This window comes from Dendropsophus ebraccatus, chromosome 3 (genome assembly GCF_027789765.1).
Source record: "Dendropsophus ebraccatus isolate aDenEbr1 chromosome 3, aDenEbr1.pat, whole genome shotgun sequence".
NCBI classification, from domain to species: domain Eukaryota; kingdom Metazoa; phylum Chordata; class Amphibia; order Anura; family Hylidae; genus Dendropsophus; species Dendropsophus ebraccatus.
The window spans coordinates 135,146,973-135,291,151 of record NC_091456.1 but is presented as its reverse complement, the minus strand read 5'-3'; the positions used below and the strand labels follow the sequence as shown (position 1 = coordinate 135,291,151).

Genomic DNA, 144,179 nt, shown 5'->3' with positions numbered 1-144,179 from the left:
CTCACCCGATCAGGCAAAGTCATATCTAACGTTATATCCAATTACTCTAATGTGCCACCATGTTCTAATGTCACTGCCTCCACCTCATGTAGGTTCCCCCATGAGCTAATAATGCCCCCAGAGGTGCCCCCATGAACTAATAATGCCCCCAGAGGTGGCTCCCATGAGCTAATAATGCCCCCAGAGGTGGCCCCCATGAGCTAATAATGCCCTCAGAGGTGGCCCCCATGAGCTAATAATGCCCCCAGAGGTGCCCCCATGAGCTAATAATGCCCCCAGAGGTGCCCCCATGAACTAATAATGCCCCCAGAGGTGCCCCATGAACTAATAATGCCCCCAGAGGTGCCCCCATGAACTAATAATGCCCCCAGAGGTGCTGACAGCATGTGCCAGTGGGCGCAGCGGGACAGATTTGTGCAGTGCTTCCCAACCTTTTCCCCCTCGGGGCGCCCCTACTAAATAATGTTCTACAAAATAAGAAAAGTGTCATACAGTGACTCACAGGTGATGTCTTCTTTGATCTGAGGCGTCACTTTCCCTTTTCCTCTCCATCCAGTCCAGTCCTCCATGATGATTCCTTCCAGATACATTTCATCTTTTCAGAACCTGCGAGACAAACAATTTAGGCTCCGCACATTTCTAGCAACTTCCTTCCCCTTCTCCCTCCTGTAGGCTCCCATAGTAACTGCACTGTTTGGTGTTATGTGCAGTAAAGCGAGTAGGAATGTGGGATGCCCCCTGTATGTAGGATCCCCTGCTGTGCCCCCATGAGCTAATAATGCCCCAGAGGTGCCCCCATGAACTAATAATGCCCCCAGAGGTGCCCCCATGAACTAGTAATGCCTCCAGAGGTGCCCCCATGAACTAATAATGCCCCCAGAGGTGGCCCCCATGAGCTAATAATGCCCTCAGAGGTGGCCCCCATGAGCTAATAATGCCCCCAGAGGTGCCCCCATGAGCTAATAATGCCCCCAGAGGTGTCCCCCATGAACTAATAATGCCCCCAGAGGTGCCCCCATGAGCTAATAATGCCCCCAGAGGTGCCCCCATGAGCTAATAATTCCCCCAGAGGTGCCCCCATGAGATAATAATGCCCCCAGAGGTTCCCCTATGAACTAATAATGCCCCCAGAGGTGCCCCCATGAGCTAATAATGCCACCAGAGGTGCCCCCATGAAATAATAATGCCCCCAGAGGTTCCCCCATGAAATAATAATGCCCCACGGAAATAATAATGCCCCCAGAGGTGCCCCATGAAATAATAATGCCTCCAGAGGTGCCCCCATGAAATAATAATGCCCCCATGAAATAATAATGCCCCCAGAGGTGCCCCCCATGAAATAATAATGCCCCCAGGAAATAATGCCCCCATGAGCTAATAATGCCCCCAGATATGCCCCCCATGAAATAATAATACCCCCAGAGGTGCCCCCCATGAAATAATAATGCCCCCAGGAAATAATAATGCCCCCAGAGGTGCCCCCATGAAATAATAATGCCCCCAGAGGTGCTCCCATGAAATAATAATGCCCCCAGGAAATAATAATGCCGCCAGAGGTGCCCCCATGAAATAATAATGCCCCCAGAGGTGCTTCCCATGAAATAATGCCCCCAGAGGTGCCCCCCATGAAATAATAATGCCCCCAGAGGTGCCCCTAAAAAGACAAACATCCTACTCACCTAATCCGCGCAGTGGCTGCAGGCAGCAGCTCTTCCTTCTCTTCGGGCTCCATCTTGCGAGCCGCAGGGACGGGACCTCCGGCAGGCGGGATGACGTCACATCATCACACCTGCCGGAGAGGTCACGTCCTGGCGTCCCATAGGCTGCTGGTATGAAGTGCTGGCAGCCTATGGGAGGGAATGCAGGAGGAGGACGCTGACAGGTCCTGCTCCTGCATTCTGCTCGCCTTAATGTTACGCCCGCTCACTGTGCGGGCGGAACATGAAAGCGATCTGTGCATCCGGAGAAGCTGCGCGGCCGCAGCTTCTCGGGATGCTTAAAGAGACAAGTGGCAAGGGGGGCCGTGCAGGCCCCCCTAGCGTAGGGGCTCGGTCGCCATGGCGACCGCTGAGACCCCTATAGATACGCCACTGACCAGAGTGTTTCTTTCAGACATATAGAGTCCTACAGAGGACTGATCTGCAATCTGACAGCTGAGCGAGCAGGAGGCCGGCAGCATTGAATTGAGTGTGGCACGAACAACTGGTCTGTGACTCTTTAGTACAATAGGAGACATGAGATTGTACATATTACACTGCACTGAAAATTACCAAAAAGGCACCATGCTCACTGGGGGACTGCCAGCTACAGCACACTGTCAGCACCTCAGGTAGGGCCCAGGAGCTGACAGATTCCCTTTAAAAAAACAGTGATGTTTTTCCTCCAATAGACTTCTGTAGGGGAGAAAAAAACATCATATCTATATGCAAATTGGTGTTTTTGCACATTCTTCAATAGAAATCCTGGAATCCCATAGTGGAAGAATCACATAACTTGCAAAGAAAAAATCAGAGATGCCTATAGTAATTCACAGTAAAATGACAAAATGCCAGAAAAAAAATATTTTAAAAAGAAGTAAAAACTACTCACAGTTTTTTAGGCATTTTTAGGTGTTTTTTTTAGCCCAAAAAACACAAATTTTGCAAATGTAGAGGGGTTTCTTTTGTAAGATGTTCCCTACATAACTGACAAGTTATATTCTGTGGGTCAGTATTAATCCAATGATTGTAGCTTAAATACTTTATTAATAAAAAAAAAATTATATAAAATTTTCCTCACAACTGAAGCACTAGATCATGCAAGCTAAGTAGAGATGAGTGAATATTGAGCATGCTCGAGTTCGTCCAAACCCAAGCGTTCGGCATTTGATTAGTGGTGGCTGCTAAAGTTAGATAAAGCCCTAAGGTTGTCTGGAAAATATGGATATAGTCATTGGCTGTATCCATGCTTTCCAGACAACTTTAGGGCTTTATCCAATTTCAGCAGCCACCACTAATCAAATGCCAAACGCTCGAGTTTCGATATTTGCTCATCTCTAAAGCTATGTAGTTTATTATATTACAGTCCCTAGAAGGACTTTTAATAAAATCAGACTTTTTCTTTATTATGAGAAATAATAGTTCATTAGGCATTTTGGGAATTGACATAGTGAATAATTTCATGCACAGTTATTTTGTGAACTATAATATAATAATCTTTGCCAAGGCTCTGTGTAATGATGTCAGTTGGTCACTAGATGGCAGCACTTGGCTTTACTTATAGCGGCCGTGTGTATCAATGCTGGCAGGTATCAAGAGCAAAAATATAGCAATTCCCCAACAAATGGAATGATTGAATAAATGCTGAGAAAAGCAGGTACAAATATAAACACTGATACATACTGAAGTCCCTATTACAAGGAGCGATTATCTGCAGAATAAGGTAGATATCTCTTTATGTAATAAATACCACAATCAGCCAGTAAACGCTTGCTTATCGGCTGATCATTGTCTTCCAACATGTTGAAAAATAGCGACAGCTGATGAAAGTAAAGGGCTACATGGAATCGTTCACTATTATCCAGCTGTGTAATAGGCTCAGTAAGTGAGTGCCAATCTAGCAGATCAGTGCTTACTTACCCCACGTATAGGGCCATCTAATACAGCCTTATTATAATTTGTTCCTGGCTTTGCCTTAAAGGAGAAGTCCGGTGAAAAATTTTATTAAAGTTTTGTATTGCCCCCCAAAAGTTATACAAATCACCAATGTAGACTTATTACGGGAAATGCTTATAAAGTGCTTTTTTCCCTGCACTTACTACTGCATCAAGGCTTCACTTCCTGGATAAAATGGTGATGTCACGACCCGACTCCCAGAGCTGTGCGGGCTGTGGCTGCTGAAGTGGATGATGGCAGGGAGACACTGAGCGACACAGGGCACTAGAGGGACACTGAGCATCCCCCTGCCATCATCCTCTCCAGCAGCCACAGCATTGGGAGTCGGGTCGTGACATCATCATTTTATCTAGGAAGTGAAGCCTTGATGCAGTAGTAATTGCAGGGAAAAGACACTTTATGTGCATTTCCCGTAATAAGTGTATATTGGTGATTTGTATAACTTTTGGGGCAATACAATACTTTGATAACATATTTCGCCAGACTTCTCCTTTAAAAAAATCTGCCAGATAAATCTCTCTGTGTAAGCGCACCATCACTAAATCCGGCCAGGGAAAAGAGGGGGCGGGGCTTTATTTAAGACTGGTGTGCTCATATGCCAATCTTGACAAATGTCCCCCTTAGTTCCTATCCCTTACTTCTCTCCCTCTTTCTTCTGTACAGAGCACATGGTAAGCCCCACCTCCAACTTTTTGTGTTCTCTCTGGCTCTAGCCTATCGTAAATTAGATCATTTGTTACGAATCAACCAGGCTATCACATGAACAGTAACCAGGGTCGTAAGGGGGGCCATATAGTCTCTCTTGCCAATATAAAGAGGCCAGTACTATAAATTAAGCATTTTAGTTGTATAGTTCCACCTCTGACAGTGACTTTTTAATACAGGGATGGGCAATTAATTTTCCCATGGTGCCACATGACAAATTTAAATGGTTTTTAAGGGCCAGACCAATATACTTAACTTGGGTGGGGATGTGGGTACGTGGGGCAGGAGTGTTTCCCAACCTTTTCCACCTCACGGCACTGCTATCAAATAATGTGATGATGAGGCATCACTTTCCCTTTTCCTCTTCACCCAGCCCAGGCCTCCATGATGATTTCTTCCAGCTACAATCCATCTCATTAGAACCTGCCAGACAAACATCTTAGGCTCCTTCAACTTCCTTCCTTTTTCCTACTTATAGGGTCCCATACGGTAGTAATACTGCTGTTTGGAGTCGTGTGCAGTAAAGTGAGTAGGTATGTGGGTTGCCCCGGTATGTAGGATCCCCATATAGTAATAATATCCCCTTCTATGACCCCTCCATTTAGTAATATTGTCCCCTGCTGTGCACCCCATAAAACAATAATGCCAACTACAGCGTACAGCCCCGTCACCCACAGTAATAATGCCCCCTGCTGTATACAGCCCCCCCACCTATAGTAATAATGCCCCCTGCTGTATACAGCCCCCACCCATAGTAATAATGCCCCCTGCCATATTCAGCCCCCCACCCATAGCAATAATGCCCCCTGTTGTATACAGTGCAACAACCACAGTAATAATGCCACCTGCTGTGTACAGCACCCCCACACATAGTAATAAACACATCATAATCACCTATTCCAGGCCTGGAGCAGGTCTACTCATGTTCTGGCTCCAGTCTGTCTCCGAAGGGGACGGATCCCCCAGCAGGTGCAATGACGCCATATTATTGCGCCTGCTGGAGAGATGACGTTGCAGTCTTTCTTTGGCTAAAGGAATGACAATGAATAGAACAGTCGGAAGCTGACAGGTCGTCGCCGCAGGTTCTAGGGATGCTGAAAGGGGGATGTAGGCCAGTCAAAATTAGTTATTGAGATGGATGTGGCCCGCAGGCTGTACAATGCCCAGGTCTGTTCTTCCATATAGTAACACTGTAATATTGCTGAATGAACACTTTAAATCTTTTCAATGTCCCTGTTTTGCTGCTAGAAAGGTCAAAAAAGGACTAAAGTAACTTGGGTGGCTTCTCTAGCTCCTGATAATGCTGATTCTGGTAAAAACAACAGAAATGTCATAAATAAATGGCATTTATGGAATACCTGCTGGATGAGGAGCTGTTTGTACAAAGAGCCTTTACTTAAAAAAACACTTTATAGGCATTTCCCATAATAAGGGTGATTTATATAACTTTTGGGGGGCAATACAATACTTAAATAAAATTTTCGCCAGACATAAAAGGGAACTCCGGGTTAGAAAAACTTGTTTTCTAGTACATTAAAAGTTCTATAGATGTGTCTATACAATGTATTACTGTATCTGTACAGTTCTGCCACAATGGTAGCTGATAGAAGTCCAGAAAGTGAACAAAATGGCCCGTGCCAATTCACATTGTCTCCTGCTCCTGCTGCTATCCCCCCAGGAAACAAATCTTCCATGCCTCTGTCTCACATTGTGTGTGTTTGCTGATGATGCAGACAGGGGGCAGGGCGTGATGTCACAGGAGGCTTGGCTGGATAACCCAATCCCCTGACTGATTCACCATCTCTGACCGAACAGAAGCAGCTGCTGCTCTAATTTTACTGATTGTAATGAGTGGGGGCTTTGATGGTCACATGAGGGAAAGCATTGCATTCTGGGAAATGCCAAACCAGGTAGAACAGAAACACAAAACAGCGCAACCCCCCCCCCCCCCCCCCCCCCCGCCCCCCAAACAAATGGATTTTTGGTAGTTTCAAAACTGGGATAGACAGGTAAGTAATGCGTTATGCTTCTGCAGAAGTTTCTTTTTTTTTAACCTCTACCTGGAGGTCTCCTTTAAAGACAGTTCATTCTTAAACATCCTGTGTAAGGTTTAGAGTATAGATAAGCCTATTACTGTTTTTTCTTTTTATTATTACTTCCGTCACTCCATTTTCTGCCTCATTATATCGATTTCAAACTTCTCACCTGTAAAAATAGTTTTTTCCTACAATAAACTTCCAGTTTTTTTTGTAAATAGGCCTGACAATTATATTTTTCCTCACTTCCTAACTTTAAAGTAGTACAGTGGTACCTTGGTTTAAGAGTAACTTGGTTTAAGAGCGTTTTGGTTTAAGACCTCACAGTTTTTCAAAATTGTGACTTGTTTTAAGAGCATTGCTTTGGTTTAAGAGCTCCATGTTCTGGGTGGGAGCGCGAGTGGAGGAGGGGCATGGTCTGCATAGCGGGGTCTACAGCACTGTACTCTGACCCAGGAAGTCTCCCTCACCTTCCAAATCATAGCACATCCACTTCAGGCTGGGGCTTACATCAGGGGACAGGACTGTGGTAATCTCTCCATAGCTGTAACCCCTCTCTCCCCGGACAGAGAGCGCTGCATGTATGTGCCCACATCTGCCCTGCTCATTCCTTCATGCTCCCTGCAGTCTCTCTCAGCTCTTGTGTTTCCCATCCTCTCCATTACTGTACAGTAGTTTATGATATCACATATTCTGCTGTTTCTTAATCTTTGTTTCATCTGTTTTACATGTAATTCAGAAAAATAAATCATTATTTTTGGGGTGTGGAACCAATTGTCTGCACTTCTATAATTTCTTATGGGAAAATTTGCTTTGGTTGAAGGGCAAATTTGGATTACAAGCACGGTCCTGGAACGAATTATGCTCGTAATCCAAGGCACCACTGTATTTAGTTTGCATGACCTCACTGAGCATTTTAACTCAGGAAACAGCTGATCATCTGATACTGCACCCCTACGACCACAATGTTGGCATGTGTACAGCTCAGTCTCTCACTTATTGTGAGGAAGGAGTTCTAAATAGTTAGCAGATCTTGCTGCTTGCTAAAATTGGGTAAGGTTTCATTAGACAGCCGAGCCTTATGTATAGAACCTGTAGGCCAATGCACTATCCACAGTGATATTTTCCCAGGCAGCACTTTTCAGTCTGAGACAAATCTTGAAGTGTCGCTGTCTTTATAACTTTCAAAATTTAAATCAACAGATGTGATAAAAAGCAAGTTTGCCATATACATTCTTAATTTTCTTGTAGTTATCATGCTGTAAAACAAAGCTGAACTTACCAGAAATCCAGGTCCAGTCTCCTGAAGGCAGATTTTCTGACTAAAAACAGACTAAACAGGAATTCCAGCCAGTACAGAGAGTCACGGCTCCATGTAGTGGCATAGCTACCATGAAAGCAGGGAAGGCGACTGCTATGGGGCCCTTGCAAGAAGGGGGCCCCAAAAAGCCCTGCTCTGCCTTCATGTTAGTTATACCACTGACAGACGACCATCGCATGCCCCCTCCCGCAGAGGAAGAAGGACTTACCACTGTACTCTTCAGCCCGAGGGACAGAGGAGCAGGACTTGCCATGTCCTGTACGCACAGAAGGAGATGGATGAAGGACCTTATCACATGACCCAAAGGTCGTCAATACCTCTGTGTAAGGATGGGCATGACGTCATCAAAGGTCCTTTACATATGTGTGTGTGTATGTCAGCAGTGTCTCAGGTGATTGACAGGTTTGCTCCCAAAGATGTTCTGCAGCAGTTTCTATTAATGCTGGGCTCTAATAAAAGAACCCACCACTAAAAGAAAATGCTGCAGATAATATTTCTGGTTCTTATTACACTTGGGGGATGATTTTCCTGTATATGGTCTACTCATGGTGTATATGTTATCACAAGTGTTATTACATCCCAGTGTAAATGTGTGTATGTCAGCAGTGTATTTGTATATATGTAAATGGTGCCTCTGTGTGTGTATATATGTGTGTCATTGTGTGTGTTTGAGAATAGGCTATCTATGGGGGGTGGGGACATACAGGATTCAGGGGGCCCCATACAGTTTTTTGCTATGGGACCCCATGAATCCTAGCTACGCCCCTGGCTTTCTGACTGTTTCCTATTTCTTGGGAAAAAAAGAGTCAGAAAGCAGGAAGTGCTGTTTTCTCCAAGATAACTTAAAAGAACAAAAAAGAATGTAAATTGCAAACTTGCTTCTTCTTTTTTTTTTTTTTTTTTAAACCATATTTTATTGAAATTTTTAGCAAAGAAAGTACAAATACTGCAGTAAGGTACAGAAAGATATGAGGTAACAGTAATGCTCCAAAAAGCGAGAAATTCACATGAAAACCCACATGTAGCAAAGTTTGCTAATAGAAGTAAAACAAAATATCCTGAGAATTTGTAAACTTAGCATAAACAATATTAAATGTAAATGTATCTTGTGGTTAACCCCTTAAGGTCAAAGCCAATTTTCGTTTTTGCTCTTTTGCTTTTTCCATTTTATGTTTAAAAGGCCATAGCGCTTGTATTTTTTCACTTAGAGACGTATATGAGCGCTTATTTTTTGCGAAACCAATTGTACTTTGCAATGACAGACATTATTTTTCCATAAAATATGCTGCAAAACCAGAAAAAAATAATTCGCGCTGTCAAATTGAAAAAAAAAAACGAATTTGTTTTGATTTCGGGGAGTTTTGCATTTACGCTGTTCGCCCTATGGTAAAACTGACTTGTTATGCATATTCCTCAAGTTGTTACGATTACAACGATATGTAACATGTATAACTTTTATATTATCTGATGGCCTGTAAAAAATTCAAACCATTGTTAACAAATATATGTTCCTTAAAATCGCTCTATTCCCATGCTTATAGCGCTTTTATCCTTTGGTATATGGGGCTGTGGGAGGTGTCAGTTTTTGCGCCATGATGTGTTCTTTCTATCGGTACCTTGATTGCGCATATACGACTTTTTGATCACTTTTTATTAAATTTTTTCTGGATTTAATGCAACCAAAAATGTGCAATTGTGCACTATGGATTTTTTTTGCGCTTATGCCGTTTACCGTGCGAGATCAGGAATGTGATAATTTTATAGTTCGGGCGATTACGTGCGCGGCGATACCAAATATGTTTATTTATTTGTTTATTTATTCATTTATATTTGTAAAATGGGAAAAGGGGGGTGATTTGGACTTTTATTAGGGGAGGGGATTTTTTATTAATAAAAACACTTTTTTACTTTTTTTTTTTTACATCAACTAGAAGTCCCCCTGGGGGACTTGTATATATACACAGCACTGATCTCTTATAGAGATCAATGCTGTGTATATACACGGCAAAGATTGATTAGATCGGTCATAGAATGCTTTGGCCTGTTGTAGGCCACAGTAATCTATTGCCGAGCCGGGATCAGCGTCAGTGCGACGCTGAGGCCCGGCACGGGCAGAAGAACTGATCTCCCCACTAGACACCAGGGACGTGCAGTACAAAGCACTTCAATGCAGCTGTCAAGTTTGACAGCTGCATTGAAGTGCTTAATTATCCGGCGCGGCAACGGGACCCACGGCGGCTAATAGAGGCACTGCCCGTCTGCAGATTGCAGCCGGGAGCGGTACCGTTCAGAGCGGGGTCCGGGGGGGGAAGGGCCCCGCTCTGAACACCCCCCGCAGCACCATGACGTACCAGGTACGTCATGGGTCGCTAAGGGGTTAAACAACAGATCTGCTCAGAGCATGGCTTTAGGAGTGGTGTGTACTTCCAAGTGTATTAGTATACCGCAATGGAGATAGGTAACAAAAACCATAACTATAAACACAAACACTAACATAGTCCAGTCTGAATCCTTACTATAGTGGTATGGCTGGTTTGGATTTGCCTAGTAGTCAGTGATGTTGCTGAGAAGAGGACAGTAGTAAGAATGAACTAAATAAAGGTATGAGATAGTAGATGATAGATGGAGGTATTGGATGTATTGCATATCCCTAAAAGAGTATCATAGTTCCCTCAGACCAAGAATGTGTGTGAATCAGGTGGAATCACTAATCTTGAGGTTATTTAGTACACCTTTTAGGCTGCATTCCACGTTCACGGAACGGGGACTTGGAATGCCTGTAATGGACTCTCCCCCGCCCAGGCAGCATCTGTGATAAGATGCTGGGAGTGGGGGAACTGTACTGATAAGCCCAGCGCTATAATGACAGCACCTCGCAGCTGATTCATTACAGTGCGGCGCATATCTGTACAGTTCCCCCACTCTCAGCATCCAATTACAGATGCTGCCCGGGCGTGGGAGAGTCCGTTACAGGCATTCCAAGTCCGTGTTCCGTGAGGAACACGGAACGTGGGAATGCAGCCTTAGATCTGCTTGACTGCAAACTTGCTTTATATCACATCTACTGTTGATTTAGATTTTGAAAGTTATAACCACAGTGATACTTTTTGAAAATACATTTTAAAAATTACCTGAATGTAGTCACTACCTGACTACGCTGGGGTCATTGAAATGAAGTAGGCCTGTGCAAATCTGAGCTTTCTGATGTATCCATCGGAGGCAAATATTGTGGTGTGAGCCGTGACTTAAATCCAATTTCACCTAGCAAAAAACTTTTCGTTGAACATTTTATGGTAAAATGAAAGGCGTCATTACAAAATACAGTGGTGCCTTGGATTACGAGCATAATTTGTTCCAGAACTGTGCTTGTAATCCAAATCACTCTTAAACCAAAGAAAATTTTCCCATAAGAAATCATTAAATTCCAGACAATTGGTGTCATGCCCCAAAAAATAATGATTTTTTTTATTCTGAATAACATGTAAAACAAATTAAACAAACATTTAGAAAGCTGAATATGTCAGCAGTTTGTAGCTACAGGATGGAACTGCAGATCCCCATAATGCAGTAGGAAAGAACAACAGGCTAGAATAGAGAAGCAGGGCTGCTGTCAGAGGTCTGTGTGGTAACATGACAGCAATGGGGAAGGGGGAGGGTTGTTCAGCATGGACCAATTAGGAAGTGAGTATCACAGAGCTGTGCAGGAGGACAGTGACAGAAACCTTATATACAGCAGTGTGAATGGCTGAGGGTAAGTGAAGGCACATTATAACAGGAATGGAGAGAATGGGAAACAAGGGCTGACAGAGACTGCAGGGAGCATGAAGCAATGAGCAGGACAGATGTGGGCACATAAATGCAGCGCTCTCTGTCCGGGGAGAGAGGGGTTACAACTATGGAAAGATTACCTTAGAAGGTAAAGGAAGAGCTGCTGGGTCAAAGTACAGTGCTGTGGACCACGCTATGCAGACCATGCCTCTCTTCCATTACCGCTCCCACCCAGTACAGGGAGCTCTTAAACCAAAGCAATACTCTTAAACCAAGTTAGAATTTTGAAAAACTGTGAGCTCTTCTTGCAAAACACTCTCAATCCAAGTTACTCTTAAACTGAGATACCACTGTACTATCGATCTAACCAAAAAAAAAAGTCTCTCGCATGGCTTTGTAGATGGAAAAATAAAAAAATTAGCGCTATGGCTCTTAGGATGTGAGGAGAAAAAAACAAAAACACAAAAGTAAATTTGACAGGTATTTGGAATAGAATGCCATACCCCAGAAATAATATAACACCTGCTTCTCTTCTATTTCCAATGAATCTTTTTATATTCTACTTAAGGAATCATGTCCTATGCTGATTGCTGCTACATTCCTGCTCACCTCACTCATCCCACCAATGGGCAGTGGCCAGTTAGTCATCAAACTGCTGTTGCTTTGTCACCCCAATGAGCATAACAGTGGACTGGTAGTTAGTGAGTGCCATAAATGGGGCCAGTGCTTAACCCCTTCAAGACCAAGCCTATTTGCACCTAAAAGACCAGGCTCATTTTTCAAAATCTGACCTGTCTCACTTTATGCGCTTATAGCTCAGTGATGCTTTAACGTATGCTAGCGATTCTGAGATTGTTTTTTCGTCACATATGGCACTTTATATTAGTGGCAAAATTTGGTCACTACTTTGTGTGTTTTTTTGTGAAAAACATCAAAATATCATGAAAAATTTTAAAAATTAGCATTTTATGAACTTTGAAATTCTCTGCTTCTAAAAAAAGAAAGTTGTATTACATAAATTAGTTACTATGTCACATTACCAATATGTCCTCTTTATTCTGGCTTCATTTCATAAACATATTTAACTTTTTTAGGGTGTTACGGGGCTTAGAAATTTATCAGCAAATTACCACATTTTCGTGAAAGTTTCCCAAACTGATTTTTTTAGGGACCAGTTCTTATTTTAAGTTGATTTAGGAGGTTTGTATACTGGAAACCCCCATAAGTGACCCCATTTTGGAAACTAGACACCTTAAAGAATTAATCTAGGGGTATAATGAGCATTTTAACCCTACAGGGGCTGGAGGAAAGTATTCACCATTAGGCCGTAAAAAAATGAAAAATTAAAATTTTCCAATAATATATACATTTAGATTAAAGTTTCTCATTTTCAAAAGGAACATGAGAGAAAAAGCACCCCAAAATTTGTAACACGGGTTCTCTTGAGTACTACGGTACCCCATATGTGGGTGTAAACCACTGTATGGGCACACAGCAGGGCTCAGAAGGGAAGGAGCGCCAATTAGCTTTTCCATTGCAGATTTTGCTGAAGAAGTTTCCAAGCGCCAGGTGCATTTGCAGAGCCCCTGTAGTGTCAGCAGAGAGAAAAAACCCCATAAGTCACCCCATTTTGGAAAGTACACCCCTCAAAGAATTCATCTTCGGGTAGGATGAGCAATTTGACCCCACAGGTGTTAGAGGAAAGTATTCAAAATTAGACAGTAAAAATGAAAAACTCGAATTTTTCCAATAATATGTTCCTTTAGTTTGAAATTTCTCAATTTCACGAGGAACAAGAGAAAAAAAGTACCACAAAATTTGTAACGCAGGTTCTCCTGAGTAAAAAGGTACCTCATATGTGGGCATAAACCACTGCATGGGCACACAGCAGGGCTCAGAAGGAAAGGAGCGCCAATTAGCTTTTTCAATGCAGATTTTGCTTAAGAAGTTTCTGAGCGCCAGGTGTGTTTGCAGAGCCCCTGTAGTGCCAGCGGAGTAAAATCTCGCCATAAGTCACCCCATTTTGGAAAGTGCACCCCTCAAAGAATTCATTTTGGGGTGTGGTGAGCATTTTGACCCCACAGATATTAGAGGAAAGTATTCAAAAGTAGACAGTAAAAATGAAAAACTCGAATTTTTCCAATAATATGTTCCTTTAGTTTGAAATTTCTCAATTTCACGAGGAACAAGAGAAAAAAAGTACCCCAAAATTTGTAACGCAGTTTCTCCTGAGTAAAAAGGTACCTCATATGTCGGTATAAACCACTGTATGGGCACACATCAGGGCTCAGAAGGGAAGGAGCGCCAATTAGCTTTTTCAATGCAGATTTTGCTGAAGAAGTTTCTGAGCGCCAGGTGGGTTTGCAGTGCCCCTGTAGTGCCAGCGGAGTAAAATCTCGCCATAAGTCACCCCATTTTGGAAAGTGCACCCCTCAAAGAATTTATCTTGGTGTGTGGTGAGCATTTTGACCCCACAGGTATTAGAGGAAAGTATTCAAAAGTAGACAGTAAAAATGAAAAACTCGAATTTTTCCAATAATATGTTCCTTTAGTTTGAAATTTCTCAATTTCACGAGGAACAGGAGAGAAAATTCACCCCAAAATCTGTAACGCAGGTTCTCCTGAGTAGAACGGTACCCCATATGTGGGCATAAACCACTGTATGGGCACACAGCCGGGCTCAGAAGGGAAGGAGCGCCAATTAGCATTTTCTCTGCAGATTTTTCTGAAGAAGTTTCTGAGCACCAGGTGCGTTTGCAGCGCCCCTGTAATGTCTACAGAATAGAATCCCCCCAAAAGTCACCCCATTTCGGAAAGTACACCCCTCAAAGAATTCATCTTGGGGTAGGATGAGCATTTTGGCCCCACAGGTATTAGAGGAAAGTATTCAAAATTGGCCAGTAAAAATGAAAAACTTGAATTTTTCCAAAAATATGTTGGTTTAGTTTGAAATTTCTAAATTTCACAAGGAACAGGAGAAAAAATGTACCCCAAAATCTGTAACGCAGGTTCTCCTGAGTACAACGGTACCCCATATGTGGGCATAAACCACTGTATGGGCACACAGCAGGGCTCAGAAGGGAAGGAGCGCCAATTTGCTGGAGCAAAACCGCAGCTAGTAATAGTTATTAGAATAGCGCAGTTACTAAAATATAATAAAAAAAATTAGATTACAGGTAATGTGGGGTGGTTACGGACAGTCTGGGGTGGTTCCGGGTAATCTAGAGGTGGTTACGGGCAGTCTGAGGTGGTTACGGGCAGCCTGAGGTGGTTACGGGCAGTCTGGGGTGGTTACATGTAATCTGGGGTGGTTACGGGCAGTCTGAGGTGGTTACGGGTAATCTGGGGTGGTTACGGATAATCTGGGGTGGTTACGGATAATCTGGGGTAGATACGGTCAACATGGGGTGGTCACAGGCAACCTGCTGTGGTTACGACAACCTGGGGTGGTTACAGGCAACCTGGTGTGGTTAGAGGCAACCTGGGGTGGTTAGAGGCAACCTGGGGTGGTTAGAGGCAACCTGGGGTGGTTACGGGCAACGTGGGGTGAATACGGACAACCTGCTGTGGTTACAGACAATCTGGTATGGTTACAGGCAACCTGCTGTGGTTACGGACAATCTGGGGTGGTTGCGGACAATCTGGGGTGGTTGTGGACAATCTGGGGTGGTTGCGGACAATCTGGGGTGGTTACGGACAATCTGGGGTGGTTACGGACAATCTGTGGTGGTTACGGACAATCTGGGGTGGTTACGGACAATCTGGGGTGGTTACAGACAATCTGGGGTGGTTACAGGCAACCTGCTGTGGTTACGGATAAACTGAAGTGCTAATAGGTAATCTGAGGTGGGTACCTGTAATCTGGCGTGGTTACGGGCAATCTTGAGGGGGTCACTGGCAATTTGGGGTGGTTAGAGGCAAGGTGCAGTGTTCAGAGGCAAGGTGCGGTGGTCAGATGCAAGGTGCGGTGGTCATAGGCGACGTGCGGTGGTCATAGGCGACGCGCGGTGGTCAGAGGCGACGTGCGGTGGTCAGAGACGACGTGCGGTGGTCAGAGGCGACGTGCGGTGGTCAGAGGCGACGTGCGGTGGTCAGAGGCGACGTGCGGTGGTCAGAGTCAGAGGGGTAATTTGGGAGTAAACTGCAATTATTACTATAATAAAAAGTGTGTGTTTTTTTTTTTGTATGTTTGTCACTTTTTGTACTTTATACATTCATGTTCACTGTATTACTATGATTACTGTGATATTTTCTATCACAGTAATCATAGTTCAGTGACAGAGACCAAATTGGTCTCTGTCACTTTAAATTTTCAGAGCTTGGCTGGTTGTGGAGCGCATGCGCACTTCATAACCAGCCAGGACACGGAAGAGGAAGGAGCTCCAGGAGCAGGTGAGTATATGGGGTAGGGGAGGGTGACTCGGGGACGGGGGTGACTGGGGGGGTAGGGAGCGACTTGGGGGGTGGGGGGACATCACTTTTTATCCCCTGTCACCAATCATTCATGGTGACAGGGGATATAAAGTGCCAGCGGCACATGGCACAAGCGATCAGCGGTATATAGTATATACCGCTGATCGCTTGTACCGGGACCCCACAGGGGGGGTCCCGATGACTGCCCCATGCTCTCCGCTACCTCCGGTGGCGGAGAGCATGGGGCTTTCATTCATTTTTCTTTTTGATCACTGTGAACAGAAATTAGTCTGTTCACAGTGATCGCGGCGGCCATCTTGGATCCGATGGCCGCCGGGGGAGGGGGGGTTAGTGACTGGGGCACTAGGGGGCTGATCTGGGGTCTGATTTTTACTTATTTCATCTCCCCCCACTGTGGATTCACGGTGGGGGGAGATGAAATACAGCGGCGGCACCGGACCATTAGTGACCGCCGTTTCGGCGGTCACTAAGGGGTTAATGGGGGTCAGCTGCGGAATCGCAGCTGATCCTCATTATCTCCGGTGCTGTACACAGATGAGAGCGGGATTGCTGTCCCTGCAGCGATCCCGTTCTCATCACAAAGCCCCTGTCAGTCAGGAACGTATATGTACATTCCTACTGCACGGGGCATGTGCAATAGGAACGTATATATACAGATGGCTGACGTGAAGGGGTTAAAAAAGATATGTGAGTCATCTCAGATGTTGCCACTTTTTTGAACATTTATCAAACACCATCTGGTTTGGATGTGGCAAACTGTTCTTGTATACATTTCTTGTAAAGCCGTTTATTTAAATGACCTTTTATTTATTTAAATACTTTTGTTATTCCTCAATGTACAACAGCAGTTATGAGGAGTTTGAATAGAGTGGTGCATGAGCATTCGTCCTGACGCTCAACTTAATGTCTGTGGGACTGTTGTCTACATTGGCTGGCTTTTCCTCTGTAGATATAACAGCCAATGCTTACCTGCCTGCATTTTCCCAGTACGCTTGAGTCTCTGGGTCCCTGATCACTGACGGCCCGCTCAGCCAATCACTTGCTGCATTGGGACAGCACACTGATAATCACTGGCTGAGCAGGCCAAAAGTGAGGAGGGACCCAGAAACTCTAGCAGGAGCGTGCTGTGGGAACGTTGGCAGGTAAGCATGGGCTGTTTATTATTTTTACCAACACAGCAGCTAAATAGTTATGAAATCTGTTGTGATACTGTGATGTTGTTGTGATGTGTGAAGGCACCCTAAGCATTACTGTATTTCCCTGCTGCCTTGTCTCGTCACAAGAACCCATACCTATGGGACATATGGTCTGTCTAGGTATCTCCTGTAGACACAAATGGACTGAGCAATGCTTATGCTTGGTCTAGGCTCCACAGTTCTTTCCTTTGTTCTTTTGTAGGTACATAGCTGCCTGGGCTGGTAGGGAATGTATCAGGGGAGTTGGGTGCCAGGGGGGCAAATAAACCAGTCTTCCCTACCAAAGGTGGTTTATATACAGAATTAAAACACCAACAGGGTGAAGGAAACCCCAGATTTGATTCTGTGTCAGAGGAATGGGGTTCCCCAATCTTCTATTTCTTCAGAGCAGATATGGTAGATGAAACAGTCTCTATGGTCATCTGAAAGCTGTGTGCCAGGCTGCAGAAACCACCAACTAAAGAAAGCCGTGGACCTCCACACATGTTAAATCAACTTCTATGTAATGGGCATGTGAGCATCAGAACCAGGAAGCAATAGAAGGCGGAGGACTGGTTTGATTAAACTCACTTTATTTTACCTTGTGTGGATGGGAAATGTCTGAACTATTATATTATTGATTTCACATGAGAAACTATGAAAACAATATAAATAATCAATGCAAGAACAAAACCCAATATGGAAAAATTAAAGTTATAGGTCTGAAAAGGTGATAAGAAATAAGTGAAAAGGCTGTCCTCGTAAGGGGTTAAACACTTTTTTTTTACTTTGTTGTAGTAAAATAAAAGTTTAGCTTTACCTGCTTAACTATCCATGTTCTATATTTATGCCATCTCAGTGTTATCTAGCTGCTACTTACAAAAGTATTCTTATGACTCTGCATTAGTAGGCCTCATCACAGGTGAAGACGACAGGGAGTACATGAGTTCCAGTGGAACCACCTTAAGATTGATGCTGGGAAGACCAAGTAGATGGTGGGGGATTTCTGCAAGCGCAGATATCCTCCGAAACCAGTGGACATCCAGGAGACGGGCACTGAGATAGTCAACACCTATGAGTACCTGGGTGTGCTCCTCAATGATAAGCTGGACTGCGCTGATTACATTGATGCACTGTACAGTAAGGGCCACAGTAGGCTCCACCTGCTTAAGAGGTTGAATGCCTTTGGAGTCCAGGGGGCACTTAAAGGAGAAGTTTGGCAAAAAATTTTATTAAAGTTTTGTATTGCCCCCCAAAAGTAATACAAATCACCAATATACACTTATTACAGGAAATGCTTATAAAGTGCTTTTTTCCCTGCACTTACTGCATCAAGGCTTCACTTCCTGGATAAAATGGTGATATCACGACCCGTCTCCCAGAGCTGTGCAGGCTTTGGCTGCTGGAGAGGATGATGGCAGAGGGATGCTCAGTGTCCCTCCAGTGCCCTGTGTCCCCCTAGCATCATCCTCTCCAGCAGCCACAGCCTTCACAGCTCTGGGAGTCGGGTCGTGACATCACCATTTTATCCAGGAAGGGAAGCCTTGATGCGGTAGTAAGTGCAGGGGAAAAACACTTAAGCATTTCCCGTAATAAGTGTATATTGGGGATTTGTATAACTTTTGGTGGGCAATATAATACTTTAATAAAAATTTTCACCGGACTTCTCCTTTAATATGGCTTTTCTTCAACTCTGTAGTGGCATCAACAATCTTCTCTGGAGTGGGCTGCTGGGGGAATAGCATATTAACAAGGGATAGGAATAGACTGGACAAGCTGATCAGAAGGACCACCTCTGTCCTGGGGAGCCCCCTGGACCCAGTGCAGGTGGTGGGGAAAAAAGGATACTGTCTGTGGTGAGCTCCATGCACTTGACCTTCATAGCACTGGGTAGTACTGTCAGTGACCGACTGCTTCACCCAAAGTGTGAGAAGGAGCGCTGTTGGAGGTCCCTCCCAGGGCCGTTTCTAGGTAATTTGGACTACAGGGCGAATCTTGCTAAAAGCGCCCCCCCCCCCCCCCCCCCCCAAAAAAAAAAAAAAAAAGTAATTCCGTTACTTACAGGTGACGTCTTCTTGGATCTGAGGCGTCACTTCTCTTTTCCTTTCCTTCTGGCCCAGGCCTCCATGATGATTTCTTGCAGCTACAATTCATCTCTTCTGAACCTGCCAGACAAACATCTTAGGCTCCGCACTTTTACAACAACTTCCACTTTTTTGTGTCATGTGTAGTGAAGTCAGTAGGTATGTGGGTTGCCCCCTGTATGTAGGATCCCCTGCTGTGCCCCCATATAGTAATAATCCCCCTGTGCTTCCCCCCATAGTAATAATCCCTCCCTGTGCTCTGCCCCATAGTAATAATCCCCCCTGTGCTCCCCCCATAGTAATAATCCCCCTGGGCTCTATCCCCATAGTAATAATCCCACCTGTTCTCCCCCCATAGTAATAATCCCCCTGTGCTCTATCCCCATAGTATTAATCCCACCTGTTCTCCCCCATAGTAATAATCCCCCCTGTGCTCCCCCCATAGTAATAATCCCCCTGTGCTCTAACCCCATAGTAATAATCCCACCTGTTCTCCCCCATAGTAATAATCCCCCCTGTGCTCCCCCCATAGTAATAATCCCCCTGTGCTCTATCCCCATAGTAATAATCCCCCCTGTGCCCCCCCATAGAAATAATCCCCTCTTTGCCCCCAATAGTAATAATCCCCCAGTGCCCCCCATAGTAATAATCCCCCTGTGCTCCCCCTTATAGTAATAATCCCCCCAGTGTTCCCCCTTATAGTACTAATCCCCCTGTGCAGTACAGATAGTAATGGCCCCATACAGGATAGCCTTCTCCCCGTGTAGCCCCCCATGGTATAGACCCACTGTGTAGCCCCCCATAGTAATGCCCTCCCCTCGGGTAGACCCCCAAAGTATAGCCTAGCCCCCCAAAGTATATCCAAGTAGCCCCCATAGTATAGCCCTCCCCCTGAGTAGCCCCCCATAGTATAGTTCTCCCCCCGAGTAGCCCCCCCATCCCCCCCCCCCCCCCCGTGTAGCCTTCCATGCTATTGGCCCCATTGTAGCCCCCACATTCTAGCAGTTATGAGAAGAAAAAAAAATACACTCACCTCTCCTGGATCCTGCGGCAGCGTCTCCCTCTGTCTGGCAGCTGATCTTGTAAGTACAGTAAGCTTCCGGCACAAGCAGACTGTCACACACCTGCCCGGAAGCCAAACAGAAGAGAGAAGTCCGGGCGCTGCGGGGCTACAGCAGTGAGCTTCCGGGCAGGTGTGTGACAGTCTGCCTGTGCCGGAAGCTCATTGTACTAGATCTGGCTGCCTGGAGGGACCGGCCCGGAGGGCGCACGCCGGGCGGGGTGGCGGCGATCTGGGCAGCAGATGGGGCGGGCGGCCGCCACTAGAAACGGCCCTGGTCCCTCCCCCTTGCTGCGGTTAGCCTATACAACCAACACCGACCTAAAAGGAGATCATTTCATACAGAGAACTAAAATGTTTTAAAGCTTGTGATATCCATTCTATTTTTGGTTTTTCTAACCTTTGAAAAACTATGTATAAAAGTGCTGCGAAATAAGTTGTCACTGTATAAATAAAAGCATTATTATCTTTTTTTGTATTATCTATGCTGCTGTAAAACACAGAATTTCCCCATGGTGGCACTAATAAAGCATTATCTTATCTTAAAGGGGCAATCCAGAAAAAGAAAATCTTTCAAATCAACTGGTGCCCTAAAATGCCAGAGATTTGTAATTTACTGCTATTAGATTTTTTTTAAATAGAAGTAAATTACAAATCTCTGGCACTTTATGGCACCAGTTGATTTGAAAGAATTTTTTTTTGCTGGAGTATCCATTTAAAATCAACTGGGGTCAGACAGTGCCAGAGATTTGTAATTTACTTCTATTTAAAAAATCTCCAGACTTCCAGTACAGAGCAGGAGAGGTTTTCTATGGGGATTTGCTACAACTCTGGACCGTTTATGTCACAGAGGCAGCATCAGAGAGCACCGTGTAGGAAGAATGCACCACTTCCTGTAGGACATTCAGCAGCTGATAAGTACTGGAAAACTGGAGATTTGTAAATAGAAGTAAACTATGAATCTAAATAACTTTCTGAAACCAGTTGATTTGTAGTACTGTCATTACACTGATGCCTTCCTCTGTGCCAGTCATTACACGGATGCCTCCCTCTATGCCAGTCACTACACTGATGTCTCCCTTTGTGCCAGTCACTACACCGATGCCTCCCTTTGTGCCTGTCACTACACTGATGTCTCCCTCTGTGCCAGTTACTACACTGATGCCACCCCCTGTGCCAGCCATTACACTGATGCCTCCCCCTGTGGCAGTAACTACACTGATGCTGCCCCCGTGCCAGTCTTTACACTGATACGACCCCTCTGTGCCAGTCATTAAACTGATGCCTCCCTCTGTACCAGTCATTACACTGATGCCTCCCCCTGCTCTCACCCCAATAACAGCCGTTTGGTGTCAATATACTGGCTCCCTGAGCCCTGCCGTCCATTCTACCACCCGCATGAACTGTATGTACCAATTCCTGAATGGTTTTTATCTAATAGTTTTATCTTTATATGAATTTTACTCATCAATTGAATGTTTAGTGTTTTTTAACTTTGTTTCATCTTTTAATTGATTATGTTACTGACACTCATGTCATTTGACTCCCCCTCCCTCCCCCTGGTGGGCGGGATTGGCGGGCTTTTCCTGTTTTAAACTCTGACTGTTCCATGCACATGCATGCACGCTGTTCTGAGGAAGGGAGAGTGTCTCCCGAAACATGTTAACCTCGTGCTTTTCTGAATAAAGTGCAATCTGTTCTCCTATAAGTTGGTGCAATTGTCTGCATACAGTGGCAGCGCTGGATCTTCGTACCCGATTTTTCTCTCCTCTTTCCAAGCAACACTGGCTCTGTCCCCGGCAGCACACACACCAGTGAGCTCTGTGTGCGCCAGGGAAGTACTTCCGGAGCAGGGAGCGTCTCACTGGTGTGTGTGCTGCATAGTTTTACCGTGACTGTCCCACTTCTGAGGAGACAGCCCCCGCAAAACAATGTCCCGGGAGGCCCCGCCCCCCGCCAGCGCGGGTGACATTGTTCATGCCAGCTGGGAAACCATACAGTTGAGTATTGCGTTTTTTGTTTTAAATACAGATGATGGGTGTAGTGGTATGATGATAAAGGAACAAGAGGATGATGAGATTGTAGTGGTATGAAGGAACAAGAGGATGATGAGGGGTGTAGTGGTATGATGCTGACGGAACAAGAGGATGATGAGGATGTAGTGGTATGATGATGAAGGAACAAGAGGATGATGAGGATGTAGTGGTATGAAGGAACAAGAGGATGATAAGGATGTAGTGGTATGAAGGAACAAGAGGATGATGAGGATGTAGTGGTATGAAGGAACAAGAGGATGATGAAGATGTAGTGGTATGATGAAGGAACAAGAGGATGATGAGGATGTAGTGGTATGATGAAGGAACAAGAGGATGATGAGGATGTAGTGGTATGATGAAGGAACAAGAGGATGATGAGGATGTAGTGGTATGATGAAGGAACAAGAGGATGATGAGGATGTAGTAGTATGATGCTGAAGGAACAAGAGGATGATGAAGGGTGTAGTGGTATGACGATGAAGGAACAAGAGGATGATGAGGATGTAGTGGTATGATGCTGAAGGAACAAGAGGATGATGAGGATGTAGTGGTATGATGAAGGAACAAGAGGATGATGAGGATGTAGTGGTATGATAAAGGAACAAGAGGATTATGAGGATGTAGTAGTATGATGCTGAAGGAACAAGAGGATGATGAAGGGTGTAGTGGTATGACGATGAAGGAACAAGAGGATGATGAGGGGTGTAGTGGTATGATGATGAAGGAACAAGAGGATGATGAGGATGTAGTGGTATGATGATGAAAGGGCAGGAGGATGATGAAGGAGTATTAGTTTGATGATCGAGGAGGATTAAGGGGGTAATATAAAGATGGAGGAGCAGGAGGATGAAATGGGTAATAGTATGATGATGGAGGGGCAGGAGGATGAAAGGGGTAGTAGTATAACACGGGGGGGGGGGGCAACTATAAGGGGGATTACACGGGGGTGTATACAATAGGGTATGTACTATAGAGGACCACACAGAGGGGGCATATACTATAAGGGGGTCACATCGAGTCAGCCTACCCACTAAATGAGGGTGTAAAGGGGCCAATACAGATGTGCAGTTTGTAGAAAGATGAGGATGGTGCCAGAGTGAGGAGCCTAATATGTCTGTCTGGCAGATTCTGTGGATTCGTGGCTCGGAGAAGTTCTCATAACGGCCCAGGGCAGATGGAGAAGATGAAAAAGGAAGAACACCAATCAGAGAAGACGTCCTCTGTGAGTCACTTGATATAACTGCACGGTAATGTATATGGTGTACAGAACCTGTGTAGAGCTGGGGCTACCTCTATATGACTATATAATATTTGCCCCTTGTATACTGGTATTATTGGTAATATCGGTCTCAGTATACTGGATTTGGTTAGTAACAGTATGGCGGTAATATGTATGGTGATATTTCCTATATACTGATATTATTGGTAATATCGGTCTTGATATATATATAGGAAGGGGGGGGCCCAAGTTGACCTCTTGCACCAGGGCCCAAGAGACATTAGCTACGCCCCTGCTGATGCCTCCCCCTGTGCCAGTCTTTACACTGATGCCTCCCCCTGTACCAGTCACTGTCACTACAGTGATGCCTCCCCCTGTGCCAGTCATTACACTGATGCCTCCCCCTGTACCAGCCACTGTCACTACAGTGATGCCTCCCCCTGTGCAAGTCTTTACACTGATGCCTCCCCCTGTACCAGTCACTGTCACTACAGTGATGCCTCCCCCTGTGCCAGTCATTACACTGATGCCTGCCCCGTGCCAGTCACCTATTGTAAGACTCTCTTTGGCGCCCACAGCAACCAATCACAGCTCAGCTTTCATTTCTCATGTTGTTCTAGGAAAATGTAAGCTAGGCTGATTGGTTGCTATGGGCAACAAAGTGAATCTTACAATGTCTGTAGGCAGGCTTATAACATTTGTTTCTGCAATGCCCCCCACGCTTCATGATAAATATTAAGACTCCTCTTCGTCCTCAAATAGTTACACGTTCTGAATCCTCATTTTGTAGTAGTGTAATAAAAAAAAACTATGTGTGAACAGCGTCCCATCAGTAGGTAACGCGCACCCCCGTCAGTCTGCCGGACGCGCAGCCGCAGAAGAGTGCCGCTTAGCCCGCTAAGGTCCAGACTTTCTACTGCGCATGCACGGCTTTCTAGTAGCTCAGGTAGCGTCAGAACGCATGCGCGTTGCGGTTCCTCCTAGTTTCAGTTACGTCTCCTCCTCCTGTGGCAGTGAATGTGACCGGCAGAGGCGCCTCTTCGCCCGCACCCCACCTCCTCCAGAGCCCCGTCCCGTCCTCCCCTCCTCCTCCTGTTTCCCCGGCATCGCCTGGCGTCAGCTCTCCTCGTTTTTCAAACAATAACAGGCGGTGTGCGGCTACCGGGCGCGGGAGGGAGGCCGGCTACCGGCAGCGAAAAGGCACCGGGGTACGGAGGAGGAGGAGGCGGCATGGCAGCCAGCTTCGGCAAGATTCAGATTGGGATCTATGTGGAGATCAAGAGGAGCGATGGTGAGTGTGTGATCTCCATTCATTCGTGTGCCGGGGAGCCGCCATTGTGTTGGAGTCTCCCGGGGAGGGCTGGGCAGTCGCAGTGAGCGGAGGGAGAGAGGATGAGGATGACCATTGTCCCCGGGGCAGGGGGAGCCTAGGCCTGGGGCTGACCGAGGACCTGGTGCAGGCATGTGCTCAGATGGCGGAGGGGAGTGCTGCTGATGCCATGGCTACCAAGGAGTGTGGGGTGGCAGCCTTGGCATGGGGGTTCTGCCTTGCCAGTGTATAGGGGTGTATGCCATTAGAGATGCTGAGGCATGGGGTGGCTGCCATGGCACCGTCCGCCATGTGCAGTTTGACATGTGGGACTGCGTGAGACTGGCGAATCGCGGGGTGTCTGCGTGAGACTGGCGAATCGCGGGGTGTCTGCGTGAGACTGGCGAATCGCGGGGTGTCTGCTTGAGACTGGCGAATCGCGGGGTGTCTGCGTGAGACTGGCGAATGGCGGGGTGTCTGCGTGAGACTGGCGAATGGCGGGGTGTCTGCGTGAGACTGGCGAATGGCGGGGTGTCTGCGTGAGACTGGCGAATGGCGGGGTGTCTGCGTGAGACTGGCGAATGGCGGGGTGTCTGCGTGAGACTGGCGAATGGCGGGGTGTCTGCGTGAGATTGGCGAATGGCGGGGTGTCTGCGTGAGATTGGCGAATGGCGGGGTGTCTGCGTGAGACTGGCGAATGGCGGGGTGTCTGCGTGAGACTGGCGAATGGCGGGGTGTCTGCGTGAGACTGGCGAATGGCGGGGTGTCTGCGTGAGACTGGCGAATGGCGGGGTGTCTGCGTGAGACTGGCGAATGGCGGGGTGTCTGCGTGAGACTGGCGAATGGCGGGGTGTCTGCGTGAGACTGGCGAATGGCGGGGTGTCTGCGTGAGACTGGCGAATGGCGGGGTGTCTGCGTGAGACTGGCGAATGGCGAGGTGTCTGCGTGAGACTGGCGAATCGCGGGGTGTCTGCGTGAGACTGGCGAATCGCGGGGTGTCTGCTCGAGACTGGCGAATCGCGGGGTGTCTGCGTGAGACTGGCGAATCGCGGGGTGTCTGCGTGAGACTGGCGAATAGCGGGCGGTCTGCTCGAGACTGGCGAATCGCGGGGTGTCTGCTCGAGACTGGCGAATCGCGGGGTGTCTGCGTGAGAGTAGCCAAATTGTGAGGTGTCTGCGGGATACAGGCCTGAATCATAGGGTGTCTGTGGGATACGGGGCAGAGGTGTGGGGACTGCGTGAGATGGTGTGTGTGGTTTCTACGTTAGATGGGCTGAGGTGTGGGGTGTCTTCATTAGATGAAACATAAGGTGTCTGCGTGAGATGCGCCGAGGGGTTGGGTGTCTGCGTGAGATAGACCTAAATGTAGAGCCGTGTGCCATGGTGGTGGCCGCTGCCTATATATCTGATAGCATTCATAGAACCTGGTGCCCTGTGTGGGAATTTCTGTGGGTTCTTGGCACCTTGTACACGACTATACAGTTTTGTGCCTGTACAGTCACATATTCTTTCCTCAGCCTTGGTGCGGCCTCGCCATGGTATAGTATCTGGAGATGGTGCTAGGGACCATCACCTTATGATGCTGTAACAGTGCTAGTTTCACCTGTTTAACCCCTTGAGGTATAACTGCCTGGATAGAGTCCGTGCAGAGGATGGCGGGTCACAGCCGGAGAAGCTGTGAGGTGTATGTTGTGGTGTCACTTTCCCTAGCAACCAGCGCAGGCCAGAATAATGCCACAGCTGACAGACAGGCTCCACCTGGGAGGGCTCCTGGATGCAACGTCTCCGGTTTCCTTAACCCCTTCCTCCCTACATTACGACGTCTTTGTCTTTTGAACATTATTCCTCACCTTTTTTCCCTGCGTTTTGGTGCCGCTGCCTCTTTTCGCAGTCAGAGCACATGCAGGCAGGTCTCAGCACCCCGTATAGACGCAGCTGAATGATAGCTATTAACTCTGTGCGGCCCAGGAAGGTCTACAGTGCCGTATAATCTCCAATCCTCCCATGCTGTATTCTGCTGTACGCACCCCCCCCCCCCCCCCCCCCCCCCCGGTATAATCTATGTGCGAGCAGCGGATTTGCAGTTGCAGCACGTTGTGGTGACACGCTCCCCTCCTCTGTGAATGTTTTAGCTTATCATTGCCACAGTAACCGGGATCACTACAATGAATGAGGGAATTGTGTCAGCCGCTCTCTGTGTACGCTACAATGCTGCCTGGTGGGCTGAATGGGCTTGGCAGGCGTAACGTTTATCTTCTGCTGACGGGCCTAGGAGTTGTGGGTGCAAATCTGAGGGTATACCATAGCTTTTCTTTTTCCTTCCCATGGGATTGTGCTTGCACAGATCTATGAGAATGCTAAGAGCAGTAACTGGAGCCCCCCGCCTACCAGCCCTGAGTATCCCCCTCCTCCTTCCAGGGACGGAAGCTGAGATTCTCCTCCGTGGGGTGTGCAGTGCACTGCATCAGGATGCCCGGCCCTGCCTGCTGATTGGTCTGCCTTTCCTATCATCCTATCGCTGGCACTGCATACAAGTGCCAGGACTTGTTGCTATGGACAGATTGAGGGGTGACGCTTATGTTATAGGAGCACACAGTTCTTGAGCCTTATAATTCCAATGTAAAGCCATGACCTATGCTGATTAATCCATGACTATGCACTTTTACAGCAGGGAAGTGTGTCACCTTTATTATCCCTTGTCACAAAACTCAGGGCTTACAGGATGATGCCGGCTTCCTGTATTACCACATGGTGTCATACGCCGTGCACGTCACTTATTGGGTGGCAGTAAACTCTGCCTATGGAATGAACTTTTCTGCATAGTTGATAATTATATTTGCATAGTTTGTCATCTTTCTATAAAGCTGCTGTCTATAATGGACCTATGTCTATAAACTAGATGTCCATAACTCTAGCTATAAAACGGGAGCAATGACCTAAGCGCCATCCCTTATTGGTCTCTGCTCATTGATAAGGTGTTACCGGCTATGGTTGTACACCGCTGTGGAATATCTTGGCGCTATACAAGCAATAAGATACTAATATTTCCTCGACAAATCCCTCGATATATTTGAGAAGGGAGATAGATGTCATTCGGGGCCCTTGGACTACCCAATGTTCCTGACTGATCTGACAGGGTGTTAGTGTTTGATGCTGCTTGTGTGTACTGTGTTGTGTTTTACAGTACAGTCATTATCTGGAATAGTGTCATAATAAAGGCAAAGATTTTCTTAATGCTAAAGACGTCTCTTGGTGTGCCCGACTCTTCGGTGGTTAAAAAGTCACAGACTCTGATTTCATGTGTCATGTGCATCTGTATTAGGCCATGTTTGCAGACTATCACTATTACGCCATAATGCCACAGGTTTTGTCCTTTTTTTACACAAGTAACATTTGACAGCTTCTGATTATAATCCTAGTGGAGTAGCACACAGATGCGTCCTGCCCACATTCATACCCGGACAAGGCCTTAGAGTTGAAGGTCTTGCAGATTGCAACATTATTAAGTAACAGTAGTCTTGACTATTGTTTGTGAGACGGAGGCGTCATGTGATGAAAGGGCTGCTGAGAAGCCATGCCTAGCATACAAGGAAAACCTCACTTCTAGATAGTCAACTAAAGATCCTTTCACATGGGCAGACAGCTGCCTGATACTGGCATCCATCACCTATGTACAAGTCGATCAGTGTTCATTGACAGCCCACGGTAAATAGGCCACTTATTGGCGGTGAGCGTCTGCTGGAGCAATGGCTGGATCATTCATGTGGCCGCTCACTTCAGTCTTTGTCAGGAGGACATCCCCTGTGATTTATAGACCTGTGTGAACTGTGCACGCAGCTGACCAACCAGTGTTTCCGAGCCATTTACACCGGGCAGTAATTGCCCTAGGCAAAGCCGTGTCCACACATTGCATCTTTGATACATATTTCCTGTAAATTTTGGCCAAATTGTAGGAAATCACAATTCTCCCCCTTTAATGAGCCAGAGAGGCATGGTTGGGGGCACTGACATGCATCAGGCTGTGGTGCTCCTCACTGCTTGTAATCGCTGCCCTCTCTGTCCCTCCATCTATGATTGACAGGCAGAGGCACCATGTAACTATGAGTTTTACATGTTTTGAGCTCTCTCACTCCAGCAGTGACTTTGATGACTTGCCGCATGTGCACCTTAAAGGGGTAATCTAGGACTAGGAAAATATGGCTGCTTTCCTCCAGAAACAGCTCTAGTCTTGTGGCCAAGGGGGTGAGTCCATCATTTTCAGTGAAGTGAATATGAGGACAGAACAGGTGCAGGTTTTTGTTTTTTTTGCAATAAAGTAGCATTGGTTTTCCAAATCTTGGATAACCCTTTTAATGAAGATGCACTGCGTGTCTGCCTGTCAGTCATAGATAGAGGGGTGGAGAGGGCAGTGATTAGGAGTAGCCAGAGTCATTGCAACCCAGAACACTTCAGTGTCCTGGCCACATCTCTTTGGGTCTTCCCACAGGTAAGCAGTTTTGTTTGTTTTTTTGTCACAGAGGACCAATATACTAATTTCTATACAGTAATTTTCCTACTGACTGTTAGTCCCATTCACAATTTATCAGTTTTACAAAAACAAAGGGAAACTCCATGCACATGAACATATTAAGGATCTGTGCTGGATTCTTCCTTGGTGCACGTCTGTTTGTCTATGAGAACAGGTTTGTGCAAGGGAAATAATTACGTCATGTCCTGTAGTTTTTCCAATAGAAGATAGAGAAGACCTGAACATGCAGATCCATAAGGGAACAGTTTCAGTATTGTATGTACCGAGTAAATTTAAGTCAATGTACAACCAGTGTGGCAAGTCAGTATGTCTAAGGTCCATTTACAGGGAAAGATTATCTGACAAAGATTTGAAGCCAAAGCCAGGAACAGACAATAAACAAAGATCAGGTCATAAAAGAAAGACTGAGATTTCTCCTCTTTTCAAATCCATTTCTGGCTTTGGCAGATAATCTTTCTGTGTAAATGGACCCTAACTTGTTACTGCAATATAAAGTTTATTAAAGGGGTGTTCCAACTTACTCCCTATTCTGTACATAGGAGTATAAGTGTCAGATCACGCACGCATGCATGCTGCTAGTCCATTCATTGTCTATGGAGCTGCCAAATATAACTGAGCTCCATCCTTTGCTTTCTCAGGCAGCTCCGTATACAGGTCCTTCTAAAAAAATTAGCATATAGTGCTAAAGTTCATTATTTTCCATAATGTAATGATAAAAATTAAACTTGCATATAGTTTAGAATCATTGCACACCAACTGAAATATTTCAGGTCTTTTATTGTTTTAATACAGATGATTTTGGCATACAGCTCATAAAAACTCAAAAATCCTATCTCAAAAAATTAGCATATTTCATCCGACCAATAAAAGAAAACAGTTTTTAATAAAAAAAAAAGTCAACCTTCAAATAATTATGTTCAGTTATGCACTCAATACTTGGTCGGGAAATGACTGCTTCAATGCGGCGTGGCATGGAGGCAATCAGCCTGTGGCACTGCTCAGGTCTTATGGAGGCCCAGGATGCTTTGATAGCCGCCTTAAGCTCATCCAGAGTGTTGGTTCATGCGTCTCTCAACTTTCTCTTCACAATATCCCACAGATTCTCTATGGGGTTCAGGTCAGGAGAGTTGGCAGGCCAATTGAGCACACTAACACCATGGTCAGTAAACCATTTACCAGTGGTTTTGGCAGTTTTTCAGCCGATGGAAGCATGAAGTGCTCCAAAATCTCCTGATAGCTAGCTGCATTGACCCTGCCCTTGATAAAACACAGTGGACCAACACCTGCAGCTGACATGGTACCCCAGACCATCACTGACTGTGGGTACTTGACACTGGACTTCAGGCATTTTGGCATTTCCTTCTCCCCAGTCTTCCTCCAGACTCTGGCACCTTGATTTCCGAATGACTTGCAAAATTTGCTTTCATCAGAAAAAAGTACTTGGGACCACTGAGCAACAGTCCAGTGCTGCTTCTCTGTAGCCCAGGTCAGGCGCTTCTGCTGCTGTTTCTGGTTCAAAAGTGGCTTGACCTGGGGAATGCGGCACCTGTAGCCCATTTCCTGCACATGCCTGTGAACAGTGGCTCTGGATGTTTCTACTCCAGACTCAGTCCACTGCTTCCGCAGGTCCATCAAGGTCTGGAATCGGTGCTTCTCCACAATCTTCCTCAGGGTCCGGTCACCTCTTCTCGTTGTGCAGTGTTTTCTGCCACATTTTTTCCTTCCCACAGACTTCCCATTGAGGTGCCTTGATACAGCACTCTGGGAACAGCCTATTTGTTCAGAAATTTCTTTCTGGGTCTTACCCTCTTGCTTGAGGGTGTCAATGATGGCCTTCTGGACAGCAGTCAGGTCGGCAGTCTTACCCATGATGGCTGTTTGGAGTAATGAACCAGGCTGGTAGTTTTTAAAAGCCTCAGGTATCTTTTGCAGATGTTTAGAGTTAATTAGTTGATTCAGATGATTAGGTTAATAGCTCGTTTAGGGAACCTTTTCATGATATGCAAATTTTTTGAGATAGGATTTTTGGGTTTTCATGAGCTGTATGTCAAAATCATCAGAATTAAAACAATAAAAGACCTGAAATATTTCAGTTGGTGTGCAATGATTCTAAAATATATGAAAGTTTAATTTTTATCATTACATTATGGAAAATAATGAACTTTAGCACTATATGCTAATTTTTTGAGAAGGACCTGTACATTGGTGAAAATAACTATTTAATACACTGTAGATTTTGCAAGTTGTCCCACCTGCAAAGATGCCTCTTGGTTGGGTCTGTGTTCTTGTGGTTGTACTTATTCTTCTTCCTCCAAACACAGTGAGGGGAGTTGATACCAAAAAGTTCTATTTTGGTCTCATCTGGCCACATGACCTTCTCCCATATCTCCTTTGGACCGTCAAGATGGTGACTGGCGAACTTCCAACGGGCCTGGACATGTGCTGGGATGAGCAGGGGAACCTTGTGTTGATTTTATTCCATAAAGCATAGTGTGTTACTAACAGTATAATCTTTGAATCTTTGAGACTGTGGTCCCATTTCTCTTCAGGTCATTAACCAGGTCCTTCTGTGTAGTTCTGGGCTGATTTTTGAGGTTTTTTAGAATAAGCCTTACCCCATGAGACAAGATCTTGCATAGAGTCCCAGAGCGAGCAAGATTGATAGTTATCTTGTGTATCTTCCATCTCCTACTATTTGAGTTGTAGTCTTCTCGCCAAGCGGTTGGCTTATTGTCCTGTAGCTCATCCCAGTCTTGTGCAGGTCTACAATTTTGTCCCTGGTGTACCATGGTGGAGAGGCTGGAGTGTGATGGTGTGTGTGTGAACAGGTGTTTTTTTATATGAGTAACTAGTTCAAATAAGTACAATTAATACAGGGGATGAGTGCAGAGTAGGAAGAGTTTCTTAAAGCAAATGTACCATCAAGTACATCACTTTTTTTTTTCTTTTTTTTTTACCTCAATGGATTGGTGCCAGCGTGGGGATGCTGGCCCGGTCCTTTTTTTAAACTGAGCGGTTCAAAGAAAGGATTGCACCACCGTCCTCCCCAGGCCAGCGCCGATCCGTAAAGGTAAAACACCCAAGGGATGTACCTGATGGTAAATTTGTTTAAAAAAAAAAAACTGACAGGTCTGTGAGAGCCAGAGTTCTTGCTTTTTGGTAGGTGATCAAATACTTCATTTCATGCACTAAAATGCAAATTGATTATTTAAAAATTTAAATACAGTGGTGCCTTGGATTACAAACATAATTCGTTCCGGGGCCGTGCTTGTAATCCAAATCCACTCTTAAACCAAAGCAAATTTTCCCATAAGGAATCATAGAAATGCAGACAATTGGTTCCCCACCCCAAAAATAAGGATTTATTATTCTGAATAACATGTAAAACAAATGAAACAAACGTTCAGAAACAGCAGAATATGTGATATTATAAGTTACTGTACAGTAATGGAGAGGATGGGGCACACAAGGGTGGACAGAGACTGCAGGGAGCATGAAGGAATGAGCAGGACAGATGTGGGCACATACATGCAGCACTCTGTCTGGGGAGAGAGGGGTTACAGCTATGAGGAAATTACCTCCACAGTCCTGTCCCTGATGATTTGGAAAGTGAGGAAGACTTCCTGGGTCAGAGTACAGTGCTGTAGACCCCGCTATGCAGGCCATGCCCCTCCCCCACTCCCCTTCCCACCCAGTACAGGGAGCTCTTACACCAAAGCAATGCTCTTAAACCAAGTCATCATTTTGAAAAACTGTGAGCTCTTAAAACAAAACGCTCTTAAACCAAGGTACCACTGTAATGTGATTTTTTTTCTTGAAGTGAACCTATAATAAAAAGGTGAGAAAACTTCAAAATTTGTCATGTATCAAATACAAAATTTCCCACTGTACATTAAAGAGAGAGACTGGTGGCTTTATTCACAGTTAAAGGAGAAGTCCAGAGAAAGTGTTGGGGAGGATAAAGGAAATAACGTGCTCTTACCTCCCCGCTCCAGCGCTGGTGGCCACATACTGCCGCTTCCTGGTCTGAGCCTCTAACTGGCTGAGTGGACTGCACATGTCACAACCCGGGCCCCAGCTTAGGGTCCTATTACACTGAGCAATTTTTAATGATTAACGACTAATGATAAACGATTGCAAAGGAGATTGTTTATCGTTAACCTGAAATCCTTCACCATATTACACAGGACGATGGTCGTTAGTTATGATCGTTACTATGATCGTTATTGTGATTGTTTACTCCATCTGATCCCAGCAAAACAATGAACAATGTGCAATTACACTGAACGATTATTGTTTAAATTCGAACGATTTAACGATTTTTCGCACGATAATCGTCCGGTGTATTAGGGCCCTTACACCAGGAAGTGTCCGCTGGAGAGGTGAGAGCATTTTATTTCTTCTATCCTTTCCCACCCCAGCACTTAAAATTAAAGTTAGTTTAAAATATAGATTTGCCCGGACTTCTCCATTAAGATTCATCCTCATCCTGCAGCTCTTAGGGGGGGAGGGTCCAGTGGTCAGCTCAAAACACGGTCCAAAATACTGTGTGAACTTGGGGTAATTCTGTGTGCATGCAAGTTATGGTCCCATCATGGTAAACAAAGGGGTATGGAGAAAGGCAGAAGAAAAAATATTTTTTAAAGGAAGAAATAAAGTAGGGCTTGGTATGTGTGGAGATGCTTGCTACTAGATGGGTGTGCTGTAAGTGGCTGCTCCGCCACATAACATCCATATGCCCATGCAGGACGTATAGATAAGGATTGCTGCGACCCTGATTACTTTATATCCTGTTTGACCTTAATAACGTTCAAGTAGTCTATCTTGTTATATCCCTCTTTTCTCTATAGTCAGTAAGCTTCTGCTGGAGAAGCCCTTGTTATCTGGTGTATATATGTATGTGTGCGCTCATGCAAAGAACGTTTATCAGCATCTTGTCGGGATTTGATGTTGCCCATCGGAAATCAGATTTCTTTGACTATAATAACTTATATGGTGGAGGCTGATCATCTGTGCGGATGAACATGTGGGAGCCCAGACTGGTATCTGTGCCTGATGTGTCTGACGTCTCCACGCTGAAGACAAGTAGTAGTTAGATCCTAATTTTAGGTTGATGATTAGCGGTTTATCTTTATTCATGAAACAGTGATGGAGTTTTTGTTGTATTATCACTTTGTAGTTTCTCCAGCTAGATGGTGTCATCATGTCTGCTGCTTTAATGTACAATCCTATATAACTCGCCTGACCTGAGGAAGAGATCTGATCAATCTTGAAATGCATCGTCCTATACGCTGTCCAGTTCTTCTGTGAACAGTGTATATTCCCTGTGTATTTCTGTTCAGACCCTGGTTTTGCTTACATTTACACCAGGTTCACCATTATACTAATCTGATATTTGCTAAATCAGGTCACCTCTAACAATGCAGCTCTCAGGTTACGTACATAAATACCTGTTATCATATACAAGCACGTCACCTGTATAAACCTCAACAAAAAATATCTGGGTCTATTAGCCGCCCATACGGAGAACAGGGACGTGATTGTACATAGGGCCTGGGTGTGATCATGTGGCGTATTAAATATCCAGGAGGCAACCTGTTAGATCACTGATACAGTCAATTCATTTCTGCCTGGTGAATCATAGTTTTTGTGTCACACTTGCTATTTCTATGACATTGATAGCTATAATAAGTTCTGCGGGCTGATGATCCGACTGAGCATGCTTGCTAATATAAAGTGTGCCCTTACATTGTGGGGGCACCAGCTAGCTGCTGCTTGTGGGGGTCCTGGTTGCAGGGAGTCTACATGGGTATACAGATACATACCTGTATGTCTGAAGAGAATTGCAGTGTAAATGCACACATTAAAATTAGTGTGTGTTCATTATTAGGAATAAGTTGGCTGTATTCCTTTATAGGGCACACACTAAAGCAATAAGGTGGGAGTATCTGGAGGAGGTTATTGTTTCCACCCATGCCCCTGGATATTATTCCCATGCGAGCTGGCTGGCAAATGTTTCTATGAAGCATTACACCATGGTCATAAATGTGTTCCTATAACACATTATTATGGGGGTCCTGTGCGGGGACCTATCTCTACCATGAAATGTATTAGCACTAACAGGGTACACGTAACAGTAGAAATAGACAAACCCATCAAAAGTGCGTACAGTAGCTGTTTGCGTTACCACACAGCTGTACTCTTCTCTATTAAAAGAGTGCCCATTAGCTGTCCTCTCCCTGTACAAGTGCAGAAGTCTCTACTTGTCTTTCACAGTAAATAGGGGGGATTGACAGTTCTCGCACAGTTACAGTCTGTGAACCTCGCTGCCATTTATACATAGAAAATTTAGATAGTAAGTTTAGGCTTTCATTGACTTATCTAAACCTGCTCTCCTTTGTCTTAGGTCGAATTCATCAAGCCATGGTGACATCTCTGAATGAAGACAGCGAGAGCATCACGGTCGAGTGGATTGAAAATGGCGACACTAAAGGAAAAGAGGTAATACTGCCATTTTTCAGCTAGCAGTTTTCTAAACTTTTTTGTTGTGTATTTCCCTGCTGGGCACACACCTTTTGGAGGGGTTTTAGTGACTTTGCTACTTGTTTTATGTATGCATGCATTAGAGCAGCGCTTCTCAAACTTTTTCTACTGGAGCCTCACCCAACAGACCAAGGCAATGTCTGGGCCTCACCAGACTGTCCAAGAGGGTGCCTGGGCCTCACTATCTGTGGTGAAAGTCCATTTAAAAGCTGAAAATTATGCTAGGGCTAGCTTTCACCCATCTCCTAAGTTCTATATACTAATCAAGTACAAAATAAATTAATAATGTTGCTATAATTAAGATTTCTGCAAACAACAAAAGGACTGTGCAGATCATAGTTACTTTGTGAAAACTGGCTCCCCAGCTGGGCCTCACTAACAACTAGGGGGCGCCTCACTGGTGAGGCCCGCCTCAGTTTGAGAAGCACTGCATTAGAGGACAAGAGCTTGAGGTCCCTTTCCAGACCTTCTGCAGTTATGGGAAAACCAACTTGACTTGGGCCTGTACCAAACATTGCATCTTGGTAACCAAACATCATCTGGTAACCACTTCTCCATTATACTATCTGCTGAATATATCAGGCTCCTGCTATTCGTTCCTCGTCTGATCTCATTTTTTGTGTGTAAAATTTATTGCTATTGGTCGAACACTTTCCTTGTGTAAACGGGATGTGTGCCCGATAGCAATGAGGCCATGTAAGAGGACCCTTACTGTGGTTACTTGCAGAGGAGTTGGATTTACCATGTAGTAATCATTGGTAGTGAGGATTTGCAGTGACTTTTTGGGAAGTGAATGAAGACTAATGTAACTCGAGGGAAAGGTAGAGTAGCCTGCTGTGACTACCGGGAAAGTCAGTGGAGCCTCAGTTGGATACATAGAAATGTAGTAGCCTGTTGTGACTATTAGGGAAGTGGGCAGACCCGGCCGTGACTTCCTGGAGAAGTGAAAATGTCCAGGCTTTTTGCACATTTCCTTATTTGTAAAGGTAGCTGTTTCTGTTGATTTGTTGAAAGAAAAACATCCCATAAAAGCAGAAATTAAAGGTTACAGGTCATGTGTTCTATAAATAAGTTATATGCCCATAATCCTGCAGCTGCCTATCACAATAATGCATGCATTTAATGTATAGTCTTGTTGGTGTTACAATCTCCTGACGACATGAACGTAACCATAGACTTATACCCTACTATTACAAGGAAATCCTGCTCCTTGTATAATTGTAGCTGGGTGTTCTATGCTGTGCACATCAATGTTCAGGATCCTTCCCCTGTGAATTTACTTCCTACAACTGTATCATTGCTCACATCCTGTTCATCATGTGTAATGGTCAGACTAGATAGAAGTCCTGTAGACTAAGGAAACAGAGCTGTGAATGGACAAACGTGCAGGAAATAACATGGCTACCCATCCACAATGCCATACACTGATCCCCCTGCCGATCAGCCCTTTAAAGAGACTGCAGCACTCGCACAAGTTCTGTGCTATTAGTAGCCGTGGTGAAATATACTGTAGTGCCTTGCACTGTTTCTACTCCAAAAATAGAAATTAAAGGTGCGGCAAGATGAAACATCGAAGATGCTGCAGAGCTTGTACGAGCACTAGACAGCTTATTGGTGGATGTGCAGCGGTCAAGTAACCCCTTCAAAGGATAACTCTCATTTGAGCCAGGTGTCAGGATTCTAACTCAAAATCCCAGCAGCTACATTTTCCACAGCAAAAGCAAACACCATACGGAATTGCTAAAAGTACCATAGACTTGCATTGCAGTAGACTTGAATGGTGTTGCTAGTATTGGTTGTCCATGCATGATGGGAATTGTAGTTTTGCAGCAGCTGGAGCGCCAAAGGTTCCCCATTCCTACTTTAAAGAAACTCTTATCGGCCTCACCAGACCCAAGTTGCTGACAGTGTTATATAGGTGACAGCACCCTAGTGGACATAGTACCTCTAGTTTACCTGTTCATGTAACGGTCTGGCACGCCTAATCCCTGATTTCTCCTCCCTCCTGCATCCCAAGCTTGGGTAGGCACCATAGCTAGAAATGGCGCACACGCATTGACTGAAATAGGGAATGAGCCATGTCAGACTACAGCACGGCTGCAGAACCGCAACTCCTTTTATAGTCTTGATTACGGTAAGAAGACATGGATTACAGTTTGTTACATGGCCAGATAAACCAGAAGTACCATGTCCACTAGGGTGCTGTCAACCATATAACACTGTCAGGTCCGAGTGCTGCCAGATTCCCTTTAAGTCAGAATGATGACTTTTATGGCTTCTGTGAGCAGCAATCACTTTTGCAGATGTGGTCAACTTGCAATTCTCCTTTTGTGCATCTGATTTTACTGACTGTAATGCTATGGTTAATAAGGTATTCTTTTTTTTTTTTTTTTTTTTTTTTTCTCATAGATTGATTTGGAGAGTATATTCTCACTTAATCCTGATCTGGCTCCCGATGAAGAAATTGACCCCGGTCCCGAAATGCCTCCTCCTCCTACACCTACTACTAAGGTTAACAAAATTGTGAAGGTTGGTTGTGAGCATGTGTATTTGTGTAGTTCCTGAGTTTGCTAATGCCTATGGAGGTTTGTTTTATTGTCTGATTTCAAGGTTTACTTCTATTGTGTCCATATTGTTTCCCAAAAAGGGAATGTCACCACAGTACCCTACTTCATAGCCAGGATTTAGTGAGGCTGACAGCAGGTGACTGCACCACAGTTTTAATGATAGATAGATAGATACAAGAAAGTATGTTACCTTTCATTCACAAAGTTTTCTATTTTCCTTTCCCATGAATGGAGTGTTCTGGGCTTTTCATGGTAAAAACTTAGGCAATGACAATTACCAAAACGTAGATTGAAAAGGCCCATGCTTACCTTTTTAAAGGTGTTTTCCTAGGAGAGAATTTTTATTAAGGGATTAGGTTGCCTTAAAAATAAAAATGTACAGAGTATGCTCACCTTGCCTGATCATTCTTCACTGCCATTCCAGTGATGCCAGATTGCTCAATACTAAGGACTGTATTACACAGCCCAATGTACACCTGATGAACGTTCCAAGCTCTTGGAGAATTCCTTCAAAAATCATAATTTCCCAGGAGAGTTGAACATAATAAACAAGCGCTACTTACCTCTTCCTGTGCCTCCACAGCACCACATCTCAGGCTCCCAGACTCCCGGCAGAACTAATTTCCCCACCGAGTTGCAATGTTGTCACGACTCTTGACGTCCCTTTAGAAGGAGATCCAGAGCCTGGCAGGAATCTGAGTAGTAAGACAGTGTTGTGGAGGCACGGCGGGGGGGGGGGGGGGGAGGATTATGATTATGAAATTATGATTTTCTCTGGACTTCTTGTTTAATACCAAACTGGCAGGGTCACAGGAGTGATTCATATTATTCTTGCAGTCCCTCATATCATTTGTTGGCCACCTATCCCCTATTACACAGGGTTCTCGTTGACTTGTGGGAAATGTCTGCTCAGCCAATCTCTGCCTGATGTGGGACACTTCTACAGTCATTGATTGGTTGAGTTTACATTTCTGCATATCGGTGGTAAATGGCCAGCCTAGGCACCATCAGAGCGGCAGTGGTGAGAGATCAGCCAGATGGGTATGCATTAATTTTTTGTTTGTTTAATTCCACATCCTGGCAAACCCCTTTATATCCCCTCACTCCTCTATCACAGGTCTAATAGTTTCCCACCGTCCTTAGTTTACCTTGCTTGATCTGCACATGACTGCAACCAGTGTATTCTCCAGAACTGTCTGCCAACTTCATGACAAGTGGGTTGCTTATTGCACATGATAGGGACTTCTTAAGGCCTTTTTATATGGCTTGATTTGAGAGAGCAGGGAAATGTGCGGAACAGAAGTCTCAGGGAAGCTAAGGGAGTGTACATTGCATGGAGTAGTCTCTTTCTGTTTCACTTAATAGCTATAGCTAAATAGCTAAAACTACTAATATAACCCATCTTAATTACCCCCAAAACTTGACCAAAAAGTGCAGCTTCATCCGCGAGAGACATTACCTGAGGAGTGTTCATTGTTTTCTTCTGCTATTAACATTCTGTTCTCTCCTTCCCCAGAATCGGCGCACAGTGGGTCCACCTAAGAACGAAACTCCTGCGAGGGACAATAGAGGTAAAAGTCATCAGGCCTGTGCTGCTGAGAATGTGGCTGCTGGGCCACTGTAAGGAGATGTACTGTGTCGCAGTGGATTTCACACTAATAAAGTCTATTACACTCCATTCTCGCAGCAGGTTTTCATTGTGCTGCGAGAATATATAGTGCCATAGCCTCGTTATAAATAAAGCTGCGGGTAGGCGCATGACCCTCTGCTCCATTTATTCTCTATTGACCTGCCTCAGAGAGCAGAGTACAGCAGCTCTTTCCGGTGGCTCCATAGAGAATGAATGGAGCTGCAGGTCACTGCAAGGAGAACTGAGGTCGGACCCACAGCCAGCCCCCCTAGGGGACAAGTATTTTTAAATTACTTTCTCTAAATCTAATGTTTTGTTTTTTCCTTTGCAGCAGTCGGTTCAGCCCGGGTACGGCCAAGCCAACCAGTAGAACCGCCGGCCTCTGCACAGCAGAATGGTAGTGTTTCAGATATATCTCCAGATCAACCTGGAAAAAAGGACTTTGGCCCTCCTTGTATGTAACATATGTCTAGGATTGCTTCATACTATATGTGCACAATCCCACATGCTACTTAGAAGTCATAAAATCGCACACTGCGGACTCATGGGCCCGTACATAATGAAGCATCTTTTACGCTTTTTAATTTAATTTTTTTTTTTTTTTTTTTTTTTACCATGAACCTCCGTATGTACAGTAACGTTGCACTGATTTGCATGCAATTAATGCATTTTTTTTTTTTTTTTTTTGCATGTGCAATTTGCGATTTTATAGTAATTGTGATTGGGTCATGCACATTATCATCTGCAAGGAGCCATAGCTATATACAATGGAATGAATTGTACCAATCCTTTTTTCTGTATGCTTGATTTTTTTGCTGATCATACTCTGAATCATTTAGGCTGCGGTTAAATGGTGTTGGGTATTTGTCTAGTTAAAGATAGAAAACTGTGCTGGCTTGTCAAAAGCTTAGGCCCAGATTTATTAAAAACTCTGGTTTCCCATAGTGACATGTCACAGCCAACTTTATTTTACAAGAGGCTGAGGTGTGATTGCTTGCTGTGGAAAAATCAGACTGTTCAGTAAATGTGGGCCCTGGGGTCTACACACAGCAGAAGTTTCCTCTGGATTTCAATGCAGAACTGTGGATAATCTGCTGTAAAAGCCACACAGTTTACATGTGAATTTTGATGTTAAAAATCTGCTCTAAAAAAATAATAAAATATGCCATAACATGTACGGATGTGTGTATGGGGTCATAGAAATGAATGGGTCCGCAGGTCTGTAAATGCGCGCAGAATACACAAATGTGTGAAAGCGGCATAAGTATAGAACAAGCGGCCAGAAAGGCTTCACTTCCTGGCTTGCTGCAATCTACAACCAGTTGCAGGAGGGGCATCTCAAGCCAGTATATGCAGAGCACTGGGGGAATTCGCATTTGGTACTGCTGCAAATTTGACTTGTTCAGGTATTCTCCACAGTGTAATGCAGCACAAGCATGTAGATGTCACTTACAGATCCACAGGCTGCAGATGTTTCCATGTGTGGTGAGGATTGTCATACCAGGTTTTATTCCCTTCAGTGCAGTGTGAGCTAAATCCAAGCTGATTCCGCAGCTAAATTCACAGGCCACACTTGTGGGCTTTGCAGCAGATACGATGCAGGTCTGTGGTGGTGACATCTGTAGCAGAAAAATCCTGCCATGTCTGGTCCCCTTAAAGTGAACCCTGTAGATGTAATTTATGTGATCTAAAGAAGGTATCAGCCGCTAGGAGGTAAATTAACATCTTGTAACTGGGAAAGGCTTGCAGGTCCTTGTTACTCACTTTCTTGTCTGTGTTCCTGTGACTGGTTGTAGGTTCATACATTTTCTCTGTGGTTTTGAAGAAATGGTAATCATCTCAGTGACTAAGAGGGATTATTAATCCACTTATCATTCAGTATACTGTGTATACTAGAAGTTACTGATCCTGGCGTCTTCAGACCTGCTTAGTCACGGTTTAGCTGTAGGATGTCATGTAACCTCTGGATATAGCTTGGAGGGTTATACAAAGCTAAATGTCAGAAAAACCTGAATGTGTCAGAGGTTCACAGCCACAAAATAAGAGCCAATGTGCAGTGATGTATATTTGGAGCAGTGGCATAATCCCTGATGTGACAGCTAGGTAGACCTGTATGGAGCGCTGTTATGTCTCTCCTTTCATGGTTGGCATATACAATTTAACACACTGCTCTTTATAAAGCTTTTACAAGGAAACCACCTTAGCCCTGTTGTGATATCATAGACTTGAACATACTTTCTAGAGCATTGTATGTATAATGTGGAATTACTGTTGCAGTCATCTTATATTACTTCTCTTCCGGTTTTAGTTATACAGTAGTCTTTAGTCTATTCACTACTGATCATGACACCCAGTTCCCTGCTTGCCCGACATTTGGCCCCTCTTCTTGTGGCTGCGATTCTTCTCTGGGGTAGTATGATGTGTACTGTCCCCTTTGTACCAAAGGATTCACCATGCATATTTGTCACCCCTCTAAGTGAACTGGAAGTTCCTGGAGTGAGCACACTTGATTGGTTTATGTTTCCCTTTCATTTTAAGGGCACATTCGCATGTACTTAATGTGATACAGATTACATGTTGTGCATTTGATTCTGCAATTAAAAAAATAGCTGAAATTCACAGTGTGAAAACGGCAGCGGACTAAGTGAATGTACCTACAGGTTGTGTTTTCTGAACTCGCATAAATATTGCTCCATCAGTGGGGAGAGTGGACAGTCAGATTGCTAGAAGGCGCATTGGCCATCACTGTGACATATCTAGTCAGTATTCTATAGAAGTTTTCTGGTTGCAAATTCCTTAAGCTACATAATGTTAGGTTGGTAATATATAATGAATAGCAGCTGTGTCATGAAATGGGGTTAAGATGTTGTTCATGGCTGGGAATGGATGCTTCATTGGCTTTTTTGTCATCATTGTTTTCGCCAGGTGAGCTGTCATTGCAACACATGGTATTTGCTTTAAGATCTGGTGACAGAATATTTTCATTAGTTGAGAGTTTCTATTAATAATGCATCTGTCTAATATGATTCTTATCCCCTTCTATACCAGCCAGGAGAAAATCTAATTGTGTGAAAGAAGTAGAAAAGCTTCAGGAAAAGAGAGAGAAAAGACGGTTACAACAGCAGGAACTGCGGGAGAAGAGAGCTCTGGTGAGGAGAAGTAGAACAGACACTACAACACTACCCTGTATCTGGCATGCGTATAGTCATGTGTTTTTGTGTCACAACCTTGGCCACCGTTGTCAGATACTCCAAAATCTGTTTGTTTTAAACAGCGTTTTATTCTCTCCCTAAGGGCCCTATTCCACTGGACGATTATCGTTTGCATATCATTAACGATTAACGATCGCAAACGACCACTATTGCGAAAGACCTGAAAACGTTCACTCATTTCCATTGAACGATAATCGTTACTTATGATCGTAATTGCGATCGTTTTTTCTTCGCTATTTATTCGCTATTGCATTCGTATCTATTGCGAACGACCGAACGATGTCTTATTCAACGCGAACGATTTGCGAACGAGCAACGATAAAAATAGGTCCAGGTCTTATAAAGCGATCAACGATTTCTCGTTCGGTCGTTAATCGTTAACTGCATTTCAACCGAACGATTATCGTTTAGATTCGAACGATTTAACGATAATCTGAACGATAATCGTCCAGTGGAATAGGGCCCTTAAGCAATCCCCCCCCCCCCCCCACACACACACACACACACTGCAGGCTGGCATGTATACTTCACATTGATGATTGGTTTCCCACAGTGTGGCTTCATTCAGGTGGTACGGCAACATTTCGGTTTTGCTGGCAGTGGCGTCACAATTCTTCTGACCCTCTTCTTTCCCTAGAGACCCAGACTCTCCAATGCATCTCTATTAGAGCGTACTCATAGAAATGGCATTGAAGAGTCTGACTTCCGGCCTCCTTAGCTGCGGTCTGGGCGCTAGTGGGATCTAAATGCCGCCGTACCACCAGAATGAAGCTACGCCACAGGAAGCCGATCATCAATATTAAGTATACATGTCAGCCTGTAGGGGAAAATAAAAAAATAAAACAGACTGTTATCTTAAAGGGGTAGTCCACCAAAAAAATTTTTCTTTCAAATCAACTGCTACCATGAAGTGCCAGAGATTTGTAATTTACTTCTATTAAAAAATCTCAAGCCTTCCAGTACTTATCAGCTGCTGTATGCCCAACAGGAAGTTGTATTATTTCCAGTCTGGAGAGCAGGAGAGGTTTTCTGTGGGGATTTGCTCCTGCTTTGGACAGTTCCTGACATGGACAGAGGAGGTAACAGAGAGCACTGGGTCAGACAGGAAAGAAAACACCACTTCCTGCTGGACACACAGCAGCTGATAAGTACTGGAAGACTTAAGATTTTTTAATAGAAGTGAATTACAAATCTCTGGCACTTTATGGCACCAGTTGATTTGAAAGAAAAATTTTTTGGGTGGACTACCCCTTTAAGTGGAACCAAGCTGCAATGCAGCAAGGCAATGGTACAAGAGTGCTGCTCCAGGTGGAAGAAAGCTGCAGTGTTTTCCTGGATAAATGCCTTGAAAATGATACAGAAGTCCAAAGAACTTATACTTCATACATATGGTAATATATAAAGCTGCAAAAACTAAATCTAAGCATGTGATGGGAATGCTGGAAAGCTTTATTCCAGCATTTCCTGTGGAGTCACTGAACCATCTATAGTGTAAGCTAATGTGCTCTTTTCTCACATTTTAGGATGTTGATGCTACCAACCCAAACTATGAAATTATGTGCATGATAAAAGATTTCAGAGGAAGTTTGGATTACCGGCCCTTAACTACTGCAGATCCTGTAAGTTAGACTTCTACACCTGTACTATTCTTTGTCTCTGATATTTGTTCCCATTCTGAGGTGCGTTCTATAAAAATATAGTTTCGTATAGTTTTGGTCATACCCAAAAATGTTTTCATTTCTTTTTCTTCAGATTGATGAGCATCGGATATGTGTTTGTGTTAGGAAGCGCCCACTAAATAAGAAAGGTAAGTACTAACGTTTATAGACAATGTGGGTGTGATAAAAATGTGCTTTCACTTGTAGCTTGTTGCAGGGTTTTATACACACTATGAAACCCTTCTACCTTTATGCATGTGTATACGATTGCTTGCAGTTTTGATTAGTTTTTAGGTGGGAACATTGCATCTGGCACCTAGAGGGTGGCCATAGAATGCCTATCTTAAATGGGAAGCTGTCACCAAGACAATGCAATCTAATCTATCACCATCGTATTATAGAGCTGGAAGAACTGAGATTGATAAATTGATATATATCGTTGTTGGAAAAGATTCAGTATAACATGTTTATTGGAATCCCTGCTCATTTTGTGTTAAGGAGTCCAGTGGACATTGTCGCTCAATGGACAGAATGATCAGGGATTCCAATATACATTTTACAGGTTATACTGAATCTTTTCCCACAAAGGTATATATCAATCTGTTCAGATCCTTCTGCTCTATAACATGGTGGTGATAGCTCAGGTAGGATTTTCATGGTGACTGGTTCCCTTCAAATGCATGGGGATTCAGCTGGCCATCCAATAACTTCAGTCCTTCAGCACAGCACTCTATAAATGTAGGAGTGTGTATAGACTCTGTTCACACCTATGCTTTGTTCAGAGCCTCCGTTAGTCATCTATGATGGAAAGAATAGTTCAGTCTGCAGTGCTCTTCTTCCTATCTTCATGACAGAATGAAGGACCCTATTATAAGTCATTGTCCATCATGCGTACATCAGCATATGCAGTACAGTGAAGGGATAGGTGAATAAAAAGCCCTCACAGTGGACATACTGTAAAGACTGCATTCATTTTCTGTATTATGAAGTCTGATTGTCGCATTTGCTTTTACAGAGAACAGTGTAAAAGACTTGGATGTCATTACAATTCCTAGTAAAGACGTAGTAATGGTACATGAACCCAAGCAGAAAGTGGACCTCACCAGATTCTTAGAAAACCAAACGTTTCGCTTTGACTATGCCTTTGATGAAACTGCACCAAATGAAATGGTCTACAGGTATGGAACCAAGTAATCCCCTCCTTATCAAGTTGTCCTGGCTCACACTCCATAGCATAGCTGTATATACTAGAGGAGCCAAGCCCCCCCCCCTTTTTTTTTTTTATTGTATTGAGTAAATCCTCCTTCTCATAGACAATATAACTGTGGGTTTATGTACAAACATGCTTCCAAATCTCCACTGGCAGAACGCAGTAGGTTTACACTGCTGAGCTCGTGCTGCTATGGGGACACGGCTCCTCTGACAATTGTATTAGCCGCTACAGGGTCTGATCTTTGGTAACATGAAGCAGCAGGAGGGAGTGTTCACCGGTGCAGAACTCAGCACTGTGACCTCATGCTAGGCGTGTTCTGCTGAAGGAATTTTTGATGTCTTGGTTAAAGTTCTTATCTTCCTTTACATAACTTTATCATAGTATACTACGCTGTAGCTTATAGTTGTTTAAAGGGGTTCCAGTGCTACAAAAACATGGCCACTTTCTTTCAGAGACAACACGACTCTTGTCTCCAGTTCAGGTGCGGTTTGCAATTAAGCTCCATTCACTTCAATGGAACTGAGCTGCACAACCCCACCCAAGCTGGAGACAAGAGCGGGGCTGTCTCTGGAAGAAAGTGGCCATGTTTTTGAAGCGCTGGATAACCCCTTTAATGCAGTCTGTCTAATCCCTAAAGGAGTTCAGTATTTGAAATAGAGACTCCAGTGCTGCAAAACCATAGAAAAAGCTGGTCAGACTTTGTCTACTGTAGCATTTTCCTTTATGCCCTCTGCACCCTTAATTCAACTATAGGGTGTGCTTTACTTACTGTGCATGAGCTAGCAAAATTGGTACAGTATAAAAAGTCATTTAAAGGAGTATTCCAACAGCATATCCCTAGAATAGTTCCTCCTTCTGGAGAATGTTGGTCAGGTGTCCCAGCAGACTTCAAAGGGGAGGAGAAGCAAGGGAGAGTTTCATGCAGAGGGTCATGCATCAGATGTCCTTCTACAGGATACTCTAACCCCTTAGCGACCCATGACGTATCTGATATGTCATGGTGCCACGCCGGGACCCCACTCTGAACGGCGCTGATCCCGGCTTACATGCGCAGCCGGGCAGTGCCTCTATTAGCCGCCGCGGGTCCCGTTGCCGCGCCGGCTAATTAAGCCTCTAAGTGCAGCTGTCAAACCTGACAGCTGCACTTAGAGGCTTTCCTCCGTGCATCCCTGGTGACTAGTGGGACGGATCTCATCCCGCGATGCGATTGCAGGGGGGGAGATCCGTTCTTCTGCCTGTGCCGGGCCTCAGCATCGCAATGACACTGATCCTGGCTCGGCAATAGATTGCTATGGCCTGCAGCAGGCCATAGCAATCTCTGACCGATCTAATCGATCTTTGTGTATATACACAGCATTGATCTCTATGAGAGATCAGTGCTGTCTATATACAAGTCCCCCAGGGGGACTTCTAGTTAAAGTAAAAATAAAAGTAAAAATGTTTTATGTTTTTTAAGTTTTATTAATAAAAAAATCCCCTCCCCCATTAAAAGTCCAAATCACCCCCCTTTTCCCATTTTATAAATATAAATAAACAAATAAACATATTTAGTATCGCCGCGCGCGTAATCGCCTGAACTATTAAATTATCACATTCCTGATCTCGCACGGTAAACGGCGTCGGCGCAAAAAAAACTCAAGTGCAAAATTGCGCATTTTTGGTCGCATCAAATCCAGAAAAAAATGTAATAAAAAGTGTTCAAAAAGTTGTATATGCGCAATCAAGGTACCGATAGAAAGAACACATCATGGCGCAAAAAATTACACCTCACACAGCCCCATAGACCAAAGGATAAAAGCGCTGTAAGCATGGGAATTGAGCGATTTTTAAGGAACATATATCTGTTAACAATGGTTTGAATTTTTTACAAGCCATCAGATAATATAAAAGTTATACATGTTACATATCGTTATAATCGTAACGACTTGAGGAACATGCATAACCAGTCAGTTTTACCATAGGGTAAACGGCGTAAATGCGAAACCTAGGGCTGGGTGGTATACCGCAAAAATACAGATACCGTCACTGGCGTCGGTTAACCGACGTCAACTTAGCCAGGATGGTATCTGCGGTATTTCTGCTTTTCTATCTCCCTGTTAGAGTGCCCCCTCACTGCGCCCATCCTGTGACAGCGCCCCCCGCACACACGCACGCCGCCTGGCATTAGCGCTGTACATTATGTGCAGGGGCGCTAATATCAGAGCGGGAGGTGGTGGAGGAGCAGCAGTGTAAGAAGGCCCCGCCCCCCGCAAGTCCCGTCCAAGCGCCCGCCTTCCTTACCCGTCCGGTCCCGTCTGAGGCTCCTCACCTGTCCGATACCACCCCACCCCCAGCGGTCCAGTCCCGTCCGATGCCCCCCACTGGTCCCGTCCTGTCCGAGGCCCCCCACCTCTCCCCTCCGAGGCTCCTCCCCCACACACCCGGCCGGCGAACACTGGCCATGTTTTCCTGTGTGTGCAGGGACGCCGGCGTGTCAGAGCTGGAGGAGCAGCATTTGGGGGCGGCTGTCCTGTACTTCCCTAAGTAACAGTACAGGAGTGTAGCATAGGAGGAATGAATGGGCTGCAGCAGGCAGGATAAGTTATAGGAGACATCCTGCTGCAGCCCATTCATTCCTCCTATGCTACAGCCCTGTACTGTTACTAAGGGAACTACATTTCCCTGTATAGTAATACACCCCTATCCGCCGCCCTGTATAGTCATACACCCCTGTCCCCCCCGCCCTGTATAGTCATACACCCCTGTCCGTCCCCCCTGTATAGTCATACACCCCTGTCCGTCCCCCCCTGTATAGTCATACACCCCTGTCCGTCCCCCCCTGTATAGTCATACACCCCTGTCCGTCCCCCCCTGTATAGTCATACACCCCTGTCCGTCCCCCCCTGTATAGTCATACACCCCTGTCCGTCCCCCCCTGTATAGTCATACACCCCTGTCCGTCCCCCCTGTATAGTCATACACCCCTGTCCGTCCCCCCTGTATAGTCATACACCCCTGTCTGTCCCCCCTGTATAGTCATACACCCCTGTCCGTCCCCCCTGTATAGTCATACACCCCTGTCCGTCCCCCCTGTATAGTCATACACCCCTGTCCGTCCGCCCCCCCTGTATAGTCATACACCCCTGTCTGCCCCCCCCTGTATAGTCATACACCCCTGTCCCCCCTCGTATAGTCATACACCCCTGTCCACCCCCCCCCGTATAGTCATACACCCCTGTCCCCCCCCCCCCCCGCTGTATAGTCATACACCCCTGTCCGTCCCCCCTGTATAGTCATACACCCCTGTCAGTCCCCCCTGTATAGTCATACACCCCTGTCCGTCCCCCCTGTATAGTCATACACCCCTGTCCGTCCCCCCCTGTATAGTCATACACCCCTGTCCGTCCGCCCCCCTGTATAGTCATATACCCCTGTCTGCCCCCCCCCTGTATAGTCATACACCCCTGTCCCCCCTCGTATAGTCATACACCCCTGTCCACCCCCCCCCCCCCCCGTATAGTCATACACCCCTGTCCCCCCCCCCCCCCCCCCCCCGCTGTATAGTCATACACCCCTGTCCGTCCCCCCTGTATAGTCATACACCCCTGTCCGTCCCCCCTGTATAGTCATACACCCCTGTCCACCCCCCCCTGTATAGTCATACACCCCTGTCCGCCCACCCCGCCTGTATAGAGTCATACACCCCTATCCCCCCTGTATAGTCATACACCCCTGTCAGTCCCCCCTGTATAGTCATACACCCCTACCCCCCCTGTATAGTCATATACCCCTATCCCTCCTGTATAGTCATACACCCCTTTCCGCCCCCCGCCTGTATAGTCATACACCCCTGTCCACCCCCCTCCTCCCCGTATAGTCATACACCCCTATCCGCCCCCTGTATAGTCATACACCCCTGTCCGCCACCCCTGTATAGTCATGCTCAGTGAGTTTTTTACTTTTTTGATATTGACAGTTTTTCATAGCAAGTGGGTGTGGTTTGCAAAAAGGGGCGTGTCATAATTATCGTTCAGTTATCATTACCGCGGCTACATGTGCGATTAACCGCGATATTGATTTTGGCCCATATCGCCCAGCCCTAGCGAAACTCCCCAAAATCAAAACAAATTTCTTTTTTTTTTTTTTTTTCAATTTAACAGCGCAAATGATTTTTTTCCGTTTCCGCAGCATATGTTATGGAAAAATAATGCCTGTCATTGCAAAGTACAATTGGTTTCGCAAAAAATAAGCGCTCATATACGTCTCTAGGTGAAAAAATGCAAGCGCTATGAACTTTTAAACATAAAGTGGAAAAAGCAAAAGTGCAAAAATGAAAATTGGCTTTGACCTTAAGGGGTTAAAGAAGAAAATTATTATTATTTTTTTTATATAGTGCAGCATAGGCTATTATTAGATAATAATGTAGAGGTTCTTGTGCATGCTTTATGTGCACCTATTTTAGCTGATGTGGCATGCATGTGTTTATAGCCATTTTGATTACTAGTTTCTCTCTAATATGAATTCGTAATGCTGCCCACATTTCTCATGAAGCTTTGCAGAGAGAATGGAGTATCATCACTGCAGGTCTGATCTGATCCGACCCATACAACCAGTTGGTGACCTGCTGGGGCTCATAAGTGGGTTGATGTCAGTTCATATAATATGCAGTTTTGATGCATTTTCTTATTTATAGTGCATTTTTTTTAATGAACATTTTCAGAGACAGCAGCGTGTAAAGATAGAGCTGGGTGGTGAGCGGTTCGACCGGCCAGGAGGCATGTGATAGTTGACAGTGTCACCCTGTAGTTCACAGGAAGTCAGCTGACCTAGAACAGACCACTTCCTGAGACACATAGTGCTAGACACATGCACCAGCTACAGTAGTGAATGTATAGATGCATCATTGTTAGATGGCACTCCTTAAAAAAGTGACTTAGAGGGCTGCTCCAGGCTTAGGAAAACATGGCCGCTTTCTTCCCAAAACATCACCACTCTTGTCTCCAGTTTGGGTATGGTTTTGCAATCCTTCCCTGCAATCTGGCTATTTCTGTGTTTTGAGAATAGCAACTGAAGCTTCACTGACCCCTTTTTGCATATTTAAATTTTTAGGGGCAAGGTATCAATAGACACTCTTGAGTGAGTACTTTGTTGGATTTTTTTTCAGTTATCTCCCTGAACTCAGTGATTACTGTGTTTTGTTGGTTTACTTTTCATTGCCCCCGTTAGCCAGAATCCTGCTCCACAATGAGGAGGGGCAAAAAACCCTGAAACAGTTGTCTGTGAGTGGATGCCTGGCCTTGGTATTTCCCTTGTCATGTCGCAATACTCGCAACTGAATTGGACTTTGACGTAAAAAGGGCCACCCTGGTGTTTCTCTATTTATGCTCCAATACTTACAACCGAGTGGGACTTAAGGGGATACGTATTAGGGTGGTTTGGTAGTCTTCCCGCTGGGAGACACCCCTTGTCAACAGGTTTTCCTTCTCGGGAGGGATATTTGGCTATTCCTGTGTTTTGAGACTCGCAGCTGAAGCTCCACTGACCTTTTTTTTTTGCATATTTAAATTTATTGGGGGCAATGTATTAATGGAGACTCTTGAGTGTGTGTTCTTCATTGGATTTTCTTCACTGAGCTCAGTGATTGCTGTGTTTTTATGGTTTTGCAATTTAGCTCTATTCACTTCAATACAAGTGGCCATGTTTTCCTGGGCCTGGCTAACCCCTTTAAATCTATCTGATGACATTGAGCCCTGGATACATATGCCGTTCAGTGTGTAGCAAGTTAAAATGCCAAGCCAGACAAAACAGAAAATTGTGTAGTAAGTGTATCAATAGGTAGAGAAAACCCCCAATAAGATATAAAAAAAATACTTTCCAATAAATCTGTCATTTATTAGAAGATTTCCTAAATCTCTTAACTGTTTGATCTTCTATGTGTTATAAGGAGGTTACTGCATTGGTTATCAGTTTGGCTAGGTTGAGTTTAACCCTTAGGCGACCCTGGACGTACCCGTACGTCCAGGGCTGCCTCACTGCGTTCAGAGCGGGGCCGCGATCGGACCGTGCCCGCTAATACCTGCGGTCCCAGGCTATGAGCGGCACCCGGGACCGCGGCGGTTCAGAGCGTGGCCGCCGCGGTCCCGGGTGCCGCTCATAGCCTGGGAACGCAGGTATTAGCGGGCACGGTCCGCTCGCCGTGCCCGCTAATACAGTAATCAACTTTGACAGCTGCATCTGATTACCGAATGCAGCCGTTCCCTGGTGTCTAGTGGGGAGGATCGCTCCTCCGGGACAACACATCTTACCCCTTCCGGGGTCAGCGCCGTAATGCCGTTGATCCCGGCTCTGCACTCGATTGCTTCCAGCTGCAGTAGCCGGAAGCAATCAATGTGCCTGTCTCATGGATCTATGCTGCATATCTATGCAGCACAGATCTCAATGAGAGATCAGTGCACTTATACTAGTCTAGTATAAGTGTAAAAGTTAAAATAAAAGTGTTATTAGTAAAAAGCCCCCTCCCCTAATAAAAGTCTGAATCACCCCCCTTTTCCAATGTTATAAATAAAAATAAACAAATAAATAAATAAACATGTTTACTATCGCCGCGTGCGTAATCGCCCGAACTATTACTCTTTCACATTCCTGATCTCGCATGGTAAACGGCGTAAGCGCAAGAAAATCCCAAAGTGCAAAATTGCGCATTTTTGGTCGCATCAAATCCAGAAAAATTGTAATAAAAAGCGAACAAAAAGTCGCATATGCGCAATCAAAGTACCGATAGAACATATTATGGTGCAAAAAATGACACCTCATACAGCCCCATAGACCAAAGGATAAAAGCACTATAAGCCTGGGAATGGAGCGATTTTTAGGAACATATATTTGTTAACAATGGTTTGAATTTTTTACAGGCCATCAGATAAAATAAAAGTTATACATGTTACATATCGTTGTAATCGTAACGACTTGAGGAACATATATAACAAGTCATTTTTACCCCAGGGCGAAAGGTGTAAAAACAAAAAACAAAACAAAAGAAATGCGTTTTTTTTTTGTTTTTTTTTTTCAATTTCTCCACACTTTGAATTTTTTTTTGGTTTTGCAGTGTACTTTATGAAAAAATTCAGCCTGTCATTGCAAAGTACAATTAGTGGCGCAAAAAATAAGGGCTCATGTGGGTTTCTAGGTGAAAAAATGCAAGTGCTATGGCCTTTTAAGCACAAGGAGGAAAAAACGAAAACGCAAATATTTTAATTGGCCTGGTCCTCTAAGGGTTAAGGGTCCTTTTACATGGGCCGATTATCGGCCACAAGCATTGCTAGGAACGCTCATGCGGCCAATAATTGGCTTGTGTAAAAGTGTCAGCAATTGGTTGTTGCTGAGCAGGTCAATAAATCATTGTTTAGCCTGTGTAAACAAAAGATGTGTGGCCCATAGTAATGTACTTAAATGGCCACACGACTGATAAAGGGATCATATGTTCGGCCTGGCTGCTTGATTAATTGTGCAGTGCAGACAAGCGCCAATCTCCCTGGTCGGTCCTTGTTTGTGGCTGTGGATGGCTGAAGATTGCTCAGTCTAAAAGGACTTTAACCTCTTGTTGCTGGTAAGTTATCATTAAGTTATTAGACTGAGTCAGTATTTTTTGTAGCTATAAACCAGGAATGGAACTGTCATACTATATTCTGTGTCCATAAAGCATATGGCATTGTATTTTGTCTGTAATGCTACACGTGGATGTACTAGTAGCTGTTTTTTAACTTTAATTTTTTTTTTTTCCCCTTAGGTTCACTGCACGACCTCTTGTAGAAACCATCTTTGAAAGGGGAATGGCCACTTGCTTTGCATACGGACAGACTGGAAGTGGTAAAACCCATGTATGTTTGCAGCCTCATTAACTTTTATTGAGACTCTAAAAGTGTGTTGTGTTAGAAGGAGGCAGGTTAGAACTTGTGGATGGTGCCAGGTACACTGGCTGAGTCTGCCCGAGCTGTCGGTTTAGTATCTGATCTGTTTGTGCACCAGCCGTGCTCCATGTAACCCCTCCCAGCTGTAGTATCTGGCAGCCTAGGCAACTTGTTCTGTTAGGGTGAATGTCTAATACAATGCTAATGTATACAGTACTTTCTCTATAGTGTTGTCAGAACCCAAAGAGCTACAAAGCAGAAACTGACAGACATTTGAAGAATTATCCTAAAAGGGATACTCCATGCAGACACAAGTGCTGCTGTCTCTCCCCATTGCTCCCCTGTCTGAATGAGTCATAATGACTTGGGGCTTGGCTTGCAAGTAGCAACTGCATATAAGCCTGCCCCCAGTCTTCCTCTGCCATGGAAGAATACACTGAGCACATGAGCGGTTTGCGTACACTTACCTGTGAGGCATAATGATGTTGTCCTTGGGCAAACAGCTTGCCGAGCCTCCAGTCACAATGCAAGTATACTGCTCATGATAAACTGGCAGGGTAACTGGGGGGGGGGGGGAGATAGAGCAGAGGGCAGCAAGCAGAACCTATTGTGGCATTACAGAACTTCTCTTCCAGGGGGTTAATGTTGAGTGCTGCAAATCCAGGAAAAGGGGATGGATACAGCTCACCCTTCCTCTCTACCCTCTCCTTAAGGTGACGGGCAGTCTGTCACACCTCACTATAGTGTACCTGGCAGTAAATAATAATCCCAGCATATACACCAGACCTGTCTATAGACACCCAATGGTTAGGTATAAATCTGTTTTACATTTTCCTATACCATGAAAAAACTAGCCTGGTCCTTTTTCTATTCACAAAATACAATTAGAGGCTGGGTTCACACTACGTATATTTCAGTCAGTATTGTGGTCCTCATATTGCAACCAAAACCAGGAGTGGATTAAAAACACAAAGGATCTGTTCACACAATGTTGAAATTGAGTGGATGGCCGCCATATAACAGTAAATAACGGCCATTATTTAAATACAACAGCCGTTGTTTTAAAATAACAGCAAATATTTGCCATTAAATGGCGGCCATCCACTCAATTTCATCATTGTTTGAACAGAGCCTTTCTGTGTTTTTAATCCACTCTTGGTTTTGGTTGCAATATGAGGACCACAATACTGACTGAAATATACGTAGTATGAACCCAGCCAGAAACTGTACATAGTTATCTATGGGTAGCACAATTGTGTCGCATGTTGTTGCATCCGCCATGGTGAGAATTACAGTGAAGCAACATTGTATTTTATAATGAAGTTAATGGATTATATCAAGTTTTAGTTCTGTGAGCACTGTTAAAGATGTAAGATTTTTATCTGTGCGCTTTAGAAACTTACCTTTCTTTATTACTTTTTTTTTTTTATTATTATAGACCATGGGTGGCGATTTTTCTGGAAAGAATCAAGACTGTTCAAAAGGAATATATGCTCTTGCAGGTATATCTGTAGCGGTAGATAGATTACCTAATCTTTGATCTGCCCCTGGATAAGGAAATATATTTGAAAGAGAATCTGTTAAAGGGGGTAGTTCACAAAACATTTTTTTCTTTCGTATCAGCCAGTGCCAGAGATTTATAATTTACTTCTAAAAAAAAAAAAAATCTTAAGTCTTCCAGTACTTGTCAGCTGCTGTATTTCCCGAATGTCCAAGGCTGCATGCACATATCTGTGTCAGTTTTACTGTGAGGAAATAGTGTCCGTACAGTAATGACTGTTGGTGTGTAAACGCCATTGAAATGAATAGCAGTTCCTTCTTCTTTCCATTAATACATCGGATGACAGTAAATTCTGTAGGATTATGCACATTGCGGTTATCGCTGTGCTTCTGCCAACTGCCTTGACCTATATACTAGTATTTGCATTTGTCATCATGTTAGTAATTTATTTTATTTTTTTCTGTTTGATTATGCTCTTCTCACATCTTGCAGGCCTGTCGACATCTTTATTCATAAGAGATTTTCTGGCGTTTTTAATCAGATTTTTCTTTTTCACGCAGCAAGAGATGTATTTCAGATGCTAAAGAAACCAAATTATAAGAAACTAGAACTTCAAGTATATGCTACATTTTTTGAAATCTACAGTGGTAAGGTAAGTGCATCATGATGTGTGCTGAATATTTTGTATGAAGATCCATTTTTGGGTGGATTTTGAGGTGCACTGATATAATTATGGTTGGCTTAAAGTGGTCATCCTATGGGAGGATAGGCAATCATTTTTTAATATTCAGGGATCCAGTTTAAGTGAATAGGTCAGTGCTGCAGTACCTTACACTGCCACTAGTAGCACAGTGTTTGCAAGTGTAAACCAGCCTGCAGCTTAAAGGGAACCTGTCACCCCCCGTGCCGGGGTGACAGGCTCCCGACCCCCCGCTACAGCTCCCTATACTCACCTGATCCCGCCGGGTCCCGCTTCTGGATCCGGTCGGGTCACAGAGATCTCCGCTGCTGCAGCCCGGCGCGCGTGCTGAGAGATGAGTCCAATGCTCATAGAGAATGACAGAGCGCTGGACTCTCTGTCATTCTCTATGAGCGTTGGACTCATCTCTCAGCGCGTGCGCCGGGCTGCAGCGGCTGATATCTCCGTGACCCGACCAGATCCAGAAGCGGGATCAGGTGAGTATAGGGGGCTGTAGCGGGGGGTCGGGAGCCTGTCACCCCGGCACGGGGGGTGACAGGTTCCCTTTAAGAAAATGCAACATTTTCACAGTGTGTAGATAATTGAATGCCTCTGACATGGGGTACAGGCCATGATTATAGGAACTGGACAGTAGGTGAATGTCTACTATTCCCAACTGTTTATTTATAACCTGTTCACAAGATCTGACCTCATACTCCCATTGATCACGAGAAAAAGAGACCTCCCTTTCCCTTCTGTGATGGGGGAGAAGCTGTTGGGTGGCCTCACTTGGCCCCCCATAGTCTTGTATAGAGCTAATGTTTATCCAACAGTTAGAGGAGGGTCCCAATTTTTGTTCCCCCCACCTATGGATAGGCGATAGAGTCTAAACGTGTGTTTAGAGATTTATCTGAAAGATTTTTGAAGCCAAAGCCAGAAATGTATTTAAAAAGAGGAGAAATCTCAGTCTTTTCTTTATGACATGTTCCCTCTTTATAGTCTGTTCCTTTAAAAACCTCCCAGATAAATCTCTCTGTAAATGCACCCTAACAGTAATTTTAAAGAGTAAAAGTAATAATTTTTTTTTTTTTGCTAAGGTTTTTGACTTATTGAACCGGAAAACCAAATTAAGAGTCCTGGAAGATGGCAAGCAGCAGGTGCAGGTGGTTGGCCTACAGGAAAGGGAAGTGAAATGTGTAGAAGACGTTCTCAAACTAATTGAGATTGGCAATAGCTGCAGGTATGATATATAAGACTGCTTCATATGTGTGTGGCTTTAAATGGGTTACGACACCTGGTCTTCATTGATAGCCTTTCCTGCATGTTCAAGGAAAGTGGTCATTGAGTAAAACCGCCCAATGGACTCCTGAGCCCATAATAAGCAGGAATTTAAATGCATAAAGTACAAGTTATCTCGAAACACGTAAACTGGCCCAGATTCTTCAGTCCTGTGTGAAACAAAAACTAGTGTAATTTGTCCACAGCAACCAATCACAGAGCAGATCTCATCTTACCAGAGCTTGTTAAGATATTAGAGCTGGGCTGTGATTGGTTGCACCAGTGGCTGTGTTTTTTTTTCACACAGATTGATAAAACTGGGCCTATGTAATAATTTGCTCTATAACTGTTATTTTCATCGTAACAGGTTCCTTTTATTACTATGTAGTTTTTTCTTTCTGATGAGGCATAATTTGCTGTTTTATACCAGCCTTCATGTAATGCACGGTATAGGTGACTGGTATTCTTCTCCCCTGTTCTTTAGGACGTCAGGTCAGACTTCAGCTAATGCACACTCTTCTAGAAGTCACGCTGTTTTCCAGATAATTTTACGACGGAAAGGGAAACTCCATGGTAAATTTTCCCTGATTGATTTGGCTGGAAATGAGAGAGGCGCAGACACCTCAAGCGCAGACAGACAGACGCGACTCGAAGGGGCCGAGATAAACAAGAGTTTATTAGCACTAAAGGTGGGTTTTCATACCAAAAAAATTGTAGAAAGTGGACACCATTCACTATGTTATATAAGTGCCTTTTGTTGTTTCACAAACCAAAGCCGTAGTGCACCAAGAGTGGATGGCCTCTGCCAAGTATACTAAAAGAATAAATTCCATCCCTGTTAATATTCATAATTATTAGGGGGTTTTTGTCATGTTTCTGGATTTAATCCTTGATAGGCGACCTGCTAATATTGGCTGATGTTTTTTTTTTTTTTTTTTTTTTTTTTAAGGAATGCATTCGTGCACTTGGTCGAAATAAGCCTCATACGCCATTCAGGGCTAGTAAACTGACCCAGGTTCTGCGGGACTCTTTTATTGGTGAAAACTCTCGTACGTGCATGGTAAGCCTTTATTCTTACTAAATCTTTTTTTTTTTTATAAGGGAAACGTCTTTAGTTCAGGAGTTTACATGTTAATCTGTCATAATGGGCACCAGCAGCATCCATGGATGCCATTGACCAAAATCGTCATGTTGTGAGGTCTATAGTTTTTGATATGAAGAATGGCACTTCAAGCTGTGCTATTTTTGTCAACTATGACAGACATCTGTGACATCTCCTCCCGCATGGATTTGGAAACAGTGTTACCTCTTTGTAATGCCCTAGTGTAATATTCAACATTGAGAACTGTCATATCTGTACAGATCTGCCTGTATATGTAAAGATTGTCTCCTTTCATCCGTCCCCCTGCCAACATTTTGATCTTGTTAAGGAATTAGAATGTTGCCTAATTCTGTAATAATAAATCTTTTATATAGTACTGAAAATTTGTTTTGTTGTCTGAAGGTGAATAATAGTGTCTGTTGACTTGTAGATTGCTACTATTTCTCCAGGAATGGCATCTTGTGAAAATACCTTAAACACCTTAAGATATGCAAACAGGTAATTCTTTTCCTTTCTGAAGTGATTTGTGCTTTTTAGTTGTTTAAGTCAGGAAAACATAGAATTACAAAAGAACTATAAAAGAATTACACAACACAGCTCAGTGTTACAAGATAATAATCTTCGATTAATACATAATAAAGCATGTTTAAAGATATGTAAAAAAATGGGATATCCATACAAGTTGACACAACAGTAAGGGGTTAGATACCAGTTTGGAATGAAAGCTTGCAATGTAAATGGTATATACATTAAATGCTATAGAGATGAAATCCTTGTGCAACAGTAGCACCTAGTGGCCAAAAAACAAAATACACAAAAGCCTATGACTGTATCCATGTTTTTCAGGGCCCCTTAGGGCTGCATCAAACTTCTTCAGCCACCGATATTCAAATGCAGTGTGATTGTACTCAAGTTGCTCTCATCTCTAAAACAATGATACAGATTAACTGGTTTGGTGCACCTGGGGTGTTCTCTGGCCCCCGAGTGCTCTGGTCGACTCACCTTCTAATAAAAATGTACGTGACTCCCCTGCTGTATTGTAGGTGGATCAATGGGATATTGTCAGATCTCATGCAAGCGCAGTAACATTGGCAGTACAGCAAAAGGGCAGTGTTACTGTGCCTGCATGGAGTCTGAGAATGGGATCCACCTACATCACAGCAGAGGAGTCACATGGACATTTGTTAGAAGGTGGGCGGACCAGTGCACTTAGGGACCAGAAAGCACCTCAGGTGCACTAAACCAGCTAATTTGCAAATTACTTTGTATAACCGTATCTATGAAATGGCACAACAAATGTTGCTACAAGACTTAATTTAAGTTGCCTTATTGCCCTATACGAGCAGGCCTAAATATGCAAACCTGCTGTTACTTTGCCCTTTACCATGCCTATTGACCTTCAAGAGCTAAAGAAGTAGCCGACATCTAATTTTCCCATCCTTCCCTATATACTTGCACAGTTGTTTAAGCAAGGCGGCGACTTGTCTCCCTTCAGAACAAAAGGATCCTGTTCTTTCCCTTACATTGTTTATCAGGAGTTAGGACACCCCATACACATAAGGTAGTTTGCCGGTCCTGCTGAAATCTTATGTGTGTTGGTACGTTCAGTTCAGTACTGAGGCTGGCAGCTAGAATTGTAATCTTTGATGGAGTTGGCAGCTGCTTCATTTTCTCAGTTTACTGCCAGTCTGCCCATTAGCTGCAGTTTCCTAGTAACTTTTGCCCTATAGAGGCCACAGCAGTAGGGCTGTTACCCAACACCCGGCCATCATGTGTCAGCTGAGGCTCATAGACCTGCAATGATGAGTGAATAACATTTACAGTGTGCGGCACTGAATCCATGCCCCTTTCCAGCTCAGATATATGTGAGATACAGATTCTGAATCTAGATGTAGCATTCTGTACAGGTTATATTTGTATGTAGAATATTCTTACTTCCCACTTCCTCTGATGTTCTGTTTAATCTCTGTCTAGTCTATTAGTATGAATGGGATTTGCTAAAATCTGTTCTGTGCTTATGAAACTCTGCTTCATCTTCCTGCTGTGTTTCGGGCTCCAGGGTAAAGGAATTTGGGATTAGTCCATCGGATATTCCCTTCACTCAGGGTAGCGGAAGTCGCTCTGATCTCTCTCCTTCCTATGAGTATGACGACTTCTCTCCTACGCTCACCAGGTCTAACCTGCATTCTCTATTCTCCCGAATTTTGTCATGTGCACTCATGTGTTCTTGTGGCCTGAGCCATCGACACTATCTTTTTCTTTATTGCTCACTTTTTCAGTTGACTTTGTGTTGCATGGTTTTGTAGACTTTCATCATAAGTTGGTAGCGTGGATTCAGTTTCGGTCATTTTTTTTTTTATATTGCTTTTGTTTTTGTCAGCTGCTAGAGATTTCCTTGTTCATACATAGAACACTGGTGAGGGCAGCCACGCGTCATGGCAGTGCCAGGTATGACACGGCAAGAGCAAATCTTTGCAGCTGCTTGTGGCCAATAAACTGGAAACCACATCCACAGTATCCATCTATAATGTCCTTATAGTGCATTCAGGCTGGAGTCATTGGATCATTAATTTTAAGAATTTTTAAATAAAGGACAGGTTTTATTTTTTTTAATTTAAAGAGAAGAGGTTGAGTGCGCAAGATCTCTTTGCGTGTTTTAATTTTTAGTATTCATTGTTATACTGGTCGTGAATGTGTAGTGTGTACCACTAGTGCCAGGAGCAAAATAGACCAGTTCTAGTGATCAGTGGGCTGTCAGCAGTCGGATCCTTAGGGCCCTATTCCACAGTAACCATAATCTGCCGCATCTGCCCCATTCAGCCCGATTCTGGCGATTATCGCTCTGTGAAATAGAGGGAACGATCAGCCGATGATCGTTCATTTAGGCCAGACCTAAAATGATCGTTTCCCCACCGCGCATCGCTACGGTTGAATAGCGGTGCGCGGCGGGCAACCGACGATTTGAGAAGCAGCAGCATACATTACCTGTCAGGTCTTCTACTCCGCTCTGTCTTCCTCCCCGGGTCCCGCGCGCTCTGGCTTCAGAATGGCCTGTCAGCTGATGGAGCGCTCAGCCAATCACAGGCAGGGACCTCCGCGGCCTGTGATTGGCTGAGTGGCCTGTCAGCTGACAGGCCATTCTGAAGCTAGAGCGCGCGGGACCCGGGGAGGAAGACAGAGCGGAGCAGAAGCCCTGCAGGTAATGTATGCTGCAAGGACATCGGTAACCATGTCCCTGCAGGCCCAGTAAACGAGCAGCGATCTAGCCGATCGTTTACATCGTTGATCAGGCCCTCCTCGGCCCGTGGAATAGGACCCTTAGGGTCCTATTCCACCAGACGAGCAACGACGTAAATGAGCGCCGGCTAGATCGGCGCTCGTTTACTGGGCCTATTCCACGGCCCCGATGATCGTGAAACAAGGGCTGCAGGGACATTGTTACGGACGTCCTTGCAGCCCTTGCTTCATACATTACCTGTCCGGGCGCAGGTCTTCTTCTCCCGGTCCCGCGACCTGCAGCAGCTTCGGAGCGTGGTCCCGGCCAGTGATTGGCTTAGCGGTCTGTCAGTTCAGACAGGCCTGCTCCGAAGCCGATGCTGCCGCGCGGGAACGGGAGAAGAAGACCTGCGCCCCGACAGGTAATGTATGGTTCTGCTGAAATCGGCGGTTGCCGCTGCGCAACGCTATTCAACCGTAGCGATGCGCTGGTGGCGAACGACAATTTTAGGTCTGAACCTAAATGAACGATCAGCCGATGACATGATCATCGGATGATCGTTCTCTATTCCACAGAGCGATAATCGGCCGAATCAGGCCGAATGGGGACGATTATCGCTCCTGTGGAATAGGCCCCTTACATTGTACTATGAGATGTTCTTTTAGATGTGACTTGTAAATGTCAGCTGCAATTCAGGTTCTAAACTGCTGACGCCATTAGGACATAGAGACACATATCACTTTTCATAAATCTGTCAGTGCTTCCAGAATGTAGAAAAATCCTTTTATTTTCCTCTGCAAAGAGGATTTCCCAGGCTTCTGATCTGCAAGCTGGAATGTCTCCTCTTGTCCCCTCTCTCCCCCCCCCCCCCCCCAGGGATAGGGATGGGAAGGGGGCTCAAGAAATCCTCTGATTCTAAAGCATAAAAGCAGTTCTCTACAATCTGGAAGCACAGACTGATATATGAAAGGCACCACGTGTCTCCTTGATCTAACAGCTATCTAAAAGTGTCAGCAGTTTGAAACATGAATTGCAGCTGACAGTCACTTTAATGCGCTAGTGGTCAAAAACAAAGAGAGAGGAAATTTATCCACCTATTACATCTTCCTAAGACAAAGCTTTCAAGTAAGGTATCTGGAAAAATGTTCTATTGTTTAGGATAACAGGACTGTCCAGTCAGTCGTGTTTGTCTAAATCTTAGTAAAATTACAGGAAAGAACAAGACTTGACTTCACCTTGTGAAATAAGCCTTAGCAGACAAGTTCTTCTTAATGTTGACAACTAAAAGCCCCAATATCTTAAATCTGGGAATAATGGGGGATCCCCATGCCAGAGCCAAATGCACATTCCTCAGGTATGTTTCACCCATAAAGAATACATACCAGCACAGTCATCAAACCCCCCCCCCCCCCCCCTCCTCCTTTTTTTTTTTTTTTTTCATGGGAACACATAAGCAAGTATCTTATTAACATTGATATGTAACAAGGAGATCTTACAGCTGACATTGTACATTCAGATCGTTCTTTTAGTGGTTACTTCTTTTCTTTTCTTGCAAGTGAGAAACCAAGTGAGCTCTTCCTCATTGTAGTGTGTTCCATCTTGTTTCAGAGTGAAAGAACTGACTGTGGATCCAAGCGCTGCAGGAGACCTCCGCCCTATGTTACATCATGCCCAGAATCAGCTGGATGACCTGGAGTCACTGTGGGGAGTGGGCAGCTCTCCTCAGAGGGATGACCTCAAGCTCTTATGTGAACAAAATGTGGGTGGATACGTGTATTACACAGGCTGCTCAGTTACGAGTGATGTAGATTGTGTATGCTGTCTACTAAAACCTGATTCACACACATTTGTTATAGACTGCCCAAAAAACGGCAGTAGCCATAAATGGTGCCATAAGGGGTGAGACATCTACAGACTGACTTATGCATATATTGAAGGGGTTGCCTGGAGTTGTATAAAAGGGTCTTTTTTCTTCCCTGCTAAAAGCATCTTTGTCTATAGTACATGTTTGATATTGAGTTTAATAGAGATGAGCTGCATTAGGGGTTATTTCTATTTTTTCTTATTTCATTGTCTAGGTTACAGACCACCACTCTGCTCTAAAAACAGCGAATAGCGATGTATAGTGTACATGTGCTCTATAATATGCACTAAAATATATACTGTAGCTATATATAGACCAGCCAGACAACTGATTTTAGAGCAGAATGGTGGTCTGTAACCTAGGCAAATTTTAAATCTGATGAGCCCTACTAGTTAACTATGTTAGTAAAGATGAGAATACGCCTTTGAAGTTGGTATATAACTCTCCCTAGTGAAGTCTATTGCCCATGTCACCTTGATCTTTTATCTCTCATCACTTTTTTGATAATCAGGAAGAAGAAGTTTCCCCACAGCTGTTCACCTTTCACGAAGCAGTGTCTCAGATGGTGGAGATGGAGGAACAAGTGGTAGAGGATCACAGAGCCGTGTTCCAGGTAGGACCCCTAAATCATGTATATATATATATGCACGTAGATTTAGAACCTCTTGTTAGTGGTAGAGTCATAGGTGCTGATTCTAGTGAATGCAGAGTTGTGCTTTGTGCACAATATATGATGGAGTCATGAACATATAATTTGGTGTCAAAGTGATCAGTGAGTAGTAAAAATTAGCAAACTTATAGTAAAATCGTCAGAAAACAAAGATAAAGCTATAGGTCTCCTAGGGCTGTATCCATGTTTTCCAGGCAGCCCTAGGACTGCAGCCATAGGCAGCTGGATTTAACAGTACATTAATGAGGTCCAAGTTTGCACGAACTTACTGTAAATAAACTCATCTCTAGTGAATAGTCTTGTCTTTGTAATGTCTTTGTATTTCTCACTGTACCTCCAATGAAAATGAAATCCTGCCTATGCTCATCCTTATGGGCAGTCAGTCAGCAACGGAGCAGGAAGCAGTGTGGTCATATCTTGTAGTGTAGAATGTCTCACTCCTCTGCCTCTAACTCTGTTTGCTTTTCTGGTGATGAACTCATAATCTCAGAAGCTAATATTTTATTTTTTTTAATTGCCCAGGAATCTATACGGTGGCTTGAAGATGAGAAAGCGCTTTTAGAAATGACTGAGGAGGTGGACTATGATGTGGATTCCTACGCTACACAACTTGAGGCAATCCTAGAGCAGAAGATTGACATCCTAATTGAATTACGGGGTATGTGCTTGACTACTTGTCCATTCTGTAGAATACTAGAAACTGGGTCCATTAATCTGGAGATGGCACATGGTATCAAAGAGTATCCTTGGGGGGCTGACTTTCTAACGCCGGACCTTTCTTACCTTTCTACAACCTGTACTGTGTTTTTAGCTGCATGTTTTTGCATCTGAAATTATGGTAAGTGTGAATGTGCCATACATGGAAATTACAGATCTCATATTGTTGCAGCAGACTTGCACTAAAATGTTGAAGTCCCCCTTGGGCCAGTAACTGCTTCTCATCATATGACTCATTCATTATATGGATCTTAGGGGAAGAAAAGGTGTTTAAAATGTAAAATCACTATGGCAGAAAGATATTAAAGTGTTATTGTCACTTTAAAAACCTTGCACTTCAAAAGTTTTGATAGGTTAGGGTCTGGGTGTTCAGATTGTCATTGATTGATAGATACAGCTGGCAGGAGCCCCACTCCTTTTCTATGTACAGTGGTGACAGTCTCCTTATGCAAGACAGAGAGTGCGGCAAGGAGAGAAGCATTTACTCGAGTGCTTCTCCTATGTCTATCTAATAATCAGTCAGGGTCTGAATGCCCAAATCCCAAACGATCAATTCTTCTGCCCTCTATGTGTGATGTTAGTGGTTTTCATAAAGTGACAGTAACTCTGAATGTACTAGACCTACAGATATTGATAATCGTGTAGGCTTATGGAGTAGTGCTAATGTTAGTAAACCTTTTTTTCCTAGTGTGTAATGTTCATTTCTTTTACTTCCTGTATTTCAGACAAAGTGAAGTCTTTCCGAGCTGCTTTACAAGAGGAGGAACAAGCCAGCAAGCAAATAAACCCCAAGAGACCACGAGCCCTTTAAGGAAAGGCTTTAATGAAGGATGACCTTATAAAGAACTTTTTTTCTGTAACATAGCATTATAATTATTATTATTAAACTGTGGCCGTAAAACCCCATTACTTGAACCGTAAAGTCAACTTTTTATAATGTCAGTGGAAATTTCCTCCTATTTCACTTGAATGGGAAATCTGTTTTGGGCTAACCACTACACTGACGCCTAGACAAGCTTCAGATCCGAACGGCACAAACAGTAGGGACTATGAGGCACTTTGTCCAGAATACACCATTCAATGTCTTATTTTGAAAATGTTTGTCTTTTTTTGTTTGTTTTTTTTTGTTCTGTTTTTTTTTTTTAATAAATAATTTTAAAACTGTACAGGAGGAAATCCTCCATTTCCTTGTCATCCAAGACTCCATATTGCTGCAGAATGAGAAGTGATGGTTCTAAGCTACTTGCATGCTTGCCTATTCATCCGTGATTGTACAGATACAGATAGATATTATGGACGAGCTGTGCGCACCTCCAATGTGCCTTTCTGAAGGCTACCGACCCAACGTATTTTCATTATGCACAGCCTTAATAAAATCCAAACATTCTTTATCATTGTAAAGTTACAATTTCTCTCCTATCTATTTTTGTTGTATGATGTGCCATATGGAAGTACAGAGCTTATACTCTATAATACAGAGCAGGTAGGCAGGGGCAGAATCCTTTCAATTAACAAGTCACTGTTAAGTCGAGACTGATCAGCTTTTGCATACATACAGATGTGTTTAGGTAGCCATTGCTTAGCTGTATTTTGCGCTCATTTTTTATTTTTTATTTTTGCCATTTGTTCCAAAAAATATTGCAAAATCAATTTTTTTTCTTTTCACCACCAGTCTCTATTAAGTTTTAGGGTAGACCCAATGTGTAATGTACAGTCGTCATCTATTAATTAGCCTGCTAAACCAAAATCCTAGTTTGACCAGCATGCCTGTAAGCCTTTGGTTCTCAGGTGTTCTGGGGTTGGCCACACATCATGGGGACAGCAGTGTTGTATCTTTGTGTGTATGGTCCCAAGTACATAGCACAGCTGTACTGTGTATAGTGCCTATATATGCTGCTGGGGAATCGGTCCTCCATAATATGGCATTCTAATAGGAATAAAAATATATTTCCACGTGAAATCATAAATTGGTATGAATAGATACAGTGTGGCCAAGTTCTGTGGGAGCCATATGACAACTCTGTACAAGTTGAAACCTAATGTGGTCATGCAGATGAGGTCTAATCTTTAGGGAAATTAATCTCTTTTCTGTCTATATACATGGCTGTGTGCACAGTTATTACTGGATTTAACCCACATCACATACATATCTAAACCAAATTAATAATAAAATAAATATTGTACAAACGTGTATTGCAAAGATGCACTGGCTAACATATCTGGATGATCCTGACTAATATGAATGTAAACTACTCCCATGTGAATGAGTTATAAAAATACAAATTTTTGAGCTCTAGCACATGACTATAATACAACTCTTTACAATCTTTGTGTTGTATAGCACTTCTGTACTCCTGTTTTTCTGCCATAGTTTTTATGCAATGTAAAGTTGTCACGTCCTACTAGATGCCATATTACAGAGATGTCCACTAGAAGTGTTGCTGGCGACCAGAATCATGCATGATATAGTGGCTCATGCTGTGTCTGTGATTTGGTAGCATTTTACCGTACAGACTCCATGCACACAGCTCTGCCCTTAGTGTTACTTTCAGGGGGTGCTGTCAGTCCATACCAGTTTGCACATACCCCCAGATGCTCCCCCCACGTTTGCTATGGAAAGGCCTGCTGGTAACTCCTATACTTGGTGCCTGCTTCTCCTTTAAACTAATCATCAGTGACTCCCATCATCCACTTGTACAATGCACATTGAATCATTACTGTATAGTTAATATTTTCATTTTTTTTACTTTTATATTAGAAAGGAGAATTGCCATTAATGAAGTTTAGGTGTTGCTGCATTTGCTTCACTGACAGAGTGATGGCACTATTTCCTATTTTGCACCATGTTTTCTTGTCTAAATCTCAAAAGAAATAATGTATGCTGTTAGATCATGCTGTTCATCTGTACATTTCATCATACAGAAGTTCTTTACCGATGACTATTGAGCGATATAAAGTATACAGTCACTGCCTTATGTTCATTCTGTTAACTGATGCCTTTAGCACACAAGTTAACAATAAACAGAACAATGTTGGCAAGTATGGTGCGTCCTATGCTTCTGTGTTCTTACTACTATGATGATGGTTGAATATGAAGTTTACATTTACTGATACTAATAACACATGTAATTATATATTCGTCACAATGATATAAAGAGAGTGTTGTGTGAGCAAAATAGGGTGGAAAATTGCCTGTCCACAGGGGCCGATTGTAGCTTTTCTGCTGCCTCAGGCGAGAACCGAAATGGCGCCGTACATATTACCATCATAGTGGAACAAAGCCCACTATACTGAGATCAACATTATATATACACCAAATACCACCACACAAGGACAGCATATCGCCACCCCATAGTGACTAAATATTATCACCAATATTACCATTACACATTACTACCACATCTTGAACATACTACTACTGCTTAATGATTGTACAATACTAGTGCTTTTACTAAATAAGAAAACGCTGTAGAGAGTCCAGCATTACCCCCAATGACAGTGTAGTGATCACGGTGCAATTACATCCAGTGACTCACACGTGACATCTTTTCTTATCAGAGTTCACTTTTGTTTTTTCTTCCCCATTCAATCCAGGCAATCATAAAGACTTTTGTTAGCCATGACTTGTCCCCGCAGCATCTATCAGACAAACACTTTAGGCTGCACACCTTGCCAACACTCTCCTCTCCCCTATACAATACCTCATCCATGCCCCAACATGAATAGCTCCCCCTATTTGACACCCCCACAGTAACTAGCCCCTTCTCTTCTTCCATCCCTTTTGCCCTGACAATGAGATCCCTTCTGCACCTCCACACTATTATAATCCCCCTCTGTACTCATATAGTCAAAATCCCCCCATCCTTTGTCCTCATGTAGTCAATCCCCCTGTAGTTCCCCTGCTGTGTCCTCATAATCCTCCTGGAACACCATGTAGCAGAGGGTTCTGTTGAAAGAATACAATAACACCGCCTAGTAATGGGTAATGTACCTGGTTCCATAATATGCTGAGATACCATGAAGCAGAGGATTCTGCGTTGAGATCACAGTAGTCCCACCTAGAAAGAGGAATGTGTCTGGTTCTATGTCCTGCTTGTGACACCATGTAGCAGAGGGATCTCTCTGAGGGCACAGAAACACTGTCTGGTAATGGGTAATGTGTCTGGTTCCATGTCCTGCATGTGGTACTATGTAGCAGAGGGATCTCTCTGATCTTTCAGGGTACAGAAACACAGTCTGGTATTGCGTCTGTGTCCATGTGTTGAGGGGTTATGTATATTATTTAATTCCTTTATATATAGTTGACAAAGGAGTCAACTAACACCAGCATTGCTTGATCTGTAGACCAGGGGCTGCTACTGGAACATTGTATAGATTATTGGCCATAATAAAACCTGAAGCAAGCCATTTATATATTTATTGGTGTAAAAACACACTTCCACCAGTAGATGGCAGGAGAGGCACCTCAAGTGCCCAAAGCTGCTGCAAATAAGAAAACAGTGTGTGCTAGCTCCCCAAGGAGACCACACACAAAGATGGCAGAGGGGCTCCAGAAAGAGCCGAAGCTGCCCGCACAGTACCTGAGAGGGGGTGGGGCAGCCCTCAGTGTGGGCTCTGGAGAGAGACACAAAATACAAAAAAAGGCGGGATGCCATGGCACTACGAAAGGCATGGGGTGTCCGGAAAGGGGCAGAGCATCCTTCAGTGTAGGCTTTAGAGTCACAGGAGAAGGGAAAAAAGGGACGTGACTCCATTCAGGTAGGTGAAGGAGCCGCTTGTGGCTAGCCTTCTCCTGTCCAGTTTGGTAGATTAAGGAGCCACCAGTCGCCGATTCCTTCTGTCCATTCAGGTAGGTGAAGGAGCCGCCAGTTGCCGCTTCCTTCAGGTAGATGAATGATCTGGGATCTCTCTCAACAGATGCCTTTTGTCACTGACACCACATTTGTAGATGCAGGAGGATATGTAAGCATCTAAGTAATGTTAATCCAGGAGTGGCAAGGCATATCAGGGACTTCCATGCAGGCCAAGTATCTGTTGTGACATTTTGGGGCATCTGTCAACGTAAACTTGGCCCCAGATGGGACAAACTAGACAAGAGGCTTCTGAAAGAAGGGTCATTTTGCATACATAGTCTTAAAAGCTTAAAGCGACTCTGTACCCACAATCTGACCCAGCCAAACCACTTGTACTGTCAGATAGCTGCTTTTAATCCAAGATCTGTTCCAGGGTCCGTTTGGCAGGTGATGCAATTATTGTCCTAAAAAACACATTTTAAACTTGCAGTCCTGTGTCAAATTGGCGTGGCCTAGAGTGTCTGTGCCCTAGGATTCGTTTACAATAGCATAATTAAAACGAATAAATGCTTTTCCTATAAAATATACTGTAAATAAATATACACATTTATTTTTTTTATTATCAGTATATTTAATTGAAAAAGCATTTATTCATTTCAATTGGGCTGTTGTAAACGAAAAATTGCTTTTTTAGAGCGAAAATTTCCTTCAGGGTGCCTTTACACACACCGGATCCGCAGCAGATTTGATGGTGCAGATTTGATGCTGTGTTCAGTTATTTAGATATAATCAGCTGCGGATCTGCAGCAGAAAATCTGCTGCGATACGGTGTGTGTGAAGCTACCCTTAATAATTAAATATTAACTATTACAGGAATTGGTATTATTGTTGGGGACCGCTTATACCAGTCCCTGTAATAGTGGTGTAACACTGCTTCCCTATCGTCCCATTGGCATCACAACGTATGGGGTATTATCGCCCCTGGGACGAAGGAATATTTTAATGAAATGATAAAAGTAAACTTTTATTCCCCTCCTCCAGGAAGTATAAATAAGCCCCACCTCCCGACACACCTCAGTCTTTTTTTCTTCGTTTCTTGCAGCCCCATGGGACCTTGTCCCTCCTCCTTAGGCTGCAGACAGATGAGTCTGAAGTTCAACGCTGGAGGCTTTCTCAGGCCAGTATTCTGAGGCATTAACTGGTGCCTCTGCCTCTTTAGACGTGGAGTGCTGTTCCATGGCTATCTTAAGGGGTAAAAGACCGAATCCCGGCTCGGCCGGGAGGTGGAACGTCACTTCCGGTCGCGGCCCTCTGGGCGGAAGTGACGCGCAGATGCGTTCCACTGCGTTCTGACGTATTCCGGTGGCGTGGGGGCGGCGCGGGACCGCACGCTCACCTCCAGCAGTATAAAGGAGTCTGCTGTACTGGCAGCATGTAGGTCTCTCATCTTGTGAGATCTTGGATTGCTGTCTGCTGTGTTGTGATCCTGCATTTTGCCTTACTTAGCAAAACCTGTGATTCAGGCCTGTTAAAGCATTACCAAAGTAAGTGGAACTTTGCTGCCATCTAGTGGTGAAATTAACACACTGTTTTCCTATAGACTAGGTCTATTTGGATTAATAAGAAATTTTATTTCAGATGTCTGAAATGGATACTAGCCCTGCTAGCAAAAAATCTTCAAAGAGGAAACACTTCACCTGCGCTGAATGTGAAACTCCTCTCCCAGATGGATATGAATATCGTACGTGGAACGTCTGAATCAGATAAGAACTGAATTTTCCCTATTTTTTCATATTTATATGTAAATATGTGTTACAGTGCGATGCGTTTCATGTCGCCCTAAACCCAATGAAGGGGAGCCTGACATACAGGACGTAGTGGTTCGGGTGAAGGACTATGTCCGAAAGACCCTTGCAGAAAAAGAGAGCCGCCATGTTAGCAAGAAAAAGTGTAAACGGAGTATCTCTCCTTCCACTTCTCAGCCTGTAAGTAAGATTCCTATAGTGGATAGAGCACTATAAAACAGTGATTAAATAAACTATTATTCATATTAAACCCTAGGGGTCTGAATTGAAGATAATCAGTGGAAGAAGGTCCTCATCATCCTCCTCTGAGTCATCTTCCACCTCGGAAGATGAGAAGGAGTTATTTAAAGGATATTTCACTCAGGATAGAATTTATAAACTCCGTAAGGCGGTACAGGCGGAGATTCATCCAGAGGACTTAGAAGAAGGTACTTCCTCCGCAAAAAAACCTAGGGCTTTTTATGTTTTCTATGGAGATGTTACATACAGAATGGAAGAAACCGGAAAAGGCTCCGGTGTTAAGAAAGAGGTTCAAAACCTTATATGTTCTTAATTAAGAACAATGTAAGGATTGGATAGAACCTCCTAAGGTGGACACGGCCATAGCCAAGTTGTCCAATCGCACGGTTTTACCTGCGGAGGATGGGTCAAATCTTAAGGACCCTATGGACAGGAGAGTTGAGGTTGCCCTTAAAAGAGCATATACTGCGGGCGCTGCCCAGGGGGCAGTTTCAATCTCCTCATTCGAGGTTTCTAGAAGCCTCAGGCGATGGCTGGCCAAGGTCCAGGAAAATCTGGAATCTGGAGTGAGCAGGGACAAGGTCCTTCGCTCCTTCAAGAAGGTGAACATGGCAATCGATTCTCTCTGGATGCAGCATCCCAGGGAACTAGATTGGCATCCAAAACTATGGCCCTCTCTACCGCCGGTAGAAGGGCTTTGTGGCTGAAGCCTTCGTTTGGCGACGCAAACTCAAAATTTCAGTTATGCAACATGGAGTTCCAACCTGGGAGGCTGTTCGGACCAGAGTTAGATAAATTGATGGAAGAGTTATCGGACAAGAAAGGGAAATCCTTGCCACTTTCACATAAGTCCCGTGAGTCCTTTCGGAAGACCAGATCGCCTCAGCGTGGTAGAGGCAGATACCAATATAGGGGGAAAGGAAGAGGTTATAATAGAAGAACATCCGGCAAGCAAAATAAAGATACAAAAAAGTCTGACTTCTGACGCCAGAAGTGTCCCAGTGTGGGGGTGTGGGGGGGAGACTAAGTCTGTTTCTTCCAGCCTGGGAAAATCTAATAAAAGGTCTCTGGATTGTAAATATTATTCGCCAGGGTTATGCTCTTCATTTTTCTTCTCTTCCTTCCCCAAGGTTTCTCCAATCAAGAAGTGTAAAACCAGAAAAACAAATCATTCTAGAAAGAGAAATTCTTCACCTATCCATAGAGGCTCTGGAGGAGGTTCCTCTGGCAGAGAAAGGGCTGGGAGTGTACTTTCCAGTATTTATCGTGCCCAAGCCATCAGGAAAGTGGAGGCTTATTATAGATCTGCGGTATCTAAACAGATATATAATAAAGACAAAATTTCGCATGGAGAATATAAAAGCGGTAAGATCTGTCCTTCAAGAGAAGGATTTCATGGCATCCATAGATTTACAGGATGCATATCTCCATGTTCCGATCCTACAAGGTCACAGAAAATACCTAAGGATCGCTATACACCTCCAAGGGAGAGTAAGACACTTACAATTCAAGGTGCTCCTGTTCGGAGTAACCTCTGCTCCCTGCTCCCAAAGATAGTGTCCTCCATGATGGTGTTTATTCCGTTTACAGGGAATAAAAATCATCCCGTACCTCGACGACTGGTTGATTATGGCTCAGACTCAGAGTCTTTTGAGTCTGCAGTTGAGCTATGTCCAGGACATACTTCAACAGCTAGGATGGCTCATCAACCACAAGAAGTCGGACCTGGTACCTTCCAGGACCAAGGTTTTCTAGGATTTCTCATAGACTCCACACAAATGAAGCTGTTTCTGTCGTCCCCCAGAGTGGAACGTATCCAGGCAGGAGCACAACTCCTTATTCCTCCTCGACAGGTCACAATAAGAACTTTGATGAGATTCCTGGGCCTTCTGACCTCAACAGCAGAAGCCGTTTCATGGGCACAAACGGAAGTTTTGGCAATCTGGAATCGGAGGTTAGAAGATCTAGATGCAACACATGTCCGGTCTACTCAGACAAGACAGTCCCTAATGTGGTGGAGACAAGTGAAACATGGAGCATCAATTTCAGAACCGCAATGGGTGACCATTACGACAGACGCCTCAGGTACAGGATGGGGGACCCACCTTTTAGACAATACAGTCTCAGGAGTGTGGAGTCCACTAGAATCTCTCCTACCTTCAAATCTCCGAGAGCTCAGAGCAATCTATCTCGCTCTGCTACATTTCACCCCTGTGTTAATCCACAGAGCGGTGAGAATCAGAACAGACAATATGGCATGTGTAGCCTATCTGAACAAGCAGGGAGGTACCAGATCTCCTTTGCTTCTCAAAGAGGTGGAGAAGATATTCAGATGGGCAGAAACCAGGATTTCCAGGTTGTCTGCAATTCATATCAGAGGTATACACAACACTCTGGCGGATCGATTGAGTCGAGGTCTTACAGTCCCGGGAGAATGGTCACTCTCAAGGAGAGTGTTCACTCAGATAACATACAGGTGGGGACTTCCTCAGATAGATCTCATGGCGTCAGCAGGCAATGCCGGACAACCCGACGGTGGTAGACGCTATGACAATTCAGTGAAATTTTCAACTGGGGTACATTTTTCCACCAATCGCCATGATTCCCAGAGTTCTGACGAAGATCCGGATGGATCAATCTTTAGTAATCATGATAGCGCCATTCTGGCCCAAGAGGTCATGGTTTGCCCTGCTCATGATCATGAGCAGGGGGAACCTTTGGAAGCTTCCGCAGGAGGTGGATCTAATATCCCAGGGCCATCATCTCTGCAGAGACCTAGCCAGTCTCAATCTGACAGCCTGGAGACTGGAGGGTCCTTACAAACTCTTTCCCATGCACGCAGTTCTGCCACAAATAAATCATATTTAAGAATATGGAGGATTTTTTATGCTTGGTGTTCCTCAAAGCAAATTAACCCAACTAAACCATCTACTCCTCAGATCCTGGATTTTCTCCAGGAGGGGTTTGATAGGGGTCTCAAACCTGCTTCCTTAAAGGTGCAGATATCTGCCCTTTCGGCACACCTAAATTGGCGCCTTTTTCAGGTTATGGAAATTAAAAATTTTGTGAAAGCAGTAACCAGGTTGAGACCCAACTTAGTTAGACAAGTAGATACTTGGGACCTGTCTTTGGTGTTGAGACGCCTATGCCTCCCTCCGTTTGAACCCCTGGAAGAAGCAGATTATAAATACCTTTCTTTTAAGGTTGCTTTTTTATTGGCAATTACATCTGCCAAGAGGGTGGGGGAGCTTCAAGGTTTGGGATCCTCCCCCCCTTATGTAATTTTTTCTCAAGATAGTTATTTTACGGTTTCTTCCAGGGTTCCTCCCTAAGGTGGCAACCTTCGCTAATATTAATCAGCAGATCATATTACCTGTTTTTTCCCCTGACGGAGCAGAGAAAGAAAATCTAGATCTTTCCCGTTTGGACGTGTCAAGATCTATCAGGATCTATCTGAACAGAGTGGCCTCCTTCCGCAAGCAGGTAAGTTTTTTGTTCTTTTCGCAGGACAGAACAAGGGAAAGAGGGCTTCCAAACCAACCATATCAAGATGGATCTGTGATACCATCGATTTATGTTACACTTTGGCAGACCTAACTCCTCCGGAGTTCACTAAGGCCCATTCAACTAGGGCAGTAGCTTCTAGTTGGGCCGAGCGTGCCTCGGTAACTTTAGAGGACATATGCCAGGCGGCAACCTGGTTGCCTCTCTCAACTTTTGTAAACCATTACAGATTGGAATCTATACTGTCAACCAGAACAGCTTTTGCAAGATCAGTGCTATCTGCAGCTGTGATTGAGAACCCACCCAATGAGGAGCATTCGTGCTAATTCCCCATACGTTGTGATGCCAATGGGACGATAGGGAAGCGAAAATTATAATGTTAATTTGTTTTCCCTGAGACCCAGTTGCATTTCCCTTTCCCAGTTGCATTTCAGAGCTTAAACTTCATTAAAACAACTAAACTATTGTTTAGCTGTTTTAGTGAAGTTTGTTTAGATTTGAATATTCGATCAAACTCGAATCTTTCGAACAGTGCAGTATTCGATCGAGTTACTGTTCGTTCATCTCTAGTGTTCATCATTTATTTTAAGATTACAGAGGGGGAATACTAACAGCTCTGGGGGACCAGATAGAGAAGAAAAAAAAAGTAAACTACTTTGATCACAGATGACTCGCTGGATGTAAGTACACGTAATGTGCATAGTAGACTCTTTACTTGCCATAGTCCAGGGGCACCAAACTATGATTTTCATTGCATCATGGGAATTATAGTTTTGCAGCAGCAGGAGGGCCGTGAGTTTTACACTCCTGTTACAGACAAATAGCCAGCAAACAGGAGTCACAGAACCCCACCGTATGCCATATTCTAATGTTCTGTAAGGAGTCATAGAGGTGGTGCTCGGAGTGAATAAACAGGGAGGGGGGGGGGGGCGAGGAGATCGGAGTGAATACACAGGGAGGGGGCCGGGGGGATCGGAGTGAATACACAGGGAGGGGGGCCGAGGAGATCGGAGTGAATACACAGGGAGGGGGGCCGAGGAGATCGGAGTAAATACACTGGGAGGGGGGCCGAGGAGATCGGAGTGAATACACTGGGAGGGGGGCCGAGGAGATCGGAGTGAATACACTGGGAGGGGGGCCGAGGAGATCGGAGTGAATACACTGGGAGGGGGGCCGAGGAGATCGGAGTGAATACACTGGGAGGGGGGCCGAGGAGATCGGAGTGAATACACTGGGAGGGGGGCCGAAGAGATCGGAGTGAATACACAGGGAGGGGGGCCGAGGAGATCGGAGTGAATACACTGGGAGGGGGGCCGAGGAGATCGGAGTGAATACACAGGGAGGGGGGCCGAGGAGATCGGAGTGAATACACAGGGAGGGGGGCCGAGGAGATCGGAGTGAATACACAGGGAGGGGGGCCGAGGAGATCGGAGTGAATACACAGGGAGGGGGCCGGGGGGATCGGCATGATTACACAGGAGGAGGCTGCGACCTCCTCCACACTGACAGGCCCGCTCTGGAACAGGGCGGGCTCTAATAGCTTGAAAGTGCATAACTAGCTAGCGGCCGGCTGAGTCGGGGAAGTCCCCACACTTCTGGTCCGGTGACGTCACGAAAGCACATGACAAAAGTAAAAATAGAAAGAAAGAGAAAAAATTTATAATAGAAACCAATGAGACATAGTAATTATATTACAAGACAAATATGTAGGGTAAATGTTAAAATAAACTGTGTCACAAGTTTTTGTTTTTTTCTTAAGTGCAAGCACCTCAAGCAAGTTTTCTCTATATCTTCAGATATATTAATATTGATGCCTTTTTATTTTCCATAATAAATGGAAAACTTTTTTTTTTTTTAAATCCTGGCTCTTCATAAAATGGCATACAGTGATCAAAAGTCATACATAAAAAGGTTGGACCAAAAAGACACAGCCACTATGTGTGTATTTGCTGGTTTTGTCCACTGTAATTTACAAAAAAATAAGCTTTATAATGAATATAGATATTGGGTTTTCCCTAAGGTGCGGGTCCCAGAGGTGGCATCTATTATGTGACTGACGGCATGTTGGATGGCGCTTTAGGGTGTCCTGGAAAACATAGATATGGCCTATGGCTGTATGCATGTTTTCCAGGCAGCTTTAAGGCTGCATCCAACTTCCTCAGCCACCGGTAAACAAATGCAGAGAGTTCAGGCAAAGCTGAACGTGTTCAAAGTTTGTTCAAATCTAACAGTCATCAATTACTCATGGTGTCACCAGACAAAATCTCCATCTTCTTCCCCCCCACAATAAAATCACATTTACATTTATTTATATTTATTTTAATAAAAAGACATGATCAGAAATATTTGCACAACTGGTATAAAACACATACATATGCTACACAACATCATTTAACAGTGATGCTAATAATAGTAATATCTTCATAGGGCTTATCCGTCTTAGGGTTAACTTTACTGTTGGAGATCCTCTGGACTACTTCCATCCCTTTGGTTACCCGTCCAAATACTGTATGTTTGTTGTCTAGCCAAGGCTGGAAAAGAAGAGAAAAGACAATATTACACAAGAACTTGCACCCTTGCACCCTTCTGTGACGGGGACATATAAATAACTCACACAACACATTAACATTGGCATAAGGCATCAAGGACACTACTAGGGACGGCCGGGTCACAGAGGTTGCTTGCACATGGTACTCCATGAAGAATTACATACATTTGTAAATAATAATAGTCCAAAAGAGAAATACGAGGGGCACTTACCGTCCGATGATAACCTTCTTTATTTCATATCACAGACAGGCTAAAATGTAGCATGCAAGAGCGGGCATGCGCGAGAAACAGCTGTAACTACTTGCTACATGTGCCGCCCCCACACCCGTTCTTACATGCTACAACATTTTAGCCTGTTTGTGATATGGAATAAAGAAGGTTTTCATCGGATGGCGAGTGCCCCCCGTATTTCTCTTTTGGACTGTTATTGTTTACGTGATTACATATAGGGATGTGAGCATCCATCACAAACTATTAACCTACTCCTTGCACGTAAAAGGAACCCCCCGATATCTCCACCTGCTGTAATTGCCTCTTTAAAGGTAGTGGCGGCCGCTGTATCTACTGTGGATACATTTGTGAATGTCACACTGCTCCCAGTTCATACGCTACACACTAGACTATGGATTTTCTACTCAAAAATGAACATGGCAAATAGTCAGCAGATTACAGTATCAGCCAAGTAGATGTGATTTTTTAACACCAATCTACAAACAGCAGAAATTTTCAGTGTCAGTGCTCTTCTCAACACCAACGAGAGGAGATCGCTGCCGGACAGGCCGGACTACAGGAGTGTGGTGAATAGTATCCTCTAACCAAATAACTTGCTAATCTATGTATGCACTTCCCAATGTGTACTTTCAACAATACTAACTTCATAAGCATCATCTTGTTTTCTACCTTCTACAATCTAACGCTACAATGTGAGATATAGACTATTAAACAGCTTCCACGTGGTTAGAGTTAACTCTTTATAACCATTTCAAATTAAACATTGCTAGAGGGTAAAAAGTTAGCCCTTTCCGCTGCTGCTTTTAAAGGGATACTCTGGTGAAAATCTTTTCCCAAGTAATTGAAACACATTACAAAGTTATATAACTTTGTAATATGCTTCAATCACCTATCTGCCCCCTTTCCCTCTTTTACCCCCACAACCTCCCACCAGGGAGTGAACTCATTTTTACCTAATGACTGTTGACCCCAGGTTGCTCTGTGGCAGCCATTTTGTGACAATGACATTATCAAGAGGGAGGTGGGTAAAAGCCCAGTTAGGCCAGTCTCGCTTTGTCAGATGACTCAAGTTGCTCAGTTCTGATTGGCTGTGCAAGCTGTAAGCCATCTAACAGTTCTACATCACAGAAGACAAAAGTGTATCATGGGAAAGCCCAAACCAGCAAGCAAAAGAAAAAAAAAAAAAAATGAAGACACCAACTGGAGCTTCAGTTCAGTTTTTTTCTTTTTTTTTTTTTTTTATCAGCGCCGGAGTTGTCCTTTAATGTGTTGTCATGATATGGACCAACAAGAAGCTGCTTTATAGCTAACATTAACCCTTTGAACTGAACTTGTCTGTGCACCAATGTGTGTGGCTAAAGAGAATGTATTATATAAACTCATCAATTAAAAAATCTTTTGTAACCAGTATCACTGCATTATCTATTTCTACTTCTCGTTTCAATCCATTTATGTATGGCAGCTCATAAGGACCTTTAAAAGGGTTTTTCTGACTTATATTTAGGAAAATAACTTGCCCTGCCTAGCACTTATGTCTTATTGGGTTCTATTAACAATTCAGGACAGTTAGTGTGTTTCGCTGGTCGGTCACGTCACACGGTGATGTCACTGACCCGGCGCCCAGCTTGTACAGGAGTTCAAAACACCCGCCCTGTAAACAGAACATCACAACAATGGCGTTTCTTGTACAGGGTTTATCTCTGCACGCTGAAGAGAGAAGCCCTGTATATAGAACTAAATGAACCACACAAAAGGGACCCTGGCTGATGCTGCTATGTGAAGAAAGAACACAGCAAGCTCACTATACACACCTGCTGTTATCTAATGCCGCTCAGCCGTCCCTGTATGTACCTCCTCAGAGAGCAACATTAGCGCCCCTCTCCAAATACTTTATACATCCACCTATAGCTTCAGAAGTGAGACAAAGTGGCAGAAGTAGCTGTCCTGCTCCTGTAGCTATAGGCTGCGCTGTCACTGCTGCCCAGGGCCGCTCCTACATATTCTCATATACCCCTTTACAGCAATATAGGGGTATTTTACTCTGGTTTCGATATTTTCTGTTTAATACAGTAAATCATTTAATGATATTTTATCATATTTTTGTGTCTAGTCTTGAGGACCATAGTGTTTACACAGTTTAGGTTTACAATACATCTTCCAGGCTATAAAGTTAATAAATCAGTAGGTAGAAAGGATTCTTACAGTAGGTACTACAGTTACGAAGAATTGGGAGCCATTGGTTCCAGGACCAGCATTTGCCATACTGAGCGTGTAGGGGCGGTCGTGCCTTAGAGTGGCATGGAACTCATCCTCAAACTCTCCGCCCCAGATACTTTCTCCGCCCATGCCTGTGCCAGTGGGGTCTCCAGTCTGAATCATAAACCCCTAAGCAAAAAAGAAATAAAAGATGGTCATTACAAACACAAGAATACCACACATTTCAATTTTTCACTGGTGAAACATGCATTGTCACAAGCAAATATACAGGTCCTACCTATATGTGTGCGCATGGCTATGTCATCACTTGTTTATAATTTATTTGCCTAGAGGCAAAATGTAAAAGACTTGATCAATCTTTACATTTTTTCTCTTACACATTAGTGCCCCTAGTGAACTTCTACAAACAATTGCCTTACCTGCAATACGTTTATCTTCCCTCATTTCCTATTACACAGGGAGCACAAACATCAGACAGAATTTCAGAAGTCCCCCGCTGCCATAAAAAATGATCAGAAACTTACATTGTGGGGCAAGGTGGCCAAATGCTGCAGGAGCCACTGACTGCCACATCTAGGGGGTGAAAGGGAACCTGGCAGTGGTTTCAAAGTACAGAGACAGGGAGTACGACCACAACACACTATCATTTACTTTACAATGCTATGGAACAGCATATGAAATAACAGCCTGCTAGGAACAGGGTGAGCAGTCCCTGCAGCTGTTCTCTGCTCTTCCAGCCTCAAATGATACACCTCTCTCTATACACTCACATAAGAAGCAGGATAATTCAAGGCCAGTGGGGTGTGGAGCGGCCACTGAGGACAGCGCTAATGACTATCACATTTCCAGAAGCTTCTTAAAACTCTGAATTGTCTAAAATGCCCACATTGTGTCACGATCATGCTCCCTGTGTCTGTTTCATGTTGCCTGAGCTTCACACAACATGAAACAGGGTCCCTTTAAACAGCAGAGATTGGCGTTATCTGGAGTCTTCTGATGTCTTTTCCCGAGCAAGCGCCAGGAAAATATATATAAAAATTATTAGACAGCCATTTGTTTCTTGGACACACATATACCATGTAATTGAGGGCATGTGGCCAATGCGGTGCAATGGAGGCGCAGGGAAGGAAGTTTACTTGTTTATTATTTTCCCACAACCCCTGCTGCCGGCTATTTTTTTCAATTTCGTAGGAAATATATGGCTCCAAACATACACAGAAAATGACATTACAGAGATACACATTTAACCATCAAGTAAAACAAAAATTAAGGGCTTACAATCTATAAGAAGTGATAGCTGCAAAGGGCCGCATTCACGGGTGGTCCTCCCCACAAAAGCCTAATAGGCTCTGTAAACCATGAGATTACTACTAGGTTACAGTAATTATCAGGTCGTTCTAATAGGGCTCTAAGATTAATCTATGTCTGCCGAAGAAAGCCAACATCACTATTCTCTCAGGACGGTGGCACCGGTTGAAGGTAGAACATCAATGGCACCAAACTGCTCTTACCTTTATAATGCGATGAAATACGTGACTGTTGTAATAGCCATTACGGCTGTGCACACAAAAGTTCTCCACTGTCTTAGGACATCTACATATAAAAAAGGAATCATTACATTAAATGGCACAGTAAACAAAACATTACAAAAAGTGTAAAGGAAAATTGAACATATAAGACACTTACTCAACAGGAAATAGCTTAACGTGAATATCGCCCATACTAGTGTGTATAATGGCACTGTCAGAGACGCGTTTTGGTCCTTCCGCCTGTGTGGCTGCCATCACTTCTTCTTTAGATGGCTTCTCGTTGAAAATATCCCTGTCAGAGTCTGCGCTCTTAGTGTCTTCTGGTTCACGTTTGGTAAACTGGAATTAAGAGTATTTCAATCGTTTAACACCTCTTCTCTCTGGATGACAATTTCTACATGTGAAATAATTAAAAACTCAATTCCTGAAGGAACGAGAAAAATCCTAGAAACATTTCAGCAAGTAAAGCCAACCATTTCCATCCCTATCAAGTATAGTAATGCACCCTGTCTAATAGCTGCACTGCAGGATAAAGTTAGGGATAAATCTAACCCACGGTGAGGGGAAAAAAGCTCAGATAGTAGAACTTTGTACTTATGCGTCAACATTGGTTTTGTACGGCAACTACAACAACCTTATTTTAAAAATGGGTGGCGGAGTGGTGGCCATATCATCATCATAGTCTAAATACATAGTTTACAGTCAAATGTGAACAAAGTCAGACGTCTTTTCTTGACTGCATGCTGACATCTAGTGGCGGTATCATTCAAACTGCAACATTAACCCCTTAGCGACCCATGACGTATCTGATACGTCATGGTGCCACTCGGGGTGTTCAGAGCGGGGTCCCGCCGGGACCCCGCTCTGAACGGCACTGATCCCGGCTGACACGTGCAGCCGGGCAGTGCCTCTATTAGCCGGCGCGGGTCCCGTTGCCGCGCCGGCTAATTAAGCCTCTAAGTGCAGCTGTCAAACCTGACAGCTGCACTTAGAGGCTTCAGACCTCACGTCCCTGGTGTCTAGTGGGACGGATCTCCCCCCCGCGATGCGATCGCGGGGGGGAGATCCGTTCTTCTGCCCGTGCCGGGCCTCAGCGTCGGAATGAAGCTGATCCCGGCTCGGCAATAGATTGCTATGGCCTGCAGCAGGCCATAGTAATCTATGACCGATCTAATCGTTCTTTGCTGTGTATATACACAGCATTGATCTCTATGAGAGATCAGTGCTTTGTATATACAAGTCCCCCAGGGGGGCTTCTAGTTACAGTAAAAAAAAAAGTAAAAAAGTGTTTTTATTAATAAAAAATCCCCTCCCCTAATAAAAGTCCAAATCACCCCCCTTTTCCCATTTTATAAATATAAATTAATAAATAAACATATTTAGTAATCGCCCGAACTATTAATTAATCACATTCCTGATCTCGCACGGTAAACGGCGTCAGCGCAAAAAAATTCCAAAGTGCAAAATTGCGCATTTTTGGTCGCATCAAATCCAGAAAAAATGTAATAAAAAACTATCAAAAAGTTGCATATGCGCAATCAAGGTACCGATAGAAAGAACACACCATGGCGCAAAAACTGACACCTCACACAGCCCCATAGACCAAAGGATAAAAGCGCTATAAGCATGGGAATGGAGCGATTTTAAGGAACGTATATTTGTTAACAATGGTTTGAATTTTTTACAGGCCATAAGATACAATATAAGTTATACATGTTATATATCATAGTAATCGTAACGACTTGAGGAACATGCATAACAAGTCAGTTTTACCATAGGACGGACGGCGTAAATGCAAAACTCCCCGAAATCAAAACAAATTTGTTTTTTTTTTCAATTTGACAGCGCAAATGATTTTTTCCGGTTTCGCAGCATATGTTATGAAAAATAATGCCTGTCATTGCAAAGTACAATTGGTTTAGCAAAAAATAAGCGCTCATATACGTCTCTAGGTGAAAAAATGCAAGCGCTATGGACTTTTAAACTTAAAATGGAATAAGCAAAAGCGCAAAAATGAAAATAGGCTTTGACCTTAAGGGGTTAAGAAAAGATATAGTAGGCAAAGGTTGCCAAAGTGGGGAAAAATTTAAGTATTACTGGGATTTATTAAAATAAATAAATACATTTTGACCCATCACAGGTTTTGATCTCTGGGGTTCTGGGTGGCGAGACTCTGACTGATCACTAGAAAGAACAGACAGAAGTATTTAGGCAAGTGCCATTTCTCCCCACCATCTCCTCACTGCAGAAGACAGGCTCAAAAAACATTATATAGAGTTAACCGAAAACATGAACTCGGCTACTGGGGGATCAGCAGGGGCCTCAAGATGACGTTCAGACCCCCACTGATTATAATGTAATGGCAAATCCTAGTGGCATGCTATCACTCTATAAAATGGGAATAACCCTTAAATCCCAGCATCTTTTGTTCCTGTAATCCCTAAATTAGTGGTGTTACAAAACAGAGATGGAATTAATCTCATCTTCAGGCAGGATCAGAGAACTTGACTTATGTTTGGCTATAAAGCGGACTTTCCATCTGGACATTTATGGCATAACCACAGGATATATCATAAATCTCTAATAGATGTGGTTCCTCTGAGTTAATGGAAGATGTATAAACAGTGGAGCGTTCCCAGCTATGTTGTCTCTGTAGCTACATTAACAGCTACAGTTTGATACTACACTGTTAGTGCAATTCCCAGAAACATGAATGAAGGCTACACAAACTGCATGGAACAGCCGCCTTGGCTATTTTCAGCTTCCCAAACGCCTATATTGGACACAGGCAGAGGCGATACCAACATCATTGGACATTTATGGCATATCCTTGTGGATATGTCATATATGTCTAGATGGGAACAACCCTTGATGACATGTGCCTATACCAACCATGTAAAAACGATTCTTCTTAAAGGAAGTGCACACGATGGTGGGGTCAGGCTGAGCGCTCAGGAGGACGGGATTATCCGAGGCCTTCATCTCCACTGTGGAAGCAGCGCGGTGCTTTTTAGGCACACCCTGGAACAAAGCCAGCTGCATCGCCCTGATGTTTTCCTGCTTGCCAAGGATACGCACACACCTGGTGAACATATACATATATAAGATATATAAGAGTATATAAGATATGATAGGCCACAACTTCTACACTGACAAGCAATTCACACTCATTGGTAGCCGCTCTCACCAAGGATTGTAAGCTTTGGGAACAGGGCCCTGACTCCTCACATTTGCCTTGATGATTTTTTTGTGTATCTCTGTAATGTCTGATTTTCTCTATATATGTACCCCCAGAATTGTAAAGTGTTGTGGAATGTATTGGTGCTATATAAATAAAATTATTACTACTATAATTATTTTGTGTATTCATCACTAAAGAATGAGGAAGATACTCATACAAATGAAAAATTACTAATTTAATCAAGAAAGCAGAAAAGTAACAAACTATATAGGGAAGAAAGCAATGATGTAACACACAGATCATTATGTTACCTCTGTGCTCACGCTAATAAAGTCTGACGTCCTGGGAATAGGTATTTTACTAACCAGCACTAGTGGGTACAGCTTTTCTTCTTATGAGCATTGCTTGCTGGGAAGTTATACACGTATTAGTTGTATGTGTGACACAAGCCTACTGTCTAGACACAAGCCTCTGCTATCACAGTAGTGAAAGTATAGACTAGCCTATGGGCTTACTGGATAAAATGCTCCATATTTCTCCAACATTAAACTCACCTGTTTGTTTCTACATTAATAACTTTGATGCCAAGCATTGTTCCGTATAAAACAAAGTGTCCGGTCTCATCAAAAATAATGTTCATCAGTTTAATGGCATCCACCTTCTCCAACTCTCGCTCCACGGCCATCCGTCTGCCAAACTCCATGTCTGGAAGCTGCTGCCTCATCTGCTGGAGCTCCGTGAACATCTGTCAGGAGGGACGCCAAAATATAAGGTGTTGTGCCTCAATTTACATAAAAATACATCTACATCATACTAAGGTGCTATAATTACAATGTTAACTGCTGAATAAATCTACAGATTAAGTCCCTTAAGAGCTGAGAGGAGACAAATGGTGAATAACATTTCAAACCTCCTATAAACACGGATCCCCTTTCCTAGACACTCATCATCTATTAGTCTTTTCTTTTTGTAAAACACACATACAATGGATTAAAAAACATCCATAGTTTTGTATATACAGTGTACAGAATGACCACAGCCCCCCTGTAAAGTTCTTATAAGGGTTAACTGGTAAAACGGTGCGAATTTGAAAGCATCACTGTCATTTACAAAAACTTGACATGTCACAGAGACATGTAAACATTTTCTAATAGTTAGGGTCTTGGTGTTCAAATTGCTAGAACAAGCCAGGAGAAGCACTCAATCCATAACATGGGCTCTATAGAGTTTCTATAAAGTCTGTCATTCTGTGAGACTCAATTGATCAGAAGTTTTGATATGTTAAAAGTTTTTGTAAGTGATACTGACACTTTAGGATTTAGAATGACTTTTCAGTGGCCAGACACCAATAGTAATAATAACCTTTCCTGTCTGTAGCAAATTCTAGGTGCACTGGCTACTGAAGTCCTTCACATACCAAATAAATTAATGAAAACTGGCTAAATTACTTAACAAAAAAGAAAATCACATCCACCCAGGAATTGCCATACATCTGGCAGAAATCAGGGGCAGCCGCTTGAAGACCACAACACATGTCAACCAGACGCTGCAGCCGAACATGAAAGGGCAGCCGCTCTCTGCTGACCTCCTGCCCCCCCCTGTACTGTGCAGCTTTGTGTACAAATAAAATGGAAACTATTCCTATTACCGACTGTGGAGGCTTAGTGAAATGTTACAAAGTCATGGAGATTTGTGTCTGACAGATTGTTGTGCAGACCGCATCATATGGGATCCTTTAGCAGGAACACGTACCCACAGCTCAGGAACAGCAAGAATCCAGAGTAATGTGACCACCTCTAGCAGAGAGGAACAGATTTATTGGCAGACTCATTTAATATCATCTAATAAATCCCAGCCTTGCTACAAGATCCATTGGCCACATAAGCCAATAAAGAGAATGTATGATAAGAAAAAGAAAAGCATTGTTATCACAACAATCTGAATCACTGCTTTCACCCTTTCATGACCCAGACCAGAATGGCCTAAAGAATGTCAATGGCCTCAGTGTCAATGTCGACGTGCGAACCTTCACAATGACAATGAGGCAGGCAGGATTCCGCGGTGGGGAGCTCTGCCGCAGAAATCCGCCTTGTTTACTCCGCCCATTACGGAGGAAATGCTTTTCACTAAATGTAGGTGAGAATGGGGTTTTCTGCTTTTTATAAATAAGGTCCTGAGATTAATAGAAAACAAAATATATTAATGAGGAATATTTATAAAATTAACTTATAACATTTTGAAAGATTTTTTTGCAAGGTGGAGTCGGTGTATTTTTCCTGACTTCAGCAAAAACTAGCTATGACTCCACAGCCCTGAATACAATTGCCCTATTGTGACTATTATAACGGTTTTATTTTTTCACCTACGAGACCGTACGGCATGTCATTTTGTGCGCCACGATCTCTAGTTTTTATTAGTATCATATTTGTGTAGATCAGACATTTTGATCACATATATATCTAGCAATCTTTTTTATCTTTCCGTTTACCATGCGGGAACAATATTCTTATATTTTATTAGATCAGACAGTTGCACAAGCTACGATATTTATGTTTATTTAATTATTTTTACATGTTTTATTTGTATAATGGGAAAGGGGAGTGATAAACTGGGGGAGGGGCTATGTCACATTTTAAAACCATTTTTATTTTTTAAACTTTTTAAGTCTCCCTGGGGGCCTATTAAATGCAATCATAGGGCTGCATATACTATGAGTCTCTCTTGTCGTAGAGTCTACCTGAGGCAGGCTCTATGGGAAGATCCCTTATCGGACCGCAAGGAGGCAATAATATCTCCTCCGGCAGTCAGGGAAAACCATCAGTACCCCCAAAATCACACTGTGGGGGGCCCAATCAGTAAGTGACAGGAGCTGTTCCTGTCACTTACACTTAAATGCTGTGATCGCTGCTGCCTGTCATTAATTAAGACCTGGCTGCTGATAGCAACCCGTCCTCACCCGCTATGAAGCAAGCTCAGCTCCTCAGGTTGCTTCATAGTGCCATTGCTAATAATGGCGTACCTTTTTTTTTTTATTTTATATCAATGGCATATGTTTATTTATTTTTAATAGTACACCTTAAAGGAGTTCTCCAGAATTTAAATATTTACGGTCTATCTTTAAGCCACAAATGTCTGATTAATCTTTACAATGGTCCATGTTATCTTCACACAGACCACTTTTTCCTTGTGTGCTATATACAGCAGCCAAGTCCCATTAATTCCCATAAGACAGACCCCCACTAAACAAATGCTGATGGTCTATCATATAGGCAGGCCATCAACACTTGGATCTTGGAAGACACATTTTCAGACCCACACTGAAAATTCTTAGCTAGAAGCCAAGTTGCTACAGATGTCATACTAAAGGTCTTGTCTGCAATAGTATAAAAAGATAATTCTAATAATGTTTAGTGTGTTACTGCTTTAAGAAAAAAAAAAAAGGTTACATTAAAAGTTTTGCAGATGTCAGGAACTTATTACTTACACTTAGTGACTCATCAAAAACTCTCATCAGTTTCCCAGTTAAAAAACGGAAGATTCTAACTTTCCTGTCGGCTCCAATAGTCGCCATCTTTTTACCATCCGGTGAAAAATTGATGCCTGTGAGACATGTTTTACACTTGGCAAATTCATAGAGGTCTGTGTCCGTTTTGTATTCCCAATTCACGTTATCAGGGAATTTGTATCCGCGAGGAGGCCCGGTCCAGTACTCAATCATTCCGCTCTTGTCTGATGACACCACCACCTTGTACACAGGGTTCAGCCGGATCGCAGTCAAGGGAGAAGAATGCAGCTTTTCAAAGACGTGCATTGGTTTATTATCTCCGCGACAGTCATACACAAAAATCTTCCCTGTACTCTTCTCAGAACAGGCCACTGCTGAGATTGCATCCCCAGGACAGTAGATCCATTCTGACTGACCAGGATGATAACTGGAAAACACATTAGATTGAGTGATGAGAAAAAAACGGAAAAATGTTTCATCACCGGAAATTAAAACTGGTGTGTCACAAAGATCAAGTCCTTGGTCAAAGTTTTCTTTTTGATATGTACAACCTAAGGTCTTTTCTATTAAATCAACTGGTGTTGCCGAAATCCAAAACTATCTTAACAGAACTCCAGTGTACTGCAATAGTATATTGGGGGAGCAAGACTCCTCGGGTAAAGGTTGAATAGAGAAACGACTATTGGGTTATTCTCTTTACATGAGATACATGTTGCTTTGTCTCCATGTACTGGATATACATAAGAGTGACTAAGAGGCCATTCAAATGTCTGCAACATTCAGTTCCATGCACAGTTTTCTGCGGACAGGATCTCAGAAATCCTGATATCATGATTCATTATAGTTTAAATATTTCTGCTTCTCTACTGCCAATACCATTTTAAATCATACTACTAAAAGAAAAAAGAAAAATGGGGCAGTAGAATGGCCTAGTGGTCAGCACTAGAGTTGGGCAAACCTACAGAAAGATTTACCAACCCATATCTAACAAATCAGTTGATTTGTTGTTCATTTAGTCTTGTAAATGTTGCTCCAATTGTGACTCCCCATAGAAGACTGGAACAATATAGTCCAGAGTCTGGACTTCTGTGAGGAATCGAAACACTTGGAAAGTAGAATAGACAACTGCATAGATAGGGTTTGACTGTTCTCCCTGTATTTGTGTGGCTCTTTTCTGGGTACTTTGTTTTCATACAAAACTTCAGAAACATGCCAGCTTTTTATGAAAATAGCTCTAGTGTGTATATTTGAGTGAGGAAAGTTAGATTGTGAGTCCCACTGGGGAAAAAGATCAATGTAAATGATGACAATCTGTACAATGCAGTGGGATATGTCTGTGCTACATAAGCAGCAGGAAATAAATACAGATCTAATAGGAAAAAAAATTACATAGTTGCTGCCTTAACACAGGCTCACAGGGTGTTTACTGTGATAGTGGACATCACTATGAATCCAGCACCTGACCAGCGATGTGCAAAAAGCTATGAACTATTATAGTTCATCAGGCAGTGATGCCAAGGCAATGACCAGCCAGTTATGTTGAAGTTATCACTTTTATAACAGCAATTCAATCTAATTATGTATTTCATGAATAAAATAGGCTATCTGGTAGATACATACCCAAGCTTCAGCATGTTGATCATATCAAAGTTGACAACATCAAAGACTTTCATTGCTTGGTCTTCTCCAACAGTGCACAGAAGTGATCCCTCGGAGCTGGCCGCAATGCTCTCTACCACTCCTGCACCAGTAATATATGAAGAATGGATATTAATACATACATTTATAGCTTTCTGTGGTTGGTGATTTAGGTGATTGGCACTCTATATATTCTATTGCATAAAAAAGCATAAACCACTCCAGTTCCTTATCAAAATGACTGCCTCGTGCAGTGGCGACCTCTTTCTCTACTCTGCCTTACTCACTACCTATTTTAGTAGTACTCTATGAAGGTCTTTATTAAACTAAAGGTCGACAAGACATTCCAAGCAAAAATGCAGAATACTTATGCCTCTTTATTTTAGTGAATGGTGGCGGTACCCCAACCAATCAAAACTTCTGAGAGGTTATCATGATGTCAAGTTGTAAAATGATAGGTTACCCTTACCCAAATGACTGCGGAAATGTTTCACAAATTCAATTCCTTCTTCCACTTTCTTCCAGAACTTGACATGTCCATCGTGGCTAGCGGTTATGATAAAGTCTGTCCTAAGGTAAGAAATACAGTCTTACAGCAGCACTGAACAACAACTTGTATATTAACTTTCCTGTAGTTCTGCCTTCAATAAGTTAATTTATACGCTCAAAAGCTTTGTGAGCCTTCTGGTACAGGGATCACTGCACACAAGTAACCTGTTTACATTTACCCCGTTATGGCAAATGGATGTCAAAGAAGGGGTTTCTGCTTGGGACCCACGCTGTATGAGCTGGAGAGAAAGCTACTAAAGAGCACTCTCCAGCCCCAGCCCATTACATGATCAGTCATCTGCATATCCACAGTGTAATACATCTCCTCAAGGAGACTGCCACATTCACACAGGAAGCAATGCAATGCTTCCTAGGAAAAAGCTATGCAAAGAAGGAAAAAAAGCTGTCTCTCCTGGACATTTGTTTTTTTCCCTATAAGCTAATGCCACTTTGTAGGCCATGAAATATTACTTTTCTGCAGGGGAAATGTGTGGATAACTTTACCCAGAAATAACAGTCATTCATATGAGCAATCAGTTCTGTAAAGCAAGCACATGTCCTAAAGAGGACATGGAAAACTGCTGCCAGGCACCTCTTAAAGGAGAAGTCCGGCGAAAAATTTTATTTAAAGTGTCACTGTCGTTTAATTTTTTTCCCCGCATAAATCAATAGTCCAGGTGATTTTAAGAAACTTTGTAATTGGGTTTATTAGGCAAATATGCCATTATCTGCATTCAAAAAGCCTTTCCCCAGGTCCCCTCCTCCCTCCTCTCTCTAATCCACTGCAGAGAAGAGCAGAGAACACAGGATCTCACAGTGGGAGCTGTATGAAAGAGGTATTTAGAGGTCAAAGAGGTCAGTGCTGACTGTCAGAAGAGGTAGCTGTAAATTAGCTCTTTGTTGTCCTGTTTGGGTGCCTCATCTCCCTCAAACCCTCCCCTCTCTATAGAGAACAAAGAAGACAGGGGGAGAGCTTCAAACTGCCTTTTCATAATAAAAATCCATTTTTCGCTAATAAACCCAATTACAAAGTTTCTTAAAATTGCCTGTACTATTCGTTTCTACAAAAAATTTAAACAACAGTGACACTAAGTATTGTATTGCCACCCAAAAATTATACAAATCACTAATATACACTTATTACAGGAAATGCTTATAATGCTTTATTTCATGCATAAAATGGTGATGTCAAGACCCGACTCCCAGAGCTGTGCGGGCTGTGGCTGCTGGAGAGGACGATGGCAGAGGGATGCTCAGTGTCCCTCCAGTGCCCTGTGTCCCTCAGTGTCCCTCTGCCACCATCCTCTCCAGCCACCACAGCTCTGGGAGTCGGGTCGTGACATCACCATTTTATCCAGGAAGTGAAGCCTTGATGCAGTAGTAAGTGCAGGGAAAAAAGCACTTTATAAGCATTTTCCATAATAAGTGTATATTGGTGATTTGTCTAAACTTTTGGGGGGCAATACAATACTTTAATAAAAGTTTTTGCCAAACTTTTCCTTTAAGGAAGCCAGAAGAAAAAGCACTAGTGGGACCAGCCAATAAACTTGTTTATGGGTGTATTCAGACTCTCTTCTGATAGCAGATATCATGTGAAAAAAAAGGTCAGGTTGTCTGAGTTCAACACCCTGATCCTTCTTTTCCCCCCTGACATCTGTCACTGGAGAAGATTTAGAATAGAGATTTTCATTTATATTTAAATAATCACTTTATTTTTCTGTACTACTAGCATAGTGTGGAAGTGCATCCCTATAGCACACAGTTTTTTGCATCAATGCCTTGCTATGGAGCTCTGGACGGCTCAGAAACTACTGAATGGTAAACAGTATATGAAGAACATATAAAAAAAAGACACTTACTTTGTGCATGCAATGTGGGTTATGACGTCTCTGTGCATATAGCTGCGCTCGTACATTAAAGCACTAGGGAGATTGTCCAGGTAAACTCTCTCAAACTCAAGAACTTGGGAAGGAAAAGGAAAAAAATATTATATTAACATCCCTGTAGTATGAACTATGAAGGCAGAAAGATACCAACACAGGCATAAAAACCCATCTATTCATAATTCTCACTACAACTGAGGGAACTACACTACACCAGAGGGAAGTATTAAATCCCACTGTCCTAGATGATCAGGTGTATGGCCGATTTCACACAAGCATCTCTGAGATGTGCATTTTTGTGTCCATAAGTCCCAGGAGGTTTGAGGACCTGGATCTGCATCTTATGTAAAGTTCCGAACCGAAAAACCAGTACATAAAAAATGTAGCGTTTGGGTAATAAATTCACAAAGCTTTTCAACTATGTGAAATATATCTATAAAAAAAAGTATACAAGGCAGAAACCAGGGCGGCATCATAGATGCATGTGTATGTCACCTTTATACAGGATGCACTAATAGCAAATGTACATTGGGATTTATATTTATGATACACATGTTATGTGCTGGATACACTTTCAATTGTGGATACTCTTTCAGTGCTGGATACACTTTCAATCTGATCTGTAATTTGGTGTAGTATGCCCCTCCCCCCCAATAAAGAGATCACGTGGCCAAAGCTTATAATGGTAACACATAGAGTGATCTGGTAGTGGGTACACCAAGCCGCACTGACTGGTAGCATGAAGCAGCCACACAGGGGTCGTACATTGCTCTTTATAGTGAAGGGGACCCTTGGCTGGCACTGTTTGGGGGGGGGGGTGTATGGGGCACCTCTGCGGGCACTGCTGCATAGATAAGGGCGGCTACTTTGGCTGGCACTTATGAGGTCATCACCCTTGTGGGCACCTGTATAGAGTGGACACCTTGGCTAGCACTCTTATGAGGAGGTTGGCACCTGTATGGAGTGGACACCTTGGCTAGCACTCTTATGAGGAGGTCATCACTCTTGTGGGCACCTGTATGGAGTGGGCACCTTGGCTAGCACTCTTATGAGGAGGTTGGCACCTGTATGGAGTGGACACCTTGGCTAGCACTCTTATGAGGAGGTCATCACCCTTGTGGGCACCTGTATGGAGTGGACACCTTGGCTAGCACTCTTATGAGGAGGTTGGCACCTGTATGGAGTGGACACCTTGGCTAGCACTCTTATGAGGAGGTCATCACCCTTGTGGGCACCTGTATGGAGTGGACACCTTGGCTAGCACTCTTATGAGGAGGTTGGCACCTGTATGGAGTGGACACCTTGGCTAGCACTTTTATATGTAAAGGGGACATGAATTGGCATCCTTGTGCGCACATACACGTGCCGTACCCGTACTCCTGTCCCCAGCACCTGTACCGCAGCATTACCCCATCACCCACCTCTCCGCTTCTTGGTCTGAGCCGCCTCCCCTGGCATTGGTCCCACCCAGCCGCTATCATCCTCCTCCTCCTCCTCTTCTTCTCGCTTTTGAGGTTCATCCCTCTTCACCCTCTTCTCGTCCTCGCTGCTGGAGCTGGAACTAGAACCACTGCTGCTACTACTGCTGCTGCTTCTCCTGGCCCGCCGCTTCCTGTCCGCCATGCTTGCCGTACAACGTCACTATCCCGCGACACGCCCCTCAGCGGCGCTCGCCGATGACGTCACGGCGTCCCGCTTACCAATAGCTGGTGGACGCGCCTGATTCGTGCGTGTGTGTTTACAGGGTCGTTTGATTCCTGCTGTAACATCGGCAAGGATGGCTGAAGCGGCTGTTTCCAAGGTAACATTACGGGGATAGGTGTCAGGGACCTTTGGGGTACATTCTAGACTGGGTGTAGAGGAGGGGTCGTGGGGCAGTCACCTGGTACCGAATCATGAGGATTATCAACCATATAACCCAGTGCTTCCATACACCTCTCATCAAGCCCTGACAGTCTGTCATTATGTGGTGGGAGTTGTAGTTTAGTAGCAGTGGAGAGCCACATGTATGGCTCATCCGTTACCTGTTCTTAAAGGGATTCTGTTTCGTTCAAAACAGCCACTAACCGTAATGCTGATTCTATATCTATAATTTCTCTTTCTATGTTCTTGCATTCCTTTGCTATAAGCCCACAAGGAGTCTCAGTAGTCCTCTCCATTATATTCTTGAGCTAAGTACTCCTCTCTATGCAGCCACACGCCTGGTTTGTAAAGCGGTGAAATACAAAGGAGTAGAAAGCTACAAATGACAGATTTGGAATCGGCATCCTTTATCCATCTTACAGATGACTTTAGTTTAGGGCTTTGAGGAGGGTGGGTTGGGGGTGACAGAGTCCCTTTAAGATCAGGTGTGGAAAGCCGCAGGTTCACCCAGGGTGGTCAGGCTGCAGGGGCAACTGTATAACCCCCTACAAGTTACATAGGACCTCTGCATGGGACTGGCATCTCTCCACACATATTCTGAAGAACAGGCAAGAGATTACTGCTAGGTTTCCTTCAGACATATTGGCATGTGAAAAGAAGACCACAAAAATCTGTATTGTTTGCCTCCATGAGGCAGTTTTTGTGGTGTTTTTACCAAAATAGTATGTATATATTTTTTTTCATTTGTATTCTTCTTATTGTTAAAGGGGTATTCTTATCTCAGCTGATATAGTTGTACTGGTAGGATTTGTCAGGTTATACTTATTTTCATATATAGTCATTTGGCTATCTTCCCCTGATACACTATTGTCTCCTTCTCCTGATACGCTGATCTTTCCCTCCCATTGTTGATAGCTAGTTATCTAAGATACCGACCACCACTCTGCTCTAAAAGCAGTGGTCTGGTTGGTATATATATATATATATATATATATATATATATACAAACATCATAGCTATATACAGTATACACCAGTATAAAAGGTGCCACAAATGGGTCAGGAATTTGTCAGGAAAAAAATGCCACGTGTTTTCCATTGTAGTTTTTCTGACATTTGGTGGTGGTGGTAGGGGGGGGGAAGCTTTTATGAAACCACCCATATAAGTATACCTTTTTTTTAACATTGGTCTGTGGAACGTATTTCAAATTCAAAGCATGTATACACTACCGTTCAAAAGTTTGGGGTCACGCAAAAATTTAGTGTTTTCCATAAAAAATCACACTTATTAACCACCATACGTTGTGAAATGAATAGAAAATAGAGTCAAGACATTGACAAGGTTAGAAATAATGATTTGTATTTGAAATAACATTGTTTTTACATCAAATTTTACTTTCGTCAAAGAATCCTCCTTTTGCAGCAATTACAGCATTGCACACCTTTGGCATTCTAGCTGTTAATCTGTTGAGGTAAGCTGGAGAAATTGCTCCCCACGCTTCTAGAAGCAGCTCCCACAAGTTGGATTGGTTGGATGGGCACTTCTGGCGTACCATACGGTCAAGCTGCTCCCACAACAGCTCAATGGGGTTCAGATCTGGTGACTGCGCTGGCTACTCCATTACCGATAAAATACCAGCTGCTGCTTCTGCTGTAAATAGTTCTTGCACAATTTGGAGGTGTGTTTAGGGTCATTGTCCTGTTGTAGGATGAAATTGGCTCCAATCTAGCGATGTCCACAAAAATTGAGTGATAGCCTTCCTTATTCAGAATCCCTTTTACCCTGTAAAAATCTCCCACCTTACCAGCACCAAAGCAACCCCAGACCATCACATTACCTCCACCATGCTTAACAGATGGCGTCAGGCATTCTTCCAGCATCTTTTCATTTGTTCTGCGTCTCACAAGCGTTCTTCTTTGTGATCCAAACACCTCAAACTTGGATTCATCCGTCCACAACACTTTTTTCCAGTCTTCCTCTGTCCAATGTCTGTGTTCTTTTGCCCATCTTAATCTTTTTCTTTAGTAGTAGTACACACCGTTGTAGGAAATCTTCAGTTTCTAAGAACAAGAATAGACTGTCGAGTTTCAGATGAAGATTCTCTTTTTCTGGCCATTTTGAGCGTTTTAATTGACCCCACAAATGTGATGCTCCAGAAACACAATCTGCTCACAGGAAGGTTAGTTTCGTAGCTTCTGTAACGAGCTAGACTGTTTTCAGATGTGTGAACGTGATTGCACAAGGGTTTTCTAATCATCAATTAGCCTTCTGAGCCAATGAGCAAACACATTGTACCATTAGAACACTGGAGTGATAGTTGCTGGAAATGGGCCTCTATACACCTATGTAGATATTGCACCAAAAACCAGACATTTGCAGCTAGAATAGTCATTTACCACATTAGCAATGTATAGAGTGTATTTGTTTAAAGTAAGGACTAGTTTAAAGTAATCTTCATTGAAAAGTACAGTGCTTTTCCTTCAAAAACGAGGACATTTCAATGTGACCCCAAACTTTTGAACGGTAGTGTTAAAGGGTTGTCCAGAAATAAGTTGCCAAGCCGTAATATGCCAAGCCGTGTGATGGAAGAGACTGTACTCACCTGCCTCTCTCCCCAGCAGCCTCCCAGTACCCAGTCTAATGGTGGTTTTACACGGAGCGATAATTCGCCCAATCGCACGATTTTAAATGAACTATGTTTTGTTTTTTTATAACGATCAGCGTTTAGATGGAACAATACATTGTATGGAAAAATCATTATGTGATCGTTTTGCGATAGCTTAAGCCTATCTCACACATAGGTGAAATGGTTGAAAGACTGTTTACACTGAACGATCTGCAAATTTTTTGCAAACGATCAACGATTTGAGAACATGTTGAAAGATCAAAATGAACGATTTCTCGCTCGTTGCTTGATCGTTCGTTGCGTTTACACATACGATTATCTTTCGAATTCGATCGTTATTGTGCAAATTCGAACGATAAATCGTTCCGTGTAAAAGGACCATTAGTCGTGTTTCATGTCCTAGCACTGGGATTGTCACAGGACCACAGGCCGCTGCATTGTCCAAACGGGCAGTAGCCATGACTTTACAGGACCTGTTAACACTGTACCTTACTGCCCTACAATTTTTCCTGGGCAACCCCTTTTCTTTTCAATGAGCCAGGAGAAGGTAGCTGAACATAGCAACATGCACCTACCTCCCCGGCTCCAGTGCTGTCCTCTGCTTAAAAAAAAAAAATAGAATCTCGACTTCTCCTTTAAATTTAATACTTAATAATATTAAGAATAATATTATTATTATTATTATTTTTGTATAGCGCCAACAGATTCCTCAGCGCTTATTTAAATATATAAATACATTACAGGTTATATATTAAATTATACAATGAATAAATTAAAATACAGAATTAGAGACCTGCTCTCAAGAGCGTACAGACTAGGATGACTGGGACTAACATGAGAGGCAACAAGTGCTTTATTTGTCAATGTTCCAGTCATTGTACATAGAATCTGGGCAAGCTAGTCACAAGCTCTGAGCTCAGATAACAAGGACAGTGTAAATAGCACCAACGAGGTTGTAGAGAGGATGGAGAAGGGATAGCAGAGGGAGACGAGATTACGAACTGTTATAAGCACGCCTGAAGAGATGAGTCTTCAGGGCACGCTTGAAACTGGGGATGTTGGAAATAAGTCTAAGGTCTTTGGGTAGGGAGTTCCAGAGAACTGGTGCAGCATGAGAGAAGTCTTGTAGGCGGGAGTGAGAGGTTCTGATTATTAAAGAGGTTAGTGTGATGTCATTAGCAGAACGCAGAGCACGGGAAGGATGGTAGGTGGAGATGAGGGAGGAGATGTATGGAGGGGCAGAGTTGTGGAGAGCTTTATGGGTGAGGGTGAGGAGTTGAAATTGTGTTCAATATTTAATCGGTAACCAGTGCAGTGACTGGCACAGGGGGGAGACATCAGTATAACAGCTGGAGAGGAAGATGAGCCTGGCTGCTGCGTTCAGGATAGACTGGAGAGGGGATAGTTTAGAGAAAGGAAAACCGATTAGTAGGGAGTTACAGTAGTCAAGACGGGAGTGGATCAGGGCGACGGTCAGAGTCTGAGCGGTGTCAGTGGTGAGAAATGGGCGGATTCTGGAGATGTTTTTGAGGTGAAGGTGACAGGAGCGTGCAAGACCTTGAATATAGGGAGTGAAGGATACATCAGAGTCTAGCATAACCCCCAGACATCGAGCTTGATGCACAGGAGTGATGCTAGTACCACAGACTGAGAGTGAAATGTCGGGTTTAGGTTTGTTAGAGGGAGGGATTAAAAGAAGTTCAGTTTTAGAAAGGTTGAGTTTGAGGAACAGAGAGGTACTTAGTGTTAGAGATAGCAGATAGGCAGTCACTAGTATTTTGCAGGAAGGCAGGGGAGATGTCACGGGAAGAAGTGTATAACTGGGTGTCATCAGCATAAAGATGGTATTGCAGGCCAAACCTGCTGATGGTCTGTCCGATGGGGTCTGTATAGAGGGAGAAGAGGAGGGGACCCAGGACTGACCCCTGGGGAACCCCAACAGAGAGAGGTAAGAGAGAAGTAGAGCCCGAGAAGGATACGCTAAAAGTACGGTCAGAGAGGTAGGAAGAGAACCAAGAGAGAACAGAGTCCTTAAGACCAAGAGAGCTGAGTGTGGAGAGGAGAAGCTGGTGGTCCACCGTGTCAAACGCTGCTGAAAGATCCAAGAGAATCAGCAAGGAGTAGTTTCCTTGTGACTTGGCCTTCAGGAGGTCGTTTGACACCTTGGTGAGAGCAGTTTCAGTGGAGTGAAGGGATCGGAAGCCAGGCTGTAGAGGGTCAAGAGAGTTATCAGAGTGATAGCAGGTTAGGCGAGAGTAGACAAGACGTTCCAGGAGCTTAGAGATAAAGGGGAGATTGGAGACAGGTCGATAGTTGGCTGCACAGGAGGGGTCTAGAGATGGGTTTTTTTCAGTAGCGGGGAAATTACAGAGCGTTTGAATGAGGAGGGAAAGATACCAGAGGAGAGGGAGAGGTTGAATATTTTGGTGAGGTGAGTAGTGACAGCAGGAGAGAGGGACTGGAGGAGGTGAGAGGGAATAACAGCAGGAGAGAGGGACTGGAGGAGGTGTGAGGGAATACTTACCGATATATGCATAGTTTGGGGAAGACTTCAGTGCAAAAATTATTTTGACTGTGTGCAAGTTACTGGAATTTTAACAATCATTTTAAAATAATGGAGTCTGCACCCTGTCTTGTGTTGGAACCATACTCCAATACCCAGACTACACAGCTATCAGCAGTCCTGGGCATGCTGCTCTATCCTCTGCCTAGCTTCTAGGTTATTATGGGGTGTTATCCGACCTTACAGAACTGATGGCCTATATCCATGATGGAGAACTTGCAGCACTCCAGCTGTTGCAAAACTATAATACCTATCAAGCTAGGACTGCCCCAGGTATAGCTTTTACTGCCCCAGATATGATGGGAATTGTAGTTTAGGGTGCCTTCACACCTACCGGATCCACAGCGGATCTCACTTCTGCGGATTCGAAGCGAGAACCGCTGCGGATCCGGTACCATTCACCCCTATGATAGCACATATTCGCAGCGGGATTGACATCCCGCTGTGAGTATGAGCTTTAACCCCCTAACACCCGCAGCCCATCCGCATCCCAGCCTCCTGCAACTTCGCCGCTGCCCCCATAAGCCCCGGTATCCCCAGTCGCCGCCCGCACGCATCCCCGATCATCCCCGCAGCCAGCACGCATTCCCGATCGCCGCTCGCATCCCCCATCATCTCTGCAGCCCGTCCGCATCCCCGATCGCCGCCCGCCCGCATCCCCGATCTCTGCCCACAGCCCGCCCGCATCATCCCCGCAGCCCACCGGCTGCCGCCGAGAGCATACATTACCTGCACCTCGGCGCAGCTGCTAGGATGATGCGGGCGGGCTGCGGGGATGATGGGGAATGCGTGCGGGCTGCAGAGATGATGGGGGATGCGGGCGGCGATCGGGGATGCGTGCTGGCTTCGGGGATGCGTGCGGGCTACGGGAATGATTGGGGATGCGTGCTGGAGGCAATTGGGCCTGCGGGCGCCGGGGCTGATGGGGGCAGTGGCGGAGCTGCAGGAGGCGGGGATGCGGCGGGGCTGTGGGCGCCAGGGGGTTATAGCTCAATCCCGCTGTGGTGATTGGTGAATGGTACCGGATTCGCAGTGGATCTGGTAAGTGTGAAGGCACCCTTAGGAGACTAGGACGAGTTACTTTTTCAGGTTAAGTAATTATTATTTTTTTTTTTTTGCAGATTAATTTGGACGACCTTCTGGAAGAGGTAAGGTACAACTACACAGGTCTCATAGACACAAAGCCCGGAGAGGAATGTGCGGTAGTGTGGTCGTCTGAATATTTAGATACTGACCAATTTAAACTTTTTACATGGCCCTAGGACTTACAACAACAGAGGGGGTGTGAAACAGCTTTCTGCTAATACCAAGATATAAACCCAATAAAGTTTTAAAAATCACAAAACTGCTATATAAAATTATTATAAAAATGTTGAGGCTCTTAGCATACTATTTGCAGATAGCGTGTACCATCCCACCACGGTAAGGTGGCCTTATGTCTATATATTAGTGACAGGTACTCTTCAATGGGTTCATAAGGTTTCTTGTTTTTTTTTTTTTATCATTGGACAGAAAAGTGTAGTAGTCTATGCAGATCTGGCCATCAATGGTTAAAAAAAACAAAAAAAAACAAAAACATTTTCTTTTTTAGATGGAGCAGCTCGCAAGACACATGTCATTGTACCAGCATGATATCCCACCCAACTTACTGACACCTTCCATGAAAGGCAGTGAGGAATTGATTCAACGTTGTGAAGAAATCTGGGCAGAGATAGAGAAGGTAAGAAAATGTATAGCTCTGGAGACTTATCTTATAATACCCTTCTTGTACCACCTAGATGGGGTAAAAATGCTAGTTGTGTATCTTAGAAGTTGTTAATCTCAGCTCATTTGTCAGTTCTAGCTCTATCTGTTTCACATTTAAAAAAAACCTTTGTGTTCATTGAATCGTACTCATAACACAGTGTAGTTCATCACTTTTTATTTTCAGGGCACATGAGGTTTAAGAGTATATAGAAGGTAACTCATCTGCCCTTGTATAAGTGGCTTATAACCTATCATAATAGGTGATATAAGTGATCATAACCTATTTATTAGTATGAATTCAAATGCCTAAACTTTATCCTATCAATTACAAATGCAATACTGGGACTTGCATGTTTTATGCTGCTGGATTTAACCAAAATAAATAAATAGCTAAAATCTGCACCACTAAGTGTTATTCAGGGTTAGGCAAAAACTGAGTTGTAAAACCCACACCCAAACTGAGGACAAGAGTGGGCTGTTTCCAGTAGAGTAGCCATGTTTTTCTAAGCCTGGTTTATGTGTGAATGTACCCATACAGGTTGAAGAAATATGCAGTGAATTCTTAACTGCAATGATAATGGTATGTCCAAAGCAAGTGGGCTTTATACAAGGCTGACAAGCCTCTGATGGTATTAGAAAGATATTCAATATAGTCCAGTTAAATAACAGTACTAAAAGACCTACAACTCTCTTAGGGCTGGATGTCCTAAAAGCTTTGAATATAATTTCCTAGAACACCTTATCCAGAACATTACGTACGTTTAGTTTCCCTTTTGTTAACTTTTTGTTCTTGATATTGCCTATATATTCACTTACAACAAATACAGTGGTACCTTGGTTTAAGAGTAACTTGGATTGAGAGCGTTTTGCAAGAAGAGCTCACAGTTTTTAAAAATTCTAACTTGGTTTAAGAGCATTGCTTTGGTGTAAGAGCTCCCTGTACTGGGTGGAAGGGGGACTGGGGGAGGGGCATGGCCTGCATAGCGGGGTCTACAGCCCTGTACTCTGACCCAGGAAGTCTCCCTCACCTTCCAAATCATAACAGATCCACTGTAGTCTCTGTCATCACTTGTTTCCCATCCTCTCCATTCCTGTACAGTAACTTATAATATCAGATATTCAGCTGTTTCTAAATGTTTGTTTCATTTCTTTTGCATGTTATTCAGAATATAAAATCATTTTTTTTGGCGTATGGAACCAATTGTCTGCATTTCAATGATTTCTTATGGGAAAATTGATTTGGATTACAAGCACGGTCCCGGAACGATTTATGCTCGTAATCCAAAGCACCACTGTAATAAAAAATTAGTCTATTGTTACCAACACTTGCAGGGCTGGCAAGTACTTAGAAGCCCAGAAGTTGAAAAAAAGATGTTAAAATGTTCTTGGATAGCATCCCCATGATAGCACTAGAAGGAAACTTCCTTGTAAACTTACAGCTCAAATCTTTAGCTGAGTGGAAAGGAACATTTCATGTCTTACAGTTATTTACTTTAGAGGAACATCAAGTCATTTGGAATAAGGACAGAGATTGATGCTTGAACCATAATGTATGGTGTTTACAAGCAGGTGTGAATGACTCAATGTAGACCCATTTGCAATAGGTAAAAAACAGGAAGGTGGAAGAATTATTCTCTATGTCCCATAGGGAATCTCCAATAGAACAAGTGTTGATGCCCTGTCACATTCTGGTGCGGTCAATTTACTTTATGCATTCCCACCATTTTTCTTTTATCCCAGAGCACTGAGAGAAGGGAAGTCTAGTACTGTAGCTCCTGGTTCCCATTACAACTTATCATATCATAGAAGGCACCTGCCTCACATGACAGCGTTCCTGTTCCAGCCCTGCATACAGAGGTCAGTCAGCCTCATCTGTGAGCTGGTATGACTGAAAGATCCTAAAAGGCAAAGGCTTTTCAGTCTAGGTCATAAATTCATTGCTAAAGTGAGAGACCTACCTAAGAATCCATGTTACATCCTAACATCAGCGAAGCATATATCTTGGATTGAAAATAAGTACCTAAAAGTCCATGTAGCTGCCCTCAGTGCTTTTCTGGATTTAAAGAGTGAAGTAATTGAACAAATACTTATTTTGGCTCCGGCTATAATATGAAATATGATCTCTGAAATGGGCAAAACCTCACGAATGTAAATGGGGGAAAATGCTAGCACCAGCCCCTTCCCTGAACTCAGAATTTCCATGATGTTAGAGTACAAGTGTTGGCCTCAGAATGAAGAAAAATTCTTCAGACCTTCTGTCACTGAATATCCAAAAGCTATCTATACACCAGTGCTACCTTCAGGGTATACTGTGGCTACAATTAAAGGGAGAAACAAACGGTGTCATTGGTTGCATGTACACTCTCTATAGGTCTGTGTACACTGGCCCGTATGCGCCTTTAGATCGGTACTTAAAGCGACCCACAATCTCTCCCCCCCCATCCCCCACCCCCAAAACTGCTTGTACCGTCGGATAGCTGCTTTTAATTCAAGGTCTTTTCCAGTTCTGTTCGGCAGGTGATGCAGTTATTGTCCTAAAAAACAACTTGAATTTGAAGCCCTGTGTCAAATTGGCGTGGCCTAGAGTGTCTGTGCCCTAGGCCTGAGACGCCTCTCCGTCCTTCCTCCCCAGGCAGCATTTCTCCTATTCATCACTTGTCTGAACACTGCACATTTGTTGAATCGTTAAGACACCTGTGCAGTTTTCAGACAAATGATGAATAGGAGACTTCCTGCTCACGGGCATTCCTAATGGTTAAGAGGGTGGGGAGGAGGGACAAAGAGGCGGTGCAGGCCTAAGGCATGGATACTCTAGGCCATGGGTCTTCATGCGGCCATGCAGCCCTCCAGCTGTTGCGAAACCACAACGCCCATCATGCCTGGACAGCTAAAGCTTTGGATTTGGCTATCCAAGCATGTTGGGAAATGTAGTTTTGCAACAGCTGGAGGGCCGCAGTTTGGAGACCCATGCTCTAGGCCATGGCAATTTGACACAGGGCTGCAAGTTTACAAGTAGTTTTTTTACGACAATAACTAAATAAACTGCTGAACGGACCCCAGGACAGATCTTTAAGTAAAAGCAGCTATCCGACGGTGCAAGCTTTTTCTTGGGGGGGGGCAGATTGTGGGTACAGATTCGCTTTAAAGAGTCTTTACATCGCTCATTCACTTCCAGGCTGGGCTGCATGTATGATCCAAGGATCATCAGCAAGTCATGAGAATTAGCACTGTATCAGACCATCATATATCTTGTATTTGGCATTTTCATCTGCAAGTTGTCTTTTCTGAATGACCGTTTTGCAGGGAGGTGGGGACAGGAGGATAGGAAAGAAGCAAGTTTACAAAGTTTACAAAGATGTATTTCAAAATTTTCTATATTCACTACTATTAAGCTATATGCAATGTTTGTGCCTATATTATCTTCATATGAGTGAAAACTTACAGAACAGGACCCCTGTTGCAGAGTCTGCAAAGAAAACAACATACATCATTATTCAACATGTTCTGCTCTGCAAGTTTTCTAGTAAACAAAAAGTTGTCACTAAGCTTAGTGGATGACAGCTTAGCAGGAGGGATGGAGAAGAAGGAAGATAGTGGAGGTTAGAGTTTTTCTGATAAAGATATATTATAAAGTTTTTTTTCTATTCACTTGTACTATTGATCTATTTGCTAAACCAACAGTGCCAGTAATTTTTGGCCCATGCAATCACTGGGACCCCTGCAACTACTACAGTAAGGGTCTCAAGCTCCCCATTCCTTCCTACTACATGACCCCATTGAGGATGAACCTGAATGCAGCAGTGGTCAGAAGAACACTTTACTATTTTATCTAACCTGCTGATATGTCTCTGTAGAGTGCTGAGGAGGAACATACTTTTCTTCCCTAGATCCTTAGTGCTGTTTTCGTGGACTTTGTAATTTAATCTGTATGATAATGAGACAAACTGGGGGGCGAGGCTACCACTGATCCACCTCGACCGGCCCATCCCTCCTAATGAATATTCATGCCACGCTTTACAGTGATCAACACCGAAGTGACGTGACTGCAGAGCACTGCCCTAATATTCATCAGAAAGGCCGGGCCCGCTGGGGTGGATTGCCCCAGTGTGCCAAACTGCCTCAATAGCATATGGATTAAACCAAAAAGTTCCTAAAAATTGCGCTGAGGATGAAGGTAGGAAATCTACCTTCATCCTTACTGCCCTGTACACTGTATGGACACATCCCTGCTAATAGTTTCTCGTTAAACAATGGGTTGTTTTATGTTTCCACTTAAAGGTCAGGTATGGACTTACAGGAAAGTCACCTATAGATGGCGCCAGAGAAACAGTCATCTTCTTTTTGGGGTTGAGCTACTATTGCTGAATCTCTACAATAAGTACATGCCAAGAGATTGTTCTCATCATTCTCGCCACCATCCTTGTGAATGTTGTCCCTTTTAACATTTTCCCCCTTTAATAATTTCTTTCACCTTTTCTTCTAATGAAAACAGTTTGAGTAAGATACTGTTGAAAGAAAAACACCTGCCTCGATAAGACTGTAAACTTGTCATCACTCTGGACGGCTGCCTGAAATAGGTTAAGGGCTTTGGCTTTGTAGAATATATGTCCAGTGCATCACCGTCCAATTTCCTTTCTGGAATATTTTTTTGTAGAATAAAATAATTGTGAGCCAAATACTATAAAAATGATGTAATGTAATAAAATCAGTAGTATTCACAACCAAATCTGAACAGTGCTATTCTGCTTAACTTTTATAGATTCTACCATTCTAAGGAATAAATGTGAAATAATCGGCCATTTGTTACTTGTGCCCAAAGCTGGAAGCAGTCTGTAAGGTGAAGTGGGGTATTCCATCTCTGCCTGGTTCTTGGCATAGGCTCTTGTGATCCCCATTGAGCCTCAGATCTGTGCTGAATTGTCATGGTCCTTTACTGCAATATTCAAAACAGCAACGTTCATACTAGAGTCAGTGATCTGCAGTACCAAACACAACAAGGCCCATACGGACAGTGTTGTATCCCGTACTATAATAAAAGAAATACAGCTCTTCAGGAAGCAGCCCACCCCTATGTTATGCTAGATCATGGATGGTAGGGGCACAGCATGACTTGTATAGAAGGTGTAATACTACAGAAGTAATAGAAGTAATGACAAATTTTGTTTTGTTGAGGAAATTTGGCTTTTTCCTCATGGGGGTTTTACCTTTCTCTGGATTAACACTGCAGGGTAATAGGCTGAACTGGATGGATGGATGGATGTTCTGTTTCATCCTTACAACCATTGTGAAATATTATGTGTTGATAAATGGTAATGTCGCCCAAAAATCCTTCCTGACCTCTTTAAGGACCTATTGTAAAGAGAACTAATATAAATGTGTCCAACTTCTGTCACTATGCAAAAAGTTGGGTTTTGGACAAACTCGAACATAGCCAAGGTTTGCTCATCTGTAATGCTGACACATACTGTGGCGTAGTCCTGACAGACCCATCGGGGGGCATTTATCAATCCCATTCCTGAGGTAGATCTGCGAAAAGTCACAGATTTGTATGCAAACTAAGATCTGCTACTTTACGTCCTGCTCACCTGATGGGCAGGGAAAGAGCGTGGTAAGGCCATGAGAAGGCATGGCCTCCTCCTCCGTCTGACTTATCACCATTTACACCTGCTAGGAGGCATAAATCATGGGGAGAACCTACACTGTAAACTATAAAATATACCATGCAGTATTTTCTTTTTTGAATAAGTATACCTGTGTATGACAGATGACACTGTTTGCCTATACAGCTTTTATTAAAAATCTTACGAAAAACCTCCTAAAAATACCTTTTGGTTGTGCTGGAAATAACAATTTTAGATTTTGTATTCTGAATAAAATGAGTAAAGTGGTTTGATAGTTCCTTATCTATAGAGAAATCCAAACGAGCCCCTCTAAGACAGACTATATATTTTGTGCATTGCTCGACAGACATTGGGGAGGAAAAGAAAAACATATTGGCAATAATGGTTTATTCAACTGACTTCATATTTGCCTTTCATATTTGTGTTTTGCACAGTGCCAGAGCAAGCTCATGGAGATGGAGCCAGAAGTACCGCCGCCAAATTCTGATGTGGAGGTGAGACAACACACTATTAGAGGTACCAAAGTATTTTTATTCTGCTGTGAGAGGCAGGGAGAGGGCAGCAGCTAGTCACTCAGCGCGCAGTGTGGGGATGATTGACAGGCAAAGAGCCCACTCTCGTCACAATCGTGCTAATTGTCTCTCTTTAACCCTTTGAGGACCAGGCCCAAAATGACCCAGTGGACCGCGCAAATTTTGATCTTAGTGCTTTCGTTTTTCCCTCCTCCCCTTCTAAGAGCTCTAGCACTCTCAGTTTTCTATCTACAAGCCATGTAAGTGCTTGTTTTTTACAGGAATAGTTGTACTTTTTAATGGCGTCATTCATTTTACCATAACATGTATGATGGAATTCCAAATATATTATTTATGAAGATATAAATAGGTGAAATCGTAAGAAAGAATGCAATATGGTAACGTTTGGGGGGTTCCTGTGTCTACGTAATGCACTATATGGTAACAGCGACATGATACAATTATTCTATAGGTCAGTCCGAACACAACCATATGCAGGTTACACAGATTCTCTAATGTTATATATATTTTTTTTATATGAAATCCTTTTTTTTGGCAATTAAATATTAATAAAATGGGCCTATTGTGATGCTTATAACGGTTTTATTTTTTCACCTATGGGGCTGTATGGGGTGTCATTTTTTCCGCCATGATCTCTAGTTTTTATTAATACCATATTTGTGAAGATCGGACGTTTTGATCACTTTTTATTGATTTTTTTTAATATATAATGTAACATAAAATCGGTAATCTGCGCACTTTTTTCCCCTCTTTTCGTGTGCGCCGTTTACCGGTCGCAATGACGCTTGTTATATTTTAATAGATCGGACAATTACGCACGCTACGGTATATTATATGTTTATCTATTTATTAATTTTTATATGTTTTATTTATATAATGGGAAAGGGGGGTGATTTAGACTTTTATTGGGGGAGGGGTTTTGGGGTAGTGTGTTAGTGTTTTGAACTTTTTTTTTTTACACTTTTGAAGTCCCTTTGGGGGACTTGTACATAGATTAGTCTGATTTCTACACTGATGATTGCTATGCCATAGGCATAGCATTGATCAGTGTTATCGGCGATCTGCTCATTGAGCCTGCCTGTGCAGGCTTAGAGTAGCAGATCGCCGATCGGACCGCACGGAGGCAGGTGAGAGACCTCCTGCAGTCCGTTTTACCGATCGGGACCCCCGCAGTCACACTGCGGGGGTCCCGATTGGTAAGTGACAGGGGACTCCCCCTGTCACTTACACTTAAACGCTGCGGTCGCGCCGCGATCGCGGCATTTAAGGGGTTAATGACACGCGGCAGCGCGATCGCTGCAGCGTGTCATTACCGGTGAGGTCCCGGTAGCTCACTGCAGCCGGCCCCCACCTCCTATGAAGCGCGCTCCGCTCCGGAGCGCGCTTCATAGCGGGAATAACACCCATGACGTAAGGTTACGTCATGGGTCGTCTGGGGACAGACTTCCATGACGTAACCCTACGTCCAGGGTCGTCTAGGGGTTAAGTGCCTGGACTCTGTGCTCGTTAGTGTGCAGCAGATTGCACCACACCGAACCCCTATAAAAAAAAAAAGAGGTGCTGTGTCAGTGTATCCAGGGGTGAGCAAACCTACTACCCTTGGCCACGGCAACAAGTGCCCTAGTGGTGCTTCAACAACTAGTCCAGCCGCATAACACCTGCCCTCCTGGGTCACTGCATATGTACAGCTCAAAGAATTATGTGTAAACAAAGACTAATATTGTCATTGTAATCGCAATACCAGTGCAATGGTTGTTGTGAAAATTACATTCTTGTGGACTGACAGGTAATTGTTGGAGACAAGCTGAAGGTCCTCTCTTCTGGCCACTACCAGCGCTGTAGATCTGCCAAGCTCTGCTACATTTTTTTAAGCTGGCCGTATAAATAAGATAGCTATTGACCAAGCATGCATGTTTATCTAGATGGGGAGAGGGGGACGAAGTTCCTGCCAGACACCTGACAGCAGCTTATGTCTCAGCACTGTGCTTGTTAATATCATGCATGTGCAGTCCTTATTTCCAGTGACATCTCTCATGGGGAGAAATTCAGACGTCAACATATATTACGACTTATTCATAACACATATGTGTGTGCCCTTGGCATGGAGGGCACAGTCATGATATGAACCTTTCTATAGATTGCGGGTATATCTTACTAGCGATACATATTGGAGTTGCATGCAGGAGACCATACTACAGCTCTATACATTACCGTATGTCAGAGACTATCTCCACAGAAGGCATATGGAGTCTTAGTAGTGCCATAAAAAAAATAACTATAGCTCTCTGGCTAGGGTTCTGTATTGAAGGTTTTATGCAGCTGTAATCTGGCCATGTGTTGTCCCCATTTTGTCCATTCCTCCACAATAGAGGCTGCCCCTTTAAAAGATTGCCCCATTGTATCACTTAGCCTTCCACGCATCCATGCCATTTACCAGTCCTAATGCTGACTCCTAGGGCTGGGCGATTAATCAAACTAATTCAGTGAATTCACTTAATTGAATCATCATTTAATTTGAAAATCAATTTTATTTTCTTAGAAAATCGTAAATTCAATAAAAAGAAAAAGGGCGCTTTGACCTGCAGGGGGAGCAGTGGCGGTTACTGGCAGCCTCCAGCTTGACCACAGAGTGTGACTGTGCCCGGTGCAGCAGGCTGATCCTCCTGCAGGTCAGAGCGCTCCCTGCTGGATGCAGTGCTGCCTCATCTGCACAGTGGAGATCCCCACCGCCTGCACCAAGGAGATGCATGCACACAGCAGATCCCTGCTGCCCGCATGCAAAAGCAGGAGCAGCAGCCTGGCACTGAGGAGCCCCTGGAGCAGGAGAGACCCAGAACGGCATCACCATAGAGTGTTCAAGCCCAGCGTGGCACCCCACCCCTCCTACCAAATAACTGCTATTAGTCCTCCCTATTGCTACTGCCACTACTGCTACTACTACTCCCACTACTGCTTCTACTACTAATCCCACTACTTCCGCCACTACTACTACTACTCCCATTACTGTTGCTACTATTACTCCCACTACTGCTACATTCCTTATCTACTGCTACACTCCTCATCCACTCTGTGCCTGTACTACTATACCCATCATCATTAGAAAAAAAAATTGGTTTAAATCAAGTTTATTTTAAATATATTCCACCTTAATATCTGTATTATAAAATAACAACTTTCATTCTGGCCACTAGGCCTAACCGTATCACTTCCTGTTCTGTAGTGATCACTTTTTAGCAGTCTCCTCCTTATCATTACAGGCAGAATAACAGGGTAAGGTGACGCCAGTATATAAAATAAGAAGGGATCAGGTCATTCATGATAGGTGATGGTTACAGACCCTGACCATTAAAAACTTTTGTGACATGTCAAGTTTTTTCTAGTGGCAGGAGTATTCCCATCTCATAAAGTTACTGTATATTGCTATGATATGCCATTACTTTATGGTCCTTCCATGTAGTGCTTGGGATATTACTATTTCCTGTGTAGCTGCTTATGTAGGAAGAATAAGCAGGCTTTGGCGACTTCCTCCCACAAAATCAGCTATTCAGCGTGGGTCTCAGCTCAAATAGATTGTCTCAAGGATATAACCAACCTCTTATCCACAGTATAGGTAATAAGTATGTGATGTGTGCAGGGCCCACCTCTGCAGTTTGCCCCTATGTGCGCTCAGTGTCTTATTTGTATTTTTATTTCTAGATGTTTTTCCTCATGATGAAGGCAAAGGCCCTCACAGCAGAGTCTGAGCACTGGCAAGAGACATCACCTGACAGTAAGTATTTTACTTAAACCTCAAAGGTTGAAACATTGCTATGTATGCTGCCATGCTGGAATAAAAAGACCTTTTATATTTAATTCCTTTCCTGGGATGCTGTTGCCTTTTGTTTGGACTAGTAAGTATTTTACTGACACGCCATGTAAGGTTTCCAATGATAAAAGCAAAAGGTTTTGGGTCACGGGCTGAAAACTGTAAATCATTTTATTTTAGCTGTATAATTTATGGGTATGATGAAAAACACACTGCACCTGCACTAGCCTCCTGGACAGCCGTATAAGCTCAGATGCCAGTACCATATAGAGCTGTCACCTGCCCTTTAGGAAACTAGTGCAGCGTGTGTCAATGGAGGAGGCTGATGGACATGTCTTACCTCGATCTGTGGACATTTTTTTGGTGGGTGCAGTGACCTAAGACATGGTTACCAAGGGGCATGTCTTTACACATACAGAAGCCAGTGGAAAACTTTTAAAAATGTTATATTAGTAAGTTAAACATACTAATTTTTATCACACCTTTGTTAACATTAGACCTAAACTGGCCAACCTCTATAAATTGTATCTAGAGAAAACTTGCTGCCCATAGGCCAGAGACATAAAATGAGGTTTGTTTCCCCCATGTACTGTATATTTCTACATACAGTTAACGGGTGGGAGGTTGCTGCCCGGCACAATCGCGGTTACAGCAGCCTCTGCAGAGGGAGCGGTGTCTGCTATCACTGCTCGCACTGCTTCTGTACATTACATGGGGGCAAACAAACCCCCTGCTTTGTATAGCTGCAGTGCTAGAATGGAGCAGGGGATAGGATTCCTGCAGTATGTGTCAGGAACTGCTGGATTTAAAGCCTGGCAGTTCCCAACACAAGCATTGGTGGCAGCATGGGTCTGTGTCACCCCTTACTACTGCTACTAAACAGAAGTGTATATGTGAATAAAAAAATACATATGTTTATAAAGTTATACTACAAAGTAATATAGCTTTATTAAAAAATGTAGAGTGGTGCCTTGGATTACGAGCATAATTTGTTGTCATACAAATCACTCTTAAACCAAAGCAGATTTTCTGAATAACATGTCAAACAAATGAAACATTTAACAGTGACAGAAACCTTTCTATACAGTAGTGTGAATGACTGTATGAGTGTAAGTGCAGCCATATTATAGCTGCAGTGTGTATAGCGGAGTGTAAGTGCAGGCACATTATAGCAGGAATGGAGAAAATAGGAAACAAGGGCTGACAAAGACTGCAGGGAGCATTAAGGAATGAGCAGGACAGATGTGGGCCGATAAATGCGGCGCTCTCTGTCCGGGGAGAGAGGGGTTACAGCTATGGAGAGATTACCTTGGAAGGTGAGGGAGAGTTCCTGGGTCAGAGTACAGTGCTGTAGACCCCGCTATGCAGACCATGCTTCTCCCCCACTCCCATTCCCACCCAGTACAGGGAGCTCTTAAACCAAAGCAATACTCTTAAACCAAGTTAGAATTTTGAAAAACTGTGAGCTCTTCTTGCAAAACACTCTCAATCTAAGTTAAACTGAGATACCACTGTACTATCGATCTCTAACAAATAGGCTAGAATAGAGAAGCAGCAGGACTGCTGTCAGATGTCTGTGTGGTCACATGACATGACCGTAATGGGGAAAGGTGTGTTCAGCATGGACCAATCAGGAAGTGAGAATCACAGAGCTATGCAGGAGGATGTTACAGAAACTTCTCTATACAGCAGTGTGTATAGCTGAGCGCAGGCACATTATAGTAGCAGTGTGTATATGTGAGTTTAGGTGCAGGCACATTATAGCAGGGATAGAGAAGATGGGAAACACAAGGGCTGGCAGAGACTGCAGGGAGCATGAAGCAATGAGCAGGACAGATGTGGGCACAGTATAGCAGCACTCTCTGTCTGGAAAGAGAGGGGTTACACCTATGAAGAGATTACCTCCACAGTCCTGTCCTCTGATGTAAGCCCCAACCTGAAGTGGAAGTGCTATGATTTGGAAGGTGAGGGAGACTGAGAGAGTACAGTGCTGTAGACCACGCTAGTTACTATTTTCAAAAACTGTGAGCTCTTCTTGCAAAGCGCTCTTAATCCAAGTTCCTCTTAAACAAAGATACCACTGTATTGACAACTGTAACAATTTCTCAATTTCCTTGCTGTCTGTGAAATCAGGAGTGCTTAATAATAATCCTAGGTGTGCAGGCATTTCTACCATCCCTGTACAATATTTGCCTTTTTTTATAAATGTGTGTTATATAAGGTAAATACTTGTGTTTGCAATACGTTTTGACACCCCTCTGTTATTCCTCCTGGAAATGTATGGTACAAGGTGTTACCAGTTTGGGGCTGTATCCCCTTCCCACTGACATTGTCCAATAAGTGCAGTCTGTGTTGGGAGATGCCCAGTTGAGAAGGTGAAGTTAACTCCTAGTTGTCGTTTTATTCACACTTTCCCCATAGGAATAACAGAGCTGTATGCTATTAGGGGCAGGTCAGGGCAGCTGACAGCTTTTCTTGAGGTTTCATGTGTGTTTTTATCCTCTGCAGGTCACTTTTTTTCCTACTGTTTCCATTGAGCGCTGGCAGCTTGTGATGACCTCAGCGCAGTTAACCTGTTTGCCATATACATAAATATGCGGAGAGAGTAATGGCTTTTATTGAGGCATGGGTTTCATCACCTCCCACCATTTAAGTGATTGCAAATGAGAATCCCATTAATCAGTTTTTCCCTGTCCATCCTGAATGCTGGTTTGGAAACTCCCGGCTACCTGCTATAGAGGAGAGGCTGGGGTGATTGAAATCCTTAATTTCTTTGTCACGTCCAGCGCTGCGGCTGGTGCTGTCATTCTTGGCTCCAGAGCAGCGCTCCTGATTTCACAGACAGCGAGGAAATTGAGAAGTCGTCTTCTGTCAATATGTTGCCACGGAAACCAAAAACATTAACCGCTATTTATTTTTATGTTTCTTAGTAATCTCCAACAACCAGGATATTCTGCTAGCCGCTGGAAAAGAAGAGGTAACCATCTCATTGGATTTCCCATAAGCAGCCTGCTTTATTGGCAGCCTCGCCTAAGGAAGGATATGAAGCGTTTTTTGCTGGTAGAATACTTATTGATTAGGTTGTCTTTTCCACAGGATCATTTCTATAAGTAGAAGCTGACACGGCCCCCGACTCCTTGTAAATTACCCAGAAAACATACTGTGCTGGCTGACGTCAATGTTGTAGCTGGCTGTAGTGTAACAATGCAACATGACACATTAATGCCATATTTTCATGAGCTCATGTCACAGTTCATAAAAATAGAATTTTCTTTTATTATCACTGGAAATAACCTGATGAAACCTGTGACCCGGCAGAGGCTATGATATCATGCCTTTTATTCCCATTGTGCTAGCCCAGAATTTATTCACTATTAGTTCGAGTTACTTTACCTTCCCGGCAGGCACATCTTTGCAGCTGGTAAGATCAGGATTCAGAAGCTCCTGCCCCGGGTGTTAGGTTTAATACAGAAGCACTGGGATTCTTGTAAGTCAGCAGCGCAACATGGGAGGTTCCAAAAAGCTGATTTTAAAAGAGTTATCCAAAGATGGCATATTCTTTACTAGATCATAGGGGGTCTGACTCCCGGATCCGTGACCATCAGGTGGTTAAAGGGCCACAGTGTATGTTAAAGTTTTCTATCACTTTTATGCTTTTAGTAGGGGTGGTACAGGGCTGTACAGTATTGCTCTATGCAGGAGCAGTACCTTGTGCTTTCACAAGTAGTACAGTAATTTAGGTAAACATTGAAGAGGTTGTAGCACTTGCACAAGTGCCGTGACCCCCTTCAAACAGCTGACTCTTGGGGTGCTGGGATTCGTACCCTGCTGTTTTAATATTGATGGTCGCTCCTGAGGATAGTACAAACATTTTGTTGTACAATTCTAGTGATCTTTAACATTGAGTGCCTACAATTCACTATATGCAAGCACAGCACAGGGAAAGTTTTTAGATATCTCTGTGGCAGGATTTAGTTGTAGTTCACCCAGTAGCTATTCTTCCTATATATATATAATATTATATTAGATGGTCATTCTCCTGCCACTATCATTAGGTTCAGATGACTTTTATCAGTGAATGGGCATTCATTTTACTTTTATGCCTTTCAAGACTTGGACAACTTGCTGACGTGTCCTTACACTGACTGGCACAGGCTCTATTAAAGAAGAAGTCCGGCGGAAATTTTTATAAAGTATTGTATTGCCCCCCCAAAAGTTATACAAATCACCAATATACACTTATTGTGGGAAATGCTTATAAAGTGCTTTTTTCCCTGCACTTACTACTGCATTAAGGCGTCACTTCCTGGATAACATGGGGATGTCACAACCCGACTCCCAGAGCTGTGCGGGCTGTGGCTGCTGGAGAGGATGATGGCAGAGGAACACTGAGGGACACAGGGCACTGGAGGGACACTGAACATCCCTCTGCCATCATCCTCTCCAGCAGCCAAAGCCTTCACAGCTCTGGGAGTCGGGTTGTGACATCACCATTTTATCCAGGAAGTGAAGCTTTGATGCAGTAGTAAGTGCAGGGAAAAAAGCACTTTATAAGCATTTCCTGTAATAAGTGTATATTGGGGATTTGTATAACTTTTGGGGGGCAATGCAATACTTTAATAAAAAATGTCACCTTTAACTTCATCGCCCCCAACATAGTCAGCTGGTGACAATGTTTAGGTCATGGGCATATATACAAGTACTGCACTGCACACCACGCTTTTTAGGACAAGTAAAAGCTTGTATATCTTCAGACATAGTCACTACCTTAATACATTCCCACTATTGAAGTAAATGGGACCCATGCCAGCCAGTGCATGGATACGTCAGCATCCCATTTTAAGAGCTATGCCTTGGAAGGTACAGTGGTAATGTGATCTTTTCTCTACTTGTAGGTGTCATAGACAATAGGTTTTCACTGCAAACAGCTTTGTTATTTTCATGAAGGGGTATGCAGCTAGCAGTCAAAACTGAGCATTAGATTAGCAGATCCCATGGCCTTTAAATTAAAGAAATCTGTTTCCTGATTGGACGTATAGATTTTGCTGGAGATGAAACAGGATTATTCCTGGTCATGAGTCATTACCTCTAGGAGTTCTGACATCCTTAATGGGTCTCACCACATCAGACGTAAAAGCCGTCTTAACGGTGATTCCAGAATAGAGCAGTAACTAGGTGGCTCATGACGTCAGTCAGAATTCCTATTGTATGGATAATTGGACATATTTCCTTTTGGTTTATGTACTGCTGACAGATGTCACCATCTCTATGGTGAATTTATACTGTGCTCAAGCTAAAGAGGAAAAGTTGATTATATTTAACCCCTTCACGTCAGCCATCTGTATATATACGTTCCTATTGCACATGCCCCGTGCAGTAGGAATGTACATATACGTTCCGGCTTTGACGGGGCTTTGTGATGAGAACGGGATCGCTGCAGGGACAGCGATCCCGCTCTCATCTGAGTGAGGCACCGGAGATAATGAGGATCAGCTGCGATCCCGCAGCTGACCCCCATTAACCCCTTAGTGACCGCCGAAACGGCGGTCACTAATGGGCCCGTGCCGCCGCTGTATTTCATCTCCCCCCACCGTGAATCCACGGTGGGGGGAGATGAAATAAGTAAAAATCAGACCCCAGATCAGCCCCCTAGTGCCCCAGTCACTAACCCCCCCTCCCGCGGCGGCCATCGGATCCAAGATGGCCGCCGCGATCACTGTGAACAGACTAATGTCTGTTCACAGTGATCAAAAAAGAAAAATGAATGAAAGCCCCATGCTCTCCGCCACCGGAGGTAGCGGAGAGCATGGGGCAGTCATCGGGACCCCCCCTGTGGGGTCCCGGTACAAGCGATCAGCGGTATATACTATATACCGCTGATCGCTTGTGCCATGTGCTCCAGGCACTTTTTATCCCCTGTCACCATGAATGATTGGTGACAGGGGATAAAAAGTGATGTCCCCCCACCCCCCAAGTCGCCCCCCAGTCACCCCCCCTTCCCCATATACTCACCGGATCCACGGAGCTCCTTCCTCTTCGGTGTCCTGGCTGGTTATGAAGTGCGCATGCGCTCCACAACCAGCCAAGCTCTGAAAATTTTAAGTGACAGAGACCAATTTGGTCTCTGTCACTGAACTATGATTACTGTGATAGAAAATATCACAGTAATCATAGTAATACAGTGAAAATGAATGTATAAAGTACAAAAAGTGACAAACATACAAAAAAATAAAACACACTTTTTATTATAGTAATAATTGCAGTTTACTCCCAAATTACCCCTAACCCCCCCCCCCCCCCCCCCCCCAGATTACCCGTAACCACCGCAGGTTGCCCGTAACCACCGCACGTTGCCCGTAACCACCCCAGGTTGTCCGTAATCACGTCAGATTGCACGTAACCCCCCAGATTACCCGTAACCACCGCACGTTGCCCGTAACCACCGCACGTTGCCCGTAACCACCACACGTTGCCAGTGACCCCCTCCAGATTGTCCGTAATCACCCCAGATTGCCTGTAACCACCCCAAATTACATGTAACCACCCCAGATTAGCTATAAGCACTTCACTCTATCCGTAACAATTCTAGATTGTCTGTAACCCCTCCAGGTTGCCCCTAACCACCGCAGGTTGGGCATAACCACCCCAGATTGCCCGTAATCATGCCAGATTACATGTAACCCCCCAGATTGCACGCAACCACCGCAGGTTGCCTCTGACCACCGCACGTCGCCTCTGACCACCGCACGTCGCCTCTGACCACCGCACGTCGCCTCTGACCACCGCACGTCGCCTCTGACCACCGCACGTCGCCTCTGACCACCGCACGTCGCCTCTGACCACCGCACGTCGCCTCTGACCACCGCACGTCGCCTCTGACCACCCCACGTCGCCTCTGACCACCCCACGTCTCCTCTGACCACCCCACGTCTCCTCTGACCACCCCACGTCGCCTCTGACCACCCCACGTCGCCTCTGACCACCCCACGTCGCCTCTGACCACCCCACGTCGCCTCTGACCACCCCAAATTGCCAGTGACCCCCTCCAGATTACAGGTACCCACCTCAGATTACCTATTAGCACTTCAGTTTATCCGTAACCACCCCAGATTGTCCGCAACCACCCCAGATTGTCCGTAACCACAGCAGGTTGTCCGTATTCACCCCACGTTGCCCATAACCACCCCAGGTTGCCTCTAACCACCCCAGGTTGCCTCTAACCACCCCAGGTTGCCTCTAACCACCCCAGGTTGCCTCTAACCACCCCAGGTTGCCTCTAACCACCCCATGTTGACCGTAACCACCTCAGACTGCCCGTAACCACCTCTAGATTACCCGGAACCACCCCAGACTGTTCGTAACCACCCCACATTACCTGTAATCTAATTTTTTTTATTGTATTTTAGTAACTGCGCTATTCTAATAACTGTTACTAGCTGCGGTTTTGCTCCAGCAAATTGGCGCTCCTTCCCTTCTGAGCCCTGCTGTGTGCCCATACAGTGGTTTATGCCCACATATGGGGTACCGTTGTACTCAGGAGAACCTGCGTTACAGATTTTGGGGAACATTTTTTCATTTTTCATTTTTACTGGCCAATTTTGAATACTTTCCTCTAATACCTGTGGGGCCAAAATGCTCATCCTACCCCAAGATGAATTCTTTGAGGGGTGTACTTTCCGAAATGGGGTGACTTTTGGGGGGATTCTATTCTGTAGACACTACAGGGGCACTACAAAAATGCACCTGGTGCTCAGAAACTTCTTCAGAAAAATCTGCAGAGAAAATGCTAATTGGCGCTCCTTCCCTTCTGAGCCCGGCTGTGTGCCCATACAGGGGTTTATGCCCACATATGGGGTACCGTTCTACTCAGGAGACCCTGCGTTACAGATTTTGGGGTGAATTTTCTCTCCTGTTCCTCGTGAAATTGAGAAATTTCCAACTAAAGGAACATATTATTGGAAAAATTCGAGTTTTTCATTTTTACTGTCTACTTTTGAATACTTTCCTCTAATACCTGTGGGGTCAAAATGCTCACCACACACCAAGATGAATTCTTTGAGGGGTGCACTTTCCAAAATGGGGTGACTTATGGTGAGATTTTACTCCGCTGGCACTACAGGGGCACTGCAAATGCACCTGGCGCTCGGAAACTTCTTCAGCAAAATCTGCAATGGAAAAGCTAATTGGCGCTCCTTCCCTTCTGAGCCCCGCTGTGTGCCCATGCAGTGGTTTACGCCCACATATGGGGTACTGTAGTACTCAAGAGAACATGTGTTACAAATTTTGGGGTGCTTTTTCTCTCATGTTCCTTTTGAAAATGAGAAACTTTAATCTAAATGTATATATTATTGGAAAATTTTAATTTTTCATTTTTTTTACAGCCTAATGGTGAATACTTTCCTCCAGCCCCTGTAGGGTTAAAATGCTCATTATACCCCTAGATTAATTCTTTAAGGTGTCTAGTTTCCAAAATGGGGTCACTTATGGGGGTTTCCAGTATACAAACCTCCTAAATCAACTTAAAATAAGAACTGGTCCCTAAAAAAATAAGTTTTGGAAACTTTCACTAAAATGTGGTAATTTGCTGATACATTTCTAACCCCCGTAACACCCTAAAAAAGTAAAATATGTTTATGAAATGAAGCCAGAATAAAGAGGACATATTGGTAATGTGACTTAGTAACTAATTTATGTAATACAACTTTCTTTTTTTAGAGGCAGAGAATTTCAAAGTTCATAAAATGCTAATTTTTTCAATTTTTCATGATATTTTGATGTTTTTCACAAAAAACACACAAAGTAGTGACCAAATTTTGCCACTAATATAAAGTGCCATATGTGACGAAAAAACAATCTCAGAATCGCTAGCATACGTTAAAGCATCACTGAGCTATAAGCGCATAAAGTGAGACAGGTCAGATTTTGAAAAATGAGCCTGGCCTTTTAGGTGCAAATAGGCTTGGTCTTGAAGGGGTTAATTAAACAAATGGACAGATTACTTTGAGTATTTCCTATGTGTTCTGTTCAGTTTCCACTCATGTCACCTTGAAGATATGGAAACTTTATAATTATCTTCCAAATATTGGCAAAATGTAGGTTTAGCACCATAGTGCCAGGTAGATCTTTGTAGTGGGATATATTAGTTCATGGAATCATTTAAAGGAGTATTCCAGTGACTATTTTTTTTTTTTTTTAATGGTGTAACTTTGTAATCTAACTTTACTAAAGAAAATGTAAATATATATTTTTGCTTTTACACCTTTAGGCTATGTTCACACTGCGTATGAGTCCGGCCGCATTTGGTACGCCACCGTACATGTGTGGCTGAAACTACGGGCGTGAAAAATCGACATGCGGCCGGATGCGTACGAACCGCGAACATACGCCCGTAGTACAGTTATGCTTCCCTAGCTTGTTTCGAAGCGATCTGAGGCAGGTCATTTACTTGGAAATCTTCACCCAGCCCCGTAAACCACACAGAACCTTTTGGATCGAAAAATCAAGTTCAATTTGGCTGAAATAAGTACTTCGTACGGGACCGCATGGAAATCCACGGCCGTGAGTTGGAACATTTCCATCCTCAATCAATGGTCTTGTTAAATTTTTCACGGCGCCGTATACGATCCGGCCGTAAGCTCATACTTAGTGTGCATTGTGCGGGCGTATATCGTATACTTTTAACCTCAAAACTATGTGCGTATATTCGCGGTTCGCACTACGGTCGGAATCATACGCAGGGTGAACATAGCCTTACATTGAGTGGCAGCAGTAATGGGTGACATAGGCCTCTGCTTCTGCCAATGGCTGTGTCAGGATCTTCAGGGCTGCTCAAGCATATTTCTAGTATTGTTGCATGCAGCACTAGTAATACTGAGCCTCCCCTGATGTCTATTCTAATGCATGTTGGCATTAGAATAGACCAGGGGGGTCCATCGTGCAGCTCTCCAGCTGTCGCAAAACTACGATTACCATCATGCTTAGTCAGCCTGAGCTTTATCTTTGATTATCCTGGCATGATGGGAACTATAGTTTTGCAACAGCTGAAGGGTTGTGACTTTTGTAGAATTGACATTAGACTTGTGAAAGCATGGATGCAGCTGTGCTGGAATGAAACAGATGGCTCTGTAGGACTAGTAATGGGGAGTGCATTAATATGGGCAAAAAAAAAACTTAAAATATGCATTGTATATAACCATCCTTTTTACTGAGTTACAATATGTCATTTTTACAGTCTTCTCTCTTTGTAGTTGCAAATTACCGATCACAACCTTGAGTTGATGCTCTCCACAGTGCGGACCGAGAACAAGCAACTGAAGAGTGATTTGGAGAAGTATGTTTTCTGTATTTTAATAATTCTGAAGAAATGAAACTCCTTTGCTGTTTTCCTGTAGAAGTGTAAAATGTGTTACAGGCCCCTCCGGTAGTAAGGTTCTCCAGAGAAAACCACTGATCTTAGTGGATTCCAGTAGCCTGGTATGATGTATTGGTTCTCTCCTTGGAGATATATTCTCACTTCTGTGAAATGCAGTGGACATATGGTTAACATACTTTGAACATGGAGCTTGTGGATGTTCCTCTTGGCACAGTCAGCCATGTTAGGAGCCAAGGTTAGACTTCAGTTACGTCAGAAACACAGTTTTCCACATGTAAAGGTTTTAATTACAGAGAGTCTATGACTTCTATGGTCTATCCTGTCAGACTCTAAAAACCTTCTTAGCTCCAGTGTAGCTCAGTGGCAGAATCCCTAGACTTTACATTATTTGTATTTATTTACCAGCATCATTCCTCTGAAGGATTTTCTTGGATATTTAAAGGGTAATTTTTTTTTTTCAAATCAACTGGTGTCAGAATGTTACACAGATTTGTAAATTACTCCTTTATTACAAAAAAAAATAAATAAAAATCTCCAGTCCTGTACTTATCAGCTGCCGTATGCCCTGACGGAAATGGTGTTTTTTTCACATACAGAAATAAGCATAACATTCTCATACATATATATCTATATCCAAATTTAGAAAACCGCAGCACGTAGGAGGATGAACTTTAAACAAATGTGTTTATTTTCCCAAGCCGCAACGTTTCGCTCTCCACACTGAGAGCGTGGAGAGCGAAACGCCGCGTATTGGGGAAATAAACATGTTTGTTTGAAGTTCATCCTCCAATGTGCTGCGGTTTTCTACATTTGGACATCGCTGTGTACCTTTCAACCTGTTGAAAGACAAACGACTGCAACGATCAGCCGACATCGGTCGGCTGTTGGCTGATCGTGGCCAATAATCGTTCCGTGTAATAGGACCTTTTAAGCTACACATTAGATTAATGTCAGCTAAACTTGCTGGTTTCTTCTAAATGTGTATGTGGCCCCCTGACTCCCCCAGATGCCAAATGTTCAGAGACATTAGAATTGGGCCGTCGGATTTAAGCTTCTTGTTCCATTCCTTCTCAAGGAGATCTGCTCCTCTCTCCAAGTTGAAAATATATTCACACTTTACCAAGTTGAGTGTGCAATCAGGTGACAGATATCTAATGTGTGGGGTCTGCTTTAGTGTGCCCCTACCCGTATTGGATCATCAATCGTTACAATGAAAATGGCAAGGCAATCCCAAACATATTCAATGATTTTGAGATTCAGGCTTGGAGTAATCGGTCCACCAGCAGCTGGTTAGTTCAGTTGGTCTTGACTTTACAGCAGTGTGCAGGGGGTTGTTATCTTGCTGTTAGGTATTGCATCATATATTATAATGTGTTTGCACTTATCAAAATCCATGATGCCTTAAATCAAAAACATATCACCTACTCAAGATGATGTTATACATCCCTAAAGTGATCCTTCCCCTTGCTGGGCTGTTGCATCTAGACATAGCTTGAAGAGTCTTTCATTGCTGCAATGGTCTACTCTCTAGTCGACAGCTGCAGACAGACAAACACTTGTGTTATTTCAGATCTGAAGCAACGGTGAAGCTTTAGGGTCCTATTACACGAATCGATTTTTAACGATAAACGACTAACGATAAACGATTGCAAACTAGATTGTTTATCGTTAACCTGAAAACGTTCACCATATTACACAGAACGATAGTCGTTAGTTACGATCGTTACTATTGTCGTTATTGCGATCGTTACTGTGATCGTTTATTCCTTCTGATCCCAGCAAAACAATGGATAAGGTGCTATTACACTGAATGATTAGTGGAAAAACGCTGAACTTAATCGAGCGATTAGCGAATGATTAACGATGATTTTAGGTTCAGATCTAAATGAACAATCAACGACATATGAACGATTTTTCGATCGTTGCCTGCAATTACACTGAACGATTATCGTTTAAATTCGAACGATATAACGATTTTTCACACGATAATCGTCCCGTGTAATAGGGCCCTAAGTCTCTCCTATCTCAAAGATAAAAGCTGGGTGTTTCTCGGATGGTTAGTGTTCAGTTTCAGAGTTTTGTAAGGTTTTCTTGTTTTTCCACTGTTCGGGTCTATTCTTGTGGTATAGTAGGAAAAGTATAGAATAGTGGAGGTCTGCTACACCTAACTAATATAAATGGAATCCACCCTCTTAGAGTGCACTACTATTCCAGCGCTAGCGGAATATAGATAAATAAATGTACAAGTGTAGTAGGCTCTCAAGAAGCGGTTGACGTGTTGCAAAGAATATAAAAATATATAAAGATATGTATATGTATATACACCTGTGTAGGTTATTCATAAACATTTATTACATCACTAAAACTTCCATGGAGTGGTTGGTCCGTGTCTGAGTAGCCAAACATAACCATAAAAATCTACTCATAAATAAAACCTGTGACAAATATTGATATAGATACATGAAAAATTCATTACAATAAAAACAAAAAATAAAAAATATATATGAAGAGCCTAGTGGTGTTGGCTGCGCCGGGCCCAGCGCAGACACCCCACTCAGATGTATTTTGCAATGTTCCCGAATCCCTGTATCGGATATGAGCTCGTATCACCGTTGTACAGTTGTCGTAATTGTATTTGTCTCGACAAGATAGTCTTTTCCTTTGGGTCTCACACATTTAGTAAGGCTTAGAGGTAGGTAGCTCTTACTGATCTCGTATCATATAAAATAGTTGTGATGTGAGCAGCAAACCCCGTGGTCATATAAAGTTCATTGGATACAGACAGTAACTATATAGGTAAACAAATAAAAGTCAAATTAGTGGTGGTGGAGTAATCCACCTCTCACCCTGTTGTTGGTAGCTCGCACGATCAAGTGCGGTACTGCAGCGGTAGTCCGTGCATGAGTCTGTTCGGCCTCTTTGAGATCTGTACAGATGGGGTCTAGTTTAGCACAGTGTGCTGTCTTGTATAGGGTAATCTCTGAGCCGTTGTAGCGTCCGCATGTATGTGAGCACATAACTGTCAGTTATCCAAAGTTCTTTGCTGAGGAAAGTGGCAAGTAGACCTCCTGAAACGCGTTCAAGAATTAAGGATAACAGAGCCATTTAAATAACAACCAACTTTGGAACGCAGATCCAGAACCAGAATCGTATCCCCCCGGGCATTCAATTCAATAGCAGTTGGAAAGAGCGCGCGCTCACATACATGTGGACGCTACAACGGCTCAGAGATTACCCTATACAAGACAGCACACTGTGCTAAACTAGACCCCGTCTGTACAGATCTCAAAGAGGCCGAACAGACTCATGCACGGACTACCGCTGCAGTACCGCACTTGATCGTGCGAGCTACCAACAACAGGGTGAGAGGTGGATTACTCCACCACCACTAATTTGACTTTTATTTGTTTACCTATATAGTTACTGTCTGTATCCAATGAACTTTATATGACCACGGGGTTTGCTGCTCACATCACAACTATTTTATATGATACGAGATCAGTAAGAGCTACCTACCTCTAAGCCTTACTAAATGTGTAAGACCCAAAGGAAAAGACTATCTTGTCGAGACATAAATACAATTACGACAACTGTACAACGGTGATACGAGCTCATATCCGATACAGGGATTCAGGAACATTGCAAAATACATCTGAGTGGGGTTGTCCGCGCTGGGCCCGGCGCAGCCAACACCACTAGGCTCTTCACATATATATTTTTTTGTTTGTTTTTATTGTCCTTTTATTGTAATGAATTTTTCATGTATCTATATCAATATTTGTCATAGGTTTTATTTATGAGTAGATTTTTATGGTTATGTTTGGCTACTCAGACACGGACCAACCACTCCATGGAAGTTTTAGTGATGTAATAAATGTTTATGAATAACCTACACAGGTGTATAATACATATACATATCTTTATATATTTTTATATTCTTTGCAACACGTCACCCGCTTCTTGAGAGCCTACTACACTTGTACATTTAGTAGGAAAAGTTTTTTTTATTTTTTATTTTTTATTTGCCATTAAGGTAGTTTAGATTCAGTATACTCAAATGGAGCGTGGGTACAGTCCATCCACACCGAGTAAAGAAAAATAACCGTGTTATACAAAAAATGACAACTCACCAGTTTATTCCATTTGTTGTGTTTTTATTTAGCTCCCTAGAGAGCTAAAAGCCAGGAGTAAAACCTGCTGAAGCGCCTGGTTTACCTATGTGCCAAACATGGTGCAGATTAGTTCAGTCCTTTTGCCGTGCATGAAGGACAGACAACAGAAATCCATTTTTATATACATATGTATTTTAATACATTGATCAAAGCAGATCCAATGACAAGTCATGTGCTTGTAGCACTCCATAAATGCATGGTGCTTCAAGTGCATTAAACTAATGCAAGTTAAAGAAAAAAAACTTATCATGGCTGTACAGGACGCAAATGGAAAAACATGTGCAGCCATCTCTTTATTTAGTCTTTTCATGGATGTGACCTAAACATATATGCCATAAAGTAAAAACCCCTTTAAATAAGGTCATAAAGGTATCAAACCACTATCGCCTCTCTTGACATGTCTGCTTTTCTGAATACTTTCAATACTGTCTTACTTTATAGTGTTCATTTTGCAGTTTCCAGAAGGGCATGTATAATTCAACGGTTATCATGGTCAAGAGGAAGTGTAACTCCACACTTTGTCACGGTCTCATCAGTGCTGACCATAGGGACACACCCTATTGACCGGAGGAATGGTAACGCCCAGTTGTCAGTTTACATATTTCTGGGAGTAGTGACAGAGGAGCAGCACAATGCAGTTCTAAGAAAAGAAGCTGCAGCATAGTTATTTCATGAAAAATACAAGTATGTACTAAAATGGAAGAGCAGGAAGGAACTTTTTAGGAGGAGATGGAAAACTGTATTAACTATAGAATAAATGTAAGATAAAATTTTCTGCTGTTTTTTCCTTAGAGAAGAACGCTGGTTGGAAGAACAGATGGAAGCATTGGAAGCATTGAAAAGCAAGCTGGTGGAAGTGGAAAAAGAGAGTGAAACGTTTTCTATGAAAAGGTATTTCCTGAATGTAACACAGCTTTGGCCATATGATTTATGTTCTGCTCCATTCATTATATAGTCATATTTGTTTTGCAGCAGTATATCCACTATACTCAGTAAACAGTGCTGAAAGCTCTGCAATGTCCACCATGGTGATGACATAGGTTACTGGGTGCAGCTTCTATTGAATTGAACAGGAGCTGCAGTTATTTGTGTGACCATTATCCAGGCACCATTTGCTGTTTATAGGGGACACACACACACACACACACACAAAGACCCATTTATGGGTGCCGGGCTCCGTCAATCAGACATTGATAGCCGTTAATGTTCTAAACCTGGAAAACCCCTTCTTTCTTGTGCCTGTCATTGGGGGACACAGCACCAGTGGGTATAGGCTACTGCCACTAGGAGGCGACACTAGACAGAAGAATTGACTCCGCCTGGCAGGCTATACATCCCTACAGGCACCAGGCTCACTCAGTTTTAGTCTAGTGTCCGTAGGAGGTAGACACAGGTGCCATGCACCTCCATTTTTTATTTTAGTTTTATTTCTTTTCCTTTTCTTTTAGGTTATCAGGGGGACCGTCGGCGTGGGCTGCCACATTTAGACGTAGTTCCCCCTGAGGGTGCATGGAAAAGTTATTTTCCCTGCGCCGGTCACCCGTCCCCCAACGCCCGCTCCCTGCGGCAGGATACCGGTGCCCCACCAAGGTGCGAGGTGACCGAAGGGGTGATCCTGCGTGCACCTGAAGATGCCGGACAGGTGAGTATTCCTGTCCTTAGCCTCCTTTGGGTCTTGTGGGGGGGGGGGGGGGTCATCCTACCAGGGCTCCCAAGTATCCTTCCCTGCCTCTCTCCCCTCCTTCCCTGCCTCTCTCCCCCCCTGCCTCCCCTCTCAGGCAGCTTTAGTCCAAGCTCCTCTTTCTTCAGGGAGAGGGGGTGGAGGGCGTCTCTCGCAGGCAGCAGCTCCATAGGGGACGGCCGAGTGGTTTACCGGGCTCTTCTCTCTTCCTGCCCATAAATTTAGCCCCCGGCTTCTGCCGGAGCTAGGCCGCGTCGGTGCGCACGAGTGACGTCACGGGGGCAGAGCGCCCGCCCGTTTTCGGCCCTTCCCGCCCGCTGGCTTGCCTCTTATTGGCTACTCTCTCCCCCAGCTCTTTCCTGTGTCCCCTTCCTTTCTCCTCTCATCTCTGCAGCGCAGCAGCTTGTGGCCAACTGCTATTCTCACTGCCTGCCAGTACAGCAGCCTCAGCTCCCTGTGCACAGCAACAGCTCAGCATCCAGTGCAGCAGTTCCAGCGTGCTCCAGCATCCAGTGCAGCTCCAGCATCCAGTGCAGCTCCAGCCCGCTCCAGCAACCAGTGCAGCTCCAGCATCCAGTGCGGCAGCAGCTCCAGGGTCGGGTAGGCTCACCCAGTGGGTGATATCCCTCTCCTCCACTCCCCAGGCTAACAGCCCCAGCTACCATGTCTGGTCCCCGGGACAACCCCCCTAGGCAGCTCGCTCCTGCGGCGGTGGCGACACACTTTGCGTGTGCTCGTTGCAATAAAAAGTTCCCCTGCGGTCAGCCTGGTCCACTCTGTCTGCTATGCCTTAACCCTAGTGCCTCCTCCCAGAAGGGCCCCCCTGCAGGTCCAGATGTAGCCTCTCCTTAGTGGGCTAGGTCCCTGTCCCAGGCGATCGGTGACCTCTCTAAGCTGTCTCAGGTTATGATCCATGCCATTGAGCGGTTGCCTTCCCAGGCGCCTCCAGCAGCGGGACCCTCCAGGGTATCTCCTGACTCCCCTTCCAGAGGACGGTCTCATAAGAGATCTAGACTCTGTCTCACGGTCACCCTCTAGGTGTTCCTCAGACCCTTCTCCGGACAGATCCACTGCAGGCGGTTCCGCTTCCCAGCAACCCCTCTCCGCCACCTCGGGGGACCCCTCTGACTCTGCCTCAGAGTCCGACAGGGAGGATCAGCTGGCCTCTGCAGTGCAGGCCTTGATCCGTGCAGTGCGGGACACCTTACATATTGAGGAAGAGTCCCCTTCTACTTCCAGGAGTGAAGTCTCTTTCAGTCCCCATAAGCGACAGCCCTTGGTTTTTCCCAGCCATAAGGATTTTGAAGATCTCCTAGCTAAGGAGTGGAATCACCCTGACCGGCGGATTCCATCCTCTAAGCGCTCCGAGGCTGTTTCCCTTCTCCCCTGACTTGGTCACTACATGGACGGTGCCCCCATCGGTGGACCCTCCGGTTTCACGACTTTCCAAGTCTACTACTCTGCTTCTGGCAGATGGGGCTTCACTCACTGACCCAGTGGACAAGAAAATCGATGCTTTTTCGAAGTCTGTCTTTATTGCAGCTGGTTCGGCCCTACGTCCTACCTTTGCTGCATCCTGGGTCAGCAAGGCTTGTTCCTCTTGGGCCATGCAGTTAGTCCATGACCTCTCCCTGGACACCCCGCGTGAGGATCTCCTGTCTCTGGCCTCGCAGATTCTGCATGCGTCCAAATACTTGTGCAACGCTTCTCAGGAAGCCGCTCGTTTGTCTGCACGGGCCCTGGCTAACTCTGTAGCCATCCGACGATCTGTCTGGTTAAAATGCTGGTCAGCTGACGCCGCCTCCAAAAAGGCTCTGACTTCTCTTCCCTTTGCAGGGAACAGACTTTTTGGGGAGAGACTAGATAAAATAATCTCGGACGCTACAGGGGGGAAGAGTTCCTTGCTCCCTCAAAACCGCTCCCGGCGGCCTCAGCCTCACAGGCGTTCCAGCCGTTTCCGCTCCTTTGAGCCTCCGGCGCGTCGTCGTCCGGCTAAGGATACGCCTCCAGCTCCTTCTAGAAAGCCCTCTTTCAAACCCCGCCCCTCCTGGCAGCCCCGTTCTCGCCCTTCTAAGGGTCCTGCCCCCAAGTCTTCTTCCTGAGTGTCCTTTCCCACTCGGGTCTCTCCCTCAAGTAGGGGGTCGTCTGCTCTCCTTCAAGGAGATTTGGCTCTCCCATGTGCCCGATGTGTGGGTACGGGAGGTGGTGTCTTCAGGATACAAAATCGAGTTTGTGTCCATGCCGCCTCCTCGCTTTTTTCCATCAAATCTCCTACGCTCTTCGACACGGCTTTCTGAGCTTTTTCGGGCAGTTCAGAATCTTCTGGCTCGAGGAGTTGTGGTCCCCGACCCTCCCTCCGAGCGCTTCCAGGGATTCTATTCCAACCTGTTCACAGTCCCCAAAAAGGACGGTTCGGTCCGTCCTATCCTGGATTTCAAACGGCTGAACAGGTTTGTTCACCTCCTGTGTTTTCGCATGGAATCCTTGCGATCGGTGGTCGCGTCTCTAGAGCAAAACTAATTTCTCGCCTCTATAGACATCCGCGACGCCTATCTGCATGTTCCTATCGCAACCAGTCATCAACGTTTCCTACTTTTCGCTGTCGGTTCTGGACATTTCCAGTTCGTAGCCCTGCCCTTCGGGCTCGCCACGGCGCCTCGAGTCTTTACCAAGATCCTTGCACCCTTGATGGCTCTGCTTCGATCAAAGGGGGTGGCTATCCTGCCATACCTGGACGACCTCTTGGTAAAGGGCCGCTCCAAACAGGACACTTTGTCCAGCCTCCAGATCACACTCGATCTCCTGACCGATTTCGGCTGGGTGATCAACTACCAAAAATCTTCCCTATTCCCCTCCCACTCTATGGAGTTTCTCGGGATGCTATTCAACACCGAGACGGCCCGCGTTCTCCTTCCTCCCAACAAGGTTGCCTCCCTGTGCTCGGCAGTTGCTCTGCTCCGCTCGGGCTCCCCCTGTTCGATTCGCCTTTGCATGCAGGTCCTGGGCAAGATGGTCTCCTCTTTCGAGGCGATCCCCTTCGCTCAGTTTCATTCGCTCCCTCTGCAGCAGGCGATTTTGTCTCAGTGGGACAGGTCCCCTCTGTCTCTCCACAAGAAGATCCTCCTGTCCCCTGCTGTTTGCAGGGAGCTTCTTTGGTGGTTGACGTCTCCGGTGGTCCTCCTCGGCCGCTCGTTCCTCCCCCTCAATTGGCTGGTCGTCTCTACGGATGCCAGCCTGTCCGGGTGGGGGGCGGTCTTCGGGAGCCACACAGCTCAGGGCTCTTGGTCGCCGATGGAGGCTCGGCTTCACATCAATATCCTGGAGCTCCGGGCCATCTTTCTCGCCCTGTCTCAGTGGACCGATCTCCTGGGGGGTTACCCGGTCCGTGTTCAGACCGACAACGTCACCGCCGTTGCTTATCTGAACCGTCAAGGCGGCACCAGGAGCCGCTCTGTCATGACCGAGGCCGCTCGCATTCTCCATTGGGCGGAGCGGTTTGTTCCAGCTCTCTCGGCAGTCCACATTCCCGAGGTGGACAATTGGGCGGCGGACTACCTCAGCCGCCAAAAGACTGGATCAAGGCGAATGGGCTCTACATCCCGAGGTGTTTCTTCAAATCTGCAGGCGGTGGGGATTCCCAGACGTGGATCTCTTCGCCTCCAGGCTGAACCACAAACTCCCCATCTATGTGACTCGAGCCCGGGATCCTTGAGCGTTCGCGGTGGACGCCTTGGTGACCCCATGGGAGCAGTTCTCCCTGGTTTACGCCTTTCCTCCTCTGCCCATTCTCCCACGAGTCCTGAAGCGCATCAAGGCACTCTGCGTTCCCGCCATTCTTGTCGCTCCAGACTGGCCGCGCCGGTCCTGGTATGCCGACGTAGTGCACCTCCTGGCCGACGCCCCCTGGCGTCTTCCCCTGCGGGCCGACCTCCTTTCACAAGGGCCAATATTCCACCCCAATTTACCTCAGCTGAGTTTAACGGCATGGCTGTTGAAGCCGCGGTATTGAGGTTTCATGGGTTCTCGGAACCAGTCATCCAAACCATGCTTAAGGCCCGTAAGCCTCAGTCAGCTCGGATCTACCATCGCGTGTGGAAGGCCTTCTTTTCTTGGTGCGAACAGAATAATTTTCACCCCTTGGTGTGTTCCACGCCCAAGATTCTTTCCTTTTTGCAATCCGGGTTGGAAAAGGGCCTCAGTCATTCCACCTTGCATTCGCAGGTTTCCGCCCTGTCTGTTCTTTTTAGCGGGCTCTTGCTTTTCGCCCTCAGGTGAAGACCTTTCTTCAGGGGGTGGTCCATTTGGCCCCTCCTTTTCGACAGCCTTTAGAGCCCTGGGACCTTAATTTGGTCCTCGAGGTTCTGCAAGGTCCTCCCTTTGAGCCTCTTCGGGAGGTGTCTCTTCGTTTCCTTTCTTGGAAAGTCGCCTTCCTGGTGGCGATTACCTCCATCCGTAGGGTGTCTGAACTGGCAGCGCTCTCTTGTCGCTCCCCTTATCTGGTCCTTCACGAGGACAAGGTGGTGCTTCGTCCTCTTCCTTCCTTCCTGCCGAAGGTCGTGTCTGCATTCCACCTTAATGAGGACATCATTCTCCCCTCTTTTTGCCCTGCGCCCTCCCATCCTAGGGAACGGTCCCTGCATTGTTTGGACCTTGTCCGGGCCATACGGATCTACTTGTCCGTCACTGCTTCCTTCCGCCGCTCGGATTCCCTGTTCGTGGTCCCGTCTGGTCCGCGCAAGGGGCTGGCTGCCTCCAAGACCACCATTGGGCGTTGGATCAGGGCAGCCATCGCAGAGGCCTACCGCGTTCGTGGCAGGGCTCCTCCTGTTCGGGTCACCGCTCATTCTGCTCGGGCAGTGGGGGCCTCTTGGGCGGTTCGCCATCAGGCCTCAGTGTCCCAGGTCTGCAAGGCCGCCACCTGGTCTTCAGTTCACACCTTTTCAAAGTTTTATCAGGTCCATATCGTGGCTTCCTCTGACGCCAGTCTGGGCCGTAAGGTTCTGCAGGCCGCCGTGCGTTAGGCAGGCCGCATGGGGATTGTAATCTTCTTTTCCCACCCTCTGGGACTGCTTTTGTACGTCCCACTGGTGCTGTGTCCCCCAATGACAGGCACAAGAAAAGAGGATTTTTTTGTACTCACCGTAAAATCCCTTTCTTGTGGCTTCATTGGGGGACACAGCTCCCACCCTGTTTGAGGTTGTGCTCCCGGGGCTCGTTCTGTTCTTGGGTTTTTCGTTCCCGGGACCAGCCTGGGTTTTTTTTTTCCTGTTTTTTGTTACTACTTTCTACTGTTTGTGACTAAACTGAGTTAGCCTGGTGCCTGTAGGAGGGGTATAGCCTGCCAGGCGGAGTCACTTCTTCTGTCTAGTGTCGCCTCCTAGTGGCAGTAGCCTATACCCACTGGTGCTGTGTCCCCCAATGAAGCCACAAGAAAGGGATTTTACGGTAAGTACAAAAAAATCCTCTTTTGAATATCTAATTTCTATGACTGGTGTAGTGTACAGAAACCTTAAATGTGCGCCAGTGTATTAATGCTATGGAAGAAGGTGTAGGTGACGTGGTGTAAACCTTCTGTACAATAATGAGATTTTAAGAATGTATTGTGATATATATTTTTTTTATGCTAGTTTCTCACATGGCATTTATTTATCAGTATAAGATTTTGTAATCACACCCAAGTAGGCACAGTCCAGTATATTACATGATTCATGTAATTGGTCAGTAATTACATAGAAGGCAAGTATACACCAATAATGGACATTTTGCTCACTCTGACCATTGTCAAACAGGTATATCAGTGCAAGAAAGAAAGAACGTGCTGTACTTATGGTGTCAAGTATGAATAGGGATAGTGGCTTGTGACCGCAGCCTTGGGATATAGACCTAATTCCACAGTGTGGCATCCTTATGTTACATATTGATGTTTATGTAAGAATAATTAGAATTTTAAATATTTTACATTTATTAACAGTTTTTTTTCTTTTATAGTGTATATCTAGACATTAAAGGAAAAATAATGAAACTGAAATCCTATAGGGAAGAATTGTTATCCGCATTGGGAGAATTCTTAGGGGACCACTTTCCTGTTCCTGAAGAGTACGCAATGAGCGTTAAGAAGAAAAAGGTATGGATGGGGAAAAAAGGCCAACTCCGTCACATACTAGAGCTCTGCAGTCTGTGGTTAGGCTGTGAAAATCATAATACTGTGTTTCTCCAAAAATAAGACAGGGACTTATATTATGTTTTTCTCTTGAAAAAAATAGCTAGGGTTTATTTTTGGGGTCTGTCTTATTTTTAGAGAAACACAGTGTAGTATGCCCCTATACTGTAGCCTTACTCTTTATGGTACTTAGCCACCATACTGTATATCCCACTGTTGTTAGGCTCCTATATCCTAACTTCCCCTGCAGTTAGGCATCTATACTCCATACCTCCCCTTGGCCTTCTGTAGTTCTTTCCCCCCCTTCCCCCTCCCATAATGTATACATCCCCCTCCCCCTCTGCTCTAAGGCTCCATTCTGTATACCCTCCCTTCCCTGTAGTTGTGTCCTCATACTGTATACATTCCCTCCCTCCTCTGCAAGTAGTTACCATACTTTATACCTCCCCCCCTCCATATTCAATGTCCCTACTGGGCATCTTCTTATCACTCCAGTCTCCCCTGCCGCTTGTGTTGAGCAGGTGGGGGCGGAGCATAACAAGTCTGCCACTGATTGGCTGACGTTCAGCACCCAATAACACGGATTTGGTCATCTGACTATAACTAAAGCTTATATGTGAAGGGCTTATACTCCAAAAGCCTGAAAAATGAAGTCAGGCCTTACTTTTGGGGTAGGCCTTCTTTTAGGAGAAACACACTGTGTGTGTGTGTGTGTGTGTGTGTGTGTGTATACCTTACAGCACTCCAGAAAGAAAAATGGTGAGCCAGCAATCACACTGATTGCCAAGGTGTAACTCACTATCCTAGAATAGGACTGCAGCACTCCTAAGTATTGTGGAAAAAAAATGGTTTATTCACCATGTACATGCATTGTTTCAGCCCACACTATGCAGGCTTTTCTTAAGCTCAGTGAACACACATCTTGAACACTCCTGGTAATGGCTTGCAATGCCTGCTGCGCCAATAGCTGGACAAGCTGGGTCGCTGATGTGGCCAGTGCTTGGCGGAGTGGACATTTTGGATATGTGTTGAAATTGGACCCGGAGATGATCAGTTTGTCCTTTTCCAAAAAAAGAGCATTATACCAAACAACCATTTGTTAAACCTTTGCTGTTATAATGTAAAACCACACGTGCAGCAATTTGCTGATACAAATCTGCTACCACAGTCACCACAATAGACCAGGTCTAATATGACCTTCTTAAAAGGAATATGTTATATATAATTTTAATATATAATAAAAATGTTTAGTCATTTATTTTTATTTTAGGGAGTTCAAGAGCCTCATGTGGAGTGGGTACGGATAAACACTATTTTGGAGGTAAAAATTATATAATTTTTAACATGTTTCACAGGTATTCTGTTACTCTATAATGCCCTATGTAAGCCTTCAATATGGTGCGTTTCTTTAAAAGAATCTGTCAGAATTTCGTACAAGAATCTGTCATAAAATAGACCCAGCCAAAGTGAAACTTTTTTAAAATTTCCCTTGGATGGGTCCGTTCCAGCATATGGTACAAAATATACTAGCTACACTAGAACTTTACATGAATTAAGATGACCTTAGGGGAAAAGATAATTCATATGAAGAAATAAAGAAAAAGAAAACTTTTTCTTAATTTTTCCACATAACCATTATATTATAAAAATGTATAAATGTTCAGAGAAATAATGGTACATTCTGAACAGGAAAAAAAGAAGCAATCATATGGGTATCCTAACCCCTTAGTCACCACCAATATGCCTTTCTTATGGCAACTTGGACACTTCATAAGGAGCGGGCTTGGATGTTTAGTCCACTCTTTATGCGGTAAATATGCAGACATGTGCCACTGTAGTAAATATGGAATATGGATGTATTAATAAGGTGCTGAAAGCCATGATGGCCATTAATCAGCCATTATATTAAAACTGTGTGTCTAACATTGAACCACCAAACAACTCTGCCCCATTGAGATTTAGACTTCAAGACTGATGAGGTGTCCTGTAGTATTTTGCACTAAGGTGAAGATCCATTTATGCCTTAAAGGGGTTGTCCAGGATAAATGCTTAATTAGCCATGCTGCTAAAACTGCAGGGGACATGACAGTGCTCTGCTCTGCCACAGCTGCTGGTTCTAATGCTGCCTGCTTTGCGTTGCTGTCAGCATTTTGACAACATCTGGTAACGTACCTTTTCCACGTATGCTGGTCTGCATACAGTCGGTCAGCATAGCAGAGAAGGCAGCCTGGGAACCAGCAGATGCAGCAGAGCTGGACAAGTAAGTATTAGAGATGAGCGAACCTCGAGCATGCTTGAGTCCATCCGAATCTGATCGTTTTGCATTTGATTAGTGGTGGCTGCTGAAGTTGGATAAAGCTCTAAGGTTGTCTGGAAAACATGGATACAGCCAATGACTATATCCATGTTTCCAGAGCATCCTCCGCTCCGTTCACTTCTGTAGGGAGAGGACACAGACAAGTTTAAAAGGCCCCTCCCCGGGCACACAGTTTCCTGTCCCTACAGAGGGAAGGATGTGTGGATACTTAGCCCAGTCTTGCTGGGCCTAGGATAGATCGAGGTCTGCTGGCCTCCTTCCATCCAAACAGGCAGGGAGACGTATGCTGGCCGGAACAGACTCACTGTTTTGCCGCAGGGAGCTCCGGTGGCCATCTTGGAGGAGGCATCGGATCCTTCCAGCGTCCCCCTGCTAAGTGTTGAGCCAGGTCCCCTAGCAAAGCAGCTCCTCTCCACGGTAAGTGCGCGAAGAGCTGCTTGGGAACAGTGCGGCAGGCTCGGTTCTTTGCGCGGTGGTCCGGGCAGGGGTACGGTAGGCGCGGCCATCTTGCTGATGTCACCGGATGTGATGTCTGCGTCCTCTGAGCCTCGGCCAGCGTGCATGCGCATGGGAACGGCGGCCATTTTAAAAAGCTGCACGGAGGACACAGAGATCCTTCCCTGCAGCATGGAGCAGTCCTGCCGAACGGAAGATCCTTGCCCATCATCTGTGAGTAGGGTGACACCCCACAGTCACACTTTTATACAACTTAGTTGTATTAGTAATGAGGTCTCCCCTCTGTTTGTTTCAGGGTGAGAGAGACCCCCAAGAAAGCCATTGAGCTCACTAAGAATTGCATTATGTGTAGCTCAGGGCTAGATTTACTGTATACAGAACAGCTATGTCCCTCCCGTATTACTCAGGTCCTAAGAAAGGAGAAACAATTCTTCTTAGAGGACATTAGTTTTATGGTGCAAGAAGATATTGCAGTCAGTAAACCTACTTCAGCTGAGCCAGGTTCTAGCCAGAATACTATCCTTAGGAAAAGGGCTAGACGTATTTCAACTACCTCTTCTAGTTCTACCTCTTCAACTGTAAAAGTTGTCTCTGAAGCTGAGCTTGAGGAGGGAGAAAGACCTGATGATAATGATGATGATAAGGGTGAAAGTGGCTCACTGCAAAGAAAATACTTTTTCAGTTCCTTTGACATAGATTCCCTTGTTAAAGCTGTCAGCGAGACTATGAATTTAGAAGAACCTACTCAGGAGAGATCTGTTGTAGATGAAATGTTTGGGGGGCTGAGAGCCAGGAAACAGAGATTTTCCTGTTAATACTAACGGACTTAACGGACCTAGTGCTAGAAGAATGGGCCCAGACAGACAAGAGGTTTTTTTGTCCCTAAAGAATTTAAAAGCCGCCTCTTATTTGATACTGCTGATACAAAACTGCGGGACGAAGTCCCAAAAATTGATGTGCAGGTGGCAAAAGTAATCAGGAGAACCTCTATTCCTTTTGAGGATTCTATTTAACTTAGAGATCCCATGGATAGGAAAGCTGATGCTTTACTTAGGAAATTGTGGGAGGCCACTACTTACACATCTAAAACAAATGCAGCAGCTACCTCTGTTGCCAGAACTTTGGTGGTTTGGTTAGACCAATTAGAGGTCATTCTGTCTAAAAAGACTCCACTAAAGGACGTCTTAGCCTCGCTGCCTCTTTTAAAGATGGCAACAGGTTTTCTGGCTGGTGCCTCAGCTGAGTCCATCAGAGCCATTGCAAAGACAATCGGCTACAAGATACAGTTCAGCAGCCTTCCTCCGACCAAGTTCCTGATTTCAGATGCAGGTTTCCCAGACCAAAACAACCTAATTCTGAATGGAGTAAAGGACTTGGTCTCCTTGGGAGCGGTAGTCCAGGTCCCAGCCTCAGACGAAAAGCGGGGTTACTACTCCAGCCTTTTTCTTGTGAAAAAATACAGATGGCACGTTCAGGACTATTATAAATTTAAAACACCTGAACAAATGGATTGTCTACAGACGATTCAAAATGGAGACCATAAAGTCCACAGTGCCTCTGATTCCGCAAAATTCCTTCATGGTCTTAATAGACTTGAAGGATGCTTACTACCACATCCCAATCCACCCGGTATCAAAAATTCCTAGGTTTCGCTGTGGTTTGGGACTGGGTAGTAAGACACTTCCAGTTTTGTTGCCTCCCTTTCGGGATATCCTCTGCCCCAAGGATTTTTACAAAACTGGTGGTAGAATTGGTAGCCCATCTCAGGGGAAAGGGAATATCGCTATTCCCTTACTTGGACGACTTCCTACTGGTGGCACAGTCAGAAGTCATCCTACAGAGCCCTTTCTTAAAATTCTAGGCGATAAAATTATTTTACGTAACGATTATTCTTTTACCCTAAAAGTAAACTAAAACGAAGATTTAATTTATCCTTCCTTTTCCATCTGATGCTAGGGAGAGGAAATTCCACTGCTCAGACGTAAGAAGGATTATTATCCATTATCTATTGGTTACAGGGCCATGGAGAATAGATAATTTGTTTATACAGTATCAGGGAAAGAATTGGGGCAAAAAGGTCTCAAAAGACGCGATTGCAAGATGGATTAAAGCGACTCTGTACCCACAATCTGACACCCCCCCCCCCCCCCCCCAAACCCCTTGTACCTTCGGATAGCTGCTTTTAATCCAAGACCTGTCCTGGGGTCCGTTCGGCAGGGGATGCAGTTATTGTCAAAAAAACAACTTTTAATCCGGCAGCGCTGTGTCTAACGGCCGGGGCTTACATTTGTATATGCATTAGGCTGGCACCACCTCTCTGTCCTTCTTCCCCACCCTCCTCATCATAAGAATGATCCAAGAACATTTACTGCTGTTTGAGCTTTGCACAGGTGTATTAACGATTGAGCCCATGTTCATTATACACACAGGTGGGGAATAGGATCTGCCTGGAGCATTCCTAATGACGAGGAGGGTGGGGAGGAAGGACAGAGAGGGTGTGCCAGCCTAATGCATATACAAATGTAAGCCCCAGCCGTTAGACACAGCGCTGCAGGATTAAAAGTTGTTTTTATGACAATAACTGCATCCCCTGCCGAACGGACCCCTGGACAGACCATGGATTAAAAGCAGCTATCTGAACGTACAAGTGGTTTGGGGGGTCAGATTGTGGGTACAGAGTCGCTTTAAGCAAGCTGTTGCAGAAGGATACAAAGCCCAAAACCAGTCAGCTTCTCCTGACATTAGGTCTCGCTCTACTCGTGGGGTCTCCTCCTCCTGGGCCGAGAAAGCAGAAGCCTCTCCTGACCAAATATGCCGAGCAGCCACATGGTCAAGTATTAACACCTTCATATGGCACTATCGACTAGATGTCTCGGCTAACCCAAGATTGCGCGTTTGGCAGAAAGGTCCTGCAGGTAGTCGTCCCTCCCTGAAGACTACTAATTTGGTAGGTCTCCAATCATGGTGCTGTCATGAAGGAGGATGCTGTGGAAATAAATAATTACTCTTACCGGTAATTCACTTTCCACGAATCCTTCATGACTGCACCACATAAATACCCCCCCCTGAAGTAAATATATTGTTAAGTTTGATGGAGGGGGCACCCTTTTTTCTGATAATTTGGAATCACTGAGGGGTGTGCCCAGGGAGGGGCCTTTTAAACTTGTCTGTGTCCTGCCCCTACAGAAGTGAACGGAGCATCCTCCAATCATGGTGCTGTCATGAAGGATTTGTGGAAAGTGAATTACCGGTAAGAGTAATTATTTATTTTCCACATAGCCTTAGGGCTTTATCCAACTTCAGCAGCCACCACTAATCAAATGCCGAACGATCGGGTTCGGATGGACTCAAGCATGCTCGAAGTTCGCTCATCCCTAGTAAGTATACATCACTGTCATGTCTCACGCAGTGCATTTTACAGTAAACATTACATCTCCTAACTGGATTTTGTGACCTAGTATGATTACAACTATACCCCTTTTAATTCATATACCTTTTTGTTTTGTTATATGTTTTTAAAGGTAGTTTCTCTTTAAGCAAATACTATCAGCAGGTTTGATGTATCTAACTTGTTGATATTTCTATATAACGTATGTGAAGCCAAGTTTCTTACCTTCTTTGCCATTTTTGGGATATTCTAGTTTAATACATAAGATAATGAAACGGTTTGATACACTGGGAATGGGACTACCACTCTCAATGCATTGATCCACCCCAACTGGCCCATCCCTTCTAATGAATATTCATCTGGCGCTCTGCAGTGATGACCACCAGAGTGGCGTCAGAGCGCCGCCCCAATATTCATTAGGGCGGATCAGTGCCCTTTTTCTGCCTCCAACACATGGCTTCTGTACTATTGTCAATTAAATCAGTGTTATTCACTTCACCTGTCAGTAGTTTTAATGTTTTGGCTGATTTGGGAATTCCTGATTACTAAAGTTCAACATAGTCACATATAATTTCAACTCCAGACATTTCTCTTAATGTGTGTATCATACAGACTCATTTACTTCTTCTTTATGGGTCATTGTGACATAGAGATAAAAGTGACAAGTCTATTAATAAAAGTATATGTCAACCTTGTTGCAGTGAATTCTCTGATGTGCCAAGCATCGAGTAATGTGGAAGAACATTGTTCAGGGGAAAGTTGTTTTATGGTGCAGTAATTCAAAACCAGTTATTCATTGATTCCAAAACTCTCAGATCCTCAGCTGATAAACATTTACCAGTTCACCCCTTCAGGACCGTGCTAATTTTCGTTTTTGCGTTTTTGTTTTTTCCTTCTTGTGCTTAAAAGGCCATAGCAGTTGCATTTTTACACCTACAGACCCACATGAGCCCTTATTTTTTGCACACTAATTGTACTTTGCAATGACAGGCTGAATTTTTGCATAAAATATGCTGCGAAACCAAAAAAAAAATTATATGCACGGTGAAATTGAAAAAAAAAAACACAATTCTTTTTCTTTGGGGGGGGGGGGGGGGGGCTTTATTTTTAGACCGTGTATCCTATGGAAAAACTTTCTTGTTATATATGTTCCTCAAATCGTTACGATTACAACGATATGTAACATGTATAACTTTTCTTGTATGAGATGGCTTGTAAAAAATTCAAACCATATATGTTCCTTAAAATCGCTCCATTCCCAGGCTTATAGCGCTTTTATCCTTTGGTCTATGGGGCTATGTGAGAGGTGTCATTTTTTGCGCCATGATGTGTTCTTTCTATTGGTACCTTGATTGTGCATATGCAACTTTTTGATCGCTTTTTATTACAATTTTTCTGGATTTGATGGGACCAAAAATGCGCAATTTTGCACGGTGGGATTTTTTTGCGCTGACGCCGTTTACCGTACAAGATCTGGAATGTGATTATTATTTTGGGCGATTAGGCACGCAGCGATACCAAACATGTTTGTTTGTTTGTTTATTTATTATTATTCATAACATGGGAAAAGGGGGTTGATTCAAACTTTTATTAGGGGAGGGGGCTTTTTACTAATAACATTTTTTTTTTTTTTTTTTTTTTTTTACACTTATACTAAAAGTCCCCCTGGGGGACTTCTAGTATATGCACACTGATCTAAGCCTTTATACTACGTTCCTTTTGCTCACTGGGATGAACAAGTGAACCACTTTAAATGGTTTATTTCTTTCCTTACATTTCAGGCTCTCATCAACCAACTCATACTGACCCCCAACGACCCCTATATTCCAATTAAAAAAGAGTATTGGCCTCCTTACATTGAGGTGTTGCTCCGTTATGGAATTGCACTGAGGCATCCCGAGGATCCACAACGAATACGTGTTGAAGCTTTTCATCAGTGAACTTTACCGTTTTATTTTAAATGTTTAAATGTTTAGTTTAAATGTTTTACTGCCAATTTTTTTTCAAAAAATGTTTATTTGGAATTTTTTACCTTCTAGTTGTACATTTTTTTTTTATTTTTTTTTTTTATTGTAAAATAAACCTGATCTCTTTTGAATGTGCAAACTGGTATAAGACCGACCAGAGCATGAAGTGAAGATTTATATGCAAAAAAGAAAGTGCCTGAATTTGCGAGAATTTTTCTTTTGGGAAATTCTTGTGCATGCCATTGCAATTTTTCAGACCTATTTCTGCTCTGCAAATTGTCTTTTATCGGCATCTATCTCTTGCTCTGCAGCACCTGTGTGTTCCCAGGCACTCCCCTCTCACCTCCCTCCTCCGTCTTTCTGCTTCTTTCTCCACTGACTTGAACTGATAATAATCTGTAACTTGAGCTGCAACAAGTCATAGTAAACAAAAGTTCTTGTTAAGATACCTTTTTTTTTTTAGAGTGGATGATGGTTTGGGGAGGAAAAGAAAGATGCTTGATAAAATGAGAAGGAAGCATTTTTGCCTGGTAAGATATATTAAAAAGTTTTCTATGTTCTTTTGTACATGTGTTTAAAAGACAGTTTTTATATAACCTAAATATCAGAGCAAAATTCTAACAGGAGCTTTAGGGCTCCTGTACAGGCACAGGGCCACCACAACAGGGACACGTGTTGCAGAGTCTGAAAAAAACCCAACTTACTACATTGCCAACTACAGATCCTCCTGACAGGGCAGTCCTGTTGCCAAGCAAACCGGCTTCCACAGAGCTCCCCCACAGTTAATCAGGAGATGCTGTTTGTTCTCCTCATGTGTTAGTGCCAGCAATATTCATAGTGTTGTGTTTTTTTAAGTAGTTTTTGGTTTTAAGAGTTTTTAAATGTCTTGTATTTTTTGGTTGTGCATAATGGTGCAGCCTATTTATACTAGCTCCCCTTCTTGTTTTTTTTTTTTGTAGTAGTCATTGAAAGAGCACAGCACCATGGCCGTAGGCCCACTGGGAAGCTGGCACTAGGTAGGAAATGTTGGTTCCTGTTTTTTAGCCATGTGTCTCTTGGACGTAGACACAACTTGCTTGAGTGTGGAGATCAGTCGGTGTTCCCCTCTTGCCTTTATGTAAAGCTAGTTGCACATTGCAATTCCCTAAGAAAGCACCTGAAATAGGTAAATTATTACTCTGTTTTTCTTTTTTTTTTTTTTTAACTAGTTACTCTTGCCCTCACTTATTCTATGTTTTGTCCTTAAAGGGGTTGTCCGGCGCTAAAAAAATTATTCACAGAATAACACACATTACAAAGTTATACAACTTTGTAATGTATGTTATGTCTGTGAATGGCCCCCTTCCCCGTGTCCCACCACCCCCACCCCCACCTGTGTACCCGGAAGTGTGGTGCGCTATACTCACTTGTCACGTGCCGACCACGGTCTCCGGTCCTCAGCAGTGACGTCTTCTTCGGGCGGCCGGCGGATCTTCCCGAGTGCCGGCCGCCCTCTGCAGCGTCATCCGAAGCTCAGCCGCGATTGGCTGAGCATAACTGTGCTCAGCCAATCGCAGCTGATGACATCAGGTTAGTCCCTTCTGCCTGAAGTATCTTGACCTTAGTCCAGGTAGAGTCTGCACTGTTGGACCAACATATTCAGCAACCACGCAGTGAGCCAGATGCAGTCATGCATCCAGAAACCGTGCAAAACTCGGGCCATTCAGCACATGTGAAATCTACCAGAAAAAAATGTGACCTCTGCTATTAGTTTCCCATAGTCTGGAAACGTTTGTTTCCTGGTATAGAAATCCTGATCCAGCTCCCATGTAACCTTATATTCCAAAGATTTGTGGGTCTCTTTTGTCTGACATTGTATAAGGGCTGAGACCAAGCACACTCAAAAGTTCAGGTTTCTGTATTAAGGGGACATACTAAGTCACTAGAGATGAGCGAACCGGGTTCGAGTCGATTTGATTAGCTGGGGCTGCTGAACTTGGATAAAGCTCTAAGGTTGTCTGGAAAACATGGATACAGCCAATGACTATATATCCATGTTTTCCACATAGCCTTAGGGCTTTATCCAAGTTCAGCAGCCACCGCTAATCAAATGCCTAAAGTTCGGGTTCGGATCGACTCGAGCATGCTCGAGGTTTGCTCATCTCTATAAGTCACCTCAAATCCTAATCCTGTGGATAGGCGATAACTTTAGGAGTTGGAAATACATCTTTGAACATTCA

General features: G+C 44.1%; 3 protein-coding genes across 6 annotated transcripts; 2 read left to right on the top strand and 1 right to left on the bottom strand.

The window, feature by feature from the left end:
- The first annotated feature begins 24,435 nt into the window (after positions 1–24,435).
- Positions 24,436–65,971, top strand: KIF2A (kinesin family member 2A). 3 transcript variants are annotated; one of them, XM_069962730.1, is made up of 20 exons: positions 24,436–24,782; positions 35,735–35,829; positions 38,281–38,400; positions 39,955–40,009; positions 40,403–40,465; positions 43,117–43,217; positions 44,804–44,899; positions 45,033–45,087; positions 45,954–46,116; positions 53,917–54,007; positions 55,476–55,539; positions 56,099–56,190; positions 57,315–57,457; positions 57,980–58,184; positions 58,445–58,555; positions 59,028–59,095; positions 63,423–63,573; positions 64,190–64,291; positions 64,871–65,006; positions 65,791–65,971. In XM_069962730.1, exons 1-20 carry the CDS (start codon positions 24,722–24,724, stop codon positions 65,874–65,876), a joined length of 2,058 nt encoding a protein of 685 aa, XP_069818831.1. In that variant the 5' UTR covers positions 24,436–24,721; the 3' UTR covers positions 65,877–65,971. The 3 variants fall into 3 exon arrangements, with proteins under 3 accessions (XP_069818831.1, XP_069818830.1, XP_069818829.1); XM_069962729.1 differs by having other exon boundaries at positions 40,400–40,465; XM_069962728.1 differs by having other exon boundaries at positions 40,400–40,522.
- Positions 65,972–77,704: 11,733 nt separating this feature from the next.
- Positions 77,705–94,344, bottom strand: PPWD1 (peptidylprolyl isomerase domain and WD repeat containing 1). The gene is made up of 11 exons (XM_069962725.1): positions 94,112–94,344; positions 92,667–92,769; positions 90,728–90,828; positions 90,241–90,361; positions 88,600–89,047; positions 85,670–85,860; positions 84,827–85,016; positions 82,092–82,273; positions 81,917–81,998; positions 80,391–80,573; positions 77,705–77,938 (listed from the first exon to the last, which is right to left on the bottom strand). The coding sequence occupies exons 1-11, from the start codon at positions 94,311–94,313 to the stop codon at positions 77,795–77,797; spliced, it is 1,947 nt and encodes a 648-aa protein (XP_069818826.1). The 5' UTR covers positions 94,314–94,344; the 3' UTR covers positions 77,705–77,794.
- A 5-nt stretch (positions 94,345–94,349) lies between these two features.
- Positions 94,350–142,527, top strand: CENPK (centromere protein K). 2 transcript variants are annotated; one of them, XM_069962727.1, is made up of 11 exons: positions 94,350–94,491; positions 100,864–100,890; positions 101,334–101,462; positions 107,544–107,603; positions 111,339–111,411; positions 114,378–114,424; positions 121,695–121,777; positions 126,784–126,882; positions 133,661–133,796; positions 135,103–135,153; positions 141,775–142,527. In XM_069962727.1, the coding sequence occupies exons 1-11, from the start codon at positions 94,468–94,470 to the stop codon at positions 141,931–141,933; spliced, it is 888 nt and encodes a 295-aa protein (XP_069818828.1). In that variant the 5' UTR covers positions 94,350–94,467; the 3' UTR covers positions 141,934–142,527. The 2 variants fall into 2 exon arrangements, with proteins under 2 accessions (XP_069818828.1, XP_069818827.1); XM_069962726.1 differs by lacking the exon at positions 94,350–94,491 and adding an exon at positions 95,037–95,161.
- The last annotated feature ends 1,652 nt before the right edge of the window (positions 142,528–144,179 follow it).

Bases quoted from the DNA above. Each gene is read 5' to 3' on its own strand.
- PPWD1 (XM_069962725.1), bottom strand. From the start codon at position 94,313: ATGGCGGACAGGAAGCGGCGGGCCAGGAGAAGCAGCAGCAGTAGTAGC. The intron at 85,017-85,669 runs GTGAGTTTAATG...TATGTTCACCAG, and splicing joins ATTAATGTAGAAACAAACAG to GTGTGTGCGTATCCTTGGCA. The intron at 82,274-84,826 runs GTTGGTATAGGC...TCTTAATTCCAG, and splicing joins AGAAGAATCGTTTTTACATG to TTTACCAAACGTGAACCAGA.
- KIF2A (XM_069962728.1), top strand. From the start codon at position 24,722: ATGGCAGCCAGCTTCGGCAAGATTCAGATTGGGATCTATGTGGAGATC. The intron at 54,008-55,475 runs GTATGTTTGCAG...TTATTATTATAG, and splicing joins CTGGAAGTGGTAAAACCCAT to ACCATGGGTGGCGATTTTTC. The intron at 55,540-56,098 runs GTATATCTGTAG...TTTTTCACGCAG, and splicing joins AGGAATATATGCTCTTGCAG to CAAGAGATGTATTTCAGATG.
- CENPK (XM_069962726.1), top strand. From the start codon at position 95,123: ATGGGACTGGCATCTCTCCACACATATTCTGAAGAACAG. The intron at 111,412-114,377 runs GTAAGTATTTTA...TATGTTTCTTAG, and splicing joins GCAAGAGACATCACCTGACA to TAATCTCCAACAACCAGGAT. The intron at 114,425-121,694 runs GTAACCATCTCA...CTCTCTTTGTAG, and splicing joins TAGCCGCTGGAAAAGAAGAG to TTGCAAATTACCGATCACAA.